This window comes from Cinclus cinclus, chromosome 2, assembly GCF_963662255.1.
Source record: "Cinclus cinclus chromosome 2, bCinCin1.1, whole genome shotgun sequence".
In the NCBI taxonomy this organism is placed as follows: domain Eukaryota; kingdom Metazoa; phylum Chordata; class Aves; order Passeriformes; family Cinclidae; genus Cinclus; species Cinclus cinclus.
Genome location: NC_085047.1, coordinates 49,873,523 through 50,017,701, shown reverse-complemented (window position 1 = coordinate 50,017,701; position 144,179 = coordinate 49,873,523). Strand labels below are relative to the sequence as shown.

The window sequence follows — 144,179 nt, the reverse complement described above, 5'->3', positions numbered from 1 at the left end:
AATTCTAGTTTTTGTGAAGATAGGTTCTGTTGCCTCCCAGATTGTATTTGGGCAAACTCACCTCAATTTCCATCCACTAGGTAACCCTGCCTCCATCCTGACATATGGAATTAGCATCTAATCTTCTCTCAAACACCTCAAGAAGTGCAGTATACATCACTCACTGTGCAGTTTTCTCCAGAAGGTTAATATCCTTTTGGTTAAAAAGCATGCCTGATTTCTAATTCAGCTTACCACTTTCTCCAGTGCCCACCACTGTCTATCTGTGGGCCTTTCTCAGACTAAATTTTTAGTGCCCTCTTAGCATTCCATATTTTCTCTCCACACATGTACTTATGCACATCATCAGATCACTTCTCAGTTTTCTTTCTGACAAGTTACAGAGGCTGACCTCTAGAAGTCTCTCCCTGGAAGTGATTTTCTTTAGCTCTCAAACCATTTTTTATGTCTCTTTTCTTTAGCTGCTCCAATTTTTTTGATGTGCTCTTTTAAATATGACACCTCAGCAGGATGTAGTATTCTAGTGTCAACCTGACCAAGTACATGCACAGAGATAAAATCACCTTCTATTCCACTTCACAGTCCTATTGCTTATGCACTGAAGGACCAAATTAGCTTATTCTGCTGCAGCAGACAAAAAAAAAAAAAATTAAACCCACATTTGATAACCAGAAGGCCAGACAGTGGTATTAAAAAGAAATAAATGGAGCCAACATGAAAGCAGAATTACAAACCAGGGCAGGATTAATAGCACACTGTGATACTAGCCTGGACACATTAGTTGAGATAAAATGCTGAGAAAACAGTTTCTTCCCCTTCAGAGCTGATTGCAAGGCTGTGCTGCTGTGAAGGCTCCTGCGTGGTGGGCAGGCTGTGCCAGGGCGGACCCGGGGAGGGTGAGTGACTCCAGGATCACATGGCTGCCCTTAGAGACCCTTGCTAAATTGTGCCCCAAGGCTCTCTGAGATGCGAGGCAAGCTCTGATCTTTTCCAGGCTCAGCCCACAGCCGGCTGTGGATAGATCTGCCCTGCAAACTGTGAGACACCACCAGTGCTCTGCACACAGGAAGGCACCCACAACCCTTTGTACTCTCTGTCTTCTGCGATCAGAACCTTTCACAGGCAGGAGGGTTTTTCCTTAGCTCCCATGCCTGGTGACAGTTGCTGAATGCAGAGTCACTGTGTCATTTGCAAATACCTTTTCAGTACACATCCTCAGCATAAGCCTCATCTTTCTGTATTAGAGACAGTGACCTGACCCCAAGTGCTCTAAAATCTCTGAGAGATTCCCTGAAGTATCTCAAGGGTAACATGCCCTGTGCCAGTAGGCAGGTCTTCTGGTCTTTGAAGGCTTCCTGTGAGGTAGTTCCTTAGTGCCCTTCTTCCTCATTTCTATATTGGTAAAATAGATTTAACCATCTTGGGGGTTGATAAGAGGCTCAGATCCCATCCTAAGTTTTTTTTGTTTGTGCTGCTGCAAAACCTGTTGCACTGCTTTTGTCCTCAGAATGAGAGTGACAAGGTGTATCCTTCTCCCTTGCTGACCTACTAGTTTGGGGTTTTGACCCCTGGTACTTGGGTGTTCCAGGAGCCTGGACACTGAGGGCACTGTCAGTCATGTGCTTGCTGTGTCTGCTTCTTGTTGGACACATGTGGGGGGGTGTCCTTTCCCCAGGGGACAAAGCAAAGCCAGGGAGAGGAGCCCTGGTGTATAGAGACACTTGTTGGGGGGCTGATGGACTGGAGAGAGCCTGGTGAAGGTCAGCAAGATGGCTGGTGCCCATTGAGGTACCAGGAGATGGTGAGAGAGATGAGCTTATTCTGCTGTATGAGGAGAAGGCAAAAGAAAGATCCCAGTTTTGCCTGCAACTACCCTATGGGAGGTAACACAAAACAGGAATCCAGACCTTTACAGGACATAGTTGGTAAAAAGGACGAGAGGCAGCGCAGGAAATTCTGTGTAGATGTAAGGCATCAGGATGGCACTGTAAGAGTGGTCGAACACTGGCACAGGCTGCCCAGAGAGGTGCTAGTGTCTCTGTCCTTGGAGGGGTTAAAATTTGTTGTGGTCCTGATCAGCTTGCTGTAACTGGACCTACTTAGAGATGGGCTCGTACATGATGACTTCCAGAGGTCCCTTGCAACCTAAGTTATTCTGTCATTCTCTGACACATTGTCATTGCAGGGCAATGACAGCAAGGAGACAACAGCCAAAATCCCTTGAAATGAAGGCTATGCAGATGGCTTACTGGCATAGGAATAGGATAAAATGTAATCTTCATGCAGCACCACTTTTATGAAAGAAAGCAGTGTAATCCTAGTCCATGGAGCAGTATTTCACCTTGGACACGGGCAATACACAAAGGGGCTGAAGGAGAGCTGTGCTGGTAATGGCTCTGACCAGAGATGCTCCAGATGCCCTACAAGCACTGCTGGGAGCTCTCATGGAGGCAGCAGCTGCATCAAGGCCTTGGAGACAGACCTGGGAATTCCATAGTTGTGACCTCTTGGCCTGTGATCCTAATTAATGCTCAGGTCGTTGGCAGTGATGAAGAGAAGACCAATGAGCATCATTTGGCCAGGTGGGGGTATTGTGAGAGGTTGTGTGGAGTGGGAATCATGTCACCTCACTTCAGGTCTTAGAGGCAGGGCTGGAGCCCAGCTGGCTCACTGGGCTCTCCCCTTCATCTGTGGAAGGCGGTGTGCTCCCCTTGGAGGATTCAGCTCATCCTGAGGTGTGTGTCTAAGGCTGGTGAGTTGATAGTGTTGATGATGGTATTTGGCATTTACTGTCTCTCTTTATTGGCTACAGAGTGGGAGTCTAATCTGGAGATTAGAAGGAAAACCATCTTAGACTTGGCCAGTGGAAACAATTCATTTTGGGGTTTGATTACAGGTGTACCTTAAGACTCCACATGGCTCAACATATCTAAGAAGGGACTAAGTCCCTGTGAGCACCAAGCTCAGCACTGGGGCAATATACTGCCTTCATGGGATCAGGAATCAGAGTTTTATATGACTAAATATAGAGAGGGAAGTCTAATTCCTGATGCCATGTGCCACTATCCTGAACTTTTTGCTCTTTCAGGGTCATTTTTTTCATACTGGGGAGCTGAGGAGTTATGCTTCCTGTGGAAAAAAAGGTGTTCACCTTTGGTGGATAAAGAGCAACACCTCAGCTTGATTTGCCCTGGCCAGAGTACCAAAGGCATCCATGTGTGCTGTTCTCTCACCATTCATTCTTCCATTCTCTGATTCCAAACACCTCCCCAAAGCCCCCTCACATTTCTCCTAAATGGTACTCATTATTTTGTTTGCTGACTCTTCCTCCTGTGCTAGCAGTGCCTCCAACCCCTCTGGGCCCAGCTACCACATTGTGTACTGCAGAGACTGCCTCCAAGACTTCAGAAAAGCTTTCCCTGCTATTCAAAGAGAGAAGAGCACATTGCTATTTCATTCTTAAAGGAAGCCTGCGTTTTGGTCAAGAAAAAACCTAATCTGGCCTGTCAGTGCAGTATGATAGAGAATAAAGCCAAGAATGCTGCATTACATCTAAAGAATTTACATTACACAACATCTAAAAATGTTGTGCTCTGTCAGCACAAATGTGAAATATATGTTCTATGTCTGTGGAAATCCCAAAAGAACATTTTGGAGAATACCTACAAGTGTCCAGATAAAGCACTATGCAGGAAGAGGCAGTTCCCAGGGAAGGTTCTGTGTCCCTCAGGACTCCTGGCAAAGCAGCATTGCTGGTGACCCTGACACCCAACACACTTCTATTCATTGTAAACAGCACTGGTGGAAAAGCAGATTTGAGCTTGTTCCACAGGTACACTAAACGAAATGCTACTTACAGAAATTGTTCCACCATTGCAAAGCTCTTCCCAGATTTTAAACATATGATTATGCACTTTCAGCCCTGTGTAATGTCACAAAAATTACAGTGCTTCCCCTCTTGTTCGGTGTCTCACCTCTGTGTAAAAAGGCTGTCTTTTGGTGTTAGATCCTAGGGATGGAGCAGTGTCCTCTGCCCATGAAACTGTTTGTGGGACAACAGATGTTAGTTCATTTAGTTTCATCTCTAGACTGTCTTCACCAAGTTTTCTTATTCCCCCCCGAATTGCTGCTCAGCAGCACTTCAGCCCTGGGGCTTCTGCTCCATACTGATCTCCTGACATGCAAGCTGCCAGCCAGCTCTATCAGCAGCGTGTCCGTGGGTCTGGCAGTTCCTGAAGCCACAGGTCACACAGGGACTGCTGATTGCCAGAGCCTGGCAACAGCTTTGGAAGCAGTGTCTTGAAAGCAAAACCTAATAAAAGACCTCTCTTCTTGCTGCCATGGAAACTGAACAGACTGAACAACTTGTAACTTCTCTCATCTCCAACAACTCAACACCTGAAGTGACTTGACCTATGAAGATATTTGCATTAAGTGTCACACAATTGCTGAAGAAATGGGATTGAATGGAAAAACAAAAGAGAAGAAAAATGCCCTAAAGGTTCTTTGAAAGCTGCTGGGTAAAGGGAGAGTTTTTGAGAAATGTAGGCATTTCTCTGGAATGAGAATCAAGGGAACAGAGAGGCCAAGAAGAAATTCTTGGCCAAGAAGAGTTCACTGTAGACCCAGAAGAGTGGAAGAAACCCAGAAGAGTGGCTCCATGCTTTGCTGGGACCCAGCAAACTGCAGGACCAGCAGAGCTGCAGTCTTCATGGGTATGTTGCTCCTGGGCAGCATTTTCCATCCAGCACCCCATTTCTTCTTCAGATAGCCAAGGCAGTGTGAAGCTGCATCTCCTGGGGAGCAGGGATTGTTGCTGGAGTCCCATCTCACAAAGAGCTCTCACAATGAAATTCCTGGACTAACCTCCAGCATTCACTGCAGCTCTTGCAGGACCCTGAAGCAGCTGAACCTCCCCTGGGAGAGATTATGAAACAATAAGTTGTTGGTTTATATGTTTAATGTGGTAGTAAATTACAGGAACTCCGTATTTATTTGTGAAGTTCAAAAATCCAGATATTAGCCATGAGCCTTGACATCTTCCCAGTGATATTTTTTGCAACCCCGTAGCACTGGCTGCTCAGAGTTGATCTCTTTGCTCTCAGCGCATCTTTCTCATAACCAGGGAAGACTCTCTGATGCCTGAAGCAAAGCCTTCAGGAATAAACCTTATCACCATGCCCTGCTGACACCAGAACCCACTTCCCTTTTGTCTCCCCCCCTGCTCCACTGTGACCCTTGGCAGCAGGCACTGCTCAGGGCTCAGCCCCATGTGGAGGCTGGGATGGATAGCCTATGTGTCTGGCAACATTGCTGAGCCCTGCTGCAGCTCAGTGTGCTGATGACAGCCTGCAGAGCAGCCCCGAGGCTGCAGCTGTGCTGGGCACGGGCAGGGCTCTGGGCATCCTCATTTGGCCTGAGTAGTTCCATTTGCCCCTGCTGCGTTTGCCCTGCCATGCCCTGAGCGATCCCAGCCAGGCAGGTATGGACTGGATCCAGGGGCTCTTCCCTGACGAAGCAATGTCATTTTCTTGGCCGAAGGAGCTGCCCCACCTGTTCAGCCGGGTGCCTCCTGCCAGGGCACTGCAAACACTGCGTGCCGGTCCCTTCTCCTTGGCAGAGCCCGCAGACCAGAGTGGGGCTGTTCTGGGTGGGACAGCTCAGGCAGCTCAGAATCATTCACAGACTGCCTCTGTCAGAGTCACAATTTATGTTAGGTGTCATCTTTCTCCCTTGCAGGTACCACCCTGCCTCCTTGCAAGTGCATGGTCAGAAGCAGCAAACCCCTGAGCACCTAGCCATTATCTGTGCCCCATCCCTTCCCTGGGTTCTCACACCAAATTGGGCAGCAGCACGCACTAGCTGCTGGGGACTCAGCTGTGATACCCTGGTTCAATATCACAGTCCCCGGACCTGCTCCAGGATTTGTTGTTTGGGACTTTTTCTCATATGTATACCTAAGCAACTCCCACGCGGACTCTATTCTGAAATAAAAAGATTTAATTCTCAATAAATAAGTTTAGGACTAAAACTATTTACTTTACTTAACCAGCCAGCTGCTCTGTACTGGTTTCCTCAGAGGTGGCTACTTCAGCCTGGTTTTCTGTGAAGATGCTGCATGCACGTGCAATTTACTGAATAATGATGCTAGCATCACAAAATGATCTCCTCTGGAATATTTGGGTTTTGCACAACAAATTATTCACAAGCATGGGGTGTCCCAAAGTAGTGTCTCCCAAGCAAATGCCCCCCAAGCACCAGGTGCTCCCTACCTCCTGGCTGGACTAGGCTAGAAGTGCAGCCATAAGTGGTTTTATTGTTGTTGGACAGTGTCTTGGATCAAACATTAAGGGTTTGGGGCATGGTTTTGGCATAGCAATAGCACTTCCTAAAGAGGAAACAGATGATGGTTCTTTGCCTGTGTTAGTTTTGGCATGGGTCAGTCTTTCTCACAAAATAACCTCTTGAATCAAGCTATATGAGGTTTCAGACTAAACAGGCCCTCATGGTGTGGAGTAGAGGGGAGGAAGAAGGTGTATCCTGTTGGCTGTGCCCAACTGTGGAGAGAGAGGCATACCAAACAGCCACTCAAATACACCAGAATTATATCCAGAATAAATCCAAGTTGTCCCTGACCGGGCTCAGCCATTTACCCCAAAACTCCTGTGCTGGGATGATGATGATGTGGGAAAAGTTGTAGATACTCTGCTGCCTTAGGGCAGGGACCCTACAGGGATTCAAATAGAAGTGGGGAATTCCCTGGCAGGAGAACACACATCTCTGCAGTACTGGGCAAGGATCTGGCATCAACCCATCCAGGCGAAGTGCTGGGGCATTCCCTGGAGAGATTTGGATTAATCATGCTCAGTATGGATGAGGCATGGTGGGACACTGAGGTCTAGTTCCACGGAATGCTGCCTACCATGCTCAAAATGCTAACAGGGATGTAGCTGGAGAGTGCCCAGCTGACAGGATATGTGAAGGAATATTCCAAATTTCTGTCCAGTGTAGGTGCATTTTGACTTATTCCTGTGAAAAACATGATAAAAACTAGTGATTTTACAATCCAACATGCAATTTTTATCTCAGAAAGCACTACTGACTGCTACCTTCTCACTGGTCCAGAGGCTGCCAGGGAACGGGCACTGGAAGGGGCTGAGGCTTCAAGTGTGTCAATAAGTTTGTGGCAAACTTTTTTAGGGAAATGGGGGGAGAGAGCACTGGACAAGGTGGCAGCAAAGTTTACCCATTTGTCTGCCCTGCCCCACCAGCAGATCTTTTACTCTGAGTGCCTGGGAGGGGCTGAGTTTGAGCTGTCCCATTCATGCTGGCCCCACAGCATCGCCTGCACCTCACGCTTATTTAAAAGTGATCCAGACAGACACCCAAAGTACTCAAACAAAATCCTGCAGGGCGCATAACAAAACTCAGGAGCTGCTTTGTTCTACACCCACCAGTTTTGTAGCCAAGTAAATAGCTCCGGGGCACCAGTGACTTGAACACTGCTTTTTCATGGCTGAAAAGTGATTCTATTTATTGAACATTTGTTTTACACTTGAGAGCTAAAAACTTCCTTTTCCCACCTCCTGCTGGAGACGCAGGCACCTCCGGCATGTAACCAAGAGCAAGCTGCTTCTCTGTGGGAGAAGAGCTGGATGACTCATGGAGATCCACTCTTTGCTCAGTCTGTGGGCTGTGATGTCCATGCAGAAGCAGCTTGGTTCCTGTGGAGTAGAATCCCTCTAAAACCACAAAGGTTTTTGATTCGGGGCCCTGTGGCAAATGCACTAACAGAAAAGCTCAAGGACAGTGAAAGAGGAATGTGTGTTGGATAGACACAGTGGGCTCAGGCAAGGCACTTGGGGGGTGTGCCATGGCCAAAGGAGCATCACTGGCTACCTTTGTTTTGCTTTGAGGATGTGTCACAAACCAGTCTTCAAGCGGATGCAGAGCTCCCCTCGCCTCAGGGATGGGATTATAACATTTCATCCAGCAGGGCTTCTTCTGCCAGGGAGGACTCCTGCTTCCCTTCCTGGTTTACTTTCTGAGTGGCTACCATGTGTGAGATACTGTGTGTGAGACGTCCTGGCAGCACCGCTCAGCAGAAGCCAACACATGCTGCCATCCCCAGAAATCCTTGCCCCAGAGCTTGAGGCAATGGGCACAAACAGAAACAGGAGCCGCTGTCTGAACACCAGGAAACACTTTCGCACTACAGGGGTGACAAAGCACTGGCATTAGTTGTCCTGAGAGTTCTAGAATCTATTTCTGATGAGAATTACTTTGCGAGTAGTTGATTTAGTTACAATCCTCTGCATAGGAGAAGAGCCTTGATTTCTCTTTGGTTAGGCCAGAATATGAAAGATAGCAAAATATTGCATTACAATATCCACATTTAATTTTAAACCACAAAAAGTTAAACAGTTTCAAATACTACAACAGAAAATGAGAACAAGCTGGAGTGGAAAAAGAAATCAGAATGTATCTTGTCATACTTTCTTTGTTAAAAATGCCCCAAACCATCCTGTAATATAGTCTAAATTGGGCATCACTTTGTTCTGAAATCTTCATGTTTTAACAACATTACTATTATGGTGAAAAATAATTACACCTACAGTAGTGATTTGCACTGTAAAATTTTGGATTCTTTTATCTATAATTCCAAGTTTTCATTTGAGGAAATGCATGTTTAAGGGAGAACTGCAAACCAGGTTTGCAGTATGTGCCAGGAAAATTCATTGTATATACAGTAGGTTTCATTTTATTCATAAATAGATTAATCATTTAAAATCATTCAGACAACCTGAGCTGAATATGAATTTGTGTCACAGTCAATGAGTAGTTCAAGATAAACAAAGACTGAGAACGTTGTGTTGTAGAATCATGGTATTGTGGAATTGTTAAGGTTGGAAAAGACCTCTAAGATCATGGAGTCCAGCCGTTAACCAACACCGCCACCTTCACCACAAAACCATTTCCCCAAGTGCCGCAAACACACATTTATTTGAGCACTGCAGAGGCTGGTCACCCCTTGTCTATGGCTGTGGGGAGCCTGCAGCTGCCTGTGGGAGCATGGTGCAATGCAGACTGGGGCTCTGCACACATTTTTGCTCTTAGGCTTTGTCGAAAGCTGAAGAAATCTCTCTCTGGCTGAGTGTCTGTGGAGGGAGGGGATGGAGGTGTGTCATGGAGGTCTGGTCCTATCCCTGTCTGTGCCTGTGGCTGTAAAAGGCAGGAGAACAAACAATGGGGCAACCACCCTGTCCAGGGCTCTGTCAGATTATTGATGCCTTAATTTGGTGTCCATGTCCGTTTAGAAGGCAGTGAATTTCTGTGTGGCCCAGCACAGCAATGTGCCATGGCCCAGCCCCATCTCTGCCGGAGCTTGTGGCTTCAAAATGCAAGATAACATCAACAACCAAAGGAAGCAGCCGCCTTGGCTCACCTGGCCAGCCCAGGCTGTTGGACCCACATCTCCCTGGTGCACAGGAGACACTCATTCCATGGTGTCATGGGCCACCATCAGGCAGCTGCCCGCTCACCATGCCAGTAGGTTGGTGCCAAGAGCTGGTGTCATTTTTGATTGCTTAACTCAGTGTTGGTGTCCTCATACAAATTAGGAAGTCTCTGGCTCTGTGTCTGAAGAGGGCAGTGCACCAGACTCCTCATGCTGTGATGCACCTGGAATTGCTTGTGGTCGTGCTGCTCTGGCACAGCTTAGGTCGGGAAACATGTATGTGACATATCTCTGGTCCCACTGGTGTGCTCAGCACCTTTGGGATGAGCCGTGTGCCCTTCCCATATACTTTCATGGGAACGTGGTGAAGTACCAATGAAATGAGGTGCAGGTGTGTTTTCTATCCTGGAGGTGTAAAATTGCCACGGTGATTTCTTAATTAATTATCATAGTTAATTATTGTTCCCAGGGACCTCTTCCCTGCTGTCTTTTCAGTTTGGAAACATGGGCTGTCTCCACCAGCCTTCACCAGCACCGTATGCTGCAGATGGAAACATTGTGGTTGTGTTTGCTGTTTGCTGTATGATTGTTCTTATTCCACGTGCAGATAAAATGTGGCAAAAGCCAGGATGTAAATCCCAGAGTGGACTTTAGGAAAGAGGAGTAAGAAAACACTTGTGACAGAAGATGGACCCCAGCAGTACACCTTAGCCTTTGGGAACAGAACAAAATTACTGCTGAAACCAGCAAGGATTTCCAGTCCGAGTTTGTTTGCCACACATGGATGTGGATCACCTAATTGCCTGGGCCACAGCTACTGGGAAAGAATGGCTATAAATTATTTCTGGGAAAAAAATTCTTCCTCTCATTCTCTTTGATGATGTTTATATAAGAGCTGGGGCTCCTCCGATCTGTTTACTGAGGAACGACTCGCAGAAAATGCATCTCTAACAAGGTTGTGCCCTTCCTTACAGCTCTGAGATTCATGGTGTGTTCCTGTCCCAGCTCACCCCTCACTTACAGTGACAGTGAGTGCTGGGAAAGGGGAGCAGCGGGGCAGCCCACCACACTGCGGAAGGTGAAAGGCATTCACCCAATTTCTAGTAAGGGCTGCATGAACTTCCCGGACTTTTTCCGAGAAACGTTCAAACCATCCCCATCAGGGCCAGGAGGAGGATGGGCATGATGATGAGCTAAGGCATCCCTTAGGTCTGGGACCTCCCACAGGCACAGGCGTTCACATCTACCCAACCCATCCTCCCCTGCAGAAAGGCAGCAGCTTCAGCGGGGGCGTCTCAAAGGACCAAACCGAGCCCCCGCCGGGCAGCTGGACCACGCCGGAGCTCCCTCCCTCCAGCATCCCCGAGAGGAGCATTTTAGCCCCCCAGATGCCGCGATTGCCGTCAGAGAGGGCGGGCGGGCTCCGCGGGGAGCGAGGGCAGCAGGCGGGGCCGCCGCTCTCCGTGCGCCTCTGCGGGTCCCGGCGGGGCCGGCGCTCCCGGCGGCGGCGGGGCGCAGCTTCCCGGGATCGGCAGGCTGCAGCTGCCCTCTGCCGGCTTCCCTCCGCACAGCCGCCCCGGAACAGCTCCTCTGGAATAGCCTGGAGCCAGCCAGGCTCCCTCCGCGCGGTGCCACGTCTGTCCGTGGAAGCGTGCGGAGCTGGCGTTTCTGCCTGGCTTTCGCCAGGCTCGCTCGGCCATTGCGCGGTGAGCGGGGATAGTTGAACTGTCAGCCATGGGAGAGCCTGCATTGCATGGGGAGGGTGAGAACGCTGGTGCTTAGCGCTGGTTTTCAGATTCTTCAGCATCCCTGGATGCTCCTTATGCTTCTGGGTTTCCTGATGTGTCTATGTCACCCCCAGCCATTTCTGCTCCCAGCAGAGGAGACCTGGCTTAGTCTGACCTAAGTCGAAAGTCCCTGAAATAGAATTTATAAAGCATACTTAAATCCTAGTTTTGAAAGCAAATCTCACCCTTTGTCCCAGAGGAGAATTGGTGATGTCATGCTGGTGCGTTCAGCAGTTTGTGTGTCATTGCTGGTGAGCACCAGAGAAAGCAGAGGTGAATAATTCCTTCACACTTTTCCCACATCACCATTGGCATTTTGGTGTCTGGAAGCTCAGTGCTGCAGAACTACATCAACTGCAGGCAGGTAGCAGAACATCCAACCTGGGTGTGACCACACAGATGACAGTGCTGTTCTCTCCTGTGATAAGCACTGAAAGGAGCTGGCTGAGTGGGCAGAGCTGGTCCTGATAGCTCATACATTACCTGGGTGCTCCAGAACCTGGCTTTGTTTACTCCCTAAGGCCAAGAAGCGGAAGGATAAAGTCCCAGCTCTATCTGTTTTATTCCTATGAGTACTTCCCAAGGGATTTCTCAAGGATGCTGTGAGTGATGCTGTATCCATCCATCCCAAGGTGTGTGGAGGGGCTAGCTGTAACTATAAACTGAAGTCGCATTGCTATTTAGCTTCACCTGACACAAGGATGCAGTGTTACCCCAGGTTTTCTGTTGTTTTTTTTTTTTTTTTTCCGTGCAAATGTCAGAGAGAGGCTGGAATGAGACGCCATGTGAAAAATAATTTTTAGGCTTTTTAGTACCCAGATGGGTATGACATCCAGCTGTGCATAATTCCAGGCAATGGCTATACAGGTAAAGCTCTGGAAATGCAGTTTTCACTTACCATAAATGATGAGTCAAACCAGGAAGGCCAGGTACAGAATAAAAGCAACCCCTGCCACAGTGCCTGTGGGCTGTGGAAGAGCAAGAAGCACTGCTGAGCCAGGATGCACAGGGATGCCTGGGTGAGATATTCAACCACAACATCCCATGGAGATCTCAGGGCCACTATAGCATGTGGTAGCATTTCTGTGCAGGCAACTTTCTTCTACTGAACTTTGTTTTCTTTCTGTTCCCTCTCCATTGCAGTCCTGGGTGACCCAGCCTGCTCCACTGGCTGCTGGCTGCACAATGCCATGACATCTCCAAATTCTTATCATCATCAAAGGAAAGTCCCCACACCTGGTGGTGCCTGCGGAGCAACAGCAGCAGGAATAGAGGGAGTGGGAAGTGCAATCTGGGAATGTTAGAAGGGAAGAATAGGAACTGCATTTCTCTTGCTCTACTTGGAACAAGAAAGATGATTTAAAGTGGAACAGTCCCTCTCATGCTTTCTAATTGAATATGATTGATGATAATTTGGTTGGACAACTACAGTTCTCACAAATACTTTGGTGTCATTTTGGGGAATGGAAAAAGCATTATGTTGATTTGAGCTGCAGAATTACCTGTGGTCACTGAAGTGTACAAATAAAAATAACTCTTCCAGGAGGATGTGGGATGGAATACTAAATGCAGTAGTGGTTGCTGCTTTCAGGAAATTGTAGATTGAGTGATTCAATAATAACTGTTTTAAACATAACTAGAAATTTAGCAGAGTTTTAATTAAAAGTGCCTAGAAGTAAGTAATTATTTCAGCAATTCAAACAGGAGCTAAAAATGAGGTTCTCATCCATTTGTAAAGCAGGACACTGTTAAAGGATGATCTCTCTTTTTTTTCTGAAAAATTTAAGTTGTTATTCTGGGTCTAAAGTGGCAAAAATACATGGGATTATTGTTTTCCCAAGACAAGATAGGAGTGAGCAAGGAGCCTGAAGGAGAATGATGTCCCCACTCCAGCTCCTGGGCTTTGAGGCCATGGTGTTCCAGTATGGCAATTTCAAGAGATGCTGCAGAACCAGGGTTTCCATGGCCAAGGCAGTTCTCCCTTGTTGTGTTTTAGAAGATCCCTGGCAGTGGAGATCTGGGTCCCAAGGCCCAGGTCCTGTCAGGAGAGACATATATCTACTGCTGAAAACACTTCTTCAGGACAAAAATATTTTGAGAAGGAAGAATTACTGTTATCCCCTCTATCCCTGGTGAAGCTCTGTCAACTGCTGACAGCCTCAGGGGCTGGGGTTTGGTGGCAGCTGGCATGGGATCTTGCCATGACTGTGAACCACAGGTGTTTTCTGCTGGTCTGGAACCTGAGCTCATGAGTGAAGCTGAGCATCTGCTTAAAAGCTTCAGGACAGGGATGTCTAAATGAGAGCTGGAGATTTGCTCCCCTCTTCAGACCTCACAAACATTCAGCCTTCTCCAGCCTACAGTTACTCAGACTGCACGGCACAATTATGCACCTGAACTTGGCAGCAACTACTTCCTTGTTCTCTTGGATTTCAGAGAAAAGCCCTTGTCCTGCAAGCTGCACTTCCCCTCCCAGAGATAACTAACTTTCTGTGTAAATGGTAACGCTGCAATAGTAAGAGTGGTGGAAAGATGAACAAAGATGCTTTTATTTATGCACTTGTTACTCAACTGTTGTTTATAAGAGCGAGGATTTGTAGTCACTTCTCACCATAGGGAGGCACTGATACACACTGAGTGACATTTTCTGTGGGTGCCAGACTCCTTACTCATCTGTGCTCTCACCCTCCTGGCCCTTTGCTGTGGCTAGTGGCTGTGGGTAGCTCTGTGGATCCCACTACGTGCATAATTACCAGCACAGATGCCTGTGCCGGTGTAGCAAATCACAGGACAGACAGCACATGTCAGCCTCTCTTGCACTGCCAGCAGCAAAGGTTTCCTGCAGTCAGTGCAGGTACTGCTGCTGCTGGAGAGGGTGGCAGTGGGGATGGGAGAGGGAAGAAGGCTTTGCTGGCCATTAGTGAGGCTTGGGCCCCAGTGTCTTTTTTCATTTTCTAATTGGTTTGCCTGTTTTGAAGAGGACCAAATAGCAGAGTTGGGTGAGAGCTGGGAAGCTGCTGGTTGGGGGAGCACATGCTGAAGCTTCACTGCTACAGCACAGTCCTGTGTGAGCCTCAGTGCTCCCAGGGGCTACTGGAGTAGCTGAAAGGCTACCACAAATAAAAATATAAAAACACTTCAGGCTCACCCCTCTGCTCAGAGACCTGTGAGATGTTGCACACCCTCTGCCAGGCAGCGGGATGCAGATCAGAGCTCTTCCCTCCTTTGTGTGGAACCCCCACTCTGAGCCCCAAGATGAGTGGGCTGCTTTTCACCCCTAGCAAGGGCAAGTGGGCAACTGACCCAGCCTGGGGGCAATAACCCAGCTAGTGGGATCATCCCTGCTCACAGGATGCCCCGGGGGATCCTGCATCCTCAATTGCCCTGTCTGCCAGGAGCCCCGAGGTGCCCTGCAGGTGGGAAATATTCCCAGGCAGTTTTGGTTGTGGCTGGAGGAGTTCTGCTGCAGGACTGCGTGCTTCCACTCTGTCTCAGCCAGGCAAAGATCTCTGCAGACATGCTTGGCTCATCCTGCTGTGTCAGGGAAATTTTTTCAGACATTCAGCCTGCATTTCTGCTTTCTTAATCTCATTCCTAATGTTCTTTGCTTAAGCCCTTGGGGCAGTAAATAGGAGGCAGTTTAGCAGGAATAGTTAAGTAGCTGTAATGAGATTTCTGCTCAGGACAGTCTTGCCTCTCTGTTCATCTGTGTCATGCCACTTCTGCTTGAGTCAGCGTCCCCTGGAGAGACATGCCGCTTGCTGAGGTCTTCCCCCAGGATTTATATTTAGCTCTTTCAAATCACAACCAATTACCTTTAGATGCCTCTCCCTCTGTTCTCGTGGCTGACTGTCGGTTCTTCAGCTCCCAGCAAAAACTGGAGAGCACAGGTCCTTCCCACGTTCTCAGTCACAGCTCCTCCTCACCATGAAGTGGTTTCCTGCAGCATTTCCAAGTGTAAGGGGTAGGGTCAGTGTTGTATTCCCTTTGACCTCAACTTCTAACAGACACAAGAGAGTTTTTGTAGGTCTTGAACTTCCTTTCTGTTCCAACAATGACTCTTTCCTTTTTGTTTCTAAGATTTACAAATTCATTTAAGTGTTCTGCAGTTACTGCTTTCTATTAACTTTATTTACTTTTCACTTTTGTCCTGCTTCATTCTTTCTCACCTTACAGTGAAGTTCTCTGAAATTCTGCCCAGTCTTTCTTCTCCTCCCCTTTCACACTTCTTTTTCCTCTCAGGAGTGAGACACTCACTGAGATGGGCAGCAGCTGCAAAGGTCCACAGAGAAGCTGCTCTTGGCCCTAAAATGCAACTGTAAATGAGGGCTAGCTTCTCTGTGGCTTCACCCAGCTGAGAGGAAATTTGACTTCTGAGCCTCCTGCAAACTGCTCCCAATTATACTAATGGTCCTCTAGTGCTGGAGTCCTACAGACATTCTTAGCCTTGAATGCCCTCCAAAGCCCTTCTGCTGCACCCCAGGGCACACAAAACACACCCTTGGCACCCATTGCTATAAGAAGGCACCACACTGTCAGCCTGTGACATATTATTTCAGACCCTTGGAACTGGGAGACCATGGAAAAACAACAATTACACTTAATGACTGTGGGGACACAGTGCAGGACTCCAAGCCTGGGCCGGCTCTGAGAGGCCAAGCCACCTTCCAGCAGGCTGGGCACAAGCTAGTGCCTGCCCATGGAGATGGGGACACTGTCCCTGGCTCCGGGAGGAGATTGAGGTGTCTGCCATCAGATGGAGAGGTGTCTGTGTTTCACAGCCACAGAGCTCAGTCCTGCTGAGCAACACCAGCAGTAAAGGCTTGATCAGCTTGGGCACAAAGCCATCTGAGGCTGCAGGGTGCTCAGCTGTGCTCCTCCAGCTGTCTGAGCTCACCTGGACCAGCTTCTCCCGCAGAGATCCCCCCAGGTAGGCACAGCTCCTGAGGGGCGGGTGGAGGTGCAGAGGAATCTGTAGCAGCAGGGAGGTTTGCTCTGTGTGTGGCAATGAACAGTAATGGGTGCAGCATCATCCATTTCTCCTCAGGCACTGCCTGGCCCCCTGCTGACCTGCCCAGCCTGCCCTCACCTGAGCACCGAGCACCCACCTGGAGAGGAATGGATTGGTTGAGGAGGTCTGTCAGGGAGAAGTCTCCACAGTTGTAAGCATTTTTCATTCCTCTTATTCCCTGCTGTTGCAGGAGGTTTTGATGCAGCAGTGTGCCTTAGCACAGTCTAGCTTCATTTTTTTTTTTTTTTAGTAAGTCTGAATTTTATTATAAGATGCTGGAAGCTTTTTTTGGCTTGTGGTGTGCAGGGAGGATGTGAACAGCTCATTCTGGGGTCTCTGATGGATGTTGTTCCTTACAGGTCCATGCCTTTGCCAGTGTGTTTCAGCTCAGCCCAGCATCCTCCCATAATGTTTATCACCTCTGAAAACACCCACAGCATTTGAATCAGTCTGTTTGGGAAGTAATTGATGTTATCAGATGTGTGTGTCAGAAGGAATTTGTCCCTAGAGCAATTAGGTTGGTTGGTTGTCTTTCATGGGATCTTTCTTGATTTATATAAATTGCAGTAAATATAGGCTTGGCCTCCTGTTAGTCAGGCTGGGACTGGTCCGACCGGGGGTGATGAAAAGCTCCTGGGTTTAATGTCTCTGCATATTTTCTCGCAGGTGAGCTCCTGCATTTGCTGCCTGCACGTGTGCGGAGGTGCTCACCAGTGGCCCTTCCTGAGCCCTGCAAGCAGCAGCTGCATACTGCAACACAGAGCAAAGCAGCTTCACACCACCCCTGAGCCATCATGTCAGCACAAAATGGGCACGTTTGCATCCAATTCCTCCTCAGAGCAGCTGACATGAGATGCCCCTCTTTGGCTCTTCCTGTTATGTTACAAATTGATGTTCAAATAATAAGTGATGTGAAATGATGCCCTTCCTGTGACAGCTGCGGAAGAAGTGTGCGTGTATTGTACACAAACAGGCCCTGACCCAGGCACCTCGGGCTTTGACTAAGCCTGTTGATGGGCTTCAGTTGTAACATGTTATGTGCAACCCTGAGGAAATGCCTGCTGGTTCTGGAAGGCAAAACAGCCATAGGATGTGCTGGGGCAGCAAGCAGGGTAGAAAGTTACCTGAGGATGAGAGCATGCTCTAGTCCCCATTTAATGGACCAGAATAACTCCTGTGGGTCTCAGGTCTAGAGACCTTCCTCTTACAATGCCTCTGCTCTGGAGGGGGCAGAGAAGTCACATCTCCAGTCACAAAGTAATATATTTTCCCCTCTGGGGAGTGGCTCTGGAAGAGCTGAAATTGTGCCAAGCCAGAGTTATCCCTGCCTGGCAGAGCTAGTTTGCTCTCACAGACCAGAATTCAGACCAGCTCTTTCACAAGTATCCAGGTCCACCCAAACCCCTCAGCCCTTGTGGTGCCTCCTGATGGTGACATCCATCCCTTGCCCTGGTCAGGGTAGCCTTGCTTTGGAGATCTCCCTTGTGGTGAGCCAAGGCTTTCAAGTCTGGTTCTGCCACCGCAGTGGTTTGGGAGAAATGTAAACCAACCAAAAACTGAAGCAGTGCTCAGGACCCAGTCGCCGAGGCTGGGAAAGCTCATGGGCATGCACTGTGTCCCAGAATGACTTCCACCCCAGCAGCAATCATGGTGAGACACGTCCTGTGTCTTTAAGTGCTTCCTTCCCTTGTTCCCTCCCTCGCTGCCCCTGCCCCTGGCCCACATGGAGCTACTTGCAATTCCCACTAATGTAGGTGGGTGCATTCCCCAGGACCAGGGGCTTCCTCGTGACCTATTTGCAGCGTGGAGGGGACACTGGCATTCTCACCCTTGTGCCCTTGCTCCTTGTCTCCCTGCACCCAGAAGTGGGCACTCGTCCCCAAAGCCGTGCCATCGCCACTAGCTCGTATCTGGTGACACCAACCCAACCGTGTGCCCTTGGCTTACCCTCCTGCTCCAGAAAGCACTTCCATTGAAACTCTCTGCTGAGCATAATCACAGAGAGTTGCTCCAGCACAGCAGGCACATGCAAATAACTTCCTAAATCAAGGTGCTGCTGTTGCCCAGGATGCAGAATTGTAACTTGCCCAAAAAGAGAAATCTTGATCATTGTCAAGGAATGCATTGCTGATAGTGGTGCTCACATATCTTACTGCCTCTGAAACATCCTCAAATGCCTAAGAGGTGGCATACATGCATATTCTAGACAATATTCATGCCTCACATGTTAACACAACTGTTAAGCTACAAACAGCAGGTGAGTAAAGAGAGGAAGGAAGATGCTGGATTGCTGTAGGAATGTAAAGGACAGTGGAGCCAGAGAGCAAACTGTTTTTCCTGGCTTTGCCCAGAGGCAATTCTCTGTTCACCATATCCAGAATTCATGTGTTCCTCTAAGGTGAAGGTCCTGGGTTATGCACTTTTTGCTCCAGGGTCAGCTAGAGACCGAAGATCCCTGGATTTCTTCTTGTTGAGACTGCTACCTGTGGGTATTTGCTATTTGATGCTTAATCAAAGAGAAACGTCCATAATGTTATTATAGTAATAATGATAAAACCCAAATGGCAGAATGAAAGAAGACATCAAATTAGTCGGACTGTAAAAAATGAGAAACGTGCTAGATGTCAGTGGAACCTTAATTCCCACCCACCTCTAGGTGACACAGGTTGACAGCCTGTAATTGCACCATGCCACACCTGTTTGCTCACAGGGCTGGGATGAGGGTTTTCAGGAGGAAGGAGGTGGCAGGAGAAGAGAAGCAAGCCAAGCATGGCCAGCAGTTCCAGTCACTCCAGGTCCCTGCTCTAACCTGGTGTCTTCTCCTGCATCAGCTGCTGGTCTGGAGCCTTAATTCCCTTCACTTACCCCCTTTTTGCCTTTACTATCCACCTCCAGTTTGTGGCTTAGTTGTGTATACCCAGGTATTCCTTGCACAGGCTTTATAATGGCTAATTTCCTCACAGGTGCTCCTGCAACTGTGTTCATGTAGCAGCAATTTCCAGCTGCTACTGACGCAGTCTCCTCTGTTCCCTTGCAGGCACAAGCAAGCCTCCTCTCTCAGCTATGCAGTGAAGGGGCTGGGATCAGACTGCTCATCTCATCTGGGTGCTCAGGGCAGGATATTTTCAGTGTGCAGAGCCCATTTTGGTGCAGCTCTGCATGCCTAGCCTGCTTCAAAACCACACATCACTCTCCCTGCTTTCTGGGTGTCTGGGAGACAGGGAAATCACATCACCTATGGGTTGGTGGGAAATATCACAAGTTCAGCAAGGGTAGATCCCCATTCTTTGGTAGGGCCATCAGCTCCTTCAGCCTGTCACTTTAGCAAGTCACTGTTCCTCTTTGTCTTCTTTCCTTCCTCCATCACACAGGCAGTGATCTTTCAGGCAGGAGTTTTTCCTGCTCATAGCCCAGATGTGTTCTCGGAGCACTGTGTCTCCTGTCACAGATAGGAGCATGTATTCCAGCTACTCCAGTACGTGATCATGTAATTAATCTTCCTAATACACAGGTTATGTGAAAGCTGCACAAGTAACTTTTCTAGGATGTACAAGTACATCTAAGAAAGAGTGATAATACATTGCCTTTATATACCCTAGACTAGCTATTTGTTATATCATATACATACTGTGATGGTAAAAGCATGTTCTGAGGGATGAAACTAGTGGTTTAAAATGCTGATCTCTCAGTTTATCTGGGTACTTTGATTAGTTCTTATTTTCTGTTTGCATAGCACCATCTAAATTCAGCTTTCCCTCCGGTCTTAAACAGTAAAAACTGCAAACAAGCCCAATGTATAGGGAGATGCAACCTTTAAAATGTTCTTCAAAAGCATGGCTTCTATGGGGGAAAGACCACAGGTGACCCTCACCAGCCTGCAATGATGCTGATCAGCCCTACAAAAACAAGGAGAAACACTGAGGCATCTTCCCCTTCCCCAGCTCTTCCTGTGTTCATAGTACACCACAGCAAACCGTCAATTTAACAGGAAAATTCTCCACTGTATAATGACACCTTCCAGCCTTCTGTCCCTTCTTGTAGTGGTGTAAAAGCCACGGACAGGTTATTGGGATGCAGATCTTTGAGAGCTAATGTGCATCCTCCTGCTGAAAGATGGCACAGCTTGCCTGCTAGAGCTTTAGTTAATCCTGTCATGGGATGCCTGGAGACCCTGGTACCAGCCTGGGCAGAGATGGGCACTGTGTGAGTGTAAATGTACATCAGATAAATGCAAAATTACTAAGGGATCAGCACTTCCTCCAAGATGCCCCAAGATGTGTAAAGGTTGAAAGCTTCAGTGCAACAATGTTGTGATCCAGTATGGATTGGCATCCTCACCTGCCCAGTGTGTCCCTCCCAGTTACCCTGCACTGGGCTGACCTGACACTGACAGCAATGGACTGTGGAGCCTCTCCATAAATCCAGCTTTTGGATGAATGAGTAAACTGGCAGCTGTTCACTATTTGCCATTATTGAGACATTCCTGGGGCTGGACAGAGCCCAGCCATGGCAGTAATTGCCCACATTAGGATGGTAGGGATATTGGGGTCAGCCTGACCAACCTGCTTGTTGCAGGAAGCCCTTCCCTGGAGAGGCAGATGAGGACAGAGCTATAAGGAAGAGCAAGGCAGTGCTCCCTGCAATGGCAGCCCTTTGCCATGCAGCAAAAATCATGGTGAGGGTGTAACAGGGAGACTGGGTGTACACCACACACACACACTTCATTTCTTGAAATTATAAGCTTAAAAATTACTTTTGCTGCTGTGGTGCCTGGAGTGTGGTGACTTGGTGGCCTACCACCCATGGTGGGATGAGTCTCCTCTTGCTCAGTGGTGAAGAAGGCCAGTGGGAGTCTGCTTTGTCCTGCCAGGGCTTCAGTTTGAGGAAATGGATTTAATCCATTAAAAACAGTGAGGTGGCAAGCCCAGAGGCAGAGTGACACAGCATCCCCAAAGCAAAGAGAGCAGCTGTCACTGCTGCTCGAGCTGCTGCTGCCATCCTGCCACGTGAAGGCAGCCAGGGCTGGTGCCAGGGCTCAGCTCCAGGTACAGCTGAGCATCACCTCCACTAAGCTGCTTTCCTCACAGCTCACTAGGGCAGGATCAGCACTGTGGATGAGCTGAGGCCACCCATGCCATGTGGGATTGGGGTCTCCACAGCTGGTTGCGGGTTCAGCAGAGCCCTCCTTAGCAAGGAGATGTGGGCAGCACTGGGCTTGCACAGAGCAGGGACACCAGTGCCTGGTGCCCCATACAGTCTGGCCACAGGTCTCTGTTAGTTCTCTTCCTGCTGCCACAACCATGTAATCCCTTCCCAAGCAAGCCAGGAAAAATCTTGCAGTGGGTGCTTGGTGTATCACATCCTGCCTGAGCTCCATCTGGCCTGGAAATTGGAGGGGGAAGAGCTTAGTCTGCAGCTCCCTGTTCAGTGCCAAGCTTCCCAGAGACTCCATTGTTACCCCAAATGCCCTTTTTCTGATAGCACAGCCAAAGAGGAGCTGCTGAAACACGGGCATCTTTTATTTTCTTCCTTTATTTTTATGCTTTCGTGGGGTGTGACTGTCTTGCACTGTGTGCTGTGCATGACAAAACAATGGGTGTTTTCAGGGATGCAGGATGGCCTGACAGGAGCATTTTGGGGTTGGCTCTGCAGTGAGTGGCTGTTTGTCTGTCTGTGGAGCTGCCTGCAGCCACCTGGTGAAATGCCACCTCCAATGGATTATGGCTGTGGCAGTGGTGGGGTGATGTGCTCCGCGTCTGCTCTGAACAGAGGTACAAATTAAGCCGTTTAGCAGGGACACAGTCTTCAGATCTGATAAGTGGCTAATTTTGCTTCCAGGGTGGTGTGGCAGGTTGCACAGTGATAGTGTGCTTGTTTCTTGCCTCTGCCAAACATGCAACAACTGGGTAATCTTGAGTGCTCGGTGTAGCCCTGAGGCATTCCTTATTTCCTTTGCAGTAGCAAACATTCCTGTCTGACAAGAAAAATCTTTATTCTGATAGTTTTATCTTCTTTTTACAGCAAACCTTCAATTTTTCTGAAGGGCCTTGGAAAAGCTAATCCTAACATCTGAGGTTTCACCTACCACCCATCATGCATATCAGTAGTGGGAACACCAGGTGGTTGGGGTTGGCACATACTGGAAGTGTGCTTCCACTTTTTTGCCTGCCAGGGAAATATCCCAGACCCCAGAAATACCTCTTACCAAGGATGGGAACAGTGTTAGATAGATGCTGTGCACTCAAATAATGAATCTTCCTCTAAAGGAGGAAGGCTCAAATTGTGCCTATGCGATGGGAAGCACAAGCCTCAGAGGGGGATGTGGGCAGAGACCTCTCATTAGCTGGATGCAAAGACCAAGCTAATCACCAGCTTGCCAAAAAAACAAGAAACTGAAATATTCACTCTGTGGTCTCTTCTGGCTTCCCTCAGGCTGCTTTGGAGCATCTGCGACACTTGCATCCCCCACTGAAATACTAATTTTGTTTTTGTCAGGCACCCAGAGTTGGTTGCTTGGTGTCAAGCTGACTCGTAAGTCACTGCTTAATTTGGTGTAGGACATGGTGGCACAATGCATGGTGAGGCCAGGGTGACACAATCCTGCTGAGGCTGCGTGCATGGCGCAGAGCCTGCAGCACCTTCCTGCTGAGGAAAGGAGTGTTCTGGAAGGTAAAATGCATGAGAGGACAAAAAGCAGCTGATAGAAGCAGCCTGAGACTCCTAGGGATCAGTCTGTGCTCCTGACATCTCCTGGCTCCTGGGTACCCTGTGCCAAAATGAATCCCAGGTGAATGCATGGTGGACTCTTACCTCCACCAGGGGTGTAGTTGGAAAGGAAACTGGTGAGTTTACCTGGGGGGGTGGGGAGGCATGCTGTGGTATGTCCCCTCACAGCTCAGTGCCGCTGCTCCCACATGGTTCCTCCTCTCTGTCATGCACCTTAGAGCCATTGCCCCCAGCGTTTGCCTGACTCACCTTCCCAAATCACCTCCTCCCGCCCCACTGCACAGAGCTGCAGGGTGAGGGCGTGCATTCAGCAGAGGTGTGATGCTAATAACAAGGTGTAGGGCAACATAAACAGGAAATCCTGCCACAAGATACCGCCACAAACACTTAATCAGGCTTTCAGAGCAAACCATTGCCCCAAAGAGATGAAGGAACCCTATATCCTCTTGTAATGTTGAGTGGGAATGCTGCTGTTGGGGTGACAGAGTACTGTGACTGGTCCAGCTGCCTTGCCTTTGGCAGCTGTACTCTCCTGAAAGAAAATGTGAGAGGGAGTCAGATGCCTGGAAAATCCAAAGGAGAAAGGTTGACTTGCCAAAATTATTTGGTCTGTTCAAGGCAGGGTACTAAATGCTTGTCTGAGTAGCGTCTGCTATTAGTGGACGTGTCGTGTTCCAAAATGGTAGATGTGATAAAAAAAGAGTGTTTCCATTTTAATAACTAATTAAACAGCCTAACATAGCCAGGGACTGCTGCTGTGGAGCTGAATCCAAAACATAAAAGAAATAGCAGTAGCTATAGCCCGGAGCCCTAGCAGTGAATGAGTGGTAGAGCAAAAACATCTGTCCCTTGGAAGAAGGTCAGAAAAGGCTGATAGTTCTCTTCAAAACATAAAAACCTCTCCAGACTGGGTAATAAAACTGTTCTCATTGGACTCATGCCCCCCAGTCTTTGACAAGCCAGCCAGGGCAGGGGCAGATGCTCAGTCTGTTGCTGTGGTTCAGGCATATGGCTGCATGTGGGCTGCAGTGGTCTGGGCTTAGCACAGAGCCAGGACGATGCCGTGCTGCCACAAGAGTGGCTGGTGTGCCCCAGCCTGGCCCTGGCCCTTCTTGTGGTGTTGCTGGTCTATTAAATCATCTGCTGGGCTGACAGCTCCCCAGTGTCCTCATGGCTTTGCCTGAAAAGCTGGCTTAATTCCTGGCCTTGAAACAGCCTGGGAACACAGCATGCATGAGGATTTGCAGGTCTCAGCATGTTTATCAGGGAAAACCTTTTCCATGAAAGTTGGGGTCAGCCCACAGCCTCCCCCATCATATTATGCTTGCATAAGCCATCTTGTTCACCCGGGTTTCCTGATGTTGCACTGATGCCAGCTTTTTATCTGCTTTCCTCAGCACAGTGGGCATCCTGCCTTACCTTGGGGGCTCTTCTAACTGGATTTGTACAAACCTGGTTGCCTGGCTTGACTTTGCCCTGGTGCTGCGTTTGGCTGAGGTAGGCTAGTAAGGTAAAAAATTACTCCAGAGAGGAGCAGAGAGACAGCAAGATGTCCATGCATGTGCACGTCCACAGGGAAGAAGACTGGAAGCTCAGAGTGTGGTACCACACACTAAGATGCAGCCACCAGGCCAGGAGGTCTCCACAGCAGCAGCCACTGAGAGGATGAGCAGAGACCTCACCCCACATGGATTTGCACCCAGAACTGTGCAGCCAAATCAGGTGGGAAAAAAATGCCTCAGCAGGTGCCTTTGACAAAAAAATCTTTTTGTTTTTTCCTCTGAGAGGTTCCCCAGGCAAATCCAGAAGAACCCAGGGAGGATGAGCTGGACACAGTTTATGCTTAAAGCAGGCAGTCATCTGCCCCATGATAGTATCTTATTACTTGGGCACAGCTTCCAAGCAGAACAATAAATCTTTCACATGGAAGTACTTGGCATGGACCTAAATTCACATCCTTTGCTGCAACCCTCTTAGCTGCACACCAGCAGCTTCTATTGCTGCTCCCAGCCTGCTTGTCTGAGCATGGAGTCTCTCCAGGCTGCTGACACCTACCTGCCTTGGGTCACACTTATTCTTGATATTTTGGGATGAGGCAGAGGGGGAGTAAGAGACTCTTCCTGTGGGGGGTTACACTTGTTTATTTATCAGAGGAGACCATTCTGCATGCTATAGTGGCTGGGCTGTGCTTGTCTCCAGCAGCAATCTGTGGCGTGTGTTTGACCTGCAGATGCATGTGGAACAACCCCAGCACAGCCCCACTGCTAAGTATCATAGAATTACAGAAGCATTGAACATTTTGTGTTGGAAGGGATGTTGAAGACCACCTAGTTCACACCTAACCCTCCTGTTGTGGACAGGGACCCCTTCCACTAGACCAGATTGCTCAGATCTCCATCCAACCTAACCTTAAATACAGGGATGTGGCACCCACAGATTCTCTGGGCAACCTGTGATAGTGCCTAACCCCTCCCACAGTAAAGAATTTTTTTGTAATATCTAGTCCAAACCTACTCTCTTTCAGCTTGATGACAGAAAGCAGTTGAGTGCTGGGAGTGGCATGTACATATTTATTCCAAAATAATCCACGACATGACAGTTGTGGTGTTTCAGGCCCTTGGAGCTGGAATTTCTTCAGCTGCCTCTTCTCCTGACCTCCAGGCTGCCAGGATAACGGCTTCTCTCCTCTTATCTCAGCGGATGCTATCACTGTTCCTCCCATGCCAGCAGACACATGTCATGTGGTAAAATCTCCCTCTGGGGGAAGCTGCCGAGCCAGCCTGGCTGCCAGCAAGCCTGGCGTGATCCTTCATTTCAAATCAGGGTGAAAAGGGGTCAGGAATAAAAGCTTCTCTACTTTTTAGAGTATCTTTCATCCAAAAAAAGCCAGTATGGTATCCTGCCCTTTGATCTGTATATGAGAGCTGGCAAAGGAAGATTACATCTTAAACCCCTCTTAGCACAAAACACAATGCTGGACTTAGTAAAATCTGAATTGTTCCTACCTCCAGCGTGTGTTTGGGCAAGCCCCTCACCCCGGCACCATTCTGGGGTTAGGAGACAAGGGCAGGTGTGTTCCTGTCAGTAGGAGTTTGCCTTCTTCCCAGCATCTGTCTTCTGCTGAGTGGGGACAGACTGGTTCTGTGTAAACACCTAGGGAAGTTAGTCATTAGGACACCCGAGTCATTGCCTCTTCTGCCACAGAAACAAGTCTCTGATTGTAGGCAATGTGTCTGTGTGCCCACAAACACACCCTCACGTGTTCACTCCTTCCCTGGTGACACTGAGAATGTTTTTTCCTCACACACTGGTATTTTTCTGAGCTCAAATGTCCCTGGCAGAGGGAGCCTGAGAAACATGGTGTCTGAGGGATCCAGGGATGTCCTATGGAGCTGAGGAGGGAGGAGCAGTGGCTTGGCTGTCTGCTGGCAGATGAGATGAGTCATTTGGGCCCTTCCACTATCTTTGCCATCAAAAATAAGTTGGTAAGTAAGCCTTATAATGCCCAGCTTAAAATACAACAGTTAAAAAAAAAAAGGAAAAAAATAAAAGGAATCACAGAATATGCTGAGTTGGAAGGGAAACACAAGGTTCATTGAAGTACAACTCTTAGCCCTGCACAGAGCCATCCCCAAGAGTCACACCATGTGTCTGAGAGCACTGCCTAAACACTTTGTGGATTCTGGAAGGCTTGGTGTTGTGACCAGTTCCCTGGGGAGCCTGTTCCAATGCTCAGCCACCCTCTGGGTGAAGAACCTTTTTCTAATATCCAACCTAAACCTCCCCTGACACAATTATAGGCCATTCCCTCTGGTCCTGTCACTGCTCACCACACAGAAGAGATCAGTGCCTGTTCCTCTCTTTCCCTCATGAGGAAGTTGTAGCTGCAATGAGGTCTCCCCTCAGTGTCTTCCAGGCTGAACGGACAAAGTGACTTTAGCTACTCCTTATCTGGCTTCCCCTCAAGGCCCTTTACCATCTTCATTGCCCTGCTTTGGATGCTTTACAGAAGTTTAATATCTTTTTCATATTGCAGTGACCAAAACTTCACACAGAATTCAAGGTGAGGTAAGGACAGGTTTGCTAAATGTATTTCTTACTACTGTTTCCTTGTGTGCCATAATTGCTCTGTGTGTATGTTCATGACCAACGGGCAAATAATGGAAATATAATGCATGTTCCATGAGCGTAGTGTTTAAGGGAGGCATGGGGGGAAAGGTGGGCAAACTGACTCCTCATTACCCAGCTAGGGATTAATAAAGCTCATCAGATATTGAGGCAATGCTCAAACATGCCAAACAGATGAGCTGAGTGGATTTTCTGTGCAATAGAATTTTGGAGAACAGCTGGTCACCTGGGCTCGATACCCCTCCTGTGATACACAGGTGGGATGCTGGGCCAGGGGCTTGCTCCAGCCTCTTGGTTATAAAGGACATGGCATCCCAGAGGATTTGGGAGAAGCTCTAGGGCTGTTCCTGGAGTGAAGGCACAGTCTGTGCTTTGTGAAACCAGCTCTCCTGGCCTTGCCCCAGCAGCTCAGCCAGGGGCTGTGCCAGCAGTCCAGGCTGCAGCTGGTAGGAGCAGGACACAAGACATGGTCACCTTGTCCCAGATGCTGCCAGTTCCTACAGAGAAAACTCCTGGGGTTGGGTGTCTCTCCATGCATTTATATATCCCATGCAAAGTGTGGCTACCGCTCAGGTTTCTCCCCAGTTCATCACTTCAGGGAGATATTGGTGTCCTTACCTTGGTCCTGGATTTGTTCTCAATTTGACAGAGGGAAAAATAGTGAAAGAGAAAGAATGGGAGTCTGTAGGAATGGTCTGCTTTTCACAGCACATCTCCCTCAGCACAGGGGCTGGAGGCAAACCCCACCAGCTTCAAGACCTCAGGACCAGGAACCACCTCTAAGATGGCCCCTTTGCAACAAGACACTGTCATGGAGCAGCTGCCAGGTCCTTGGATCTGGAGGTGGCAGTGCCCTATATGCCTCCCACCCACTGTGCCAAGGCAGGGCTGTCAGGTGAGGAATGGAAACGCTTTGCTCCCCACCCAGCCGTGACTCACAGGGTACCTGCTCTGCCTGAGCTGCTGTAACCATTTCCACATACATGGCTATCTCACCCATTCCTTGGGCAGGCATCCCTTGGCACGTCCCTGGTGCTCCAGTGACCCTTGAAGAGCATCCTGGCCGGCATGAGACAGTGTCTTGTGGACCACTGCGATGGTCCTCCTAATGCCATGTGCCAGCCCTTGCACCTGAGCTCCATGGGAATGCTCTGTCACCAGCCATGAGAGACAGCACCACCAGCACGGCACAGAAACAAGGCATGGGTGTTGCAGAGATACCTCTTGATTTGCCCTGAAAACTATCCCTCTGAGTTCTTGATCATCCTTTGACCTGTCCAGACAATCATGATGCTATTTTTGCCTCATCTGGATCTGTGCTGCAGTGTCATATGAATACAGTTTGTCACTGTGATAGCTCTCTTCCTTCCTAATCTCTCATTACTGTTGTTGGTCATGTGCAAGAGAGTGACTCCTTTCCTGTGACAGAAGAGTGCCATGCCTGAAGGATTACCTTCAGACAACCCGCAGGAGATTGATCTTGGCAGCCACAAGTTACTTTGCTTTACACTATGTTTCTTAAACCCACTGTTTTGTCTTTCCAGCACCACGTGAAAGAGACTTCCAAGTTCCCTTTTAGTTTTCTCTGCTATTCTTCATCAAGTTTGGTGCTGAAAATCCCGTGGGATTTTGCAGGACCTGAGCACTGCTTTGGAGAAGCAGCAGAGACCAGCCAGTGGGAACAGCCCCAAGAGCAGTTTGAGCTTTCACAGAAGCTGTAGGCTCCAAGAGGATATGCCTAAGTGTCCATGGCTCCAGTTGCTGCCTGTCTGTGATCATCATCCCAGAAGCTGTGAGTGAAGCACCCCTGGCATGGGACAGCTGAGCTCACCATGCCATCATCTTGCCACCTGCAATTTTCATGGAGATCCACGATGTGGGATCTGTTGAGAGGTGGTTCTGGGGTTCAGTCTGGGGTTCACCTCAACCTCCTTGCCACTGTAAGCCCCAGCTTACTCCCAGGCCCTCCCCTTTCACATGGTGGCAAGGAGCTGCTGGCATTTGTGCCATGCTTGTGCCAGCACCTTCAGCATGGCTGCTGGAGAATGTGTTGTTGGGAGAATCTCTGTTGCTGGGACAGAAAGGGCTCCCTGGGTTTGTGCTTGGCAGGAGGCTGAGTGGAGTTCTGGGGTTTTTTTCCAACAAACCAGAACTGCCACAGTCCCCTGAGACAAAAAGTTTATCTGAAATAAACACACTGTGCTGGTGGGAACCTCTTATTTGAAAGCTGACAGGTTCACTCTGTGTCCCATGAGGGATTGTTTTTTCCACTGTGGCTGGTGCAACCTGCGCCAGCTCCTGGGCCAGTTCAACAGAAATGAACCCATGTACATGTCTCTGTCTGACCCGGGCCAGACATGCCCAAATGGGTGATTTTTTGTCAGTTTAATGATGATGGAGCTGCAGAGTGGAGTTGCCCACGTGGTAGAGAGCACCTTACGCCTGAAAAATAGCTTGAGAATCCCTTGGGTTTCCAAAGAGATTATAGCAGCAAGAAACACCCCCTCCTAAAGAATTCAGTGGTCAATAGCCTTTGTAGCCTTTGAGTGGGAGAGAGAGAGTTTAATCTGAATCAGATACCTGAGAGATTTCCAGAAAGAAAAGGAGTGGGAAAGGCTGCTGTGAGTGGAATTTCCACCCAGTGCAGGCAGCCCAAGGACCTGGGGCACTAAAAAGCACCAGGGGAGTTTGCAGCAAAGCAGTGGGAATAAAACAGCTGCTTTGCAGGGAGCTGTGCCCCTGGCTCTCCTGGCAAAAGGCCTCATGAAGGGTGGGTCAGGCCTTTTATCTGCACTACCTTTGTAGTGATAAGGCTCTGGTTCTTGAGAATACCAGAGATCAAGTGTGAAAATCAAACTAGGGCTTTAAAAAGAGGACTTTATTTCAAGCTGAAGGAAATAAAATGGCCACCATACCATCCTGAGGGAGCTTTAGCAGCTTAAAAACAGGCAGCTCCAGCCCTCCACTTTCACACAGCAAAGCAAAATTCGTATTTGATTTGTGTGCATTAAGGGGGCAGAAGAGTCCTGTGTGAATTTGAAAACTCATAAGGAGAAAAAAAAAGGAGACATCTTATGTTAGGTTTAGAATAAACAATGTTTAGCTGTGTTTTGCAGTTTGTGTTTTTCTCAGGCAGAACCATCAGCAAACTCATCATACTGAATCATTTCAGAGCTGTGCTTAAGCCTGTTGCTTTATTTTATTGCCATCAGAAGTTAAACAGAAACAAATGTTTACCTTTCCTTTTAATTTTCTCATCCTTTTTTTATATGTATAACAAAATTGCAGAGTCACAGGATAATTTCGGGGAGGAGGAATACAAGCCATGGCCAGCTCCAAAGATAGGCCAGGTCCTCAGTACTCCAGTTATGAGTTTTTCCAGGGATGGAGATCCAAGCTCCTCACTGGGCAACCTGTGCCCGCTTTTGACCAGCCTCATTCAATTTTTCATTCAATTCGTGGTCAATTTTTACCTCATTTCCTTTTAATGAACCAGATTTTCCCTTGTCACTATATGTGACTATTGCCCTGGTCCTTTCAGTGTGCCTCTCTTTTTCCTATAATTCCCTTTAGGCAATGGACAACAGCACTAGGTCCCCCCACAGACAGCATTAGGACTGCCCCCCCCTACCACAGTTCCCTAGATGCAGCTCCATGGGAATGAGTTGAGGGGAATTCTCATTTCCCTTGATGTCCTGCATACTCTTTTGCTGACGTGTCCCCATGGGTGGCCAGTCCTCACCCCCCACTTAGCAGAGCTCTAAACAAGAAATGATGTTATTCACAGAGTTTGGAGGGAAAATACCATCACCGAGAGAGTTCATTAAATATTTGACTTCTCAAGAAGCCTAAAACCTGTATTTGCTTAGAATAAAACTAAGAGCATGACTTGAGAAATGAGGAAGAAGGAAGGGGTTATAATCTTGCAAAGATATTCAACCTCAGAAAAAAGTATGGACAAATATTCTTTGGAGGTCCCATTCAAGTCAAGGATCTCCTAAGGCTCAAGTGGAAAAAAACTAGTCAATCCACTAGGATGGGCAATGTTGGAACTTTATGCTTTTGCCCTAGAGTGCAGGTTCCTGCCCTGTGGACCAGCAGAGGAGCCAGCCTGGGAAGTGGTGATGCTCAGCTGCATCCTGAGAGGGATAGATCTGGAAGGAGGTGGAGGGCAGGAGGTGGAGAGACACATGGTGCAGCTGGGACAGTAGTCTCTTGGAGAGCTTCCCCCATGCTTAGCCCCTCATTTTGGGAGCTAAAAGCCCTGTTGTGCAAAACACCTCTGAAGCACTCTCTCCTTCAAACTACTCCACTGCCTGCCATCACCTTCACAGCTCTGATGCTGCTGGAAACCCAGCTGGGCTAAGGCAGCTGTGGCTTGTGCTGGCTAGGGGGATGCAGCCTCTACAGCAGCTGGTGGATATCCCAACCAGCTAGTTCAAAAACTCAACCCTTTTTGCCCTTTGCTTCTTCCTCAAGATACAACTAACTCATGCCCACTGATGTGGCTTCTTGCTGGTAGCTGATGTCCCATGCATTCTGCTCTCCCATCACAGCTTGGACCAAAACTGCGGAGAGGGATTCAGGGAAAGTTGGCCACTTAAAGTTGGCCATTTTAAGAACTGCTTTGTTACATAAAAATATTAGTGTGGGAAAACCTGCACCTCATATTCCCACCTTCCCTGGATCATTGGATCCCTCATGTCACCCCACAGCTGGCACATGATCACTAAGTCACTGGAGTGGCTTCTGACCACAGGTGCTCCTTCACCTAAGGGGGAAATGTGGCTGCTTTGATGTCATGTGCCGTGCAAGGCACATCGTGACTCATGCCTGACTGCCCTCTAGTAAAGACATCAACATTCCCTGGGAGGGTGATTCTGTGCTGACCCTCCAATTCCCGTGCCTTGCTCTCAGGGTGCCAGACAGATTCCCAGCACTGTTTGCAGGCTGCTGGTTTGAGGTGGATGCTGCTAAGAGAGTTCCTGGATGTACCTGTGTCATTGCCAAACTGCACATGGTTGCCATAGAGATGTAGGACACGTAGATCTGACTGATAATCATCTTTTCCCCCACCCTTTCTTTCTTTTTGTATTAAGTAAAGGAAATTGCATAGCTAGACATGCCTCTGAGGAGCTGTATTGAGAAATCTTGGCAGCCAAGTGGTGGTTTCAGATACTGAAGCTGCAAGCAGCCGTGTGTTTACTGGCAGACTGGGGTAATGCTTGGGGAGCAGACCTGCTCCAGAATGGGTGATGGACAGAAACTGGAGAAGGCTTCAGCTCTGCTGAGACCTTATACTGCTGCACAAGGTAGAAGTGAGCTCAGACCCTGGTTTTGTTATGCACAATCTCTCCACCCCCAAAATATATGATCTCATAACAGCAGAAATATCCTTTCCTAATTAATAATCTATTTTTGTGTCCACAAAACTCTGACAGCTATTTCTGCCAGCAAATACTGTTTGCACTTTACAGCATGCTAGGATGTGATCTTTGTCTGTATAAACTTGATTTGCTCCTGTAGATGCTGGATAAAAACAATATAAGGCCTCATTCACTCCAGAATTACCAACTGCTTGGCTCCTGGCCCCAGGAGCCCAGTGCTACTGATTTTTAAGCAATCTTGCAAGCGTAACTCTTGTTGCAGTTGTGTTTATAACCCGCTGTTGCCTTTTGCTTTGGAAGAGCAAGATCAAGGCACAAATAATCACACAGCAAAGAAATACCTGTTCAGACATTTTATCAAAGACCATAACAGAAGCATTTAAGGAAATGTTGAAGTGTTAGGAATTTAAAGAAATGGGGCTTCCCACCAGAGTTAGAATTACCTCCTCCTTTGGTTGCACAAGGTCCTCCTAAAATGGAGCCTCCACCAAACCTTGGGATTGCTGCAACGTGAGCCCAGCCAAAACATCCAAGACAAAGAAGGCCTTTGCCTTTTTGGAAACTTTTCTTTTTCTCACAGAAGCCCAGAAGCCACCTTGGTGAGTGGTCCCTTATGTGAGAGCTGCCATTAATGTCAGAGGAAATGAGTGCATGCCCAGCAGCATGGGACAGCCTTGCACAACCAGGCCTAAATATAAACCGGACATGAAAGAAAAAGTCTCCAGTAAATAAAATTGCCATAGCTTGGGGCCCCAGCCAGCTCCTCTTAATGTTAGGTGGCATTGGCTCTCCTGGCTTCCCCTCATATCAAACGAATTCAGCACGTGGCTGAAACCTTGGGGTTTCTTTTTCTGATTTAAAAAGCATTCTTGAAACAGTCCCTGTTAACTGGTGTTTCAAAAGTGCCGTGACATTAGAAGATGAGCAGTATGGGTATTCCTCGTGCTCAGCAGCCAGGACTCTCTCCCTCCCTGCACAGCAGTCAGGACGTTTCCTGCAGCAGCCTGCTGCCTTCCAGCTGGTGGGATGCTCGTGGGTGAACACCACACATGCACCAGTGTGCTGAGCCCCATCAGAGGGCAGACATTCGGGTTAATTACCTCCTTGAGAGCCAGACTTCCAGAGCATATAATTCAACTCAAATTAAAATTGCTCATCAACAAGTAATCAGCTGGTCCATTGGATTTGCTAAGAGTCATAGTTGGTGCTTTCCTATGCCTGTGTTTTGCTCATTGAAACATTCCAGAATTTAAGGTTAAGGTGGGAAGAAAGGATCCCTCCATTCTGCATGCCAAAGCCTGCCTTTGAACTCCAGCCTCATCATATCTCTAACTGGCTTTGTGTTGGAGGGTTCAACTACACACCATGTGTTAAGATTGCTCTGGCACATCCCTTTTCTGACACTCCTCCAGAAGGAGATATGCCTTCACAGACAGATTTTTGGGCATCCCAGCTGCTGGGCTGGCACAAGATGTGCATTTTTGCAATACAAATGTGTGCGGTGATGATGCTTGAGCTTCCTTGCGTGGCACTTGAAGGGTGTAAACTGATTTCAATTTATATTTGAAGGGTATAAACCAGCAGCAGCAACATATGGATCTAATTCTGGAAATGCTGTGGATCTCTGAGGATGTGTTGGTGCTCTCACCTGCTGCTGGTGATTGCAGGAGATGCCTCACACCTCGTGACAGATACGGAAATGTCCAGACTCTTTAAAAAATACCTTAACATTAAAACAGTTCATCAGTTTGCATCCTGAGCTCCAGCAGGTTTGCAGGACCTTTTGCACTGGTTTCAGCAAGAGAAATATCACCCTGCAGGGTGGGAGTGTGCAGAAAGTGGTGTGGCTTGCCCACACACACAGGCAGAGTTTCAAAGGCGATGGAAATCAAAGGAAAAGGCTTCAGAGAAAGCCACAGCACAAAGTAGGCATGTTAATAATTTAGAAACAATCAAATGTAAGAAGAGTCAAATGCAGGCACCGAAGGAGTCTATGGGGCATTCACAGTGAGTTCATCCCAAGGCAGGAGACAGACACCAATGCAGGGCAAAGGGCTCTTGCTGCCTTGCTTCCCCTGTTGGCTCACCAAGGGAGCTGGCACACCATCCTCCCTCTCTGGAGGGCCTGGAAGTATGAGGAGTTCAGACATGTATATCTTTGGGAATAAAAACTCATGGTTTTGCTGGCTCTGTAAGCAGAGCCTATGGAAAGTCATGAGCACACAGATTATGGCCAGCTGCCATTCATTCTGTGCACGAGTGACCTGAACCTGAGTATGCTCAGCATGCTTAGTGTACCTCCTGTACAAATTTTAAACCAGATGGTTAAAAATTGTTAATAAATGTTATTAGGGGAATGGATTTTTTTTCTTTGGAAATAAAAGATTTTTAATCAAACTTGAGTTACCATGTGCCACGGATCTTCCTTAAACTGAAAGTAATGATCTTCAGCATGAATAGTGTTCTTAGGTGACTAATGGGATATTGGAAAACTCACTTGGTGATTTTTAGGGATGAGTAAGAGATGGTGTAAAGAGAGAACCTGTCAGAAAAATGCTTGTAATCCTTCAGTGCTGGCTGAATGAAGAGATGAAAATGGGAACCTGAAATGGAGCTCCTTTATAAACCCATCTCACAATATTAAGGCATAAATTTTAGAGCTAGCCCACATAATGGCTTTCAGTTTCAAGTCACAGGTAAGATCCATTTTTAATGGTACTATTTTTGCTATGGTGCTTCTGACAAATGGTCAGAGAAACGTCAGTCTTGGCAGCCCATAAAATTAGCAACATCTCCCTAATAAAGCTAAAGACAGGGGCCACTGTCTGAACCTGTAGGGGCCAGAGCAGTCTTGAGTGTGCAGCACAGCTCAGGGTCCTCAGTGCTGCAGGGATGGCTCTCTGGGGCAAAACAGAGCCTCTCCAGGTCCTTCTGCCACAGTCCTTGCTCTTACCAGGTGTGGGCATCCACAGCTCCCCTGGCAACCAGTACCAGTGTCTCACCACTCTCACATTAAAAAATCTCTTCCTCATGTCCAATCTCTCTCAGTTTAAAACTGTTACCCCGGTCCTGTCCACGGTAAAAAGCTTCTCTCCATTATTTTTATAAATACACTCTTAGTACTGAAAGGCCACAGTAAGGATTCTCCAAAGCCTTCCCTTCTCCAGGCTGCACAACCCCAACTCTCTCAGCCTTTCTTTGCCTATTCCATCCTTCTGATCATTTTTATGGCCCTACTCTGGGCCCACTCAAATAGGTCCATGTATTTTTTGTACTGTGGGTCCCAGAGCTGGATGCAGCACTCCAGTAGAGTCTCACCAGAGAGGAGTAGAAGGGAAGAATCCTCTCCCTCCCCTTGCTACCCATGCTGCTTTGGATGCAGCCCAGGATAAAGTTGGCTTTCTGGGCTGCAATCACACATCACTGGGTCATGTCCAGCAATGTTATTTTCACCCACCAGTATCCTCAAGCCCTCTGCAGGGCTGCTCTTGAAGCATTCATCCCCCAGTTTGTGTTGATACCAGAGGTCATCTAGACCCAGGTGCAGCACCTTGTACTTGGTCTTGTTGAACCTCATGGGAGTCCCAGAGGTGCACTCTCCAAGCCTGTCCAGGTCCCTCTGGATGGCACTCCTTCCCTCCAATGTATCAACCACACAGCTCAGCTTGGTGGTCTGAAAACTCACTGGGGGTGCACTCAATCTCACTCTCTGCATCACTGGTGAAGATACTAAATTGTGTTGGTCCCAGTACTGACCCTTGGGGGGTGCCTCTCTTTACTGTTTTCCCTCTGGACATAACTACAACTTATTGGACAGAGCCATCCAGTCAACTCCTTATCCATCTAACAGTCCATACAGTACCTTTCCTACTTAGTGTCAAGAATGATGTGAGGGATTGCATCAAAAGCCTTAGAGAAGTCCAGGCAGAGACCCTGCTCTGAGCTGCAAAGCTTGCACAGTGGGAATATGCTGTGGGCAGCAGGCTGAGCCCAGGGGGCCTATGTGCTGTGCATCACCATGCCAGGCACAGGATCAGTCCCCAGGAAGGAGGACCAGGCTGGGGGTGATGGAGGAAAATGCTTACTTAGCACCTAACCTTGACTACCTTTTAGTTTAAGAGTTCCTTAAGGTATGTTCCTACACCCACACTTACATATATATTATGTACTTATATAGATTTCAAAGTTAAAGTGCAAAGGCTTTTAAAAACATTAAAGGATTTAAAGGCTCCTACTAGGAGAGATGTTGGTGTGACAGAAGAGAGAAAATAAAGTTTTGCTCTGGCAGGGAGAGAAAAATGCAAAGGAGCTGGTATGGAGAAACCTGGAGCCATCTTTTTGTCCATTTCCAGACTTTGTTACTGCACACGAACTGTGGTCAGTGTCTGTGAAATGGGGGCAGTCAGCCCCTTTCCCACCATGGGCCCTCATGTCCTCCTCTCACAGGCTACCTCTCACTGCACAGTACAGTGGCAATCCTGCCACCTCTCACTACCAAAATAAAAACAACATGAAATATCAGAAAATTAAACTTGGGTCAGTGGGTAGTGATTGGCAGTGAATGGAAGGGGAGCAATTTCAGAGAGGGCTGGCATCAGATAATACCAGCTGAGAGCTGATGCTTCAGGAAGCATTCACTACAAAATGTGGGGTCTTTTTCTTTCCCTTTTCTTTTTGTCTGCATCTTTTTTATTGATCTGTGAGAGGAGAGCTCTGCAGATGCAGTATCTGAGAGCTGGTGATATCCTCATTCCTTTGTCTGCAGCTCTTTTCTCTGTAATTGTTTCTGGCTTCCTCTGTACTGTACCTTGGGCTTTTCCTGGAAGGCCTTTTAGCCATCTGAAATTAAAGGTTCTTCTTCATCAGCCTCTTACCTGAGCTTCTTTCTTCCAGTACTAACCAACAATTTTCTCAGCACCCTGAATCAATTCAGTTTTTCCATCAGAGGTCAGGTGTTCCAGCTGGAAAAAGCCTCTGGTGAGGAGACTGTCACCTCTTCTTTTGACCCCAGCCCTCCTCCTTCTCCTCACCTGGCACACAGAGGAGACTGGTTCAGTTTCCATGTCCTCCTTCAGCACCAGGAGCTGGAGCGATGTTGCAGATGCTCATTTCCCTCTTTCCAGTGGCGAAACAGCCCAGGTCCCTGTATATTTCCATTTTTCTGAGGAAATGGGTGGGTGTTCCCTTACCAGTACCTGTGTACTCAAAGCTGACAGAGGGCAAAGCCTTGCCCTGCTCCTCACACCTTGTCCCCTCCTGTGTGTCTAGCACTGTGGCCCCGTGACAGATGGCTGCCCAACGTGCAGAAGTGCTCCAGCCTGGAGGCGCTGGCATTTCCCAGGCACAGCGCTAACCGGACGCAGAGAGGAGCTCTGGCTCGTCTCCATGTTTAAATGAACTTCCCCTAATTAGGGAAATTGCCTGTGCTTACACTTCGGAAAGATCCTCCCTGGAATTAATTTCGCAAACTCCTCGTGCTCTGCTGCACACAAGCCCAGTGTGGGGTGAGGATTATCCCAAGCTCCTGCCCGATCCAGCCTCTGCTGGGGTGGCCACATCTCTGTCCAGGGTTTATGTCCTTTCACCCCCTCTTTGCTCACTTTGCTCATTTCTCACCCCCTCTTCAGCTGGAGATGTGCAGGTTCCTCCTCCCCCATCTCTCAGTGGTTACCCTAACACCACCAAAGCCATAACCCCACACCTACATTTTATTATCCACCAACCCCCGCTCAAATCCCTACAAGGCCAGGTCACGAAGCTTCCCCTACCTCCCTTTGCTAAATATGTACAATTTTTAGGAGACCTTAAGGAAGGACAGCGTTAGGAGTCTCTCCTAAAGCATGTCCATATTATATTGCCGCATTTTTTGCTCAAAACAGACTTTTGGTACATGGCGAAGACAGTGCTGCGAGACAAATTAAGTCTGGGGAAAAAAGAAAGAAAGCCAAACAAATTAAGCTTGTTAAGCTTTACAGAAAACCACTGCAAGGCTGAAGCAGGACTTAAAAGCTGGGGTTTTCAAAGGGCCCTGAGGGAAGCAGCCCAGGGACTGACACTGAATTTAATTTGCTCTATGCTGAAGGAGGAAGCTTTGGAGAAATGCCCATATGCATACTGATTCCTCCAACAGACACTTTACCAGGTTTAGCAAAAATTAGAAGCAGAGTGGCCGGGTAATCCTCATAATGAATAGAGAGCAGAATCCAGAGAAAGGGTCCCTCTGGCTTAGTGAAGACTTCACAGGGCACCAGGGCTTTTCTTTTAACAGAGACATTAGTTTTTCTCGGGAGATGTAATGGGAATTTATCAGTGTACACAGACAAGAGAAAAAATTTTCAAACTGGAGAAAAAACACCCCATGCCTCCACAAATTGCAGGTGAAACCTGTGTAAGAAGAGGAAATGAATTTTCTGTTAATAATCCTTAAGGTTAACAAACTCACAAGAGTCAGACAGTGAGAACACTGCCTAGCTCTGACACCTGTCCTCCAAAGCACTTTTTATTTTATGTCATTTTTAAATGGAATGGATTCCTTTTTCTGTTCTTTGTATTGCAGGCAATGCTTTGGATAGCATAAAGAGGCTCTGAGCCAGAACAAGCTGGAATTGAAAGAGATCTGGGGGAAAAGTTGAGCTTGCCTGGTCTGAGGATATTTCTTTTCAATGTGGAAAGAGACAAACCAAACAGGTGGAGTTCCCTATGAAGGAAAAGACACCAAAACTTAATTCCAGTCCTGGCTTCAAAGCCTTGCTCCTTATCTAAATGGCAGAACTTGTCATCATAAGTACAGTCACACAGAGAGAAATAGAATAATAAGAGCGAAAATGTATTTAGTGCTTTTAATACAGTGTTGTCAATCTAATTTATTTAATCTTGAATTCCAGTATCTGGAGCTTTTGTTAAGGACCAAGATGCTGCAGTTGTAACTTTTCATTACACCTTCTTCTTTCTCTCTTCCATGTGAAAGAACAAACCTTGAAACTCCATGTCTTGAAGATCAGGCTTCAAAGAGCTCGTGAAAGATGTCTAGCTTCTGTGGTTTTAAAGCCTCAGTGTTTACAAGCAGGATGAAGATTTTGGGGGTAACCAGGTGAGCATCTGGGACTAGTCTGCATGAGGCATGAAACACGACCAAAAATAAAAATAAAGAAATTGCCACATATATTATTTTTTTTTCCAAATGGCAGGATTGAATGTCAGCTTCATAATGGGAAGGAAATGGACAGATACTGACAATTGGAAATTCTGCTTTACTTGGATTTTCCCCAAAAGCAATATGATATTGAATGTATTGTGTGAGACTCTTAAACCTGGCAATAAGGTTTGGTCTCCATGCAGGAAGAGAGGGAGTGTGCCATCTGTCTGGCCTCAGGAAGATCTTTGTGACTCCCCTGATACCCAGGTACTGTTTTGGGTGCTGCATATCAGCCACAGAATTTCTCTGGGTAGTGATGCCTCTTTGCAATCAGGCGGGGCTTTGAGCTGCCACACAAGGTCTTTGTTTTCCCCTAGAGTACTTTTTGAGCACTCTGTTTGCTTTGTGATTGGATCTTTGATTGGTGACAGAACTTTATTTCTCTCTAAATTTGCCTGGGAACTAATCCAGTTCTTCCAAGCGCCAGCTATTTGCAAAGAAATAACAACGTCCTGGGTTGGAGTAACTGTGGGGCCAACGATTAGATGGGCAGCCCTCCCTCCATCCTGCCTGGCAGGGCACACAGTGAACACAGCTTTATAATGTCAATACCCTCAGTGCACTTCTCAAACCCACTGAGCCAACACACACCCAGAGCGTGCTGCAGGTAAGCTGGCTTGCCAAGGGCAGCTGCCTCCTTCCTTAGTGGTGTTTAGCGAGTACATGGTTTTGTTTAAACAGGAAAACACATTAAGAGGCACTTCATCCTTGAGTGTTCCTGTCTCTGCTGCCTGCATTCCTGGCTGGGGTGTTTAATACACATTAAGTGCAATGTGCTCGTGGGACCCTCTGATTAAAATACCAGCAGGCCAAGAGTGCTGGAGGAATCAGCCTGACTCTTTAACTGAGAAAAGACCACTTATATTCAGTTTTTGTGTCAGTGTTTCCTTTTCCTTAGGTTTCATGTCCCCTGTCTGATGGTCCATATGCTTCCCATAGAGTTCCCAGTGGCCACAGCAATGGGGCCTGAGATAAAATCAATCCACAGTCACAATTTTCAAGCATGACCTCTGGTTCTGGGGTTGGATTTCTTTAACTTGCACGGTATGAAAGTTTCCTTCAGCCTCAGCTGAGTATCTGTGTTTCTTGTGCCACCAGGATTAGTTCCCAGTCACTGAGCCAGTGGTCTCCCAGTGCCTGTTTTTCTGTGCTAGCCAAGGATAGACACAGGATGGCTACAGAAGAGGGATGATGCTGCATGAGGTGAATTTCAGCTGAGGTTGCTCTATTCTCAGATTCTCAGGTCAAAGGGGGTCAAGGTGTTTGGCCTCTGTGACAGAGCTCAGGAACAAATCTGGTGACATTAAAGTGTGAATTGAGCAAAGACACTAATAATCCAGCCAGGCCCTCCTCCTGGTCACATCTGTAGTGTAAAATCTAGTTCTACTCTCTTCTGCTCAATGGAGTAATACAGATTTACAGCAGAGCAAGTCTTGCCCAAATGTGAAAATCTACAGATGCAGTTGTTCCAGAATAATTACACCTAAACCAGTTCTTGACTATTACTCCAAAACCAAACCCAAAATGACATTCCTCCATGATATTGTGAAAGGGATACTTTGGCTGAATGCAAGAAGCTGTCACCTTACTGAATCTGGGTCCCCAGACAGCAGATACAGGGTCCCACAAGCATTTTGGACTGCAGAGATGACAGCAGGGCTTTCTGTGACCTGCCAAGCATGTCCTGGGAAGGGGTTCTGTCTACTCCACCTTCATCTCCAGAAGACCCCTGCCATGAGCCCAGTGATCACTGATGGCCCTGGACTCACTTTGCACTAAGCAAAACCCTTCCAACAGCTCCCACTGTGACAGGCATGGAGAAGGTCTCACCTGATACCCTCTGAGTTTAGCACTGAGGATGAAACACAGATCTTATCCATAAAAAAATTTAAAAGAATAAATAAGTCAAGAAAACACAGCCACTGTTTCTTTTTAACATCTTTTTCCTCTCTTCCCATGAACTGGGATAATTTTCTCAAACAATAAGATTTTCCCACCTCCATCTGATAATCTTTCACTCAGACCGAGACACCTCAATCTCACCTGCAATCATGGTTTGTTTCTTTTCTAGCAATCAAACAAATCCCTGCAGCACAAAAGGGAGGTTATTTTACCTCCTTCTCACTAAATAGGGTTGATGAAGTGGGTTTCCATTGGACACAGTACACCAAGCACTGAAGTTAACAACTGCTTTTGTTGGTCCTTTAGCTTCCTCCCAGCAGGTTGGGTTGCAGTTGTCAGAGACCTCCTGCTGAACCAGTCCAAGGCTGATCTGGTTCCTTGTGGGACATCAGGGACACAGCAGTTTAAGAGACTTGCCAGAAATCCTAAGTTGTGCCTCAGAACTTCTACCAAATGATGGCAAAACACAAGGTGTATTGAACTAAAATCAGGGGAGGAAAGGGAACTGACCTGGAGGTCTGCATGCCAGTATTTACACCAGAATAAACAGTTGGAGTAACTTAACAGAGCTTGTCCTGGAGCAGAGCTAGAACAATTTGCTGAGTGAATTTCCAAGATGACATAAAGCTGGCCAAAATCCCCCATTTTTACATATTTTTGGGATACGTGTAGGGAAATGCTTTGGAAACAAGACAAGCTCTATTTGCTTGTCCTGGAAAGATATATTTTAGGGTTTGTGGTTCTGGTTGTCAGCACCTCACCTGAAAGAGTGCCCAGAGGCCCATTTGCCAATAATCAAGTTACAGGATTACGAGGCCCAACCCATGAGAAAACCAAGCAAGGAAGTCAATATTGTTCATCATCCCCCTGTGTGTCGTGCAGTTCAGACAGTGCTCTGGCACTGCACAAACACTGCTGCTGGTTACAGAGCAAAGTGCCCCACAAACAACCAGCACCTGGAGGACCAGCTGGCCAAGGAAATGGAGGCTGCTTTAAGAAGAAACCTGACATTTGTGGTGTACACAAAGGAAAGCCAAGAGGAAAACTCACTGCCCCATGGAAATTCCTGAGAGGGTAGGGAAGGCACTTACCTTTATTTAACATAAATTCTGATATCAGAAAAATAAAATATACCTGGCTCCAAAAGAGCTCAGGTTAGAAGGGAGTATCTCTCACCACTTAAGTGATGTCTTGTGAAGTCCCTGAGCTCCCCAGGGCAGTCGTGGAGGCTGGAAACCCTTTGGTGAGCTGCAGCCCAGAACTGTTTGTATGCAGCAGTCACCGACAGACAGGGGCTGGAGGTTTATTCCAGCAGTGCTCCCTCCAAAGATGGAATTGTGGAGCAGAGCAACATCTGCTTACTACACGGAGCAACCAGTCATCGGGTTGGCAGTCTGCAGGTATCCCCAGGACAAACTACTGGCTGTAACCACATCACTCTGATGATGCCTGCAACATCCATCAGATCAGCTGATCAACTTTCACAGAGGGGAAGAAACCCAGAAGGATTAGGCCTGGGAATTCCACTCTCTGCCCTAGGTAAAAATGAGTCTCATGGGTGAAAATAATGCAGCATATCCAGGGCTGGGCAGCTGGCAGTGCTGGAAGCCATGCTGGTATCATTAACAGGGAGGAGCAAGTGGGGACAAAGCCTGGAAGAGGCAGCTACCAGACACCTTGCGTCTGGGAATCCCCAGCAAGTCATGCAGCCCCTGAAGCTGTCAAGAGTGTGGGTAGAGAAATGGCAGCAGGGATGCAGAGACCTCAAAGACCAGCCTAAAGCCCCGTCTGGGGCTGGTGGCCACCTCCAGGCCAGCAGACACCCAGGGAGAAGAATTTCCTGCCCATCCGTAAGATTTTTCCTCCAACTTTCCTCAATTTAAATCTGTTTTTATATTGGCAAGTGGTATAAAGGTCTGGTAGCCTGCTCACCCTGGCCCTAGGATTTCTGGTGCTCCAGATACTGCTGCTGGAGGAGACTGCAGTGACCCCATTTATTCCCTGGTTATCAGCAGCAGGAATGGCATGTCCATGTCAATTCAGCTGTATCCATCTCTGCTGATAATTTTTGTTTCTGGAGGAATGTAAATATGTATTTGTCCTTCCCACTAAGGAAGAAGGTTTCTCAGAGCTGGGATAGCCTCACTGAATTCCACAGTGTTATTGCTGGGTTAGAAAGAAAAAAGTCCCAAAGAGGTTGGCCATGCCAGGGTTTTCCACACCCTCCACCTGGTTTGCATGACTCCAGTTGCTTAGTTTTTGACTGTATGTCAGGTGCTGGGGTTTGCTCTGACCTTTGAGGGCTGCTCTAGCCCCGGAGCACGGCAGCACCTGCAGGGAGAGAGGCAGGTCTGCTGGGAAAGAGCCTGCCAGGGCTGCAGCAGCTCATCTGCCAGAGCCCACCAGGCTCTGCCCCAGGGGAAGGAGCCTTCAGGTCTCGGGACAGCCAGTGCATCCTCCATGCACAATGTACTGCACACTAGGGCCTGAGCTAGGCTGGTTAACACCTTTTAAGGTGCGACAGCAGAATATGATTCATCTGTTCGTGAAGTGGTATAAGACACATTATTTACATCCACAGTGATGATAGATACATTTATTTATAAACTGATATATTGGGTTTTCATGGCTACAGAAAAGGGCTACAGGGCTTCTCTAAGATGCCCCACATCTAACAGAGCCAATGACAGCCAGCTCCAAGACAGACCTGCTGCTGGCCAGAGCCAAGGCTGCCAGTGAGAGTGGCAGTGCCTCTGGGATAACAGGTCAAAGAAGTGGTGGAAAAAACTCTGCACAGAAGCAACTGCAGCCAGACAGGAGTGAGAACATGTGAGAAGAACTGCTCTGCAACCACCAAGGTCACTGGAGAAGGATGGGGAGGAGGTGCTCTGGGAGCTGGAGAGGAGATTCCCCTACAGCCCATGGCACTCCCTGGGGGAGCAGCTATCCATCTGCAAGTCACAGAGGACCCCACACCACAGCAGGTGGAAACCCACAGGAGGCTGTGACCCTGTGGAAAGCCCATGCTGAAGCAGGGTTCCAGCAGGACCTGTGGCCCAAGGGAGAGAGGAGCTCACACTGGACCAGGTTTGTTGGCAGGAGCTGTGACCCCACTGGGGATCCATGCTGGAGCAGCCTGCTCCTGAACGATTGCACCATGCTGGAGCAGTTTGTGAAGAATTGCAGCTTATGGGAAGAACAGTGAAGAAGTTTATGTGGGACTGTCTCTTTCAGGAGACCCCACTCTGGAGCAGGGGAGGAGTGTAAGCACTCCCCTGAGGAGGAAGGAGTGGCAGAAACCAGGTATGATGAACTGAGCACAGCCCCTATTCCCTGTGTTTCTGGGGGAAGGAGGTTGAGAATTTGGGAGTGAAGTTGAGCCTGGGAAGCAGCAATATGTGGGGTGAAGGTGTTTTTAAGATTTGGATTTGTTTCTCATTATCCTATTTTGATTTGATTGGTAATAAATTTAATTAATTTCCCCAAGTCAAGCCTGTTTTGCCCATGACAGTAATAAATCTCTCCCTGCCCTTACCTCAACCCATAAGCCTTTCATTACACATTCTCTTCTCTGCCCAGCTGAGGAGAAAAATGACAGAATGGCTTTGGTGGACATCTGGCATCCTGCCAGGGTCAACCCACCACAACCAAATAAAATACTGTGTTTTCTTTTAAATGAACTCAGAACCATTCAGAAAATGGGTGAGATGAGGGCAGCTAATATGCACGTTAATCAAAAGGGAGCGGGAGTCCTTCCAGATATTCATTTATACAAACTAAGAGGAGGGTGACAAAGGGGAAAGTAAATGATAAAACACTGAGGAATTAAATTAATTGGTACTAAATAATAACTGAGATCTGATTTTTTTCAACAACCAACTTAGTTCTAGCAAAGAAATGTGGCCTGGCTTCCAAAACACAATGAAGTAGACCATCAGGGTTTGAGGGATTCTGCTTCTGGAGCTCCTGAACCCAGAGTCAGATTTTTCAGGTCTCTGATGCCACAGTGAGGAGTTGCTTTAGAGAAAGAACTGTATCAAGCAAAACATTTCAAGGAGAGTGTACAAAACAAAACATTTCAAGGAAAGTGAGGTTATAAGGGGCTTGGCTTGCTCAGTCAGGGCTGATGGACATTGCGAAAGACTTCACCACCATTTGTTATCAGTGGGATTGCAGCAGTCCAAAGCACTGTCATATGCATGGGGAGAACCTGAAGGTTTTGAAGTCTGAGCAGACCAACACAGAGCACAGAGGTGAAGAGACTTGCCCAGGGTCAGAGTGCAGGCTAGAAGGGCAATTAGCTCAGATCCCCTTGTCAGTCTATGTTCTCATTGCAGGTACAGTTAGGCAGGACTGCCTTAGGGCTCTTAACTATTGTGTACATTTTTGGCCACTTTGCTGCAGACTTAAGCTTTTCATTCCATCACCACCATGCTTCCCTCTGGTACCCAAGTGCGAGGTTCTTCCTTTCACTTCTTCTTTCCCCAGCTGCACACAGCCTTGGGGCAAACAGCAAAGAATGGCAAGTTCTTCTTTGCAGCTTCCTCAGCTGAGTTAGGCAAGAAATTAAATGGTTCATGTCCCCTCTCCTGTCCCCATTTTCTATCTTATGACTTTATGCAGGGTATCTTTGAATCAGAATTAACAGCCAATGTAGTAGGTTGACTGCTGGCCAAATGCCATACTGATAGTGGTCTCTGGAGCAGCTGACCTGCCATCCCAGCTCCAGTGCTGCATATATGGTGCTGTAGCAGTTTGGCTGTCACCACAGTCCAGTCCCCAACACAGCTCTTTGCAGAAGTCACCACTGAGATGCTGCTGTTTCACAGAAAGCTTAAGTGGTTGTCTTCACCAAGCGCCTGAGCCACAGCCTGCCTGCCCTGGAAGAAGCTGTCACCACCTGACACACTCCCTCTCACTTCTTTGAGCAGCTATACCAGCTTCCAGGTGGGAGCATGTTGTCATTAATCACAGCCATACCCATGAGAAAAGGCAGTAAGAAATTGAGGGTATTTTAAATCAGAAACTTGTTTTTTTATACTTCCTCTTGAGATCAGCTGCTCTCTGCCCAGGCATGAAACATTGCTTTTCTCTTCCATTTCCTCTGTGGCACCGTGATCCTGGGAGGGTGCTGGCAAGGGCAGAACTGGGCATTCAGCTCCCAGGGCTCCAGGAGCTCAGAATACTCAATCTGTCCCAATGTCATTGTGGAAAGCAGCAGGCTGGTGGTCAGGGGCACACACTGCCTGGCTTTGAGGGTTCAGGCACCCGGCACAGCACGTGGGACTCACTCGGTGGGTGTCTGCCCTCTGTCCTGTGCTGGAGTCTCGTGCTCCAGATCTTCCACTGTTCCATTTATGGAACTCCAGCAGAAGAGTGTGGTGGCACTGTGGCCACTGGCTGCACGGGCTGCCTGCTTACCTGGCTCTGCCACCCCACTCTTTCCTTCCCTCTCATTCAGCTCTGTGGTGTTCAGCACAAAGCACTCCTTCAAGGTGAGGGTCTCTTCCAAGAGGTCTGGAAGAATGACCCACGTTTGTATTCAGATTCCACCATAGATGACAGCCCCTGGACAGCCCTCTCAAGAGTTCCTAGTCTTGCCTGGAGGCTGGCAGCTTGGCTACAGAAGATTTTCTTTATGCACTTTACCATACAATCTTTCTTTCAGAACTATTTGTTCTGAAGAAGAAGCTGCAACACATTTGCTCTGCCAGAGTGTGCCTCGTCCCACAGCTACAGCTCACAGTGCACTGCACAGGCTTTGGGAGGACTCTAGGTGCCAAGGCATTGCAAACTGAATAGGGTCAAATCTTTTTTAGCTCTGCAATTATTGTATTTGCCTCTCCAAGCCTACCTCTTACCTGCAGTTTTTAGCAGCACACTCTGGTTGAAACATTTGGGCGGGAGGCACAACCAAGCACTCCCAGGGCAAGATTAGAGATGCAGCCTGCTCAGTCCCAGCTCTGACCCAATGTGTGTGTTTGGGCAAATAATCCACAGGCACATGAATTCCTAGGCAGCACTGGCTGCCTATGGCCAAAATTATTTGGTGGCCAGAGAGTACGTTGTACGGTTCCTGTGGTCTTTGAAAGACTGGAGGAGAAGGTGTGCCTATAGGACAGGAAGGGCCCTGGCACGGACACACTGCCCACCTTCCCTTCCAGCACAACTAGTGCAGGTGTACAGGAATAAGCTTTACAGCTCCTGTGAACATCTCAGAGACATTCCTCACCTGGTTGGACATGTTTTATAAGGTCAGTGAAGGGCCCATGTGGCTGTTGAAATTTCTTCCCTCTGCTAAGACAGCCAGACACAGGAGCAGGGAAGAGCGTGACTGCACTGCAGAGTGGGCAGCAGACCTGGCAGGGCAGGAGGTTCATAATTTCCAGTTCCTACTTCTAGGCTTGTCTCTGAGTTTCTCTTTGTATCATTCCTTGTGAGCTCCTGCATTACATAGGGGAACTCAGCTGCTACTGATGCAAAGCCATATGCTAGGGGCTCACAGAGGTAGAAATTTGGGATACATCACCACGCTGCCTGTGGAACTGCCTCAGCAGAAAGAGCATCCTCCTGCCCAGCATCTCCCCTTTCCCACAAAACCCAGATGCACAGTACTACCCTCTTACACCTTGTGACGCCACGCGTACAGAACCCTGCTTCCAAGGGGTCAGTCATTCCAGTGGGGATCACCCGTGACACAAACGGCTGAGCGTCCCACTCTGCAGCCTCGCACCGGGACACCCACCCTGTGCCACGGCTGTGCACCCCGTTTTTAAAAATCATCACAAAGGCTGTGCAGTACAAGCTGCGGGGACGCGAGGGGACCGGGCTTTCTGTCGCCAGCAGATGGCATCGCCACTCTCAACGCCCTGGACAGGGAAACCAAGAAAAACGCCTGCTTTTCTTTTCTTTTCTTTTCTTTTCTTTTCTTTTCTTTTCTTTTCTTTTCTTTTCTTTTCTTTTCTTTTCTTTTCTTTTCTTTTCTTTTCTTTTCTTTTCTTTTCTTTTCTTTTCTTTTCTTTTCTTTTCTTTTCTTTTCTTTTCTCTCTGTATGTTCAATTTTTGATGTTTTTGTGGGGTTTTTTTAGGTGTGGGTGAGCTCAGGGCTGCAACGCACTTGATGGGTGAATTTACAAAACGCAATTATAAGTACTACTCATTTTCTCTAAAGATCTGTTCTTGCAAAAACTAATGAAGAAATGGGGCCCCATCTATTCCCAGGAAATAAATGGCTGGATGTGCAACATACTAAGCATCCTTAGATTCTCCTGACCTGAGGAGCTGAGGGTACTCAGTGCCTTGGGTTGGACTCCAAGAAGATTCAGGAACACATCTCTTACACAGCATCTCTGAGTGCCAGTGAGGAGACAGAAAAGCATGCTGGATGCTGATCCCAGCCTGCTTGCCTGCCAGCTTCTACATTTCACCCTGCAAAGCACTGCCCAGGGAAGACGGGCTGTGCCTCCAAAAGCTGAGGCAGTGAGTCAGCAAAATAAGGCTGACTAAGCATTTCTCCATCTGATGCTGGACATCAACCACAAAGCATGAATGACTTTGCATTTATTAGGCAGAATTACTGAAGTGGTTACAAGCTAGCAGGCTTAAAATAATCAATTGCTCCCTTTCAAAAGCAACATCCTTACTAAGCTCAGGTGATAAAAATTTCAATTCCCCCCTTCCCACAGCAAGGCAGATTTGTCTGGAAGGAGCATAAGCCAATATATCCTGTCATCTCCACTTACATGCTGCTCCTACCACGTCAAAGGGTCAAGCATGTTATGTTTTGCACATAAACCATTAATGATTAACTGTTTTCTGTAGAGGAACTAGTTTTTCTCTTGGCTTTAAAAAAATAGACCTTGACAGATGAAATGGAAAACCATCCTTGGCTTAGTTCCAGTGGGTATTTATGATCATGGCATTGATGGTACGGAAGATTAGAAGGCATTTGGAATCTCAGGGTTTGTTTGTTTTCGGTTTGGTTTTTTTTTTTCTGATCTGTTCCTGGTAGGTTTGAAAATTGTTAGAAGAGCATGTGAGAAAACATAGGCTTGTGGGGCACATAATTTCCTGGTCTGATTGCCAACTCTGTGACCTTGAACGGGTCATTAGGAGAGCAAAGCACTTCCATTTTAAGGTTTTAGAAGTTCAAGTCTAACTCCCAGAGAGAGAAAACTTAAGTAGGATCATCCCCTAAGCTCTGGGGCCAGGCCCTACAAATACTACACATGTCTTGGGATGAGATGAAGTGCTTTTTGGGAGAACCTACTAAAAACAACATTTTAAAAATGAGGTTCTCAACTTGGCTTAGCTGTTCAATTTTGAGATGGTTGAAGGAGATTAGGATGAGTCCTAGCCTTAACCTCCTCAGGACCTTGCCTTGCAGCTGCACTGGCTTGTAGGCATGTACTGCAGCTGGCTGAGGTCAGAGAGCTCATTGGTGACCCTCATCTTGGGGACATGGATGGGGCAGCACTTTCCCCAGCAGCCCCTGAGCTCACTGTGTCTCCCTGCAGGAGACTGTCTGCTGCACATGGCTCTGCCATGGCCATGGAACCCCCCTCCCAAGGACACCAAAAGGACCACAGAAACAAGAAACAACCACCTTCCAAGAGAATCTTAGAACAGTTTGGGCTGGAAGTGATCTTTAAAAGGCCGTGTAGTCCAAACCCCCCTGCAATGAGCAGGAACATCTTCGACTGGATCAGGTTGCTCAGAGATCCATCCAGCCTGACCTTGAATGTTTATAGGGATGGGACATCTACCACCTCTCTGGCAAGAGGTCCCAGCTCTCTAGAGCTCAGCTTTCACATAAGTATCCCCTTATGATAAAGGAAAATAAAAATAGTTATGATCAAATTATTCTTTTAAAGACACCCTCTGGTCATTGGGGGAGAGATGGAAGCATGAATAGAGAGTCACAGATCAGTCAGTTGCTGTGAACAGAGACTGTATTGATGGACATGTTAAAAATATCTGCATGGCTGTAAGCCAGAAACCATTTTGTGTCTAAAATGGGATTTAATTTCCTTTTTTTTTTTTCTGTTCCAATTGTGCTGAAAGACCCTATCCATGATTCACTATGTTGAAGCTTCAAACTTTTTTTGTTGTGAGCCAGGGAGGGCTTTTTGTCTACTAAGAAGCTCACAGCAACATTTTAAATGGTGTGAGACAGACAGATTTGCACGTAGAATCCTGGTTCACTGCTGCAGAGCTCACTGCACTGGTGAGCAGAAAGCTCAGCACATGGCCTCTCCCTCCAGCTCCTCAGGGACCTGGTCTGTCCTGGGGTAGAACAAAGGGTTAACAACCATATTATACCAGAAAAGGACAGGAGCTCCCGGGAATTACCTGCTGTGACTTTCCCTTGAAAACAGGGTTTTATACTGGACTTTCCAACTTGCTAAGCATGATCATAGCCATCGACTGCATCCTCTCCTATTTTCCAATGTGTCTTTGGAACTGGGGGCCCCAGAACTGCACCAGGCCCATGGACTGCAAAGAAGAGTGTAAAAATACCATCCCCTGCTCTGCCGGCCATGCCCTTGCCAGTCCAGCCCAGGAGATGGCTTGCTTTTGCTGCTGCAGGAGGCTGCTGCTGACTCAAATTTGTGGAGCTGCATTTCTGCTGTTCAGAAATCATTCAGGAGGCTGATTTCAGTGACAGGTACACAGTAACACGCACAGATCTGCTTGGGAGTAAATGTGCTAAATAATTGATACACACTGAATACAGCACTACAGCATAATCTATGCTGGATGCATCAAGAGTGCTGTGGAAGAAGCAGAGGAATATAAGGACCTTTTGCCCAGGAACTACAAATACCTAAAATCATCATCCAGGGAGTTAAACCTTCCCTTCAAAGCTGCCAGAATATTTCAGCATATAAAGAGAATGAATTCCTCAAAATGGATATAACAATCAGAAAGCTTTTATCAAAGGTCCCCAATTAGTTTTTTGCAAAATTTCAAGACTCTGTGTTCAGAGAGCAGGTAGGTTTTCTCTGGCATAATGGTGGCCCTTTGTGAGACGTGACAACAAACTCCCTAATTAATCTTCAAAATGTCAGAGCCTGCTGGAAGTAATTGGGCCTGACAGTTCAAGGGCTAATTAACTTTAAACCTTGAATTTTCTCTTGCTTCCCCCACAATTCAAGGTCACTTATTTACTTTCTTTGTATACAACTTTTATTCTTCTGTAGTGTGTCTGTTCATATCTGCTTTTCTGGACATAAAGATCAAGACTGAAGGTATTAAATGGGGTGTGTTGCACTTTATGAATCCTCAAGGAGTTTCCTGACTTCACAGGAGAAGCTGATGTAAGCAGAGGGCTGGTCCCTGGGGAGCAGCTCACTGTGGGAGATGCTGGCTGCAGCCTCCTGAGATATCAGCAGTATCCAGGAGCAGGGAGCAGGCAGTGCTCCTGTGGCTGGGCATCCTGCAGAGGGGAGCCAATGTAATCCATCATCACTGCTGTCCCAGCAAGGCAGCAGGGAGCTGTTTCTCAGTTTCAGCAGGCCCCAGAGTGCTGCAGTTTCACTGTTCAGCTTTATGTGAGCAGCATTACATGTGCTACAACCTGCTGTCTCGGCAGCTTCCACTGGCCTCCTGCATCAGGTCTCCTGGCGCTGGTGTCCCATTTGTTTTTCTTGCTCTGCAATCTCACTTGACCCTTGGCTGAAAAAAACATAAAGGACTTTTGCAGCAGAGGCTCCAAATCCTATCACCTGCTGCCCATACCCATGTTGAATGTCCTTGTGGCTATTACTAGAAATGCATGAAAAGCCTTTTCTCTGGCTGACACACTCAGTCTCTGGTCACTCATGGATACAGAGCACATCTTCGTGAGAGCAGTGTGTGCATAGACTCCTGAGCTGACCCCTGCATCTCTTTGGTTTCCACATGGCAAATTAACAAGGGCCAGTCAGGCAAAGAGCTGCTTGGGAGGCAATCCCTATGAGTATACCTGAGCTGGGAGCCACAAGGTTGCCTTCAGGATCTCTGGCAGTGGGAGCAGGGTCCTGTGCCAGCTCCTGAACCTATACTGGCACTGAACAATTCCCCTCCAGGGCACAGGGATGGGCAATAGCCTCCCTCCACTACCTCCTGCTACTGGCACTGAAAGTCACAACTGCCAAATGATTTCAGTCTCTTTCTGCCTCAGACATAGCTGCACTGGTTACATCTGCCCTCAGTGCAAGACTATGAAGAATGGGAAGGAAAGCTGATTATATGGCAAACTATTTGGGGGGAAAAGAGGGTTTTCATCTGTCCAGGTCTGATCACAACAAGGCTGCGACTCTGGGTGACTGAAGTCAAGCCATGGCAGCAGCCATCTCCCATCCAGCCATTAGCTTCAGACACACACAGCTCACACCTGAGCACAGGAATCATCCGCACCAGAGATCAGGGGCTGGAAAAGCTGTATCTGATTTCCTCACTCTTTTTTTTTTTTCTAATCCTCATTTCCTCTGCACCAAACTTTCTTACAGCTGCTGCACAACCTTCTCCAGACAATATCTAATCTGTCTGTCACAGGCATACCAAGATGTCCCTTGAGTGTGGTACCTAGTGAAGACTGACAACTGTCATTAGGCACTACTCCTCAAACGACAAGGCTCATTTTGTAAACAGGATTGCATAGATTTAGCCTGCAGTCTCGGAAGGGGAAAAAACGCCATATGTTCACATAGGATTTATATAATGTCTCCTTTTGCAGTCCCTGTAATTTAGTAACCCAGCAAAATTAAGAACATATGATGATACTAACCATATATTTAATATATTTTTGTTGGTTTGCTTTTAAGTGTTCCATCAAAGAAAAGAATGTTTGATCTGATTCAGGCTGCTTTCTTTCACTAAATGTTATCCAAGTCACTTCAAGTTGTCTGAGCCAATGAAATAGAGGTGAAATGTCAGGGGAGAATAGGTTTCTGAAAAGTTACTCTCTTACCATAAAGGAATGCTGGTGGTGGTGGAAAGCAAATATAATGATCCAGAGAGTAAATGGCAGAATGAATCCTTTCCATACAGACTCTGCAATTTTTCCTCTACAGTTATGGCTTCTTTTTGTTCACACTCTTCTAGAAAGGCCATATGAAAGCACTATTAATTTCAGTTTTTCCTGGTCACCTTCCTATCCTGTGCTGAATGATGCTGTGATGACAACACTTCAACACTACCAACTGAAATCAGCTCCGCTATGAATTAAACTACTTATTCAAGTAAGAGAAGTCAGGGATTCATCGGGCACAGTAATCCAATGTCAGAAGTAGTAAGTCTTTTGTTCAGGCTTGAAAGGATCCAGAAATGTCAGGAAATCACCTCCACCAGCTTCCCTTCCCCAGTGTTGCAAACAAGGCATATAGTGACATGTCAGGAGCTGGCGATGTTGCAAGAGGGGAAATGACTTTCAGCAAAAAGCTTCTTGCCTCTGTTTGCATGGCTGAAGCTTACATTTATCCTTGCTTTGATCTGAACTCCCTCCATGCCCTTGTCCCACCTATCCTGCCTGGCTCTGGCAGCTGGGACAGCCTGGAACCTCCTTTGTGTGGGTAATAGAGCAAACCCACATTGGGTGCTGTCATGCAGCACCTCCGTACATTGATGTTTCTGTGTCTCATGGTTGTGCCCTTTGTCTCTCTGCATAAGATGTGCCACACACAAAGATAAAAGTCAAGAGAGAACCATTTCTCTGCAAAGATTTTGGTATTGGGGTGGAATGCTGCTGGAATAAAAAAAGTTATTTGTTTTGAATGAATGAATTTGTTCTGAATGAATTCCAGCTCTGACAAGACAAGGAGTCACTTCAAAACATACAAATAGTTCCAGCAGCTGAGATTAAGGAATTTTGTAGGCCTTTAGGAACATTTTCTTCCTGACTCTCTGTGAAATAGTGCTCACTTTAAGTCAGCATTCACCATTGGGATTAGCCCAATTATTCTTCCGAAAGAAGTTGTTTCTCCCCTCCCTGTCGCAGGTGTATTGGGAGGGATTAGGGGAAAGATGAGGGTATTTGGGCTCATGACTGTGAATGTGAAGACTGGCACACTAGTAAGTCCATCAGATACAGATAAACATGCTTTGAGCTGGCTGCAGTAGAATTTCGTGTGCTCTGGAAATAACCAGGGAGGACAGCATCCTTATGATCATATCTCCAGAAATACTGTGTCTACAGAGATCTGTCTCTGGGTACTCCCACAGTTTCTTTCTTTGCTCTTCATTGAATCAATGAGATTTTGTTTCATCCATGAGCAGAGACAGATGTTTTTCATTGTGCATGCAGCAATGAATGGGACTGGTAATATCTACTCTGCCCGATGTTTCTTTCTCTGTTTTATAGAGAATCCTCTATTTTATAGAGCATCCCTGAAGGAGTATAGGAGCAGCAATGGACTTTCTGCTGCTGTCTCCAGAGAGAGAAATGTATTTTCAGACACATTTTGGCTGAAGGAAACCCCAGCATCACCTGTAGTGCTGTGCACTCACTTTCTAGCAAGGGGCTCAGGCAATAGTCTTTTCCTGATACCAACACAGGAAAAACATTTGTCCAACACACATTTGTCCTTTCCCTCTCTTCCTGCAGTCCAAGGGCAAGTCTGAAGGTAACCAGAGAAGGCTTTCTCCTCTCCAAGCCGGAAGGCATTTGGGGACAGTGCTGGGAGCCAAAGCCAGCATGTATCCTCTCCGGGTGTGAGATGTGAAGTCCAACATCAGGAAGAAAATCCTCATGGGTTCCTGTGCCTGGGTCTTATTACAAAATTAAATCATTACATTTTCTGCTTTCTGTGTATTTAGATTTTTAAGACACAAACACTTTCTGGTTTCAAAGTGAGAAGCAGTAAATACAACGGAACCAGAAGTGGCTTTTGAGTGTTATTGTCATTATTTTCAAGCAGAGCATTTTAGCTTCTGTATAAGGATACATTGCCAGATCTCACTGTACAGGATATAAAAGCACCTGTGGCTCTGCACCATTGCCTTCTCTCTGACTTCGCTGTGTAAAGGTAAGACCATTATTTTCACTGTGCACAAGTGAAAGCTTATTGGTACAAGGAGAATTGCCAGTGAATAATGCTGAAAAGGTAAGACATGGATCCCTTGATGAGATATCCCTGTGCTCCGGCAACAGTAATAACTTGCTTTGCTGCTGTGTACCATGTGGTTTGTTGTTCTAAGAGCAGTAAAGTGTTTTGTTGCTCAAGTATTATGAAGGTTGTTTTATTCAGATGCACTGGTCAAAATCACTTGAGCACTCTGCTGCTCTCAGCCCGAGGCTCCTCACTGCACAATGTGCAGCTGGAGGGGGCATTTTTCTGACTTTTTGCATTACCTGCAAAGCAGGAATGAACTGGAAGCAGGAATACCACTGTACCACATCTGAACCAAAGGGCAACCAGCCTTTAAAATGGATCTGGCATGATACAAAGAGCTTGGATTTTTGGAGAAGGAACAATGAACTCTGTTGGGGGTTCAACCCACAATCACTCATTTTGTCTTAAGATTAAAAATTTAAGTTTGGGATTCTTAGCACTTAAATTAGCTTTTCAGGAGTCAGGCATCTAATCTAAGCCAGCCATGTTGGCAGCCTGTTGTGTCAGAGAAGAGATGGGCTGCCAAAATATGGTTCGCCCCTCTGAAGATAGCTGCCAGAGTAGATGGGATGGCTTGCCCTCTGCTCCTGCCTTTTTTCATAGTTCATTTGAATCTTAAGGTAAACGCGAACCTTTCAGATGGCTTTGAGGGGAATCCACTCCAAAGTGTTCAAAGTTGCTGTAGAAGACCTTTCTCTGAGGTGAGGAACTGATATTTTCTCCATGTGATTGTGTTGTTGGGGTGAGTTTTTTTGACCAGCATGCTTGAAACAAATGTGAAACCTGTTAAGAAACTAACAGATGGGGGTTTTTTATGGCTTGGTTTGTTTTTTTCTAACATGTGTCAGTGTTTTCCAAGGGAGGTGTTTGATCTGAGACGGGCTCATATGCCAGAAAAGGTTTGCACTGATTCCACAGAATGCAGAATTCTGGTTCCCCCTCAGGGAGGAGAGGGTGGTCACAGACCTGAGAGCAGGAGGGTAAAAGAATAGTCTTGGCATGTCCTCTGCCATTTGTTCAATAAAGAAGTCTACCCAATACTTAATTTGGTAGATTAACAAAAGAAGCTATCCCTTCAGAGCTGGAAACAAGCTTCCTTATGCCACTTGCAAACAAGTCTCTACAGGACCTAATTTAACACATTCATTTATTCACAAAAGTTCTTGAAGAACAACAAACACGTCCTGTACAAGGACAAAGAAACTCTCTATTCCTATACTTTGTCAATCAAATTAATCACAAAGGTAACTGTATTCTTCCTTGCTTTGTTTGCACATGTATATTTGATTCTGTATGAGTGAGAGTACCCATAAAACTAACTAACTCTTAACCAAAATATCTCAAATGTCCATCACTAGAAGACCCCACCAAGCATGCCAGTTAATTCTATAGCCATGCAAAATGTCCTGAGGGCCAAGCACCACATTTGGAGAAAAGAAACAACTAGGTTTATTCATGCACACAAATACATATTTCTATAAATATATATTTTGATACATGTATTTTTTTTATGTTCACCTCTCCAATCAGTACTTTTCCTTAGCTGCAGAACAGCTGAATGTCTGCTGTTCCCAGTAGGAGGAAGTGGATGCCCAGACTCTCTCACGAGGATTTAAGTGATTCAATACATGACAAGAGCATCCATCACACATTGCTTTACCTTACACAAATTCCGATAGTGAGTTAAGGTTACAAATGGGAACAGATTAACCCCATGGGACTTCTGGCAGATCTGGTCACCTACCCTGTTAAGAAAAGGGCGAGGGGTGTTTCAGAGTCCCTGTTCTCCACAGCTGCAAAGCCAGGACTCAGCCTGAAAATGTGAGAATAAATCTAGACCTGCACCAAGATCTGCTACACTTGAGCTTGACATTTAGGACAGGCCACCTGAACTGTTCACTAATTTCCTGAATTTAGTCGCCAGAGCAGGTACTTAAGCCTGATTTTCAAGGTCACCCTGTGCATGACCCAATGGCTTCCTTATGTCATTTCCCCACCCTTAGCCAGTAGAAGTCAGTCCCACACACAGGGCACACAGCATAGACTTTTCCAGGAGTAGATGGATTTCTATGGGATGTGTCCCTGTCTGTCTCAGCGCAGGCCAATAACATACTGAAAATTGTGCTTAATTTCCACACATAAATATCCTGGGATTAATGATGTTCTTGGGATTAAGCATGTGCAAAAATATTTTGCCTGAAGAAAGAAAAGAAAGAATGTGAGAACAGAAGTCTATGATGAAGAGAAAAATGCACATTCTGCTACCTGCTTAAAGAAAACAAATTGTTCAGAACAAGATTAGACACATGCTGTCCAAACTATTCAGCTACTTGTTCATCAAGCTGTAAAACATTGCATCAAATCCTGTTAAACTAATTGGAAAGTATTTTTAAAATGGGAAAACTACTCTCACCTTTTAAATTTCTTTTTCTAATAACTTCCAAGTCTACAGAGATCTCATCACTACTGTCACTTTAAGAGCTTGTTTATATTTGCTAGCATGTAAATCCACTTTAAGAAATCATCTGTCTGTAGCTTAGAGGGTTGAATAAAAGGCTTAAATGCCAAAGAAATCAGCACATTCATTTATTTTTCAACATTCTCTGATACAGCAAGCCTGTGATGCATCACTTGGATACTTATTGTGGAGAAGGAATGGCATCACAGACAGTGAAATGAAACTGAATCTAACAACGCATGCCAGCAGAAAAAAAAATTGCTTTGCAGAAGAATTCATAACCAAACTGTTTAAATTGCTTCTTCAAACCAGTACAGGTGTCAGCCACCTTCTTCTTGTTACTCTTGATACAAGTTGCTACAGGCCATTGTTTATTTAAGGGTTCAACTGCAGAAAAGAAAAAAACAAATGTGGAAAAGAAAAAAAAGATCACCACTTCACACACAATAGTTCAAATTCTACAAAATATTGCCAGTGGCTTAGAAAATACAGTTGACACAATGGTAGCTCATGGGTTCTCATGTACTTTCAGGAGGCATACACTGCTGCCATGGCTCACCAGTCAGGGGAGGGACAGTGCAGTGCTAGTGAGACCACGGCAAACACATAATGCTCAACTCTGCATTGATCTTTCACCTCTGCACCTGTCTCAGTACCTGGGTGGCACATAAGGACTGAGCCAAAAGCATTTGTTAGAATGGGCAGGGTAGAGTTGGTAAATGGCTGCATATTAATGAGCATGTATTGCCTTAGTCCTTGAGTTTATGACTTGCTTTGCTACATGATCCTCTTTATTGCTCTTCTCCATCCTACAGCCTGCAAGCTACTCTTAGTTAATACTCTTGCACTCCACTGCTCACACTGTTTTTCTCATGTTTTTTTTTAACCTGACTCATATTTTCAATATTCTAGACTTGAATGTGATTAAGAGTCACCAGATGGTATTACTGGAGATGGCTTTGCTGATCTTATTTAAACTGGCTTATTTGAGATCAGTTCCTTCCTGAAGAAATGTTTATGGCTAAGTGTGGTACATTGACAGTTTCAGTTGTGAAGAGGTTGAAGAGTAAAATCTATTTTGTGTAAATTAGGTTGTTTTTTAAAAGACTGATATGTGGGTTCTGCCTCTTGGTTACATCTCTGCAAGCAAACAGCCAGTAGCCTTGTAAATCCAAAATCAATCTGTGGAGAAGTTTGCCTATATTATTAAATTTGTTAGGATCCTAGAAAGAATTATAAAGGTCTGATACTCTTGGGAGGAGTGAAAGTCAAAGCAGCGTGAGAGCTCTGCTGGATCACTGACAGCCTACAGGAATGTGCTGCTTTGAAAAATCAGTTCTTTATCAAAAGGTTTGCAGGCATATATTTTAGCATTTGCAGGCATATATTGCCTGCAAAAGCTAAAATGGAAATGCATTTTTTGTTTCATCATGCTACACACAGTAATCAGGAGTGGAACAATTCAGTCTGATGAGAGTTTTCATTCCTTTTCTTTTAGGAAAAAAAACAAAATCTGAATAGCTTTTTTGTTTTTCAGTACTTGCCTTGTTCCACCACTCTAATGTACAGCTTTCACCCGCTCTCTCAAATGCCACTTATACTCTTTCTAAAGCACAGGAATATTAGTTTTTCATACAAAAGGGAAGAGGTGTTTCATAAATAAGGAAAAGCAGGAGTTCACTTCTACTGCAGTCATTTGTCACAGAAAGGGCAGGGTGAGTGAACAAGATCTTTGTTTGGTGGCATTTTTAATACCCTTGAAATAGTCTAATATTCTGTGTAACCAGTCTCTGCTTAAGAACTGCCTCTTGCTGTAGCTACAGAGAAATCAGCAGCAGTGAAACTAGTAAGCACACACACACATATTACATGCCATATTAAAGCTATGAAGAAAAAGAGACCTAGGCATATTTTCTCGAAGCTTTCATGTCCTCTTCTTGCTCTTTTTCAACAAACCCTTAACAATCAGCTCCCTCACTGTGTCCTCGGTGTCCTACATAAGGATCTTCCTGGAAAAATGAAAGGTTTTCAGACCTGATGCAACTCTCACCTGGGTAATGGGACTCTGCCCATTTAATAGCAGCCAGGCTGCACCCCAAGGACTTGATGTCGAAGACTGCAGAGCACATGCTGTGATCACCAAATATCCTCATTTAGCAGAACAGGCAGCCCATAACCTTCTCACTTCTCTCAGGAGAGCGCTGAGGCATTTCAAATGATGCCATGATTGTAACACATCCAAAGTTACTACATCATTCATCAGTTAGAAAACCAAGTTAATTAAGTGACAAGAGAAAGTGTTGTGCTGCAAAGGAAACAAAAGAAGAACATTTTCTTGCCTTGAGGTGATTTTTATTTAAGCCTTGATCCTGCCAAAGTTTGTGCACCTGTTTAAGTACATAACCAGTTCTGCTTCTGTTAGGTAATTCCTTCAGCCTGTGCCCACTGACTCCAGCCATGGTGGCACTACTTTCATACCAAAGGTCCTGCATAAATGTTTGCAGCCTCCCTGGCATTGGATCTCAGCACTCTGGAGCATGAACAATGCCAGGGTCTGGGTGAGTTAGTGTGCAACAACCCTGAGCATCAAATCATGGTTAACTTTCCAGTTGAGCAGAGTGGGGAGCAACAAACACCATGCTGGTGGGGAGAAGTGAGAAAGACTGGAGAGAATTCACAAAGGTTACCTTCAGCTGTATAAAAATTAAGCATCTAGACTTTTAAAGGCTTTTAAAATGGTCAGTAGAAGGAAGTCTAGAATCTTATCTAAGAGGTCAAAGTGATGGCCGTACCTTGCTCCACTGATGACAGATGGAGGCTGCAAAAGTAGCTTAGGTAAGATATCCAGTATTTTTAGAGGGCTAGATTTAGATGAGTCAAGTCCCACCCTTAGAGTTATGCTAAAGGGAATGTCAAAAATGTGGCCTAAGTTTTTGTGCATGGACAAGAATTGGCAGTACTGCTCCTCATCTATCACTTGTGCCTGCAGCTGGCACCCAAGGCACCAGCCCACTGCCAGTGACAGACATAACAAAAGTGAGCACTGACACTGATGTCTGACAAAGCCTCCTTTCATTGAACTTTTTATTAAAATAATTTTAATAAATTAATAAAACTAAGATTAATAAAAACTAATCAAGCTCTTTCAAAGCAACTATACCCACATAGAACAAACTCAAACAAGGTAAAATCTGTCCACTCAGTCTTTGAGATTCTGTTGCTCTTCTGCTAACAGTAAACCAATTAGAAGTCTTCTAGTGCTGGCTATTTTGGGAGTAGTTGTCTCTGCAACACAAATACCTATTACTGTCCACAGAGGCCTTGGGACTGAAATGAGAAAGCGAGGCTAGAATGAAATCAGGCTGTCTTGGGTTTCATGTTCATGATGAGCAAAAGTGAAAATAGAGAAACAAAAAAATCAATCCCAACACTGGCAACATTCAGGACTCAGGTGACTGTGAGCTTGGAAGTAACATGGAATTCAGCTTCCTATTAATTTGCCCAGTCCCTAACATTTTATTGTAAGCCTGGAATCATTTAGATTATATCAGTGGAGTCAAAGTCATATAAAATTATTGTAAGAACTTAATGCAGCTCAAAGCCTATTAAAAAATATCCTATCTTCAAGAGTCCATGCCCCAGAGCTACTACTTTTTTCTGTATTTTCCCCTTTAAATCTGAAAGAAAGGGGACCATTCATCAGAACAAAAAGCAATTATTCAGTGTTTCATATACTGACAACATTCATCCTCAGGAAGTCTTTGTTGATTGTGCCTCATATGTATAGTTATAAAGTAAAAGAAACACAAAACTGTGGTGTCTCCATATCCTATGGATGACATGAGACTATGGTCCCATTATGTTTAAACAATGCACCACCACTCATGGAGAGTCTCCCCAACAACAGTAATCAGTTACCAGAGGTCAACCAATCTCTTTAGCCAATTAAAAATAGCATTTCTCGACACTGCTTCATTCAGATATTGTTTCTGATCTAAAGACTAATGCATGATAGAAAATAAGGCAAGTAAAATATTATATTACATTGACACAACTTACATAAACAACAATTAACTCAGCGCAGATTCTGAGTTGGGTTTTTGTTTCAGTTCAAGTAGTATACAATTAGATTTGCATCTAATTTATCTGAGTGCTTCAGCTAATTTAAAAATGTTCAGAGTATTAATATGTATGTGTGCATATAGATTGAGAGCTTTATAAACATATGTTTAAGTATATATACACATGCATATAAGTAACAGCCTGAAATTACAGGCATATGAAGGTCCTTAAATTAAAAAACCCTCATGAAATTCAAAGAAGCAAAAATTATTTCTTTCTTCAATTTAGTATTTTTAGTACTAATTTTATAAATAGTCAATGTGAGCTATATTGGGAGTTCACTAATGTTTAATTGCCCACTAGAGACCCTTATAGTAAAAAAAAGAAATAGAAATTAACTTAACTGCCTGATAGTGTAAAAAGAAAAATAACCTGCTGCAGTCATCAGGACAGAGGGATGATAAAACACAGTTGGTACCCCAGGGTCCCTGCTGATTCTGGCTCTGCACAACTAATAGGCTACACTCAGCCTTGGGCTGCCGTGGCTCATGTAAGGCATGAACAATAGCTGGGATCCTGGTAGCACCAACGAGCAACCTGAGCTTTAGCCTTCACATCTAACAGTTTTACAAAGCCATTCTCCTTTTACATCCTTGATCACTCTGAGACTGGTACCTGGTGTTCTTCTACTGTTTTCTCTTGAACACTAACCGTACATTTTTCTCCATTTTTTTCTAGACAGCTTCTTTTGCAGCATTGAGTTTTGCAACAGTCATTCCCCAAAGCCACAACTTCTTGTTCCTTTTTCTGCAGAGCTGTCATTTAATTTGATATGGCACTTTTCCTGATCTTTGACCTCCCACTTCTCTGGAAAATTTTAGTAATTTTTGCCAGCATAACCCTTACAATCAGTTGTGTAGAACTTCTTCATTTACATATATTTATTTCCTGATATCAAAGAGCATTTTACTCCTATGTTTTGTTAAATTCTGGTTTTAAGTTTAGAGCTGTAGCATAACCTCAATGCTCCCCCTAGGTCCCCCTTGTTGTCAGGAAGCTGATCCAGGATGGAAGCTTCTCTGCTAAAATTTCTCCTTCCTTTTTCTTATATGTTATAAAACAAGGGACCTCTTCCCACTGTTTTCAGGGTTATTTTTCTGTATGAACTGGACAGATGTATCCATTTATTCCTAGTTATATGGACATTTAAACCACCTTCAGAACTCTGGTGATTTGAATACTCTCTAAAACAGGCTTGGGGACTTCTTGCTTTTATTCTACCTTTGTACCCTCTTCTATCAGTCCTCACCCCTGCTCTTAGGAGTTACCTAATGCGATTTGTGACAAACACTATGCCATATCTCAGCAACACCCACTAGATTGGCAGAGCACAGTTCCTGCCTGGTTCAGCTGCATCAAGAAGGTCGGGAATAACCTCGGGCACTCAGTGTCACTCAGTTGTTTCCTATCATCTTGTGTATGTACATGGGTTCTGCAGAAGTGAGGGGGGAAAATAACCCCTTAAAGACAATTGGGACATTCAGAGGAACAATGTGAGTTGGTTTAAACTGGCTGTGTGGTTTTTATTTTCCAGCAACATCAATCTGATGGGTAACTTAAAAATTGATAAATAAACCATGATTCTGCCTGGCAGTGTGTATTCTAAATATTACAAAATCTCAGAGGTCCTCTGCTGCCTTCCTGCCAGTTTAGAGAAAGGTGTGGTGGACCTGAGGAACGCTGCTCCCAGAAGCCTGCTGGCATTGACAGAGAGGCTGATAGGACCCACATGCTGGTTTGGCTTGACACAGGAGCAGCAAACAGGCAAAAATCAATGTTCTTCCAAGGGGAAAGGAGACAGTTTTGTAAAAAGAAAAAAAAATCTGAACACAGAAAATAGGAGTTTTTTTGCAGCAGCCAGAATGAGAAACCAGCAGTACACAGGAGCAGACAGCGGGTGGCAAGCACTCTGTGGGATCCAGCCCTCATTTCCAGTGCAGCTTTTTGCCTGAAGGCCTCTTTGTAAGGTGCCTAAATTCAGTGTGACTGAGTCATACCGAGTTGAATGCAAACTTGGCTCTGTAAGAGTTAAAATAAAAGGCCACATGTTTCTACAAAGGTATTAAAAGTATCCTGTTGAGTAACCCGGTGTGTTCCTTGCTGCCCTGGATATCTCGCAGCTGTGGCTGCCAGAGAGGGAAAGAATCCTGATCTGTCCCACAGCCAAACCCCAAAGAATTAAACCCTTTGTCTTAAGAGCCTTTCACCTTCTCAGGGTGCACTGAAAATCTGGAGGCAAATCAGAAATTGCCTCAAAAGAAATTTCCTGATGGCGTATTACCTCTCCTGAAGATGCTCTTGTTCACAGCCTGCCTCAAAGGGAAAACACTGGAAGTCAGTACTGGGCTGAAAGCTTTTAATGTCAGTCGTGGGATGTAGGCTCAACCTGGTCTCCAACCCCAGCAATAACAACACCCGAGAGAGAGTGCTGCTCTTCTGAAAAATGGCAATCAGTCTCACATGTTAACAGTAGGTTATGCTGCCATTAAGGCTATAAACGACATGAAGTTTTGTGCTCCAGGGCATAAACCTCTGGCACCTTTGGCAGCAGTGGAAACTTAGCAAATAAGATTATTATAATGTGATTGTCCACTGCAGGGGTCTGTGTGTCCTTCTCTGAAGCATTTGATGCTGGCCACTGCTGGAGACAAGATATCACATTGGCTGGACTACTAATCTGATTTAGTATAACAGACCTTTTATTCCTATTAAGCATGCCTCAGTACAGAGTCAGCTTTCAACTAGTACTGATGGCCATGAAACAATCTGCAGCCCAGTCTACTTGTAGATACCTGGCATAATTATTCTCTAAAGGAATACAGAATGGCCAAATTCTACTTGTGTCATGTCATATTTTTCAAATAAGGAATGTAATATCAGTTGAATACTTGGTCGATTTCCCCCATAAATTGTCAAAGTAGTGATGATGAATGATTTTGTACCTGGATGTCCAAATTCAAATGACACTTCTGCAAAGGAGACTTAATGGAAACAAGATTTGTGCATCTGAGTACAGGATTAGGCCCCAAAAACAGAATAGCCTTTTAAGCTTTCTATGTTGTTAGCATTCCTCTTGAACAGCATTTCCCCTTTTTTCCCTGATATCTGGATGTGGAAAAGATTTGTTTTCAGATGTGTATGCCTGTAGCATTTGCTTGGGATTTATCTGCAAGCTGATCCCAGACTCAGCCTGTGGTTATGTTTTTTGCAGGGTCCCCTGTTCCATACAACTACTGCTGACTACAACCCTCATTTCCACTCTCTGCAAATGTGAGATGAATACTATCATAACAGCATTTCTTAATACATGACAAAGAGAAAAGATAATTTTTCTGTTTTATATTTGACCACCCTGCATTTCAAGTATATGACCTCACCTCTACAAAACTGGTAGGGTTTACCGCAGTCATCATATGTAGTCCAACTTCTACCAGGATCAGCACCTCTTCTCATTTATTTGTCCATCACACAATCACCTTGAAATGATCTCCAGCATGTACCAGTTGTACTGGAATCCTCCATTCATATGTGTTTGGTCATCACAGATAAGAGCCGGGGAAAAAATAATAATTCAAATGTGACATGAATATCAGCTGTTGGGCAAACCCAGCACTATGAACCTTTCAAGACAGGACATGATATGTATTTGTACTGTACTGTGCCTAATACTAGGGCATTCTGGCCAGCAGTCATAACTATAGATTCAAATAGATGGCAATCAAAATAATTATTAAAAAGGTAATTGACCTCTCTTGTTCAGTACAGCTGTGCATCAGAGAGGAGCTGATCCTCATTTATACAACACTTGGCAGAAAAGTTGACCAAGTCGACTGCATACAGAAAGCAGAAAAGTCAGGACTCCTGACTCCTGTACCCCACTGCTTCACCAACACATGGTCCTTCCTCTTAATGGACTGCTAAAACAGAGGCAAAAATGCAAAACCCATAGAATCATGTTGGTTTCTTTCCTGTGGTTATGTCCTTTGGATCTGTTTATCATTATGCACCACAGAACAGTTCCTCCATGTGAACATTAAAAAGAGCCATCTCCAGTGCAGTGGATGTGCCCTGTTGCTGCCTGCTTGCCTTGCTGACCCCTCATCCAGTTTGCCTGTGCTTGCTGCTGCCCTTACTTGCCTGACTTGCTTGGGCACGTGGACTTCTTGATGTTCAGTGGAAGGGTATTTCCACATGATCTTTGGCAATCCACCTTGTGAGCTGCAAAGGGATACAAAACCCCACTGTCTGCATTGCCTGCTTGTAGCAGGGGAGGTGGGAAGGGCCACGCACCTCAGCAGTCACAGAGCGGCCAAGGACATAACTGCGCTGTCACTGATTTCAGATTACATCAGGAGACAGCAATGATGTGCAGTGACTGTAAAGCAGCTGTGGTGCCTGTTCTCTTGCCCCTACCATAAGAGTGCTAGCAGGAAAGGTATGGGCAGGACACTTCCTAAATTACCTGGATCACCTCAAGGCACCTGTACAGGGCTGCTGTCTGAGAGGAGTGAAAGGCTGGTCTGCGGGGTGGCCTAGGAGCAGGTCTTACCTCCTGATTAAATTTAAGCTATTGTATGTAAACTTCTTAGGGTTTTTTGTTTGCTTGATTGTTTTTCAGGGAAAAGCCCACATTAGTAAGATTCTAAGAATAAACTCTACTAAGCAAGATTTTTATAATACCTTAGTCTGTCACTGATTCAATCAGAAAGTCATTGATACCCAAGAAAACATAATGTTTGAAAGAGAGTGCCATCTCTCAAGTCTCATCTCTTCAACTCTCCTCTTGTACTTTCTCTGCCCCTTAAGGACAGCCAGTCAGAAAGAGAGTAAGCGATTCTTCAACAACTTGCTACTGCTCCCACAAACACAAGACCTTTTATCCTGTTGGTGTCTAAAAGGCCTGACTGAGAGTGGGGCTGTCACTGACTCCCAAAAAATGTATGATCTAAGCAAATTCGGCTGTCAAGAGAGGGAGTGACATGCCTGAAGTCACACGATGTGGCAGTACAGAATCCTCACAGAGATCACACATGCAGGGCCGCTCTTTTCCCAGACATCAAATGGGGCTGCTTGCTGTCAGATCTATCTTCTGAAGTCAGAAGTTTTGTACTATTTTGGGGCAGAGTAAAGTAAAGAATTATAAAGAAGCAAATAATTATAACCCCTGCAAGGGACAGTGACTTGCCAGGGGTTGCCTTTGCAGTATAAAGTCCTAAAGAAGAAAGGCAGATTCAAACTTTTAGAATTAAAGGGAACAACTCTCTCTTAATTTCCTGTGGTTTTACATGAGATCCACAAAGGAACCATCTGTCACCATCTGCTTGATTTTCTTGATTTATTTTTTTTTCTTGGACAGTTTCACAGTATTGGTATGTGAATGTGCCTACCCACACCCCTCTCAAAAGGCCAACTCATTTCTTCAGTATACATGTGCCTTGTGTGGATTTTTTTTTTTGTGTATTTGAGTTGCAGTGTACTTTTCATCAGGCACTGCCTTTCTTTGTTGAATGCTGGTCTCCAGGAGCTGCCTGGAATAAGGGATAAAACACCAGTTACACACATAGCTTCTGATAACTTGGGTCCATGACAAAATACAGAGCTCTTCAGGAAGCAAGGTGGCTTTTGAAGAGGCTTTTGACATGATGAGGGAACTCCCTTTCTCCAGGTGCTTCCAAGGTGGCACTCATTGTTTGCACTGTGAATCTTACAGGATATTTTTCCATTATTAAAACTACAGAGTTTGGGAAACAAGGAAACAAAAATTAAAATAATTATTAAAAACCCCTAAAGAAAAACCTATAGAATAATATGAGAAGGAGGAAGACAAAAATGCGATGTACAGGTCCAGACTTGAAGATCTGAGGTGCAGAAGAATTAAAACAATAAAACGGAAATGTAGCTTATCCACAGGGAATCTGTAGAGGGATTCTTGTCAGGAACTGACAATGGGTAATATGACAAGGAGCAGTGGGTACAAAAATAAAGAGGAAAAATATAGTTATTAGGAAGAAATTCTTTACTCAGAGGGCAGTGAAGCACTGGAGAAGGCTGCTCAGGCAGGTTGTGGATGCCCCAATCCTGGCAGTGTTCAAGGCCAGGTTGAATAAGGCCTCGAGCACCCCGGTCGCGTGGCAGGGTGGATTAGGACTAGATGATCTTTAAACTCCAGTCCAAAACCTTAACATTCTATGGCAATTACTTTTTTTGTTGTTGCTAGAAGCCGTCGAAGCGCACAGCGCGGGTCTACACGCCGGGAGCGGCACCCGCCCCGGGAGGGAGGCAGGGGCTGCGAGGGGAGCGCCTGAACGCCCCTGAGGGAGCCGCAGCGCCCGCGGGGGAAAAGCGCCGATTCACGCGGCGCTCGGGGCGTCTCTGCCGCCCGGGGGGGAAGCCGCGCCGCCGGTGCCGCGGAGCCCCCTCGGTGCCGCCTCGGCCGACGCTGCGGGAGCGCGGAGGGGCCGAGGGGCTCCCCCGACGGGGCGGGGCGGGCCGGGGGCCCGCGGAGGGCGGGTAGCCCCGCCCCGGAGGCTGTCGGCCCTGGCCGCCTACAAGCCCCATGGTGCCGCGCGGGGCGGCGGCGTGTGACGCGGCGGGAGCGGGGGCGGCGGCGGAGGCGGCGGAGGGTCCGCGTCTCTCCTGCCGCGTCCCCTCGCTCGGCTCGGCGGGCGCCATGTTGGTTTGAGCCGAAGATGACAGGGGGCGGCTGCGGGCGAGGATCGCGCTGAAGGAGCGGCACCTCCGGCTCGCGGCGCGGCTCTCGGGGGGCGGCCGGAGCCGCCGGCGGACGAGGCGGGGGAGGGAGGGCGGGCTGAGGAGGAGGCGGCGGCGATGCGAGCGGAGAGCTGAGGCTGCGGGAGGCGGCCGCCGTCGAACGCCCCCCGGCCCCCTCCGAGCGCCGCGGGGGAGGGCTCTCCCCTCCGAGCGCCCTCCCTCCCTTCCCTCCCCGGCCGGCGTCCCCGCCGGGCGCTGTTGGATGCCGCACACCGCCTAGGGGGGCCGCAGACCCGGCGTCCTCGCCAGCGGCCCCGGGCCCACCCCGGCCCTCCGCCTCCCTGCCCCGCCGCCCAGGGCAGGAGCCAGGTCTTGCCTGCGCGCCCGGGTCGCCTGCGCCGACTGAGGAGGTGACTTGGACGCACTATTATCCCGTGTGAATCATCCCGTCGTCATTTGTCGAGGCTGGGAGAGAAGGCAGAGGGCGAGAAAGGGGAAAAAAGCCCGCACGCAGCTCATGTGGCGGTGTAGTCCTGCCTGTGTGTCCTGGTCTACCTGGCACCGCTGCTGTTGCTGCTGCCGCTGACAGGGATCTGCTGCCATCTCTGGTCTCCCGCTGGCTCCTCCGGTCCAGCCCGGCACCGCTGCCCCTGGATATTCCTGCTCCTCAGCCGCCCGCCTTCCCCGCTGCTTATCGGGCACCTCTTTCGCGTAGGGGACGTGGAAGCTGCTGCCTGACACCGGTTTTGCATCTTAAAGATCTCCAACGGGCTGCTGCTCTTCGTGCTGCTGCTTTTTTTTTTCTTTTTTTTCCTTTTTTTTTCTTTTAAGTTGATTTTTAAGCCATTTAGGGTAACATCAAAATGTCCAGCAGCGTTCCAGCTGATATGGTGAGTGTTGTTCTGTTTATTTAATAGTTTTATTATAAAATAACGTTAATTTCAGCCTAGTTTTGACAGAGAACATGGGAAGAAGAGGGGCGTGGGAAGAAAAAAAAGGTCTTGGTTGCATATTTAAGGAACATAAAGTTCCCAGTTAATTACCTTCCCCCTTCCGCCCCAGATGCTGGTTCTGCTTCGCTTTTTGGTGGTGGAGTGGGAGATCTGCAGCGTCGCCTTCTGTGTAGCGAGGAGAGGGGGATGCCCGACTCCCTTTATTACCTATGGCAGTCAGTTACCTGAGTGCTCACGCTTGGGTCGTGTAGCACTGCTCCTCAGCTCCGTCGAGCATTTTTTAGGGGGAGATAGATACGAAGCAGAGCATTCGGGATGAATTGCTCGACCCATTTCTTTCTTTCTTTTTTTTCTTTCCCTCCCCCCCCACCCCGTCTCTTTCTTTCTAAACCTCTTAAACTTGGCTTGTCTCTTGCCAACGCTTTGTCTTCCGATGTTGGTGGGAAGTTAATCTCTTCACTTGCTGCCGGCTCAAGTGCGAGAGAGAAATTTTCATGCGCTTTATTTTCATGGCGAGGTCCTTTGTGCACTAGCTGCAATCTGGACATTTTTCAAGGGCACTCCTAGTACTTCTTATGGCGGACTGTACTTCAGCTTGTATTGGATACTCGGCGCAGTACATTTAAAACAGGAAGGTATAGCAGATCATGAGAAGGTAGGGTAAATCAAGTCTGCTAGGTAATCTTCCGTTCAGCACGACTTTCTCCATTTGTATGTATTTCCATAAATCAGGATATATTTTCATAGGTCTCTTAGTTGGAAAAAGCACCCACGAACTTGTAGCTGCAGTTTGGTATGCTAATTCTTTATTCTTACAGCAAAATATTATCACGCATTTCCACATAGCTGTTTGCATTAAAAGGTACTTTTTTCCCCTCCCCAAAAGCAAAGGACTTGTCTATGCTTTTTTAATTATTATTTTTATTTTATTTTTAATTTAAAAAATAATTTTAGTTTAATTTGTGGGTAAAACCTGGCCCGGTAGTGAGAACAATAAAACCCAGTAGCCCTTGTTTAAGTCATTGATGTTCAGTTATTTGGGATATGTATGGCAGCTGGGCTATTGAAATAATGGTTCTGTTTAGTTGCTTGCTTTCTGTATTTCCTTCACAGCCTTTGTACAGCAGTCACAATGAGTGAATTTTGACCAAAAAAAGCAGAAACAGTAAGATACAGAGGATGATCAAGCAGCAAGTTATAAGCATACAGGTTTTGTTGTTTCTTTTTTCCCGTCTGCCTTTCTGAAATACTATAAATAAATTTTGCCTCCCCTGGATGAAAAGAGCGATGAAAGGATTTAAACTCAGAGGCAGTAAGCTCCTCAGCTATCAGTTTACACATATTTCTTTTTAGTGTCTCTCTTTCTCTCTGACAGCTAGAGCTTTTTGAACCCCCTTCTCTCCTGCACGTGGCTGTCTAGCATTATATCACAGAAATCCTCGCCGGGACCGTCGAGGATTAGGTGCAAATCTCTCAGTGCTGCTTTTTAAGTTGCCTGGAGGAGTCCCTTTGACTGTGACATGAAACACACTCCTCCTCCCTGTCACCCTGGGCTGAGCTGCCACCTCCGTGCTCCTCCTAGGGCCTGCCTGCCTGCCTAGGAGTCCCGGTGCTGCCATTAGGCTTGTAATGCTTGACTTTTGCTACAAAGTGCACAGATTTTAAGATAGGCAAAATACAAATTTTTCTATGAAAACTATTTCCTTGTGTTGTTACAGTGTAATGAGAATACTATTGCTGGGGATAGCTGGGCCTAGCTAGTGCTGCTCTGTTTATTCAAATCAGGAAGAAGCTTGTTATACACAGTGATGTTTAAATACTGAGTCATTACAAAAACATTTGAATGAAGATGTTACCAATGTTGGTAGAATTTAAATAAATAGATATTTCTGGCCTGTCATGGGATCATTTTTCTCTTAGTTTCTGTATAATTAGATGCAGTTTCTCTCTGAAAGTTTGAAGTGTGCTGTAGAAATTCCAGTTATTAATTACAACAAATAAATATTACTTTATGAAAAGAGTGCTTGAAAACTCATTTTTGGTCTTCTGTTGTTGCCATCCTCCATATTTCAAAGGAGTTTGTTCAGGAAGGAAAATGGGATTGCCATTCCTTAGCTATTTGAAGAGGAGCCCTTACCAGGCTGTCACCATGTTTATATATGTTTTTATTTAGTGTAGGATTTTGCAGTTTGCATTTCTCTTACCCACCCACCCACTGTGTAATTTGCATTTGCAAAAAATTAATTTCCCATATCTATAGGAGCTGGCAGCAGTGTGATGGAGTGTTATTTTATGAAGACTCCATTATACTTAGTAAATCTGCTATGAATTACATAAGTATTATAATAATAATGTGTGTAGCTGTTTGTCAGGTTCATGAACTAACCTGCTCATAATAATAATAATAATAATATAATTGCTGCTTCTTAAAAATGTGTTAATTTGCCTTCCTGTCCTACCTTTGAGAATGATCTGCTATACATAAATTCGTAGTAAATTATCTGATTTCCAGTAAGCTTTGTATTTTTAAGTAGACATAATTTGACTCAGTCTCCTGTTCTCTGACATTGAGTTGACTTGTTTCCAGAACTACGGCAGTTTTTACCAGCTAACCATTTCAACATCACTTCCTAAATAATTAACACAGTACTTTATCATTTGCATTCCACTAATAAATTGGGTAGTGACACACCACATTCCAAGTGTTGTAAGTTTGTGGTGCGTTATTCCTCAGCAACGTGTGCTACTTGCAGCTTAAAACTCCACTCCTGGCATGAAACCTGCTAATATTGACCTCTCTACCTGAGTAGTTTCATTAACTTTATTAGGACTAGATGCGTCTGGGACAGTTCTTGAAGGCTAAACTGCATATCTAGAGCCTAATTTTGCTCAATTTTTCACATAAGCTCTGATGACTGTAGTGGCAGTGGGGCACCTCTGATTATGTTCAGTAATTTAGTCAGGTGATTTATCAGTTTTACCATTTGGTAGCAGTTAGAGTTTGACTGTGAATAACAGCAGGGCTGTTTGCAAGTTGTATTTCTTTTGTAATGATAAATAGACATGCAGTGGTTTATGGACTTGTGAAATTAATCACACTGGCTTTTTGAGTGGACCAAATGAAAATGGTTTGGCAGTTGTTTAAACACTAGCTGAAAATTTTAAAGTAAGCGATGAAAAACTCGTGCTCAGACAAGAAGTTCTTACTGAGTTGAATAATCCCCTTTATTTTAATGGAGTTGCCATCAGACTATGGGAAGCTTCCTCTCTGGGTTCTGTGTACCTGTGATACTTCTCCTTATAGTTAGAATTCTTCAGGGATTTTAGGAATCCACAGAAAGCCACCTGCATGACTAAAAAGTATTAACAGTGTCCACTGTTCCCTGTTGTCCATGTGTTTTATGTCCGTATGAAAAGGCTCTGCTAGCACTTTCTTTCTGGGTAGTTCCTTGCATGCCCTCTAGGAGATTCAATTCTTTTTCTGTCTGAGCAGTAAGAGAAGGTGACGCTTTTGGCTCATGGTGGGGTTTTTATTGTTGGCTTGTTTTCTTGTTGCTTTGTTGGGTTTTTCTGCATTTGGTAAACAACGAAGTGTTGGAATCTACCAAACAATTAAAGGTTTTAATTTTAATGTGCACGGCTCTTCAATCCATATGCTAGGCTTCAGAGATGTAGGTGGTATGGTAGACATAATTTTTAAGGAAACTCAATCTTTGGTGTGAGATATTTGCAGACGTAGAAGAGCATGGAGCATATGGTCTAAAATGGTTATATGTGGTCAATGTTAAAAGGGGGCAGTAGGTAGAAGAATAACAAATAGAAACCCTGCTCAGTTCCCTCCTTGATAGATTCAGCATCTTTAGTGGAAATGTGTATGTGCATTGTCTTTTTTTAGGAAATTTAATACAGAATGTTGATGAGTAGTTGAACATATATAGGGGCTTCATTTTTAATACATATTGATGGTGGCTAACAGTGCAAAAGGATGGACAGAAACTGATGGTACATCAGTATGGGAATTTTGGCATCCAAGAATAAGATTCAGATATGAGCGACTTAAAGGAGTAGCTGGTTGTATGGCAGCTGAGTTTTGTTGTTTGTCATTCAGTCTAAAAAATTATTTCATTGAAGAATAATAGGTGCAGTAGCATTGTAATACACTTGGAGCACAGAAAATATTTTTTTCAGTATAACATTTTCATGTATCAGAACAAAATGTGAGAAGTCCTGCATCTCTGTTCTTTTAACTGCTTTTCCTTTTGCCTTCAGTGGATGCTTTTTGTGGGTTTGAAAATTACTGTATTCCTAGTAGCTTTTGTGCATGATAGTCTTAAGTTAGTCCCTTATGTTTTTGTAGCAATAGAAGTATGATTATTTCTCTGTATTTCTGTATCCCCCACATGTTGAAAGTCCTAATTCATTACATTCTGTGATAAAAATAGCTAATTGAGTTTTTCTGTATTTTTTTTCTTTTTTGATTTTCTTCCCCCCACAATTGTTTGCTGATTGTAACAGCAATGAGTAGCCTCTCTTGCCATTCTCAATGTTTGTTTTGGGTTTGTTTTTGTGCTCTTGGAGAAGGAAATGGAGGTGGCATCTGTGTTAGAAAGAAGAGCTTGGAGAAGCTTCGGATTCCTTATATATTGGGGCAATATATAAGCCAGTTGAGCCTTTGTAACATATTGCAGTGCTTCTTGTAATCAAATGAAGAACCTCTTTCTTTGCTATCTGAAGCAGTGGCCAGGCATAAACTTACTAAAGTTCATCTTCAGTGTGTATTTATTTGGGTATACTCCAAAATTATTTGTACTTATTTCCCCCACCCACCTTTTTTTTTTTTTTTTTTTTTTGTTTCACAGATTAAAAATGTATCTAAATAACAACAAGAAACATCTTAGCACAACTGACATTTTTAGGTATGGCACTGCAGGAGAAACTTTGTAACTAAATATATTATTATTTGTATTAGTATATACATCTGACGTATTCTGAAAGGTCATGTTTTCATGACCTTCATCTAATTTTCTTTGGTGAAGAGCAGCTGTGGTTGGATTGATCCTTATTCTGGGTTGTGGTGCAGCTCACTACTTCAGATGGAAGTGTAGGTTGATGATATTAACTGTTCCTTCCTTCCTGCCACCCACCCTTGTTGTCATTACCTGAACTGGTTTCTTTCTGCTTTTGTTGTCTTAACTTTATGAACGCTGGAGGGGATGTATACTGAAGGAGATGTAACTCCTCCCATGTTGGGAATGCTGGGAAGTAGCTGCTGGCAGGTTCCAGCGAGACTGAGAGGGAAAATACAAATGCTGAGTATATGCAAGTGCAGGAAAATGATCATATCTACAGCAGGAACAGTCAATTGTGCATGTTTAAAAATTAGCAGATGTCATCTGGTAAATGACCAGGTCAGTCAGGGCCTGAATGGGGAAATGTTCCACCTCTCAGCTGTGGAATTAGGGACAATATCAGCTATCTGTAATCAGTATTTCCCTGTGGAGCTTGTGACTGCTTTGTGCATATCTAAATCTAAATTTTGGATCATTCGAAGCCCATATCTCACTTCCTTGGTTTGTCTCAAGGCTGCAGTAGGAACTTAGGCTGTCTGAATGTGGTCCTTGCAGCTGTCTTGGTAAGAAATACTTTCATGATACTATGAACAAAATGACTAAAGGCATGCTTTACTACTTTTTTTCAGTTGAGAGTTCCTCCTACTTTTGTGAATGTTGAAAGCTATGGTCACAGTATTTTTATCAGTGAGATTTACTTGTTTTATACTTCTGGTCAGTCAGCTTTGTTACTCAGTAAAACTCAGAATGTAAACTTTTGGAGATGTCTCTATATCTGCTTATGCAACAGTGAGCAGAATGGAGACCTCGATTCTGACTCAGCCTGTGAGTGCTACACTAGCTTGCGGGAATCCAGAAATATCTGGAATGTGACTAATCATTCTTATGCTTTTATGTAAAAGAGATAATTCAGCTTATTTTCAGTCTCTTCTGAGTATGGAATTGGATCCGCTAGGTTGGTTATTTCTTATTCTCAATATGGTGAAAGACATTGCTGCTGATTGGTATTCTTTTTCACATTAAGTCTGTTTTTAGGGCAATTAATTAAGCCTGCTAAAGTAGCAAGCGTTTCCTGACACAATTTTGCATGGGTAAACTTTAGCTCATTGTAGTTATTAAAGGAATATGACTGAGTGTGTTGTTTTCATTTTAGAAGCATTGGACAATGAGCAGCATGTCAATGAGAAATTTTAATTTCATTATGCTAATATAAAATCTAAACTTCGAGGCCCCAGCTCTGCACTGGTTTTCATGTAATTTAGAGATCTGTCTTCTGGAATTCAGTTATTGTCAAAAATTATTCTGTAATTTCTTTTAGAAGGCCAGTCTTTAATTTTTGACAGTTTCAGTTATACATACGTTGCAGAACATCTTAAGACAATGACTGAAACCTTTTTCATTTGGTATACCTCCAGACAAATATAAAATCACAGATGTACTGGTAAGTGCTGAAAGTACTGATTGTAAGGAAGGACTGAGGAAAAAAAAAACCATGAATAGTCAAGACTTTGCAAGAGTTGGTAAAAGAAGGGTTGCTGAGACATCATTTGAGGTTCTGCAAATAGCATTGTGCTCTTCAATATCTGAAAAGAGATTTAAAGTGGGAAAAAAGTTGCTGTAAAAGCTTTCTAGCAATGTAGCTAAAGTATTTCAGAGGTCTGTTTGGTTTTGAGAGCAGTACTTAAAGAAAAAGTTACTTATTTGAAGGTTTGCTGAGCATGAGAAGTATAGTTCTGCAGAAATACTTTACCAGTGCAGCTGACAGCTCTTATATATTTGTGGAAATTTGGTGTATTTTGTGGTTGCTAACTGGGATTGTGTTTAGCTCCTTGACAGAGGATACATTTATTGCTGCTTGTAAACCATCCACAGTGAAGGCCTGCTCTCAGTTTGTAGTAAGACTCTGCATGTATGGTAAAAGGTGATTTAAAAAAAATAGGGCACATTTTCCACAGATAGAAACTTTGTGTAAAATGAAGATTTGGCAGATTGCACAACTCTGATGCTGCCATCCGTGTCTTGGAGTTTTTTTCTTACTTTCTGTAAAGAAATATGAAAATAGCTTGCCAGTGACAGGATTACATTTGTGGGTTCGTTTTGGTTTGGCTGCTTACTTAGAATTATTTGGGAGATTCAGTTTAGAGTTTAATGGAAGGCTTGTGGGAGAATTTAGCTGAGACTGTTCCATGACACTGTCATTATAGAGACAGAAGCAAGCAAGAAACTCCTTGAGTTTTATGTATCCCATAGAAATTAGCCAAGTAAAACCAGAGGCTCTGTTTAGGAGTTTGGTAGGATTCCTAATAAGGAATCTATGCTTTAGTGGGATGGAGGTGCTAAAATGAGACTTGGTGTTCACACAAGGGATACAAACTGGGAGGGTTTGTGTTGTTGTCTACCTGCTGTGGTGGTTTTGGTCTCTCTTGGGGCTCGTCTGATTTATGTCAAGGGCTTGGACCACTGCTGAGGAACAAAGGTGGTCTTATCCTGGGGTGCTTTTTAGCTGCAGCTGAGGGTCTGGAGTTTAGTCTGTGACTCTATACACAGTTAGGATGGAAAGGAAAACAAAGCGCTTTTTTTTTTTTTTAAAGGTAGTCCTGAGTTCCTGTGTCAGTTCTTCTGTGGTCTCCATTATGCAATATTAATATGTTTCATATTGCATAAGAAATTATCTCCAGCACTTGATAAAAGTGGGATACCAATTTCAAAATAAACTGAAGGAAGCTATATGTGTTCTTTGAGACGGAAAAGAACAGTGTATTTCATCTCAAAAAGAGCAGTACTTCACAGCCGTATACTGTACATAGCATTGGTTGGTATCTTCTCAGCAGAGTTGTGATGTTGTAATGCTCTGTGGTTTGGCAGAGATCCACATCACCATAATCTGTTTCTGATACTTAGTATGTGCTCTAGATGGTACTACCTAATCTGTCCCCAGAATCTGACATATGTTTTTAATATTGAGAAATAATGGAATAGTGATAAAATAGTGAAGTGCAGTGCTAGTCAAAAATCTTTCATAGCTAAGGTTATAAATTCAGGATTCTCTTCTTAAAAGTAGATTAGTGCCAATCTATATGTGAATATATGTGGCGTATACTAGTAAGTCTCAGAAAACTTACCGTAAATTACATTACTATAAAATAGTTCTTCTAAAATAGCATTTATTTTCAATATTTCTTTTATTCTTCTTTGATGATTAAATATTGTGCAAGATTTTTCAGGCATGATTACCTTTTATATGCTGCAAGAGGATAACTGGAAGCCTTTGTGTGCTTTTAAAGTCTGGAATACCTGGTTGCAGTATTTTATTTTATTTATAGAATTCTTATTCATATGGGCAGTAACATCAAAATAAAGTTAATTCTTGGAATTATGCTTGATGGTTGTATTTGATGCACAGCACATTACATGTGAATATTGATGTCATTTTTCCTGTGAATTTATTTTTAATCTGTGTATCATAACGGTTGTGTGGTGTGACAGTGAAAGCTTAGCTCTCACTTCCAAATCCAGGTTATTGATCTGTGATACAAACAAACCCTATTGGACTTGCAAGTTTTAGTGATTTTTACTTTGCATACTTGTATAGGTATTTTTTTGGTGGTAAACCCCAAACTTGCAAAAAGCTTTATTGAAATATTTTGTACGTAGGGAACAAATCCACATTTGCAAAGTCCATATGTTTCAGTGATAATGATGTTAACATGAAGTCCAATGCAAAATTAGTAACTTTCACCAGCCATATTACAGCATGTAAGTGGAGTAATGTTTGAGATGAATATTCAAAGATTTTATACCAAAATATGCTGTAATGTGTATTCTTCATGCTGTGGATTTCCAAAAAAAGCTGTTTTATAGAGAACACCTATATAATTTAAAGATATGTTAAGTATTTTATGTAAGTTCAGCTCTGTGCAAGTTCATTTCAATCTCAAGAAAGTAGGAAGGGAAGCTTTTATCTTAAAAAAAAATTATGCTAGTGGGTATTTCTAATGTTATAGACAGAAGACTGAGGTTTTTGAGTGCAGTAGGTTACGTCTGGCACTGAGACAACAGTTTCTTACTAAGATATTTGACTTGGTTTTGAGGATTTCATTTTCATAACTAATGGCAAGATAGCTAGGAGGTCTTAATAAAGAGAAACTGTAACTGGGTTTGATTTCTGTCTGCTTACTGCATCTGGCCAGTATGTTTCTGGGTAAATCAGGATTTCATGTAAGTCTGTAAATGTTTTTTAATTACATGTGTTTGAAATTATTTGGAGGTTCAAAATAGCCATCGTAGTGGGTGGAATGCTTGGTAAACTGAGCAAGGTTGTGATGAGAACTCTGGTGAAAGTGGCATCAGGTATTTGTAAAATTGTTTTAATTTTGTTGCTTTTGAATTGTTTCTTCTCACTAGGAAGGGAGAAGGTGGCTCAGGGGATAGCCAGGGAAATCCCTACGGAGGCCTGCAGTGCAGTTGCACAAAACTTGTTGTTCCAGCATTCTCATGCAGGCACTTGATGATCCCAGCATATGTGCTCCTTGCACTTAACAGCAGGAGTAAGGAGTGGAAAATTTTTAAGAGCAAACTTTTGGTGGGGGTGGACTCCAGAATCCCAGCTGTAGCTGTCCCTGAATTAACTATGAAGACAGAAATATCTTTCTACAAAGAGCCTAGCATTTTGAAGCTGAGATTGCCTTTCAGTACAGATTTTTGTGGCTTTCAATTTTATCTCGTGCATTCTGCTGCTGTGAGTGTGATGAATGTGCCACAGTGCTATGCATGGAAACCCCATACTGGGGCAACTCCCTCGACTTGGTAAATGAAGTACTACTGGTCCTAAATATCTGACTGTTCAACAGTATTTATCCATCCTGTTGTGTAAATGCATAATTGTCTTCTTCCAGAATAGTGTGCTTTTGCTCCTCCCCTTGTTCAGCACTTTCTCATTGTTCAGAGACTGGATCTGTGTCTTATCTTCCTGCACTGTTCAGACTTTTCTTGGAAGATGAATCTTAATCTTATCCTTCCTGTGATACTAGTCTTCTTAACAAATACTGAATAAAAATCCATCTGTTTTTGGGAAGAAGATTGTTATTTATCAAAAATGGTGGATGTTGTGGAAATGTAGTTTCGTTCAAATATACTCCTATGCTAGATAACTGCAGCAGAGCTGCAGGGAATAAAATCTTACTGTTTGGAGTGAGTCAAACAAAATTCAAAAAAGATCAAGACTTTCTTGTGTGTTTTTTTTTTTTTTGTGCTTTGTTTTTTTAAATGACATTTCATATTTCAGTCAAATTCTGTTGAAATTTCTCAAGCCAGCTCTGCTCTGGTACACCTTCTGTGCCTGTCAGTCTCAGTTGTTCAGAGCATGACTTTAACAGCATTTCAGTTAAGCCAGTGTGCTCTGTGCTGATGTGAAGGGTTTGTTTCAAAAGACTTGTGAATAGTGAGTTAATTAAAAACAGGCAAAAGACAATAAAATATTTATACATTGAGAAATGCTCCCAAGAACATTTAGAGAAAGGTTGTAACTGTATTTGTTAATGAGTTGTTAAAAGTAAGTTTTGAGGCTAATGCATATGGGGAAGCTGGTTTTTAGGGTTATATTAGTATTTCTTTCTATTCTTACTATTTGAGAATCATGTGGTTTTGTTGATGTGTTTTTGTTGATCTTTCAATAAAGCATTAATTCTGAACTCTTGATTTTCAAATATTGACTTAATATATTTGTCTATTTTCATATTCCTACTTTTTAAATAGCATTCCCTCAGTTTAAATCTGGAACAATCTCAGGAGAAGATAAAAAATCCAGAGTAGTTCCCAGCGTGAAAGGACATGGGGATTTAGTTTTATTCTTAAATTATCTCCTTTAAATTCTGTATTAATTTTTTTTCAGGAAATGAAATGTAGGAAATATAGCTTGCTCTAAGCATAGAGCACAGAATGATTATCAGTCAGTGCCTTTATCTCCAAATGTGCTGCTTGGTAGATTTCAAAGTCAGCTTTAAAAAAGCCCACAACCAAGAGACAAGTACCAAAGTGAATAATTCAGTGTGCTGAGTAGTGCCAGATAAGGCAGACTATAGGTAAATAGTTTACTGCCTTTCATACTTCGTTCTGCTCCTGCATGTCTGTCCTGACTTTGATGCTTAAATAAGTGTCCTAGGTTATGAATTTTATTTGTAATGAACTTGTGGTTTGGTGATGGTTTTGTTCCCCTTTATTGTTCTCTTGTTTTATCTTGTAGTTCTTAGCATATAGAAATGAAGACCATTTGAAGTACAGTTTTGAAGATGTTTTTCTTTTCTTAGACTAGGTGTTGTTTTGTAGGAAATGGAAGGTAGAGAATTATAGTTGAATGAGCACAGCATTTTCTGCTGTGTTTTGAATCACATCATAACTTTTCTTGTAAAATCAGATTGTAACATGTTCCAAAAAAATGGGATTGTTTTTTTAGGAAGACCCATAGCTCTTTGTTGTATCAATTTAAAATTTTCTATGCAAAAATCACTTACTCAAAATCCAAAAATATAGTAGTCTTGTATTTTTGTCCTGTATTTGACTTCTGGATAAAGCCAGCAGTTGTTTTGTGTTGCTCTGTTGGAAGCTGTATCGACTAACCCCCCCAGAGTGTCTGTGGAACCATTGGGATAGGGAAGAGAAGTCTTTTGAGTTGCTTCAAAGTAGTTCTTGCTGGGTAGCTGGATAAGATGGCATTCACTTGTCAATGTAGGCATTTTGAAGTAGTGTAGCAGTTTGTAGGAGGGTGGTGGTAGCAGCTGAAAGGAGTAAAAGGGAAAGACAAATTGTGATTACACAGTCATGTAGTGATAAAGGTAGAGACTCTGAACATATCAAGTGTCAAAGCCATTAGGCTTATTTATGGACAGTAATTTATTGCACAAGTGCAATGGGCTGCAGGAAGCAGTCAAGGATTTGTAATGAATTTATCTTACCATGAGTAGGTTGTACTCGGAGTGATTAAATTCCATTTAATTAAGATTTTAGTGTGTCAAATGATAACAGATTTCTGATGAAGAGCACTCTTGCTGTTCCTCTGCCTTCCAGACAAAACATATCCTAACCCATCACAATTTGATTTGTGATCCATCCACAATCTATTTGTGTTTTCAGTATTGCTGCTGAGTGGAGGTAGAGAAGCAGTGTGTGTTACTTTGCTCGGTGGAAAAACTGTTGAGAAGTGTCCATGTAAACATTATCTCACCTTTTGGCAAAAGTAAATCTTACCTTGCCAAATACAGGCTTTATTTACAGTAATAAAGCTTTAAGCACATGATTCAGCTGCCTAAACATGGCATCCAGTACCAGTGTTCTCAGGATGGCCAGAAAGAGCAGGCGGCAGTGACACATGAGCTGCAGGAGACCCATGCCCTGCAGGAGATGCAGCTGCTCTTTATGAAGGGAATATTTCACAACACCTGGAAATAGCACTAGATGTATAGATTTAGGTAATTCTTCTGGGCTGTTGGGGCTTTGTAAAACCTCATTTCCAATGATTTCATACTGATTTTTGGTAGCTTGGGTTTTCCTAGCTTAAATTCATTAAGTAGTGTTTCAAAATCATTAAATGGTTCAATTTGCAGGTAATCACAGTTCTACCAGCTTTGTTATTTCCTACAGAAAACTCTCATATCTACACATGTGAGCACTGCAGAAGAAAGAAAGAAAGAAAGTTTTCTGAGATTCAAAATACATTGCTGCCATTTGAATGCAGCAGATCTTCTCCTAACTACAATAATACGGAAATACTGTACAGCTGCTTGTAGTGGTGAAGCAGGTACAGTGTAGTTGCAGATCTTTGCTCAGCGTGATCCCATCTAAGCTGTTGCACACGGCCTGTTAAAAGGAAGAAAAAGGAATTTTATATGTTATCACAGTAAATTTAAAAGTAATCTAAGTTATCAAACAAATGAAAATTGGGTTAATTCAATTTGGCATAATTCTGAAAAAAATTAAAGAGCATTATCCAGTCTCATCATAATCTGTTGTATAAAATTGGACTTAAATGGTCTGTCTGTTCTAAAACTCACAGCAGAAATGTGTGTTTTTGCTTAGGTGTGTAATCACAACTGTGGAGCCCAAGAGAAAGAACACTGCCTGTACCAATGCTATGTTGTTTTAATAACTGAACTTTTTATAATGGAATCTTGCAAAGAAAGATATGGATTGGTTTGGGGGGGTTTTGTATTAGATTAAAAGAATTCACTGCTTGAAGCTTCACAAGTCTCTCTTGACACTTGGCCTGAAATGTTTGCAAGATATTTCATATCCTCAGAGCAGAAATGAATATGAGTGGGTTGTAAAATTATGCTTACATAATTAAATAATGAGGATTCTTTGGCGTTATGTAAGATATAAATGCAGGGAAGCTTATCATTGCCCTAACAGTTCAGTGCAATTTCTCCAGTTGGATACTGGAGTAAATTTCACACTTATATTCTGATGAATGTATTTTCCCTTCATATTTTGGAGGGCTACTTTTGATATGTGTGTGTTGCTAAAGACTAACTTACAAATTGAGTGAAGCCTTTCTGGCATATTTCATGTTAGCACTTCTGTCTGAATTTCAGTTTTGAAGCATTAGTTTTGTGTGTGTGGTGGTTTTTGTTGTGCTTTTGTTGTTGCTGGTTGTGGTTTGCTTTTTTAAGTTGAGGTAGAAATCTAATGGTCATAAATGAAACCCTTCCAGCATAAATTGTCATGAAAGTTATTTTACTTATACACATATTCATGTTTTGAGGAACTTCATGTAGAGGAATCTTTACATGGTAACTCTGTAAATATATATATATATATGTATATATATATGTATATATATATATATATATATATATATGTATATATATATGTATATATCCAAATATAGTCTTAATTCCTTTGACAAAAGTAAACTTTGTAGGTTTTTTTCTAGCAGATTTCTTCTTTGTGGCCAGATTCCATGACTAAGAGGTCAATGAAAAATTGGGAACCTTGGAAATAATATTTGACCTCAAGAGTCAGATTTTTTTTTTATAGTTTTAAATTACAAAGGAGCAAAGAACTATCAGCCCACAAATATATTTGTTCATCTCCATCCCTTTCCTCTTGTGGATACATGGGCTGTTATACATACAGCCTCTGTTTGAGGATAAGTGTGTCATAATTATTGAATGCAGGCAGATTTGTTTAAATGACTTTTTTTATTGTTCAAACTAAGCTGAAAATGACCTGTAAGATAAAGGTGTGACATAGTTCTGGATTTCCATGCTTTGGAAAGCATTAAACTATCGAATCTCTGCACATGTCTATCTATGTTTAATTTTATTTCCTTATCTTTGAAGATTGATGATGAATATATTATTTTATGTTTAGGAGTTACATGCCCATTAATAGAATGTGCACAGTATTTTATTAAATGTTATATTTTAGGGTTTAATTTTAATGTGAAGAGAGTGTTTCACCCAATGTAACATATTGGAGAGGTCAGCTTACGTAATTGATGTGGGCTCTGGTGAAGTAGCTTGGACATTTGTGGCATCAGCATGCTATGTACCTAGGGAGAAATGGCTGCCCAACCTGTAATGTTAGGTATTTGAATTTTGGAAGTCTGATAAGCATAGAATCATGGCATATATTAAGTTGAGAAAGACCTGTAAGGTCAAGTCCAGCCCTGCCAAGGCCTCCACTAAACCATGTCCCCAAGCACCACATTTTCATGTCTTCTAAATACCTGCAGGGGTGGTGACTCCATAACTGGTCTGGGCAGCCTGCTCCAGTGCTTGACAACCCTTTCAGTGAAGAATTTTTTCCTGAAATCCAATCTAAACCTCCCCTAGTATGTATTCACATTTCTTTTTCTAGGATAGTCAAGTCACTGTAAATGAGCAAATTTATTACTTAGACATGTAAATATAGAGGTTTTAAACATTAGAATAAAGAATTGCAGTTAAGTAGTTACGTTCTATGTTTTGCTTCCCTTTCAAATTGACAAAATATGGGGCTGTGCTACTTAAGCTCAAGCCCAAACTGAGCTTGTTTTTTGTGGCATTAAATTTGCTGATTAAGAGTTCACAGGATTGACAGATATTTATTTGCAAGTTTAAGAAAAACCCCTAATTTAAACCAATGTTTTTTGAGAGGGTGCCTTCATTTTTTTCCTGTACCATGTGAAAAGGTTGGCATTGATTTATGAAGGAATAGAAGGGAATGATCTTCGTTATTTATAGCAAAACAAATCTCTTTTTCCTCTGAAATCCTGTGATATAAAACAAAGATAACAGTGTTACTCTTTTCTCTGTGAAAATTGCATGTGGTTGCATGGTTGCATTCCAGAACATCTGTGTAGAAGACAACTTGATAGCTATGTGAATGAGGAGAAAATTTTAATTGTTTGGAATTTTATTTTAAGCAATATAATATTTAGGTACAAGAAAGTCTCTCTAAACTCCTCACTTTCGTGAGCACAGATTTTTTCCCTCTGGTAACAGAAATATGGAATAGGATATAATTTATATACAGGCATGCACTCCAGTAAGTGCTTAGTTTTGTTTCATCTGAAAATTATTCTAAGGGTGTTGAAATATTATATATCAATTATGTTAAAAATAATATTTGGAGACTGAAGCAAAGACCAATTTCATAACCTGTGTCACTCACCATCTGTTAAATACATCAGAAGCTTATTTTTTTTCTGGATGGGTTTAGCCAGCTGTCCATTTTATAATGTTGCCGGGATGGAGGCGTGCATTTAAGAATAACACAGTAGGCTTTCTGTGAGTTGACAAAAAGCTTTTTTATTTTCATCTGAAACTCCCCTAGCTTGTCTGACACTTCCTTGTATTTAGTCTCTGGCTGAGGAATGTATTTGAAACCTTTCCCTTGTTGCACTCCTCTGGTTTGTGCTTTCATCTTCTCCCACTGAGGTCTGAAGCTGCCCCACAGGAGGAGACGTGCCTTCACAGCGACCCCTCTGCGAGGCATGTGGGCGTCTTTGCTCGTGGCAACCCAAGTCCACTCTAATCCTATTGACATCCAGCCCACGTGGTGTTCACTTAATCTGTTGAGCGCTCTCCTTGCTTTATCTGACCCTGTGGGATGATACAGCTCTTCGTAACTATTTTCCTTTATTTGAGTGTTTTGGGATGGTCATTTAGACCACTAGAGTTTGCTGAAATCATTCTCTGGTTTTGAGTGTTGTCTTCGTGATAAAAAAGATCTGTAATGGTGTCAGGGTGACCTGGCGGATTTCAGTGTTAAGTTGTTTGTGTACTTGATTATAATTTATATAAGAGATGATGAGAAAAGGAAAGAAGTATTTACAAAAGCCTGGAAAGGTTATTGAAGGTCAGGTAATCATTCTTTTCTGCTGCTCAGTTTGCGGCCAAACAACCCATATTCAGGAAAAAAATGATGAATTGTAGAAAATGGTTTAGGTTTAAAAACTTTTTGCTGACTGCAGTTTAGAGCCGACTTTAAAATATAGTTTTAGAAATTAATTTTCTCACTTCTGCAGGACTTTTGCCTTTTTTAAATTGCAGAATGGTGCCTTAGTAAAATTGACCAGAAGTCAGTTGAAGAAGCTGCCTGAGGCAGTGCACTATATTTTCTGATTTGGATTTCTCTGAAATACATTGTGTGCTGTGTCTGATCACTGGAAGTGACCAAACTCCTTTCACTGGCTCTGTTCAGTCAGGATGAGACTGCTGTGCTGGGAAAGATGGAACTCCTTTGTTTGTTTATTCTTCATCACTGTGTTAACTAGACTTGTTTTCACCACTTAAAAGCATGGAACCTCTCAATTCAATGTCGTGCATGAATACCCCTGATTACAACATACTCCAGTATATTCTTGCCCTGTCCAGCTTCATTTTTGATCTTTGCAGAACAGCAGCACTGTTTGTGTACAGCTTGATGGAGTAGCATTGTACTGTTTCTCCAAAGTTTAGATATACAAATGAAATGAAAACAAGAATTTGTTGATATTGTATGGAGTACATCTGGAGTACTAATTAAGCTGTGGTATCAAAATACTTGAAATGCTTGGGTTTTTTTATGCATATGTGAGTTGGAGAAACTGAACTTGAGAATTAATTGCATCCAGTCTCTGCTGTTTGCACATGGTTTGCTTTGGCTTAACTTTATTGGCCCAGCTCATCAGAGGCTTATTCTAGGAAGATCAAGGACCTCAAATCTACGCTTTTATAAAATCTCCTTTGCCCCAGCCCTCATCTTCAAAATCTCACTGGAAGCTTTGTAGCAAAAACCAGAGTATATAAGATGATTGTGAGATGGTCCATTTATTTGTGTTCCTGGAAAGAGGATGACCAAACCAAGCACCTCTGGAGATCATCTGGTCCAACCCTCCAGCCAAAGCAGGGTCACCTAGTGCAGGTTATACAGGAACACATCTGGGTGGATTTTGAACATCTCCACGTGAACCAGTAGACAAAACTGTGCTGTAAGCTCTGTTTCTCCCTCTACCTTCCCATCTAGTCATTATGTCTGCACATGATTAACCATGTAATATTGGCCCTCCACTGGCCAAGGATGTTTCCACCACATCCTTATAGTAGGATTTAGTTAGACGTCCTACTGCTCCAAGAGGAATTAGCCAGTGAGTGATTTGAGGGAACAGTAATCTAGAAATTCCCCCAAAGCTTTTCTATAGGTCCATTTTAAACCCACTCATCTGGTGATAGTAGGTCATTTGATCTGACCCCAGGAAAGGTGAGAGAGTGGGAGCATCCCTGTTATCGATAGCCTGTGTTACCTCAAGAGAGGTAACAGAAGATGCAAGCTCATAATCAAAAGACCAGCAAGCTGAATGTTAGAGATCCAAGCCTGCTTAAATTTATGTAACCACCACTGTTCTGAGACAATGCCAGTCTCCAAGTCGGATCATAGCAGTGAACATAGCTTAAAGGATTAGTTGCTTGTCAGGCAAAACAGAAGCACTCTTCTAATTTTTTTTATCTCTCAAACTGAATAAATTAATAGTGAAAGCACCTGAATACCTAAGTAGTTCTTCATTTCAGATAGTTATTGCTATTGTAGACTCCTGATGGAATTGAATAACCAATAGGAGAATTTAAGAAATAACCTTCTTTCATTTTAATACCTTTTTGATATATTTACTCACTCTCTCCTCATATTCCTGGTGCCATATTTATCAGATATTAATCTCCCAACGGATTCTGTTTTGGGAGAGCAGGGAGGAAGTAAGTCAGAGGAACAGTGAGGAATCTGTAGCAATAAAAGTCCATTGGTCTGAGAAAGGACATGAGTTTTAATAAAACTGTAATGTGCATGTGTGCGAGGCATTGGGGGTGTTCACCTATTCCTGTAAACTGTTCTTTTGTTGGTTAGCCCTTCAGCTATCAACTTCAGCTGAAGTAGTGAAGTAGTAGTATAAAATGCTAAGGTAGAATATTTTTTTTTTTAACTCTTGTAGTCTCATAGAAAATTTGTAAGTCAGAATTTGTTATGCAGAGATACAATTCTAGACACATAAGAAGTCATTTTTCCAGAACTTACTAGCTGGGCTTGAGTCTGTTGCCAAACATGAACTTCGAAGGTCTGTTCAGTTTACCAGTGCTTTGATAGATGCAGTATGTTTGCTACAATTGACAAATAAAAGTAAGGAAATCTATGTTTATAGATCATTAAGTCTTAAGATTAGAAGAAGCCTCTGAAGGTGTGTAATCCAAATCATAGGAAGCTGTGATGGTGGTCCAGAGGAGGGCTAACCTCAGCCTTAGATCATGGTGGCTGAGCCTTTTGCATTTGAGTTCTGGCTGTGTCCAAATATGCTGATTCTGCTGCCTTTTTGGACCTGCCTTTACTGGGAAGGCTGCTGCTGTGTGGGCAGTGGGAATTTCCCTTGCTGCAGCTTGCCACCATCGAGATGGCAGAAATGCTCTTAGACACTTTCACTTTTGGAAACGAAACTACATTAGAATTCCTTGTATTTTAGAGTCCACATGTGATTTATTTGGCATCTGTAGTGGATGAGGAATTTGCCTGTACATAGGAGCTTGAACATATATCTCTGAAATTTTACCAAAATAGTCTTATCATTCTGTATTCCTTACTTGATTTAAATGTTTGCCCTTATCTAAAGATGGAATGCTTGTGACGGTGTAGATTTGTACTGAAAATCAAGCTTACCTGAAATACCAACCAAAAAGGCCATCTCAGTTACTTGGGTGGAAGTAGGAAAGAGAAAGTAAATTTATTTTTTTCAGGTTGAGGTACTTAAAAATAGCAAGATGCTTCAATTTAAACTAGATAGCAAAATAGGAACAAAGAAAAGGATTCTTCCCAAATGATAAAAAGGCTATTGTGTGTGTGAAGCTTTGGAGAACAGCAGTTGATCAGATTTTTGTAGGGCAAAAAACAATAAACAAGGAAGTTCACTCCTTTTGCTTTTCGTAACAGGGAAAAGTGCTTTAAAAGTGTATACACAATGTAATGTTCTCCCATCCAGTCTTCTGGGTCAGAAGTTAACCTTTTGTTCCTTGCATGTATAGTAACCTGTATCTTGTTCATATATGTACTTCATTTAAAGTGTTAGAGAGGTTTTTTGGTTGCTTGCTTGCTTTTGGTTTTATTCTAAACTTTATTTTAAGCATTCGGGCTACTGAAAGAAACAGAAAAAAGGGGAAAAGAAACCTGCAAATACTTTATTTAATCTAATTGGTGTCAGTGATACTGAAGGATGTGGAAATTGTGTTTTAAGTTGTTCTCTGAAATGTCGTATTGCACATGTTTCGTAAATTTTTGAAAACAGATATTGCAAGAGTTGTTAACACTGAAATAGGCCTCCTGGTGGAATTTGGTACTAATTTCTGGAAAAGAGGGAGACCTGGAGCAGAATATTGCTCTTTGCTTTTGTTATCAGCTAAGGAAGGAGCCTCAGTTAGTGATCTTGTCCCTATCTGGTCAAACACGTGATGTGTGTTTCACTGTCCTGGACTTGAATGTCCACGCTGTCACTGTACCTTGCTATTTGTACATAAGAAACTTTTTCATTTGATTGTGTGTTCCCTTGGCTTTATTTCTGAAAAGCCCTTCCATTTTCTGAAGTGATAAAACACAACAGTTTAATCCTGCAGGGCCACTGGGAGCTGTGCCCCTCAGGATAATGTCACATTTGATTGTACAATACCTTCATCTGAGAGCTATCAAGTCATCTTTGCAGCAGGTTGTGTAGTATTTTAGGTGGTGTGACTGTATACTGGGTAGCGTTTTTCACTATGTCACTGCTTGTGTTGCTCTCTCATTCCCATACCAGGTGTGAACGGGCAGTGATTCGGTGATGAAAGGCATGTTTAGAGCATTTGCATATCAAGGCAATGCGGGTGATTCACTTATAACTGGTGATTGTTTTGATCCTTTCAGATATAGGGGAAAAAAAATTACACACCTGTCACTCAAAGAAAGATTTTCGATACTGGAAATAAAATTATGACCTAAGAAAATGCCTGGAACACCCATAAAGTTTTCTAAAGGGTTTGGATAATATTCTAGGAAAGTGGTGCTTCTGAATATGTTAATTTTAATGAAAATGACACTGTGGGATTTTTTTTCCTTCCTTCAAATATGGGCCATGAAGAGAAAAGTTCATGCTGTTTTAATGAATTAAAAAATGACCTTTTCATAGTCATTGTAATTAGAGGAAGATATAATAAAAAAGCACAAAAAATACCTTCAAATCCTAAATTACTTTCTGAACAGGTATTTATTCCCTGCAATATATTTGTCTTTCTAAAGAGATCCAAGGCTGGTGTATTAAATGTATATTTAATGCTCAGTGCCAAGGGAGGATTATGAATAAAATGAAAAAAATTTGTAAGTAGGTTTATATACCAACATTAGAAAATATTCTGATACAACATGTCTTTCTTCCCTCGACTTTTGCCTGGCCTGAAAGTCCTAACATCTCTAGTATGGCTGTGGAGAAAACTGTGTTAATTCAGGTATTCTGTAGATAGCCATATGGTAGGAGAAGAAACAGAAGGTTTTTTTTTTTTTTTTAATCAGATAATGGTGGAGATCCTGTAGACTGCAGCATCCTACAGTGCCAGCTGGAAACTGTGCCATACCCCTTGCCAAACGGCTGAAGCTTCCCTTGTCTGAGCTTTCTTCATCAGGGTTTTTTGCAGATTCCGGTTCCTCTAAGCACAGAGATAGTCTGTCCCAGGAATGGGGGGAAGGAAGAAAAGAGCCTGTAGGCTGACTGGTTAAACAGGGAACTCATGGTTGGATCATTAAACTTTAGAGCTTGTGCCTAATGGTTAGTTTCCATCCTGCAGGTTGGGTACAAGCAGACCTGCAGGGCTCTGTTGTTGGACCTTATTATTTAGTGTCTTTTATCAGTGACCTGGAAGAGGAGACACTCCTGCCTTGTGAACTCTTGTGAACAGCAGACTGCAGGTGTAGTTGACCTGCCTGAGTTGCAGGGCTGCCATACAGAGGGACACGGGCAGCCAAGGGAGTGGACCAGCAGGAACTTGGGAAAATTCACCAAGAACAGATGTCTTGCATGTGGGGTGGACTGACCTCTAGAAGTGATGCGTGTCAAGGAGCCAGACATGAGCTGCCAGAGCATCTTGGCAGGAGTGAAGGCTGACAGCACCCAGATGATACCAGGAGGAGTGTAAACCGGGGAATTAGGGGAAGTGAGCCTTCGCCTTTACTTGACACTCTGACTCCATCAGGGATACAGTGGCCAGCTTTGAACATTGTTTCCTGTACTGCTCTGAAAGAGGAAATGTGTCCATCAGCTGCAGCATGTTCAGCAGAGAGCACTGAGGTGGAGCACTTCTGGGAGGAGAGGCTGGGGGAACAAATCTTCTTCAGCCTGGAGCAAAGCTGGCTTTGGAGGGACCTTACACCTGCCTCCTTGTGCCTACAAGAAGATTGTCTAAAAGCTGAAACCAGGCTATTTACTAAATTAAACGGATGAGAGAATGAATGACAGTGGTCATAAATAGGAACAAGAAAGGTTTTGAACTGGGGGGGGGGGGGAATACTGGTGGCAGAATGATTATTTTTTTTTTTAACTTTTGCATTCATCTCTATGAAATTTTTTTTTATTCATTCATAAGCTTGGTTCACATCCTCGGTGTTCAGGTTTACTTTGAAATTATTTTTACTTAAATCTAGGTTTAGAATAAATTTAACCCTCCCTACTATATTTATAGTATTTCAAATAGAAAATATAAATGATGTAAAGAAGACAACTACAGAAATGGAAGAAAGGGTTACAGTTAACTGATTTACATTGAGATTGAATCTGGAATCCCTCCCTCTTGTATCCAGATGGTTTGCCATATTTTATTTCTCGAAACCCACCTTGACTGGGATGCCGTCTTTTTGTGTTATGTTCCATATGTAGTTGCTTCTTCTGGAGCCTTTTTAATTTTTTTTTGTAATTTTTTTTTTTATATCTCTGTTTTTTAGTCCTGAAAGGCTGTGAACATATTTAATCACTAACTTGAAACATCTTAATATCCACTCCAGACAATGTCTTCTGTTGTGTTAAAACAAGTACTGTGTTACTTTCCTGAAGATGGAATTGCAGTTTTGTCTGGTGTAATTTGCAGTTGTTTTTCTCCTGCTAGGAACAACTCAAAAAAGCTTAAAAACTTCTTGTTCCAACTTCTGTGCCCATTCTAGTGCTTGTAAATCATTGAGAGAAATGTCATCTTGAACTACATCTTATGTCTATATCCAATATTCATTAAATAATACACTTGTTATTAACCTCTAAAAGAGACGTATGCATATATCTCACTATTGGCAATAAATTATAGCCTTGTGGTTATAATGGGTTTGAGAAAGTCTGTCCCTTGGGGATACTGTAGCATTATTTTATCTTTCTTTTATTATTTTTTTCCCCTGCAGTGTTTTTATTGCTTTAGATGGCTCAAACTCTTTCACTCCAGGCTTTCTTGTAGAGGTTTCAAAACACACTGTCCTTGGTACTTTGCTCAGTTGTAGTTGTGTGCCCATCTTTGCACATTCTCTCTCTCTCTCTGTCTCTCTCCCCCCTTGCTATGATTTTCCCAAGCACTTCCTTGTTCACAGAGAATAATCTGTTGCCAGGTTTGTGTAAAAGCCTTTAGTCCAGGCTTTTCTTTTGGTCCAGCTAAAATCTCTGCCCCTCTGATACATCTTTTATTGGCTTGAGTAGAACTGGACCTAAAGCTGTTCAGCTGTTTGCTTTACCTCTGTTCTGGTTGCATGAGCAGCATCAGCTTTCTGATCATCACTTGGGCCTGTGATCTGGGTGACATTTTTGAATGGGTGTCATTGAAAGGCCTTATTAAGATCTTCATCCAAAGCCCTCAAATTCTTCTTTCATAGTGACTCCATGTAACTTAGATTTTCTTGTCCCTATTGCTCATACTGTTTGGGTTCTCCTTTTTTTTTTTTTTTTTTTTTTTAATTGCTGCAGTATTCTTTTCTCTGACTTATTTTATGAGCTTTCAGAATGACCTGCAAAGATAATACATGTAGTATTTGCATTCTTAATATGTCAATTCACTGTCTCTTTCTTCCCTAGTTCATGAAAAAATAGGTTGCTTATCTTTGTATTATAAACTTCTGTTTGCTGTGGATTGTTTGTCTCTCACTGGCAGCTGCATGTGCACTAAATGATCCAGTGAGTACATCTTGCCCTTTATCCCATACTGCCCATTCTCTTCAGAAAGATTATTGTATATGTCTATTGCAAAACTAATATATTTTCTTTTTTTTTTTTACCCCTTGAATATCTTTTGCAAATTTCCGCAAGGATTTTGACAACACATAAGTGTTATTCTAAGACCACTGAGCATAATATTAGTCAGCAGTGCTGTCTTTGTGGTTTATCAATAGGAGTTATGTATTTTTTTTTTGTCAACCTTGAGTTGACAAAAAGGGGGACAGCTTGTTTATTCTGGTAGCATTTAAGTGTGCTAGACCTGGATTTCTAGGCAATATTTTGATGTAGATAAGTAAGGAAAGGGTGGACAGTGTCTGTCTGTGTTTATAAGGGGCAAATGAAAATTGTAAGGTGTTCCTGAGTCAGTCCTGGCCAGCAGCTACTCACAGCAGTCAGAAAAATGGGACAATAGTAGTAAGTGCAAGTAGGAATAGGGTACAAGTAGGAGAGTTGGAAGGAAAAACATAAGCTTACTTTGGATTGTGCTAAGACTGAGCTACCTGCAGATGAAATTAATTGTCTCATGTGTAAGTGACTAAATTGAGGGAAAGTGTTTCAATGTAGTGTCAAAGAAGTGTCTGAACACAAATGAGTCACCTTGTACTGGGTGCAGATAATGAGAAAAGAGTGCCGAAAGGGGAAAAAGTTAGGAAAATAAGTAAGAATATTGATAAGAAGCTGAAGTATGGTAAGAGGTGGAGAGAGCCAAGAGCATCCAGGATCACAGCAGATGACTAGGGATTAAACAGTCATCAGAGTGGTTTCTTGATAGTTTTGTTCACCTTCTGGAAGTAAATTGGTTTTTGGCTTTTTGACAAGTTTCAGTCAAGCAGGAAAGGTGATGTAATACATGCTTTCTAGTGATTTGTACTGATTTTCCCAGGGAGCAAAAACTCACCCACCTAGAAAAAATAAAGTTAATTTTCTAGGATGATTCCTGAGGGAAGCTGAATATGATATGGAATGCTTATTGAAAGATTTCCTCAGTGTTATGTACTTACCTGTATTGTTGTGGGTACTTGGTCAATTGAATAGTATTTCCTTCTTCACCTAGTTGCATCTAGTTTACTGTGAGCTAGGAAATAAACCTAAACTACAGACAGCAATGTGGGCCAATGAATTAATTGCCAGAAAGCTGTCAGCCAAAATGATATCTGCAAAGGATGACTTGTTGCAAAGCTTCCCTTTAAAATGTAACTCTTTCAGGAAAGACTAGATATTGTGTTTTGATACAGTTTCCAAGATAACTTGAATATGTTAATTTTCTTTGCTTGAGTTAAAAGGTAACTATGTTAGAGAATAAGCATTAAGGGGTTGGAGTGGGCCTTAAAGATGATCCAGTCTCAACTCCCTGTCATGGACAGGGACACCTCCCACCAGAACAGATTGCTCAAGGCCTTATCCAACCTGACCTTGAACACTGTCAGGGTTGGGACATTCACAGCTTCTCTGGGCAACCTGTTCCAGTGTCTCACCATCCCCACAGAGAATTTTTTTTTTCCTTATCTCTAATTTAAGTTTCCCCTCTTTCATTTTGCATCCATAACTCCTTGTCCTATCAGTTCCTGATGAAGTGTCCGTCTCCAGCTTCCAACCTTCAGGTACTGGAAGGTTGCTATGAGGTTCTCTCTACACAACCTCTTCTCCAGGCAGAACAGACCCAACTTTATACAGGAGGCACTCCAGGCCTCTTATCAACTTCATGGCTTTCCTCTGGATGTGCTCCAACAGCTCCATGTCCTTCTGTTGGGGACACTAGAACTGTGGCTAGTACTCTATGTGGGGTTTCACAAGAACAGAGTAGAGCACACAGTATACATCAATTGAACATTACCACTGGATCTTTAGGTTCCTTTCCATTTGTGTTAATACAGTTGTTTCAAACTTTAATTTAAAAATTAAAAGTTGCTTTTTAAAAAAAGTAAGTGGAAGTGCTTCTCCTTTTTCCTTGTTTCTTCACTTTTTCCAGAAGCAGTTACTTCATTCCAGCCCCCTACTTTTGGACAAACAGGGCAAGCCCTGTCTTAGGTGAAAACTAGTGTAGAAAATCTCAGTGTCACAGATGTAGGTCTCAAAATATTAAGTATGATCAGTGCAGAAAGTTTCAATGGAAAACCTCAGGCAGTGTTAACTGTCTCTTTGCTGCTTGCATTATATATGCTAGTAATGCAGTGAATGTGGGCCCGTTTTTCTCTAAAAATGTTTTTCAGGAAAGATTGGAGTCAATGTGCGACCTGCTGTTTTATACAACAAAAATGTAATTGTGTTGTTTCTGAAGCAATTAAAATAATTGTGGCCGTTTAAAAACCCAAGCAACTCTAACCCTTTATTTTACACAGAAGTATCTAATCTCTTAAAATATATGTATTTACAAGCACTTAATGCTTCTATGGAAAGAGAAGCAATCAGTGTTATTTCAAGAAATTAAATATTTGTTCTGTGTTTTGTACTGCTTTCATACTTGAACCATGTGCAAAGGGGAAAACATTTTGGTTAGTAATAGTTTCTGTGCTAGAGCACACTTTTTAAGTGTCACCAAAAAAAAAAAAAAAGAAAAAGGAAAAAAAAAGAAAAAGAAGCTGCCACAAAAATATACTGAAGTTCTTGAAGTACTGTTGGAAAAACTACAAATTGTTGTACTTACTAAGCACTCTGGATCAAAGGTCGTAAGGTCTTTAAAATCTGTTAATTTTGGAAACCAATGGTTCAGTTCCATTCTCTGAACATTGAACTGCTGCCTGTAGAAGACTGGTGAAAAAGACATGTTGATCTTTCTCTTAAGCTCAGACTAAGAGCATGTACTGAGAGTGGTACTTTTCCACCCCTTTCCAGGGACATTATGTCTAACTAGAACTATTTCAAATGTGCACAGGTGCAGCAGTTTTCAAAATGGAAATGGATACCTTTCTCAATTTGAGGCTTACGCCTTTGGCCTGTTGTCATGAATTTATGCTTCCAACTGTTAATCCTGCTGATTTGCCTATAGGATAATTTTTCCCCATATGTATTTCCTAGTGTTTCTGTCTGCACTCGTTTATGTGAAGAAGACAAATCATATGACAGCCTGTGTATGGTTTTGGAGAGACAGAAGGGAATGGAAGGGGGTCCATTTAGCAGCTTGTCATCTTTAATATTTCTCTTGGTTTTTTCCTAATGCTTTCCTATAGAGCAGTAACAGCTCTGTAGGAGAATCTGTTTAGTTCAGCCCATTGTTAGGAGGCAGCAGAAGCAGCAGCCTGGGGAGCTAAAAGTCAGATTTCAGGTCACCCCCACCTACAAGCACATGGAAATGATGTAGAGGCCTCACTTGTAACTTCTGTTGAATCAGTGTCAGATGGACACTCAGTGCCCATTCAGAGCTTAGTTTGTTGAGAGAGGGGAAAAATAACAATTAAGAGTCATAATGACTTTGCCTCTTGTGGTTTTAATGTCAGTTACACTTCCTTCCTTGATGAAACAAACATTGTAATAACAAGGAAGTATTATTTACCGTTGTATTTTCCTTTGGAAAGTTTGGAGGTCTTTAAGTGATGAGTGTCTGTGAATGTAGCTTGTGAAGTGGAGGAGGGTGAAATATTACTTTGATTTATGTCCCTATAGTAATTTAGATTATTGCAAGTACCTTCCTTGTGTGCAAGTTCCCTCTGTTACCAAACCGCAAAACAATTAATTAGTAGGCAAGAAACATTTGGGTTTATGCTGCAATTTGCAGAGTTCTTAAGAAATGTGTTTTCTCTATATGCATATGGATTTTTGGCAATGATTATCACTATTTAAAGAAAGATCAAAGTTAATGTTTTTTCAACCCTCCCAGTGTGCACATTAGTGCACTTGTATTTGACTTCAACTTTATCTGTACATGGAAATACCATATTATGAATTATGCGAACTATTAAACATTAACTGAGAAAATAATGGAGTCTGAGTAGCTGTGAATTGTTATTAACCCTTAAATTTGAAGAGAAGTGAGAAGTTCATGTATATGCAAGAGTAAAAATGCTGTTTTGGGAGTGAAAGGTTGCTTTTTTCTTGATTAAATACAATGTTTCGAAATATACCAAAATTGGCTATGCCACGTGCTGAATTACTTCATTTTTGGACATGAAAAACATGCTTAATCCCCCTTTTGAGGTAAGAAAAGGATGGGAAGATGCTGTAAGATATATAACCCTATGAATTGTCTTTGGACGGTGAGGGAGATTAATGGTCAGATTCCAAGAACATTGAGGACCTGCGAGGTAAATACTCAGTGGAATTTACTTGTTTGTTTTAATGAGACAAATGATGTAATTTAGGAAGAATCATTGTGAAAATTATTGTCTTGATTTATGTCAAACTGGGCTGTTAATTTTCAAGAGCCAAAACCAGTCACTGAAGGCAGGAAAACATTCTTCAGTTATGGCACTGTGGAAATGAGACTCTCCATAAAAATTTTACTCGTTTCTCTGAGATATCCGTAAAGGTTTGTGATATCCATCTGCAAGTTAATATTCTCTGAGGTAGAATTAATACTGAGAAGTAACACTGTAATTAATAATTATGGAACTGCTTGCTAGTATATGGACTTTACTATTGTTTATTTGGCAGAGTTTTTAATGGGGAAAGGTAGAGGTTGCTTTTGTAAAACTGCTATTTGAATTGCAAAGGGATATCTCAGGGGTTTAAGAGAAGTTTAAACTTGTGACCTGACAAGCCTTCTAGAATGTAGGATTGAAATACTTCCTCAATTTTCTTTGCAAAAGCACAAATTATTAGTATTGTATATATTATTAATATTCTCACTGTTAGTGAAACTACATTCTATGGGTAGTTTATCTTAGTTTTTCACAGTGACATTGCATGTGAGTAATTTTTCTTATAATGCAACCAAATCGACTCAGTGTATGTGGAATGCTTAGAAAACTAATAAGTTTAGCAACAACAGTAGCTTTTTTATTACTTAATCTATTCTCTGATGTGCACTCCTGTTTGTTCAGTGGTTTGAAGTTTCAGCTCATATCCTGATAGAGACTAATCTTTTATGAAGACTTATTCTTGTTTCCATACTTAGTGTGTTGAAGATTATTTCTGTTTTGTTAATCTATTGTATTTCCTGGTATAATATATATATAAATGTATGTACTGTAAGTAATATTACATTTATTAATGTAGGGATTTTAGTTTTATTATGAAGGAAGTCCATTTTCTTGACATTTAAATACAGGAAGATGGATTATTGTGAACAAGTGTATTCTCAGTTCCAGAGTGTGGATGGGTACAAGAGTGCAAGGTCTGTGCTGTACAACACAGAGCAATCATGTAACCTTTCCTATGTTGTTTTGAGATGACACCAAGGCTTTTGAGATTTGACTGTTAGCAGGTAATCATGATAATGGTCTCTTCTTCAGAGAGCAAATAATACCCTGATGACCTTACTGACGCACTTGGGGAGGAAGGTGAATATGATCAGCTGGTTCAGTACTTGCATAAAAAGCTAATTAAACTTTTTAATCCTACCTTTGAGGCATGTATTGGAGAGGTCAAAAATACCACGGGTTTTGAAGAGAGGAGTTTGGCTTATGGTCTGTTACAATTGTCTGTGCTGTAGTTATTAAAATGTGAAACATGTTTTTGCCAGGGCAGAATATAAACTTTGATTCTTTATTAGAAGTTTCTAAACATTTGCCTCAGAGGTACTTTGGCCAAGGTTTTATTTGGGGCATGTTAGGTGTATTCACCTTCTCTTTCATGGAAAGGTTTGCAGCTCAGGAGACTCAATTGATTATTACCTTGGTTTTACTTATTTTTAATTGCTCGCCCATGATTGTATGTGGCCAGTTACTTTTCATGGCTTAGAGCCTCATAGGTTTCAGGTAACTTTATAAAGTTTGTAGCTGGTGGCCATCAGTCTTGTTCCATGCTGTGTTCATCACCATTGTTCTTGATTTTTGTCCTTTTGCTGCTTTTTTGTTTCCCCTGCTGATATTATTCCTGTGTTCTTTGCAGTCTGCAATTGAGTTGAGTTTGGGTTTATGTGAGTTTTTTGTTTATAGTTATTTAATGTTTGTGTTCTGCTTTGGATTTGTTTGTTTGGTTTTTTCCCGGGAGACAGTTTCCAGGTTCTACACATATTTGTAGCTGTCATCTTGTTCCACTTCTACATTTCCTTCATTCTTCCTCTCTGCATTGCCTTGTCTAGTTGCTTTATAGTGGTTTCAAGCTTTATTAAAAAAATCGTGAATTTAAAAAAAAAGTTTTTTGAGCATGACCTACAGAACAGATTAAAACAGACCTGAACTGTCTCACATGGTACTCGCCTGTCAGAAAGCTGACACACGAACAAATGTGTTCCCAAGACAAGAATTGAATGTGTTTGCAATGTGGTGATGTTTAGATCCTAGACAGTATCCATCAGTGTATGCTTATCTAGCTTCTCAGATCCTTGATTTGTTGTGGGAATACTGCATAGTGTTCGGGAAACACTTATTTGGTATGATCTGATGGGCTGTTTGTTGCAAGTCTTGCTTGTTAAAGTAATCAATGGAGTAGTTACATACACGTGAGAATTCATTGTATTTGCTGAAAAGTAATTTCTGAATGAGGATGGGGATGTGAAAAGCAGATGATGCCATAGCTGTGTCTGGCACCAGTAAGGGACAGTATTACTTGTCACAGGTTGATGCTGATTGACTCTGCTGAATAGTCACCCAAGCCTTGCATAACTTAAGACAATAGTTTTCTTTATAGCTGTTTCGTATGACAAATACACTTTTCTTTCTGAATCCCAGTTCTTCCTTTCAGCTTTGTATAATTATTATCTCCCAAACTGATAGGGAAGAATGGACTAGATCTGACTATGTGGACATTCATTCTACTCCTATAGAGCAGCTGTATTTTTCTAGGCTGTCTTGAGTGTATGTGCTAGACCCTTTTTAAAAAGTAATTGTATCTACAATGCTACTGCTGTGCTGTAATTTTGACTTGGAAATTAGCTAGAAAATATTTTGCCTGATAACTGGGAACTTTTGAATCGTAACAGAGCTAACATCAGGTTGTATGCACAGAATAGTTATTCAGCCAATATACATACGTATTTCACTAAAAAAAACATTTATACTAATGGATGTTGTGTCTCCTGACAGAGAGCTTTCTAAACTCTGTTCTTATCCTCTTCTCTCCATAGATACGATTCTGTTAACTTTATTTTATATATGTATGTGTGTGTATATACATATATATATATATATATATATATATATATACACACACACATATGTATATATGAAATGATTTGTGTTAAAGATTGGTCATTGCTGCTGATAAGGATGTCTGTCCACAACTCTTGAGTTGAACATGTTGAACCCCAATAAGAAAGACAACCTTCTGGCTTGTTAGTTTTTGCAAGAGTTTATTCTGTTTCTTGTAACATCAAAGTAATGCTTCAATTGAGATAAATACAGAAGTTTAGTAATTTTATGGGGAATCATTCTTCTCTAACTATAGCTAGTTATAACCAGTGGTGCCAGTAAGATTTTTCATAACATGGTCAGTTGATGTTATCACTCTAGACTGTCAGGCCTTTTCCTTAATGAAAATAAAGGGTTAGAGGGCCTTTGAAACCCATTATAGCATTTGTGGAACTATTAATGAAACACTCAGTTTTAAATCAGCATCTGTCCTGTGGCCTGGAAGTAATATGATACGTCAGGCATAACAAATAGCTATCCTGAAAAACTCAACAGTCTGAGAACACAGGAAACAAAAACTGGGAGAGAGAGAGAGTCAGGTCATCTCCTACGGGGTCATCTCCAGGTCTTGGAAGACTTTGACATGTGGTGGTGGCAAGTACTGTGTGCTAGCTGTATTGACCACATGTGCAAAAACATGAGCACAGGCAAATTTAGAGTTTTGGAGTATGAAGGTTGAAAATTGTTGTATTGGAGCAAAAGTCAGTATGTATGAGAAGAAAAGCATCTTAAATTATGTGTTCTCCTGTTGCCTATGTATATAGATTCAAACAAATTAGTTCAGGGAAGTAATACTAATTTCTTTTTGCTTTAATGGTGAGAATCATAGCTGCTTGGGGAGCTGTCAATGACATATCTTTGTGGTTGTCCATACATAGTGTTTTGTAAACCATAATTAAGATGCAAGCTAGAACACATGTTGCCCCAGATTCACAGAAGCCAACCTTACTCACTGCTTTGACACAGAGCAGATGGCTTGTTATAATGTAGTTGTTGATGCAGTAAGAACTGAGAGCTGTGACTGGTGTTTCCTGTAATCACTACTGATTAAAAGACTGCATTGCCTTCAAGAAGGCATCGCTGTTCTCTCCTTGTGGTAAGAATATAGTGTGATCCTAGGCAGAGAGGATACTTATGCCTAGAAGATGCCTGAATATCAATTGCATCTTAAATTTGTGCTGTTTGTATGAAGATAGATTTTTCTGAAGGGCTAGAATGAAGCATTTTTATGTAATTTGATGCTTTTTGTGTAGACTTTGGGCATGTAAGACATATGAAGATAGAAAAAAGATCTAAAAACCTTTTCTTATAAATTATTTTTTCCCATCTTCACTAAAATACGTTTTTCTTTGAAGAAAACTCTTGTGTGAATGAAAAATGTTAGGGTGCCTTCCCATACAGATACACTGTGGTGGCAAGTACTTCACAAAGCCATGGGGTAGTCATAAAGGGATACTGCATCAGAAACTAGATCATCCAAGGAAGTTGAGTGGTAAGTTAACAGCTGGCAAATTGTATGTTTCTGCCTCTATAGAAGTCTTAACAATTCTGGAAAAGGAGGAGACCTAAATGAAAGAGCAGCTTTAACTCTTCTAGTCATTAATACGCAGTCTGGATGTGCTAGTGCTCTTCATGATGGAAACAGGATAAGAATTACTCTTAGACTGACTTACTCTTAGCTGGTTGGAGCAACACAAGCTCAGGACTGACTTCAGAAAGAAAGGTGGATAAGCTGTGCCTTTTAGTGTTCAGCAGTGAATGCAGAGCACAGTAAATAACTGCATCAGACCTTATTTATGAAGTCATTCCATTAACTTCATTCAGTTGATTTCAACAAACTTAGCTTGGGAATGCATTAGTGTCATAATGTTTAAACAGAAGAAAAACATGTAAACTTTCTATAAACATGGCTTAAATTTTTGTTGAATGATAAGGGTAACTCATTGAGGAAGGAAAAAAAGCAAAGTGTGTTCATTATTCTATTCTGAGAAGTACAGGCAGAGGTCAAAGTCAAGCTGTTTGCTTTTGAAGAGTTGTAGTTTGAATAAATAGGCATCAGCATCAGAATCCTTGATTTTTAACACGTAATTCTGTATTTTCTCTGGGCTATTTTAGGAGGAAAACTATTAGAAAAGGTTTTGTTCTCATTCATATCTGAGTTGCTTGGTCTTTCTAGAGTAAATGAGTTCTCTGGTCGTTGAAACATGCATTTTGATTAAAATGTGAACTATATTTTGCATCAGAGACAAAAATATATGATGCCCTGTCTCTTGCCTTTAATTATCACAGATCAGTGATTTATGTAGTGCTTCAGAATGGCAAAACTTTGGCTGATTGCCATGATACACAGTAAGCCCAGAGAAGCTAGGGATTGGTAGCTATTAAGAAAAATTTAATTTAATGGTATGCCCACCCAAGTGATCTGAAATACATCTCTAAGTAAAGGTGCAACTCTTTGCCTCTTTCATGTTTTAAAAGATTTTAAAGATTTTTTTCTATCTTTTTTTGACACACACTCTCAAGGCCTGAAGTGTTTCATACTTTGATGCTAACCAGGTTAAAGGACCTCTCAACAGAGTCCCAATATGACTCTGAAGTGAGAAGCTGCAAATTTGACCTCCTATTGCTGGTATTTCTACTGGGATGTACATCCTGAAAAATCCTAGGGAAGTTTATTTTTTTTTTATTCATGCAGTGTACTTATTAATAGCTCGGAGTTTATATGAGGGGACTTCCATAGAACTGTGTCACTCTTTATGGAATTACTTGTCTTTATGGAGTGACATTTTTTTCCTAAGAGTTTTTCAAGCTGTGTTTACTTTAAATGGCAAATAGTATTTTTTTAGCTATAATCTCCTACTTAGTCACAGTGTGATGTTTTCTGTACTGCAGAGTAAACTGTATTAAATAACATTTAATGCAACAGTTATTGCAAGAGAAAAGAGAAGATAAAATTGGATTTGGAAGGTTGGGTTGTTTCTGTTCTCTTGCATTATTTTTCTTCTGCTCCAAATCACTTTGTACTTGGTTGTCATTGTCCCTTATTGGGGCCTGAAGAGGAGCACATTTTAAATACAGGCTTTGTGTTGGAGATCAGTTTGTTTCTGAGGAAAAGTATAATCTCATGCTGTAATCTTCATGAGTAAGATCTCATGAATCTTAATGCTCTCATATGTAAGGAGTAGACCATTCATTTCCAGGACAGCAGGGTGACTTTTTGTGGGTTTGTATGGGTTTTTTTGTATGTTTGTTTTATGTTGGGGGGACTACTTCTTTTTAAATAAATGCTTTTTCCCTCCCTTATTTAAAGATTTCCGAAGAGATCTTCTGAATTGGCTAGTCACTTGTGTCTTTTTATGAAAATGTTCATGTACCTGAATGTACACACTGAAGTGATCCTTACTTGGTGTTCCTGCCTCATGGTTGAAAGTGGAAGCAAAGGGAGGAACAGCTGGACTCCTGCAGTAAAGTCTAGCTCAGGAATGCAGAGAGCCCAATGCATCTTTATTATGTTTAGGAACTTAATATGAAAAATCATGTTTTAAAACTTCATTTAAAAACAAACAAAAACAATTAAAAAACACCCCAAACTTTTCTCCAGAAAATTAGGATGTGGAACTAGATGATATCCATGGATACATGCTGCTTGCAACTATGATTATTTTGATTGTTCCAGTAAATAGCAGCTCCCTTGAAATGTCCTTCTTTTTTCATGTATTTTTAATGTTTTCTTTGTGTTCACTTCTTTTTTTCCCCAAAGATCTTCAGTTTTGTTCAGATTGAAGCTGATGTATATTTTCATCCAGGCTGTAACTGGAAGACTACTTTGACTTTTGCCTATGGTCTGACCTCTGCGGGTTATAAAATTGTAATACCTTCAAATCTAGGTAGTCTTCTAGATACATGGCTAAATCAAATTGAGCCCTACAAAGTTGGTTAAAGGTAAGAAAAAATAATTGACTGGGGATTATGAAGGGATAGAGAATATCTGTCTGACACTTGCACTTGGAAAAAGTAGCTGTGTATGGAACTGGTTCTCCTTTCTTAGCAGCACTGGTAGTGTTGACTTTCAAATTAGAGGTGTTAAGCATTGCACAGCATCAGTGTTCACAGTCTTGGTGGTCTTGCATCAGTCTTTTAAAAGGTGTCTGTTCTAAATATTTAAAAATAATACATAAATATTCTCTCTACAGAATACATTAGAACAATTATTGAGTTATATCAGAATTAAATCCAAATTTAAGTGACTAGAGTTATCATTAATAATATTTGTGGAGTGGACTTCTAAGATTCAAATATCAGCTTAATAGGAGAGGATGAAAACAAGGTGTTGGGCTTATCCAGGGGCAGCTCTTGAGAAGAGATGGCAGAATGGTAACACAGATGGTACACGCTGATTTCACTTTTAAATTCTGGAGTCAAACACTGGGATGTGTGTCATTAAAAGATATTTTTAGGGAGACAGAGATTGAAAATATAGAAACAGACACCTTCTTCTTCTCTCTCTCTCCTACTCACACTCTTTCCCACTTCAGAAAGAAACCCTGGAATGCTCTTTGCTATTATTATATGTAAGTTCTGTAGAAGGCATAAAAATGCCTGTGTTGGATCTTCAGCAGTAAATCCATGCACTGCATGGAAATGTCACAGCAGGATGGCCTGGTTCCTGTTTCAGGGGTCCTTCTTGAGAACAGGAGCTGTAAACCACTGTGGTTACCAAACCACCCAACTGGCCATGCTGACCAAAGCTAACTGGTTCAGCCTGGAAGCACAAACTTCCCTCATGGACATTGACATTTGATGCAATTTCACTGTTGTTTCCACTGGTGTGTTTGGAATTGACTGGCTCAGTGTGGTATACTGATTGCTGAAATGGTCTCTACCAAAATTTCATGTTAATCTGAGTATATCAATTGCTCTGTTTTGTGTTTTAGTCACTATCCCTCAGTGAAAGTAGACTTATTCCAACACTGAGTTGAAAGAATGAACTTTGAAAACACCAGACTTGAATGCCACATGTCTTACTTTCTGCATTTTTTACCACCTATTTATATTAAGTCTCCTGGTCTTCTTCTGACTTGTGTTAAAGACAAGTTAAAGGTCTTCAGTGTCTTGTAATTTGCACATTAGGATCACAATGGACTAAGACAATTATAACATGTGCAAGGTGAAACTACCCTGACTATGGCTAATGAGTAATTGGAGTTGGTCTTTGAGTCTTCTTAGTCAGAGTGAATTGTTCTGGGGAGCAGCAGAAGACAGTTTATGACTCAAGTATGTACTTGGGATGCAGTAGCCAAAATTCCGCTTGAGCTGAGAAGACCAGGTACTTGATCATTTGTCTTGTTACAGGTAAAGTAGTGCCTTAGTTTTCTTGTGCTGGTGAGAGACAAATTAGTCTGTGGTAGAGTCTTATTTCATTAAATCGTGAAAAAATCTTTTGCTAATAGAACCAATATGTTATAAGAAAAAGTTATTCTTCTGGTATTAATGTCTTGTTAAAATTTATTTTCAGTGAAAATTCTTAGTTCTTAATTAGCACCAGCAGATGTGTTTGTTTTTACCTTGTGTGATATAGTGTATTGTGTTTACCTCATCCCTCTCCACAAAACCCCAAAAAACCAAACCAACCCAGAATTGTTTCAGAAATGCAAATCAGGAAGTCAATTCAGAAATGCAAGTCAGGACAGTAAAGGAAACAGTATGTGAACTTGACTGAAATCCATTGTATTTTGCTGGTTCTTTATCACAATGGCTCTATTAGTTTATTTTTAAGAACAGTGTTTCCTAGATATTTCTTCTGAAAACATACCCCTGGAACTCTTTGGAAGATATTGCCATTGTTCCTGTGTTAGTTGAACTGTAGTTGTGAGGAAATGGATGAAGTGTGACCAAGCACTAGGATTTTAAGTTCAAGAATGTCATGGTTTCCATAGAAACAGCTAGTTCTATCATAACTGCTGAGTTAAATGCCTGTAGGATTTTGCTGCTTTTTTTCCCTTTAAATAAAATTTGTTTATGCTCTTTTTTGGTTTTCTCTTTCTTTTCACTTCAAGTTTCTGAAATTTGCTAACTAAATTTTTAGCTGTGCAAAGCTAAATTTTACACTTTCATTCCTTGTTTGAGAAAGCAGTTGCACATAAAGCCATATTTGTTTCACTTTGTAGTAATTTAAAGTAAATCTGAAGTGGAACTGCTGTGAGGTTCACCTTAGCCTTGAATAGAGTGATGCAGGGTCCTGTCACATTTACCTGGTGTCATGTTGGGACTGCCCTGCTTTCACAAGTGGTATGGCCTTGAACGAGTGCCACAGGTGTCAATGAAACTTCAGAGCTTTGTTCATTCACATGGACAATTTATGTTTCTTCTTATTTTCCATGTCAATCTTTTTTTTCATGATAGGTACTGCAGATCTACTGCAGATCTACAGGTACTGCAAAATCTACTACTGCTGTAGAGGTAGAGCAATGCTAAATACAGGGGTTCTGCGTGTTGCCAAGAATACATTTGAGGTGTTCAATTGAGGAAGTGTGGTTAAAATACCTGTACTTCCTATTAAGTGTCTGGTGAAAATAGGTGTCTAGAAGTATGATTCATGAGAATTGTAATTTTATTTGTTTTACCAAGTGACTCTGGAAGAAGAGTTCAGGGTAAAGGATCTCTTCTCTCTCATTAAGAATGCTTGCATGATTGAGCTACAAATTTATACTTTTGCTCTCCTACTTTCTTACCTTGGGCACCTCAGTCCCTCTACCAGCTAGTTGCTTGGCTGAGAAAGAGCTAATGTTATTATTCTAGATGTGTCTCAAATTCCCAGAAAGTTCTGGAAGTCTTCAGAAGGCTGCTTGGAGAAATTGCTTCCTTTCATTGACCATGAGCTGATACAGTTAAAATCAAAGGGAAGAATAAACAAAGCGGGAGTATATGTAAAGGCTTTGGATTTCAAGGAGGCAGATGCTGATTAAACTAAATGTACTAGGTTAGTAATAAGGAATGTATCTGAGGAATTTGCATGCTTGGTGTTTCTTCAGGTTGAAGAAATTAAGTTATAAAATAACTGGATGCTAGATGAGTGAAAAGATGTGAAGAGAGACTTTGAACTTGAGACGAATAACCATCTTGGGAAGGATGCTAAGAATGAGGAGAGAAGAAATAATGGAATAAAATTAATTATTTCTATTTATCCAAATTAGATCATAACAGATTCATCAGCCAGTTTTCTCTGGAAGGAGAGTGATTTCCACATGAGGGAAATGCGGAAGAGGTGTAATCTTCCTGGACTTCAGTGAGTAGTTGATGTTGTGTAGGAAGGGATCAGTAGGGGAAGGCAGGGTGTGATTGAGTGTGTGACTTAGGTGGAGAAGATAGTAAGGTACAGTGTTCAGGATGTAAGTGTCAGTCTGTCAGTTGGGCTTAGTGGAATTCCTTAAAGATAATTTTGGTACCAGCTGTCTTCGTATTGTTTTCGTTTATGCCACTGGGACAAGGAAAATCAGTATGCTGATAAGATTTGTTGATGATGAATAGTGTAGAAGATGATTGTGGTGTTGTATGGAGATGGAATTATCTCAAAGACTGAATTAATAGGAACAGAATTAATTGAATTAAAATAAAAATATCCTGTGCATTGTGGGTGGTTAAAAGCTGTATTTTGAAATGCAAGCTTGAAGGTTTAGGACATAGAAACAACTGGGCTAGAGAAGAGCATTGTGACATTACTTCATTACAAATGTAAGACAGTTGTGATGTTTTTAATTGAAAATGGAGAGGCTTTTGCAGTCTATTTAAGGAGGTTTTAGTATCACTTTGTAAATTCCTGAAATACTGTGTATCATTCTAATTACACATACTTAAGAAAGTTTAAACAAAACTAATTCAGATATGGATTAAAGTGGATTGTGGAATTGTTCACTTTGGAAAGGACCTTGAGCAATTTTCTAGCCCAAGCTCCTGCTGGAAGCAGGGTCACCACTGAATTCAAACCAGATTGCTTGGGGCTTTTTTGCTTGGACCTTGAAGATCCACAAGGCCAGAGCTTCCAGAGCATCTCTGAGTGACCACTGTTTTGAGATCCTCAGGGTGAAAACTTTTTACCTGATCACAGTTCAGAGTCTCTTGTTTCCATTTATGACCACTGTCTGTTGGCTTTCTGTCTTGGATCTCAGTAAAGAGGTCCTTTGGTAATTTAGCCTTGGGAAGGCTGCTAATAGGCTCCCTCCAGGCCTACCAAGCCCAGTTGCCTTAATCTCTCTTGATGTGTTTCAGAATTCTGAAGACAGTGTCCCACCTAGAGCCAGCCTTTTAATGAAGAAAAGCTTTGCTTGTTAATTTTAGCTAAGTGTGTCCTTGTATGCAGATGTAGAAGAAAGCCATCAATACCCCAAGGTTTTTTTTTTTTTGGCTAGAGCATGATGTGCATGTAGCATCAGTGAGTGTAAAGTATTAAAGAATAAATTTATACTGGGAATGAGAAGGAAACACTCAGTGTAACAGCTCAGGTTCTACAACAGCCTTCCAGGACATGTAGAAACTTAAGTTCTTCATTATATTCAGGTGGATGCATTTCAGCAGTGACCTGGTGTCCAGAACCTGCAGGTCCCTGCTGACTTGGCTTGTGTGATGCTGCTGTGATGCTTAGACTGTTATCTGGGCTTGGTTCAACCTCGTATGTAAGTCTGGTGGAATTCAGTCACTAAAGTGAGGCTGGGAGGTTTTTCTTTGGCCTAGAGCCATTAGGAAACCTTAATGTGTCTTTAGAGAGCTAACTTATTTCTTACAATAATGAACTTGAACAAAAAATAAGTGTATTGTTGAGGAAAAAATTGTTTTTGTATGTATTTCAATCTTAAAACAGCTAAGGAAAAGCAGTTAGTTTAAACTGGGGGCTGCATATGATGTAGTGATATGACACTTTTCCTTTTCTGCATTTTAATTATAAATTGGGGAGCAATCTTAAGATGCTACTGGAGCATAAAATTGATAACCAGTTAGCTTTTTTGACTGAATAGAAGTCACTTAAACATTAAGAAATGAGATTTCCAACCTACACAATGTTTACTGATGTTAGAGTGACTTTCCATTTATTTAACATTAGCTGTGAAATTAGATGCACTGTGCACTAAGACATTTTGTAGATGTGCCTTAAAGAATGAACAAACTTTGTAGATGCCTAGAATAAAAAATAAACAACTTACTCTATATCAGCATATATGCGACCCAAATTTATCTTCCAAAAATTGTGGTCACAGTTGTTACTATAATCTTTTAATAAGTATAATTTTATTTTTGGGTGGTTTTCTTTATGGTGGTGGGGTTCGTTGTTGTGAAATACAATCTACACTGAAAAATTTTATTGTGTATGCAGGGCAGCTGATGGGGTAGTTACTGGAGCTGTCATTATTAGATTGGGATGGGAGGGAGAGGGTGAGGTTTGCATGCTTGAGATCACAAACAGAATGTGCTATTACATAACTGTGCAGAGGGGATGTAGTCTGCAAATTGTATTTAATCCTTTTTTCTGATATTTTGGCTGCCCTTGACTGCTTTCTGCAGTAATGTTGCAGTTGGTACTACAATGCAGAAGTGTGAGGATATGATCCCTCTCACTTTGTTGTTGCAAAAGTCTTTTGGACCATGAAACTCCCTTTGGTACCCTGAAAAAAAAGAAAACCATAATAAGGACAGTGTTGTAACATCCCCAGTTGAAGAGCAAACTTGTCAGGGCCATGAGAATTGCAAGCCTTTTGCGACCAAGACACTTGACAAGAATAGGTGGAGGGGCTTTAAGCATACAAGAAATACAGATGCAATCTCCTTGGCAGCTTTTAATGTAGGAAATAGGATACAGGATAGCTAAGATTACTAAGAATTCTTTCTTAAGTTGAAAAATAAAAATTTGATGTTTTTAATATCAAAATTCCTCTACCCCTAACTAAGACTGTTTTCTTCACTTTGAGTAATTGTATATACACATATGCTCTTATCTTTTCTCTTTCTTCTTTTAATTCTGAGGTTTCTGAAATTTTGCAAAGAAATATTTTTTTCAGATCCCCTATAGTTTGTTTGCAAGATTAAGTAGTGCAGCAGTTACAAGTTGTTAAATTTACCAATATTCTTGAGAGAAATAAGATTGGACTCTAAATTTAGATGCAAATTTTGGAATTATTTTCTTCAAACCCTTTGGAGTAGTGTGATATGCAACTCAAGACTAAGATTCCTTCAAGCCAAGATTAAGAAACATAAATATATATACAGAGAGACATGGAAACTAAATGCGTTGGTGGCATGCTGTACTATAAATAAGAAAATACTTGAACCTTTCATTAGAACAGCTATTTCTTTGCTCTTGATGTAACATCTGCTTGACTGACTTAAAAATTAATTTTGGGCTTCTGCTGATAATGTGATGATTATTTTTTAAATGAAAATACATATCCTGCATTTTATACATACTTTGTAATATACCCATACCCTGTAAAATTATCTTATCTCTATGTGCCTTTTGTATTTTATAATAAGGCTATAAGAAATGCTCTTCAGTAACAAGAACCTTATCCATCTTAGGGAGGTAGGGAGAAAGAAGGATCTAACATTTTTAACACTTTCTTCCCCCTCCTCCCCCCCACCCCCCCATTTTGCTTATATTGATTTTATGGTGTACAGTAACTGCAGAGGTATGACTTAATCAAATTTTCCAGGAAGCCAAGTTAGTTTGTTTTATTTCTTTAGTGATATTTGTCTCCTTTCTGTAATCACTTTAGTCTTTCTGGTGATCTCAAAACTCAGTAGTGAGAATAAAAAGAAATGTGTCTCCCTAATGTTATTAAGAAGAATAACGTCATTTCTGTTAATGTGGTGCCACAACCATACTTGTAAGTGCTGAGCGGGGCTAATCTTAATCTTTTGGGGTTATTTTTTTAGTTATTTCCTTGTAGGATCCAAACCAGGTTAGCTGTAGGGAGTGGATGGTTTGGTGTTAAGTCTACTGCCGAGGAAACAGGTAACCCCCACCACAACTGAACTACACACAGACTAAGCAAAATAAATCCTTAGATAAGCAATACAAATTCAGAGTTTGGGAACTGCTTAGCCACAGGGAGCAATCCAAGGGGAGTGTCTCATGAGCCCATTAGAGTGTAGGAAATGGATATGGGGAATTGAGTGAGAGGAAAGAGGGCTGTTGGTGAAGAAGCTAAGGTAGGTTAGGCACTGGTGCTGAAAATGTGCAATTGGCTTGTTTGTTCTTTTAAAGAGGCAGCCCATTCCAAGCACACGTAACACATCATGATGTGGTCTGAACTTCCTAAATTTTTGGCATTATGTTGGTATTGTAAGGAGGTGCATTAATGCTTTAAAATAATTTAAAATAATGACGTATGGAAAGAGTGGAATCAAATGCAGTACACCCCACTTCTAAAAGCTGATGAAAAGAACTTTCTATGTGCATATTTTTAGAGTGTCATCTGAATGTGTACTTAGTAACTGATGTGGTGCTGTTTTGAAAACTGTTGGTTAAACAGGAGAAATTAAAAAGTATTAGAGAAACTGTGTGTCTATGACCCTCATATAAAGGAGTTGAGACTCTCCTAGTTGAGAGTAGGGGAGGCAGCTCAGAGAGAGCTTGTTATTAAATTCATTATGAAACAACTGTCAGATCAATTTTGGTGTTTTCTGATTCTTTAATGACAAAGAGAAGTGTGAAGATGTCTTGCTGCTAGAATTCATTGATGACATGAAGTTTGGAAAGTGCTTGTAATATAGAGAGGAAGAACAACTTTGGGAGATTTCTTAGGTCCAGTGCCCAGACCTGGGAGAAATCTGAAACATCTTTGTGATGCAGAATACTTCTTTACACCAAGCCTTCTTTCTCTCTGAGGGATGGAGTAATAGGAGTGGAATGAAATTTGGAGCCATGTGCTTTAGGGTGATAGAGCCAAGATAAAAGCTTGGAGGCTGAATAATTGAAAGGATCAAAGTAGAAGAGGGTACAAAGAAACTGAGAAAACAGCATGGTGCAAGTTGGGAAGAAGGTATATATGCTCTTGGGACACAGTCACAGATGTTTCCAGTAGACAGAGGAAATTACTGGTGGTGTTATACAAGCATGGTGAGACATCATGTAGTATGCTTCAAAAACTGTCATTTGTTTGAGGAGAAAATAAAAGAAATTGTGCAGAGACAGGCTCCTAGGATGAAAGGAAGAATAGGTGTCTCACTAGAGAAAGCTTGAAGAGTTAATCTAGGGTAGTCCAGCTAAAGAAACTGGATATGTGAGTGTTGTCTATACATACACAGGTGGAGACAGTAAAGGGGGGCAAAATACTGAAACTGAAGGACAGTATAAGCAAAACAACACCTGAACATAGTCCAACCTTTTGAAGCTTCAGTGTAGTTTCATCACAGTAGTCAGGTTTTTGGAGTAAACAGGAACAGTAGAACTTGATCTGCTTTTTCTGCTACATACCGGTGAAATTTGAATATAATTCCTTAATCATTGTGGATGTTTCAAAGGAAACAAAACTTTGTTGTGTATAGCCAAACATATACTGAATTTTATGAAGAATTGTCTTTGACTAAACGGCATTCCCTCAGTTTCTCTCAAGTTTTTTTGTGCTTACCTGGTATGAAGTGATGCTCCTGCGGTGGCTGTGGTGCCTTCTCAGAGACCGCTACCACTTGGCTTCTTTCCTGGACTAATGGGAGGGCTTGTATTTTCCAAGGGGTGTTAGTAGGAGGACAGGGAGGAGAATTTAGCCTTTTATGCTCACTCTTTTTACACTTGCTACACTTTGAAACAGACACTGAATTGCTATTAGGAGGGGTCATTGCCTTCACTGACCTTGAAGTGTGCTGGATGATAGAGATTGTAATTTGGATACCTCCATTAGATGCTTAAAGATAAGTAGGGTGAATCCAAGCCAAAGCATTCAAGAGGGAATAGATGATCTGTCTGAAGAGCTTCTGAAATAAGTGGAGAGGAGAGTAGGCAGCTGAGGCAGGGCTGTTCAGTGAATATGATGCACTGAGATTTTTTCAAGAAGTCTAGAAAACTTGGACATTGCTGCAAATTTTTAACTTGTTATTTGATGTGGAAAACAAAGAATTCTTTGTTGGAACTTACCTGAAGTGAGAGCCGCAGCTTGAGTGTGAGACTTGGAAAAAAGTATCCAAGCAGTTAGTCTGCTAAAGTCTCACTGAAACTTGATGAGATGTAGGCCTGTGGGTCAAAGTACAACAGTAGCTAGACTCCTCCTGGTCATGGGCATTGCTAAGTGCTAGCTTCCCAAATGTATTTTGTGACCTTGCTAACAGTCACTGGAGGAGCCAAAATTTAATCTTTTTTTTCATTGTAAATAATGTCATTGTGACCTCTTTATATGTGTTACGTTAATGCTATATGGAAAAGAAATTCTATTCAGTAATTTGCAAATAGAGGAAAGGTATGGCTTAACTTGCCAGTGGTTATATGGAGGAAATTAATGAAAGAAAAATTATGGTGTGAGGTTACTATGGTGTTGCATGTGGGTGTCACTTGGCTTGTGGTGGAAAACAGTTGTGGGACAAAGTTTTGGATTAGGAAGGCTGGCAGAGGGATTCAGGAAGGCAGCTTTCTGGCAGCTGGGAGCAAGGAAGGATGCTGTCTGACTCCCTGGTGTTTTGTAGGAGGTGCATTGGCTGAGATGGGGAGGGAGCATTCTAAGGCTTTGTTTAGGCTCGCAGGATATTCAGGTGCAGATTTTGGTATTTTAATTCTTTCTCTTTAAGTTAATTTTTTAAGCTATATTTTCCCTCTTCATTCAGGAGCTATGTTGCTTATTCATTGTTGCTAGAGTATTCTACATTATTGAAAGCTATTTTTTTACTGGCACAGTTCATTCCATCACTAACAGAATGTTCTGGTGTTTATAATCAAAAATACCAGCTGTTAGAATTTAATCTTCCTAGATTATGTGTATGCGAACAACATTTTATTGACCTCTTTGAACCTCTTTTTAACATATGTTAACATGTTAAACTGTTTTCTCAAATTATTTGGATCAGTCTTTCAAAACCAACAACAGTTTTTAGTGACTGTAAAAAATAAATTAAGTTATCTCTGTAAGCTTTCCTAATACCGATGGTTTGGATTTTTTTTACCAGATAAATTTGCGCCTCATCTTGGTAAGCGGGAAAACAAAAGAGTTCCTGTTTTCACCGAATGACTCTGCTGCAGATATTGCAAAACATGTGTATGACAACTGGCCAATGGGTGAGTAGCAGTGTGGCTTTGGCTATTTAACTGCTGGGCACGGAGCTTCCCTATATACTCAGACTAAAGTGTCAGTAAACTGATCTCTTGTTCACCATCCAAATTAAGTATGTTTATTCAATGTCTGGACAAAGATTTATATAGAAATACAGGTGTCCTGCCTACAGTTCCTTCAGTTGAGCAGATTTTTAGGTGTCAGGACTATTTCCTACTTTATTTCTACAATTTGCTTCCCTGAATTGAAGTACTTTCCCCCCCCATCTTTAGACACTTTTCTTTATCGATCGTGTTAGAGGATCTAATAAGTGTGAGGAAATGTTGGAGATATAAAACCTCTTATGTGAGGACAGCTGAAATAAAACTTGGGAAGTCACAGGAATGCATTAGTGAAATTGAGTCTGAGGTACTTCTTCCTTACTGCCTTATCTTGGAAAGGATCTGTAATACTGATATTTTTCCAGGAAAAAACAAATATAAAAGCCCATTTTAAGAGACATTAGAAGACTGGATGTTGTTTGTGTAAATATACTTGGTGTCATACAGGAATACTGGCTTTGGAAAATGAACTTGAGAACTTAAGATGTGTATTCACATATGTGAATAGGTCCCCAAAACAAAGTGCTTCTGTTCTCCCCGACTATGATTGCATGGGAAAATAGCCAAAACACAGACATGGCATTACATACGATGAAAGAAAATGCTTCTTTTGGTACAGGACTTCATTTGGGTTACTGTTTTGATGTTAAAAAGACTACTATTTAGACAAACTAAAACATTGCACTATCTGTTTCTGTGGTGCCTTTGTAAAAGACATATGATGTATGATAGTTTATGCCAAAACATTAATGGTGATAATTGGTATTTTAGGCCTTAAACTGGTCTTTGAGGTCAGGAAAAAAAATCAGGTTGCTGTTTGGTTTGCTGGGATGCAGTATTATGTGTTTAGTAAAATATGTAACAAAGGAGGAGGTTTTAAGTCCTCTTAAGTATTAGATACAGATGTAAAGTGCTTTAAAAAAGTGCTGTGCATATTTTAATGTGTGCCTATAACATAGTTGTCATAACCAAATGTTCTTTGTGTATATTTATCTGAATTGGTAGAGGCAGAACTGGATTTTTTTTCATTACTCAAGTTTATGCCTGTGAACATGTGATGTCATATTCACAGTCTTGTGAAGAGCCTGAAAGTTGCAGATACTGAGTTTAGAGTTGGGAAGAAACCCAAACTTGAAAGCCTCTTCTTTAAAAAAAAGTAGAACCAGACATGGAAACCTCAGTTCAAATACCTGCTGTCCTGAGGGAGTGCTCTAAATTTTGGTGAAAATATAATTCTTTTGCAAAGAAGAATAGTCTGAGTTTAAAAGAAAAAAAAATCTCACTTCAGCATTTCAGAATAGCATCTAGATTTTCACAAACATTAGTCCATTAGCTCTTTTCAGTTTGAGAGTGCTCCTCTTTGCCACAGAACTGAGAAATCTTGATGAGGACTAACGTTGCCTTGAAACAGAGATGCTATAATTGTTTTTACCACCATTTTGACTTGTCATGATCTTGTGGGGGGAAAAAAGGAATGAAATAACCTCTGTCCCATGCTGGCAGGATTAAGGCAAACCTTGCTCCACCTCTTTTGGTAATACTTTTCTTAAGGATCTCTTGATTTGCAGTAGAAAATGCCAAATTTATTTTAATGCATATCATCTAGATAGGTTACCTGTTCTCTTTTTCCCCTCCCCATTTTCTTCTAAATAATATTAACTTCTTTCTTGTACAGCAATTAACTGAACTTTGATTTTAAAAAAAAGGTAGATGCAGTGAGTCCTTGGCTCATTTAGTAATTGTGGAAATTAAAATTCGAATTCATGTCAGAAAGAAATGTTTCAGACTTCCAGCCAAGAAGCAGAAATTCAAAGGATGGGTAACTTGGCATCTTAACAGTGAGAAAATACCTGTGCCAAAAGCTAGTCTGCCTTCTTTTGGTTGTGGTTTTACATCATTATGGCACTGTCAACTGGCTGAATTTCTCCTCTTTACAGCCACATATAGTGAAGTTCAGACTGTATGGAGTAAAAAAAAAAAAAAAAAAAATCAAAACAGTTATGGTAGCAGTGTAATAATTCATATCCTTGATGTAGCCCACTTCACAGCACAGCAGAACGTGCATGTGCTTGAATTACAAGACAATTGAATCAGACCCTAAGTGGAAATACTTGAAATTCAAATAGCTCAGGTTGCCTAATTTGATCTAATCTTGCAAACCAGGCACATGGGAGCACCTGGGAGTGTTGCAGCTTCTGCTGTTGGTACCAGCCTTGCTCCTGCCATGGTCTAGGGCTGAGATGGCTCCTGCTGCCCAGTCTCTGCCTGCTTGCTTTTTGTACCAGATGCCTCTCCGTACACTCTGCAGCTGTGGCTTTTGTTTTAAATGCTTCCCCTTCTACCCTTTTCAGTTCTTCTTCTTTTGTGGTGCCAGTTGCTGTTGCCTGTATGTTAATTGTATGTTCCCTGTGAACAGGTTGGTTTCTGTGGCTTGTCTTGATCCCTTGCTTGAATATTCATTTTGCTGTATAAACACTACAAAAACAGAAAGAGAGAACATTTGTGAACAACTGTTGCCAGATATCTGGTCATCTAAGAAACAGAAGACACTCTATTCCCAGAGAGACCGTTTAAATTCAACATTTAGAGGCTTTATGATACTTGTTCTGAAAGCAAAGTGCATATTTATTCTTCACGTTATGACGGGGAATGGAAAAAGAGTAGGAAAAGACTTAAACTTATCATTTATTTATGATGGCTTAAGCATTATAGGAAAATGCATGTTTGCTTTTTTTTTTTTTTTTAACCACTGTTTGCCACATAAAAACATTCACAGACGGGCCTTTGAGAAGCTCCTTAGAATGTATTGGCGGATGTCTGCTCTGAGAGAGCCTCTGTTCTGCTCTGTGGTGGCGGTCGGGTCGGGGGCTGCTCAGGTCACTGCCCCCTCCAGACATGGAACTGGTTGGATCCGGCCGTCATCGACCAGCGCTGAGCTGCCTCCAGAGCTTTTTTTCAGTGCTGTGATCTCAGAGTCCTGTTTCAAGTGACCCATCACATGCACACTCGCTCTGTGTGTGGCAGCTTCCCGTTGCTGGAGAGCAGCTCCAGTTAGTCAATTAGCTGGTGACTAGGAGTATGGCAAGGGAAACTTCAGAGTGGCCTGGATATCAAGAGTCAGGAAGCAATTTGCACGTATGAAATATTTTCTTTAGGACTTGTGTATGTACCAAATATATCCTGCGGTCTGTGACATCAGTAATATTTATACTTGCAGACATAAAATTACGTGTTTCAATGCCCAATGTCAAATAATAAATTCAAGAGTAGACTTCAGGAGTTCTGGCCTTGAATTATCTTCCTGTACCTTTGGCCTGTGTTCTCTCTTCAGTGTTTTATGCAAAAGAGTCCTGTTCCCGATTTTCTACCTGGATAAATGCTAGTGAAGTATCAAATTATGTTTTTATTACAATGTAACTGTGGAAATTCTCTCTCTCTTCAGATTGGGAAGAAGAACAAGTCAGCAGTCCAAATATCTTGCGACTTATTTATCAAGGGAGGTTTCTTCATGGCAATGTGACATTAGGAGGTATGAAAATAATTTTCATTATACATGTTACAATTAGACAAAGGAGATAAGTATTTACAGTTCAGTGAGTTCTACTTTACTGTTCAAGATCACAGGATGGTCTGCTTTAAACTGCTTTTCTTGTGCATAGAGTGACATTGTATTTTATTGCATATTTTTCCATGTTGTTACTGTGAGTTGTTAAACTTTGAGAGGAACCACCTGCTAAATCAAGTCTCCTCTCACACAAAGAAACTATAGTGGTGCTTTTATTTGTTGTCTTTCTAAATGGAATATTTTGTTCCACCTCTCTTACACTGCATTTAGTAGGACAAGCTACTTAATAAATATCTGAAATATTTTAAAATGCTTGATAAACTTTATGATAATTAGTCTAACAATACTTTAAATCTTAGTGCAACGCAGGAAGACACCCTATGAATGAGAATGAGGGGAAGCATTCTTGCTGTCCAGTGCTCTCCCAGGGATACAATTGCATAGTTATGCGAAAACAACAGTAAATGGCTTCACTTCGTTTGCTAAGGAAATGCAATTCAACTGTGCCCCCTCGTGGCAACTGCTTCCTAACAAATACGCATTTTTGTGGGAGCCCTTGTTAGAGGTGTGACACACATTTCTAAAGTCACCTCTCCTTTTGTAGGTAGCATTTCCCAATGGGATTGTCAGCTCTGTCAATGACTAAATAATATGAGACGCTCTATTCTGTGCCAGTTTAAAAACAAATTAATGCTCCTACTTTTATATTCAAATTATATTTATGGTTTGGTGCCTGAATGCAGTACAGAAAGAGCATAATATACAAAACCACCAATGAATTGTTTCTGAAGTTGAGAGGAATCTGAAAATAATGTTTCTGGATGGCTTATGGTGATGTTCCATGAAGAATTGACTTGGATGATATAGCTATTGATTCACTTTCTACCATTTCCAGTGTTGCCTAGTGATGTACTTATAGATTCACTCTCCACATATATAAATTTTTAATGCTTCTGAATATACAAAGAAGATCATTGTCAGCTTAGCTGGAAGAACTCTGAAATTTTTATTCACTCTTTAATTTGTATTTTTACCAGGTGACAGTGAGTGCAGCTAGTAGCAGTTGGAGTAGAGTTGAAAGACAAATGTTAAGTCTTGGATCTTCTCTGCAATTAAAGATGCTAGTCTTACCCTACATTTCCAGGCAAGGATAGCTAACTGGGATTTACTTTGCTATTCATCTAAGTGCTGCTCTTTACCACCAGCATTTTTTCCCTTTAGTGACATTTGTCTAAATCTGAAAACAATGTTGAATATTTGTTTAACATATTTAATGTATTAGTTAATTAATTAAGCTGAAAAATAATAGCTGCATGCTGCTGACTCTTGCATTAACTTAGGTCTATGAATTTTGAACACTTACTTGGATTCAGGGCATTTTAGTTCATTCTTAATCATTCATGCATTGTGATTTAATCATGTTTTTACCCCAAGGATCTTACATGTATATTAGAGTTTTTCAAAAATATTTTTGTTGCTGTATTGTTTTAAGAAAAAGAATCTCTAAAACATTGGCTTAACTTCAGCACTAATTAAGTTATCAAGAGTAAGGTTACACAGCTGAAAGGGGAGCCGGAATTCATGAAACAGCCTGAAAAGACTCTTACTTTAGTTTGTGTTGTTCATTAGAGTTAACCTTAAGTGAACTAGCTACCTTTAAAAGGGAGGTGGAGGCAGGAGGTTTCTTGCTAAACACAATATTTATATTATGTTTCTTATACTATTATAATACACTTTCATTTCGCTTTTCTAGCTGCAGTTCTCTTTGACTGAGTTATAGCACTTAGTGTTATATTTGCTTTAGGTGATTAGGAAATATTGACTGGGATTTGGACCTCCTGAAAGTCACTTTATCATCCAGTGAAACAAAAGTTTCCAAGGAAACAGTTTGATGTTTTCTTTTTTAACTGGAGTCCATTTTTGTTTACATTTACCTTACATGTCCTTGTAGTAGCTTATGAATTTGAGACTCCTATAAACTAAGATGTCTCAAAATGAGAAATTGATAGGAAAAAGTGCTTTTGAGTGAAAAACTTTATTTTTAAGAAATAATCCCTTTTGATACCTCCTCTGAATGGCCTGTCACTACATGAACAGCAGAGCTAGTGGCATTGGGAGCAGTGTAGAACAGACACCTCTCTAAAGCTGCACCACTGTTGCCTGCGGTGCTTGAGCAACAGCACAGTTTTGTTGTGTCCTGCCTGTGCAGAGAGCTGGGGAGTTGGCTAGCAGGGCAGAGTCTGTTGTTCAGTTTCCAACAGGAAATTTAATCCTTTAGCTAAATATTTGTTCTGCAGTTTGCATTTCAAATAATATTAATTAGGGAAGTAATACATAATCAACAGTTCTACATTTCTTGGTAGATAATGGTAATCAGCAGCATTTGCTTCCATATTTACTGGGGAAGGGAAGTCAGCCCAACATGTGCCATCCACATTCCATATGGGGGTGAAAAGCAAGTTCTGACGATAGAAAATGCAGAAGAAGGATGAAATTGAACAGTTGGGAAAGGAATTAAATACAATTTTGGTTAAAATGAGAGAAAGGAGTGAGAGCACAAAGAGAAGAGCAAGAAAGGATTACTGAGCATAGGTTAGGCTGCTGAGATGCTGTCATGGTGCTCCAAGGAAAAAGCTGGAAATTTCTAGCCATGCACACTACTAGTTAGTATAAATATTAGCATAGTTCTACTTGATTACTGTAAACAGATAATCTCCACAACTCACTAATCAAATCTCCTGAATTGTGTTGATATTATGAAAGATGTTCCTAATGTGATTATTTTCTAATTCAAGAGTTTGTTACGAAGACAGTCCTTTTCCAAGGAGTTTGGAAAGAGCATATTGTCAGTTTGAGTTTTCAGTTGTATCATGGTAGCAAGTAGCCAAAATACATCTGTCAGATTTCAAGCCATCAATAGCTTCTAGTTGCAGGCACAGGCAGTGCTTCAAGTAAATGAAGCAACTTTCAGATTTGCCTTTCCGTAGAGATGGCTTTTCCCGAAGTACAGCTCCTTCAAAGGATCTTGGGGAGTTCTGTATCACTTTGTGTGCTTACACCTGTGTTTGAACCCGAGTTTTAATCATAATTTGCATTTTTTTAAAATAAATATGTAGGCAACAAACATGATTTAATAGAAGTATTGTAGTGAGGGTTTTTATTAGTGAATCTTTAGTCTATGCTGTAGTGATTAAAACAGAGAGGTGGTTTTTGCTTCAGTTGCCTTCAGATTTATTGGCCATTCCTTATTCATTTATTCACTTAAAATGATATTTCACTGTATATGAAAAAGCTGTAACTTGAGTTTGATAGGACAAAGTCTACTCAAATCAGAATTATTTGTGTATTAAGGATTAAATTCTTGTTAAATATATCACTGACTTTTTTTTCTACTATAAGTTGGGAAGGACAGAATTTAGATCATCTTTGCCTTCTATTTCTCAGAAAAACAATTAAGGAAGATGCTCTAAGTGTACAGTGTATTTATATGCTTAAACTGGAATGTAAAAAATATCATTTTATTTTCAGACACAAGCAGAATGAGTTGGGGAAAGCACCGTTTTTTAAAATTTTGTGTTGCTAAAGCTCACAAAGGCAGCATTGTGAGAACTACTACTTTAAATTTTATATTTTTCACATGCAGCTGATGTTACAAATTAGTATTAAAAGGCAAGATGCAGACATTTTGTATTTCGAAAAATCTGTGTCATGGATCAAAATATGTTTCAGGAAAATCTGTTTTGCAGTAGAGGCTCAGTGTTCTGATATCTCAGGAATAATGATTTGGTGGCTGCAACTTTTTTGCATCCTTATCATTAAAGAGTGCTTAACACCTAAGTCTTGGCATGAATGCCCACTTCACTTTCTTACTTAAGAGAGGAAGGCGCACTTTCCTAACAGGAGTATCATGTCTTTAAGAATGCAGTGTTCTAAGAGACTGTTGTCATGCCCCAAGTCCCTGATTTACCAAACTTCAACCAGTAAGCAGTTCAAACCTAACAGTATAAACTTCTGAACAGGTGCTAATCCAATTATAGGTAGTTTCAACTGGGTATTTTGGAGAAAAAAAAGGCTGATATAATATGTTAATAACCCCCCTTTTCTCCTTTTGCAGCATTAAAACTTCCTTTTGGCAAAACAACAGTGATGCATTTGGTGGCTAGAGAGACACTGCCAGAACCAAACTCTCAAGGTAGGCTGGGCACTAGGCGAGTTTCTTACTCAAGTACTTGGCAAAGTGCTCAGGTCTCTTACAGGCTTTTTGAGCATTTCATAGTACAGAAAAGTCGAGTCCTTGTGCTCTTTTGTGAAGAAAATAATGGAATGCTTTTGTAAAAAACTAAGAAAATAACTTTCTGGTTTAGCATTTTTATATAGTGCAGAAACTCAGACCTTAAAAGCTCTTGTTTTTATTGTGGAAAAACTAGTCCTGATTTATTTTTCAGTTATGTATGCATATGTATAACAATAAATAAATAAATAATTAAGAACAGACTTGTATTAAGCATACTCTCACACAGAACAACCTCATTGCTTTAGAAATGGAATGTAAGTAAAGTTTCCCTCTTCTTTGCAGGTCAAAGGAACCGTGAAAAAACTGGAGAAAGCAATTGCTGTGTAATCCTGTAAACCCTGTTAGCTTTACCTGCTAAGTGTGATGTAATATAGTCTTTGTCTTTCATGCTGCTGGAATAGAAGAGGCCCTACCTTGCTTCAAACACCTGTAGGAAGAGCCTGTCTGTAAATCCATGGAACTGAAACAATACACGAACACTGTCTCATTAGTCATTTAAAAAAAAAAAAAAAAGGTGAAAGATCTATGAACACTTTAATTATTTTTTTTTTCAATTCCTCCTTTGTTGAATAATCTTACAGTACATCACTTCTGAAAGAATTCAATCTCCAGAAAGGTTTGTTTTCTTTTCCATAGCAGGAATCTTTTTGCTACCACGAAAATCTGCATTAACCGGATCTAACCAGTCAAGCTTTCTAGATGCAATTTGCACTAAATATGGTTGACAGTATATTTCTCCTCAACAATCTCTAACAATATTTGAGACATCTAGTAATAACCCACAATGTATAATGCAACACTGGAAAATAGTTAAAACAAATCTCACTTATGGCCAAATCAAATGAAAAACTGCTAAGTCAATTCTACCTAAGTCAACCTCGGTGGCCAAACTGGCACAGAATACTAACTAAACCAAGTCTAACTATATATATTTTCACTACAACAAAGAAAAAAATACTATGTGCCTGTAATTTAAAAGCACTCTGTAGAGGGCTGATGAAACTGATTTTTTTGTTACTGTGTGCACTCCAATCGTGTTAGTTGAGTGCTTATTCAGACAGCACAAACAAGTGCAGAGTGTGCATTTCCTAGCCTTAATATGGGAGGGGTAGTTTCCTGTAGTTCATAGGCTTTTATTCTTGTGCATAAACGTTAGAAAACATAATTTACTAATCAATTTTATGTATTTGAATATTGGCAGTTGGTGTTTTTCTGTCATTTTTCTCATCTGTACCTTAGACTCCAGTGTCATGCTTACTCATTAGAGATTTCAAAAGAATTATTAAAATTTAAAAAGCAAAAAGAAAAATTTCTGCCATAGTACTGGTTTTGTTTCTTTATGCAATCTGCATTTGGTATTAGTGCTTGCAATGGTATTAAAATCAGAAGCTGATTTTTGAAGGCATACATAATTGAAAAAGGATGCCATTCTTTTATTTCATATCAATAATTTAAATGTTGATATGCTGAAGAAATTTGCACAGCACTAAAGCATGAGCTAGTTTCATCTAAACCTGTAAAAAATAAAAATAAAATTAAAAATATAAAATATTTTATATTTTTTCACTGGGGAGGAATTCTTCCTGGGTGAAATTACAAATATGTGTAGAATATATTTAATAAAAATCTTATAAAATACATAACTATAGAAGTTAAATATAGATTGGCGTGTAGTATAATAGAACAATATTCCATATAAATAGCTTTAGCCTTTAAAAAACTGAGTCACAGGTTGACATTGTGTTCTGTACTTAAGTGTCCACAACTCTTACAGATGTTCTGTGTAATCGTTTTTCTGAATGATTGGCATCATTCAAATGTAAACAGGTTATTTTATTCATTGTTACTGCTTTGATGAAATGCTTTATATGCAGTAGATTTACAAAAATATTGTTCATACTGATCAGAATTAAATTTGTATAGAGCAGAGTTTTAAAACAAATTGTAAATAGCACTAAACATTTTCTTTCTGCAACCTGTACTGATAGACTCTTCTGTAAACTAAATAAAAGAATATTGTAGTGCATTTCAGTGGTGTTTCAAGGGTTGTAATTTGGTCTGAATTGCTTTTAATAGTACTTCTTAATGTGGAAATTAAGTAAGGACTCCATTTTATTTATTTTTAAAAAAGGAAGGGCACAAAGCCTGCTGAAAAATGGTAATGGGATTTATCACTTCAATATTTGTTTTCCTTTCACTTAGTAAGTGGCCTGGAAATCTTTTTTTCGGTTGAAGAGGAACATGAGCATGAGAGCAGTTGCAAATGTACTGCAGTGTCAAACCCTTGTGTGCCTCACATGAGCCGTGTGCTCATGCTATGAGTTTTTGCAATCTTCATTTGCTGATGGCAAAGAGCACGCGCGTACCCCTTCAGGCACTGGGGACTGAGATGACACCACTCTGTGCTCATTACCAAAATGAATCTTGGGAGGGGGCATTTCCTTCTGCTCTGCAGTGTGGTTGCTAAATAAGAAACTGTAGATAGACAAATCTTCTTCTTTAAAAAGGCAAAAGTGTGATAGACTTCCCTTTTCCAAAATGCTGACCACCCAAGTAACACAGACTTAGATGGGAAATGGCTATGACAGCATAAGAAAAAGAAATGGCCTGAGACAGAACATGCTCAGTTAGTTAAACAAGGCTTTCAAATGCATTGATTTTGGGAAGTGAATGCAGGAGATGTAATCCTGATTTGAGAAAGTAGCCAGGTATTTAATACAGAATAAATACATGAAAATCCAGAAGCTTCTAGTCAAAGTATTTGGTGAGTTTCTGTAGTAAAGTATGTGGAGTTCCCTTTTGTTAAGATGAATAAAATGCATATGCATACATGTCCAAGCAAATCCTTAAATACTGCCTGGCATTTAAAGCATGCCAAAATGACTCCTGCAGAAAGTGGATAGAACAGTTTGCCTGAATTTTCCTACCAATTGTCAGAGTTCTGCCCTTGGAAGAACATTTCTGTTGTGGTGTGAAGTGGGTGGAAAACTGGGGCAGGGGGATTGCTGAAAGATGTGTATTTTTTTCCTTGTGTGCTTTGTGTTGTGGTTTGTGTATTTGCTAAAACAAAAGCATTAGCTCTTAATCCACATTTCCCAGCCTTGCTGAAGCTCATGCATATGCTTCTCTTCTACTTTGATTGGAGTAAAGTGGATACTAGCAGCCCAAAAAGATTAAAGCTAAGTCTTTGCAGGGTTAGGCCATTGGATGGTCTGATAATACACTGAAGAGTTTGACATTTTATTTGCACTGCCAGATGGAAATTATCTTTTCCCTATGCATAAGTTAATAGATGTCATGAAGGAAGGGGAGGATGATCTGGAGCCCTTCTTATTCTGAAATGCCATGAAGGGGCTACATCTGTCTCCTATACCATTGTGTGTGTGCTATAAACAGTCACATATGGGAGGAGTAATATTGTGGCCAGAGTGCTGTGCAGCCCTTCAGAAGGACCTTGACAGGGTGGAGAGATGGGCAGAGAGGAACTGTCTGAAATTCAGCAAGGGCAAATGCAGGGTTCTTCTTCCACCAGCAAAGGCTGAGGGAAGGAGCTTTGTGGAGAAGGACCCAGGGGTCCTGGTGGACAGCAAGCTGTCCCTGAGCCAGCAGTGCCCTTGTGACCAAGAAGGCCATGGGTGTCCTGGGGTGGATTAGGATGGAAGAGCAGTGCTAGTAGGTTGGGGGAGTGCCGTGTCCAGTTCTGGGCTCCTTAGGACAAGAGAGACATGGAGCTCCTGGAGAGGCTCCAGTGGAGAAGAACAAGGATGCCTGGGGGACTGGAGCATCTCTCTTACGAGGAAAGGCTGAGGAAGCTGGGCCTGTCCAGCCTCACCAGTGCCTGTAAGTATCCAAAGGAGGGTGCCAAGAGGATGGATCCAGGCTCTGCTCAGCAGTGCTGAGCTATAGGACAAGAGGCAACAGGCAGCAACTGATGCACGGAAGTTCCACCTGAATATACGGAAGAACTTTTTTACTGTGCAGTCACTGCACACTGGAACAGGTTGCCCAGAGAGGGTGTGGAGTGTCCCCCACTGGAGACATTCAAGAGCTCTCTGGACACAATCCTGTGCCATGTGCTCTGGGATGACCCTGCTTGAGCAGGGAGGTTGGACCAGATGACTCCCTGTGGTCCCTTCTAACCTGGCCCATTCTGTGATTCTGTAATATCTGGTAGCAGTGAAAGTGCTGTACAACTTTTGTTCTCTTAAAGGATAGAAAAATTATGGCTATGGAAACAGTAATGGGGATTAGCTCAGCTGCTGGAGGAAAACAGCATGGCCACTGTAATATTAGAGGCTTTGCTAAGGTTCTGCATCAAGATTAATTTAATGCTGATCTATGCAGTTTATGGATATCATTCCTTAGTACATTTCAGCAGAAGGAACAATGATTTAATTTAGAAGAGAAACATACAGCACTTTGTAAAAATGTCCTTCCTCTCTTGCAGGTAAGAGGGCAGACAGGTGTTTCTGAGCTAGCCAGAAATCAGGAGTGGCTGCTGCTGCTTTCCAGGGGAGTAAAGCTTGTGTATTTTGTAGTTCTGTGTATTCTCTGATAAGATTTCTTACACAAATCTTTCTTCAAGAAGCAAATAGAGGGATGGATATACTTCTCTATCTAAAAATCTCTTGCTAACTTTAAGTGGTTAAGCTTAAGCAGATTTTGTGCTATATGTCCTGTGTGAATTGGCACTTAGACAATTGACAGCAGTTACACTATTGAAACCAGGGGGAATTCTATGCCTGAATCAGAGGAAATGCCAAGATCTGTTAAGATGCTTAAAGGAGAGTTCCTTCCACGTTTATTTCTGCTGTAGTACTGAGGTTCTTCCTAGGTACCCTGGCTTGGCCCTAGCTTTGAGTTTCAAGCTTATTTTCGGAGCACAATAAAACGTTTGTTGTTACTCAAGAGGCTGATGGTAATATATGGTTCATGATAATAAGCTGTTAACAATCCTCATCACGTAGGATAATAAAGGCATATTTGTCCTTCTGTGCCACATGTACATACCTGTGAAGAGATTTAAAATGTGACAGCTAATTTGCTTACCAATTTATTTCACTAGACTGTGTAATTACAAAACGCTTTCTATGCTCTAGGTTTTTCCAATAGTTTATTATTGACTTCTGCTGGTCTTTTTTTTAGTCGATAGGGGTTTGGTTTGGGTTTTTTTTAAATTAATCTGGAAAAGGAATGACCAGTGAGATAGAAAATTATGAAGATTATGAAAGTCAAGTTCACAAAGGAAAAAAAAAAAGACTGTAATGATACCTTATCAAGCTCAGGGAGTAGATCACAGTGGCAAATAAAGTTGCAGTTTGGAATGTGAAGGACAGCATAGGTAGAGAAAGCAAAGTATTTTAACAACTCTTATTTTTGAAATTACCTGGATCAGTCTAAGTCTGAGTTCTGGGCATCAGGGGTGGATGCTTTGTATTTCAAGTTCCTTAGGATTTTGAAAATGCTGACAAAAATAGTGAGACAGCAGAAATATTACAGAGAGATTGAAGAGAATGAGAGGTTAAAATAGTTACAGTGATGATTAATACAGACAAAATGGATGGAGAACTTCTAATTTTGTCTTGTAGCTTTATAGGCCCAGTTTTTAGATTTGTGAAGCAGAGGTGACAAATTCAAATTTGATAGAAACATTTTTCATTAAATGAATGGCAGTCACTGCCACCAGAAATAATTTGAAGAGAACAGCTGAACTAGATATAAAAGTAAAATGGATAGTTGTATCAATTAAAATTGATAGAATTTCCAAAATTAGCAAAATTAATGATGCCAAACTCTTTCCCAACAAGGTAGTATTTTTGTCCTTCAGACATTATGTTGCCTTTGAGGGAAGAGCCCAGCTTTAAGAGGAAAAATACTTCTGGCATTGCTACCTCCATTATGAACAAGCGAGTGCATAATGTGAGCCCCAGGGCCAGCATATCATGTGCTCCAGTAGGAGTTTATCTCTACAAACCTCCTGCTTCCAAGAAAAAATTTTGGTCAGAGTCAAGGAGATGTTTGTGCTTTCCTGGAGCAAGCTTGAGGAAATAATTTACTGTGGTTTAGCTGGTAGAGAAGGTGAACTACAGTTCCTTAGGGCAGAAGCTGCTGCCTCTTGAGTGGTGCCAGATGTAAGCACCCTGCTTTTATCAATTCCAAGGATGCTGAATTTATAGGTAGTAAATGTTTTGACACTTCTAACAGAAAATACTCTTCAACTACTATTTTGTTTGGATAGAGGCAAAGTAGTGGGATGAAACAACAATTTTCCTTTTTTACTTTCATCTACTCCTTCTTCCTGAGCTAAAAATCAGGAAGAAGCAATGGGAGAAGTATTAAGTACTTACCACAGGGTCAACCATTGATTGTCTGGTGGAAATAAACTGACCAGCAGCTATCCATGCAAGAAAGAGCAACTGTAGGAAAGAGGTGATCACTGCCCACAGTCAGCAAGTGATTGTCAGGGTGAAATAGCTCAGGTTGAGAATGAGAAGCAAAAGGGGGTGACAAGCTGTCACTTTGGGACTTTCAGCTGTTGCCTGGCAAAAAAAAAAGGGGGGATTAGGATCTAGCACCAGTCATTAGGGAGCAGAATAACAGACTGGAACTGCCTGTAGAGGTTAGATTGGAAATTCAATGTTTTAAAAAATCCATGATACTGGAAGCCAACTCTATATTGGATGGATGATATTGGACTTCCAGAATGAGGAAACTGCATACTGGTGTATGCCTTACCTTGATACACCTGTTTCCTGTGCTGGCTAAATTAAAGAAAGATTGGGTTTTGGTTCTTTAATTTGTGCAGCTCATGTGTGCCTAAATAAGGCTCGTTAATCCCCAGTGGTCTCGAGGTTATGGCTCTGCTGGAGCTGGCAGGGAGCTCCAGGGTGTCCTGAAGACTCACCAGGTGAAAAGTCAATACTGCAACTGTGCCCTCTGTGTGAGGGGAAAAGCACAAAGGTCCTGAGTGGGATAAAGTGTCCGTGTGGTGACTCAGCAGGAGTTCAGGCTGGGGAACTCCACCAAATCCATGGGAATGTATCAGCTGAGCTGCCTTTCAGTGAATTCGATGGGTACTCTGGAAAGCAAATAGGCAAGAGTCTCTCTTGCATTTATCAAGCGATGCCAGCCAAACCTTTTGGTTCCTGTCACCATGACAGACAGAATCCCAAGGAAGGGGATATCCATCTGCTCTCAACAAACTGATATGAAGGCTGCCTCCGGCTCTATTTCTTTTGTGCTCTGAGCAATGACCGTCTCTGGCTTCATCATCAAGGTCTTTGAGCATCACATCCTTCTCCTGCCTGCAGACCGGACTCTTCCGTGGCTCTGGTTGTTGATGGGTTGTGTGAATTGCCCAGAGGAGAGGAACATGCTTTGAGCTTCCAAGCAAAGTGCAGACCCACAGTTCATGGCACTGGCCAGCCCCCTGCTCCAGCTGCATTTTCCTCTTTCCTTTGGGTAAGACTTTCCTTTGGTGCTGCAGCAGAGAACCTCACTGGTGACCAAACTAGTGAGAGCTATGGCCCTCCTGCAGCAGGGAGGCAGTAAGTCCTGGGGTGCTTTTTTAGGTCTGATCATGAGAGCAGATGTGGGTCAAGAGCATCCTAAGCTCTGTCCCTGCTGCAGAGGTGAGTGCTGTGCTGGCTACCTGGGGACCATGGGGAGCAGGCAAGGGAAGACAGCCTGGGGGGGATGGTTTGGGACCTGGCCTTGTTCCTCTTCTCTGCTGCTGGAACTCCCTGTCACAGTGGACCAGAGCTGGGATCACAGGCCCTGGCTTCTGCACCCTGAGCTGCCCTGGGAGGAACTCGCCTAGGGGCTGCTCAGCTGCCAGTGCATTTTACCATCTCAAGGTTTGCAATGATTACAATAATCCTGAGCTCCCGTTGGGAGGCTGGGATGTAACTGCAGGGCTGGGACAGCCTGAGGCATCCCTGCCCTTGGAGAGCTGCTGGGAATGTGCAGTCAGTGCAGATCACTTCTGCCAGCTCCCCGTGGCTGCACAACTGCTCATCCGTGCCCCAGCACTTTTCGAGAAGTGACCTTGATTACCACGGTGCTGCAAGGCTCAACCTGACTACCAGGGAGCAGCCTCACTGCCCCCTGTCATTCCCAGATCCAGCACCCACACCGGAGCTGGTAGCTCCTCAGGAATCAAATGCTCCCATGAGCTCCCTGGAGGCATGCTGCCACCAGCGGGATGGGGGGGCCTGAGCTTCCAGAAGATCTTGCAGGGTACCAGGCCTAAGTCTGTTGGTTTCCTTTGCTTCGTTGGTCTGGCAGCTTCCCCTAGGCTTCAGGGGTCTGGGGGTTTCATCTTCAAAGACAGTTTCTTCTGCCTGGTGGTTAAAAGGCTGAGGAGGCTTTTGTTCATGTTACATCATATGCATGGCTGTTCTTTTTCACCTGAAAGTCAATAGCTAAGCCCTGCAGACTGCAGGTGGGCACTGAGAAGCCTCTCCTTACCTCTGGAAATTAAGGCAGCTTGAAGGTGTGGTGGCTTGTTGCCTGTGTACGTGCCAAATGCCCACCCTGCCTTTGAGGAGGGCTGGGTTATCAGAGATGTAGGGTTGTGCATGGGTGGGAGGACCCATCTGTGGCAAAGGCTTGCATGTACAAGTTCATGGGCTGCTTGAGGGAGTCTGGTCTTAAAGATGTTGGGTTGGTGTTGTGGTACCCAAATCTCTAACTCAGCTTCTCTTTGATTCAGTAAAGAACTTTTGTCCTGTTTCCTGGAAAGGGGAACTTGTGTGCAGAAGTTAGTCAGCTCTAGTAAGAGTTCTTCTGGAAATAGCTGCCTGGAGGGCAGGTGTAGGGAGGCTCTTCCCAAGAGGGAAGAGCTGGCCACAGGCAGCAAACACAGAGATTCCTTGCATCCTCATTAGAGTGAAATATTGCTGCTGCCAGGAAAAACCTGACTGGTCCCTCTGGTCCCTGTAGGCTGATGCCAAAACCTGGAGAGACACCTCTTCTTTCTCAGGTGAAAAAATGAAAAAACGAAGACAAGAGACATTTTTGTGTTTGTGGATTAGGGCCAAAAGAAGAGCCTGGAGATAATGAAGCTTCTGAGAGCATGACATAATTGACATTCAACAACTCACCTTTTCAGACACTGAGAGCTATTTAAATGTGAGTGGTTCATTTCCTACCCCCTGGGATGAATACTCCCAGATGTTTCTTTGAAGATAGCCAATGGGATTTGCAAAATCCCAGACTGAAGCTTATTATCTGCTGAGTGAGAAGACAACAGGAACTTGAGAGCCCTCCAGAGCTCCTGGCCCTGTGTGGGGCCAGAGAATCTCCAGCAGCCCCAGCCCCACTGCCACGGGGTGATGGACCTGCCTCAGCCCTGCTCACCTGCATAAGGAGTTGTAAATTAGGAATGTGGGCATCCTTAATTGCACCATCAGGCCAAACAAGTCAAAAAGGTTGTGAGCTAAAGCTGGAACAAAGTGTTCGTGGAACCAGAAAGAGATCATACCTTCATCTCCCCTGAAGCAACATTGCTGTCAGAGATGCCAGTTTCCAAGGTGAAAGGCAGCACAGTAATGTAAGAGGGGGGAAAAGGCCGAGTGCCATTCAGCTAGGGAAGCAAGCACGCTACTGCAGTGTCTCAGCATCAGCAACGAAGGCTGTTTGTAAATAATGCTGCTTCCAGTACTTTGGGATTTTGCAGACTGTCATACCGAGGCTTTATTGATCCCTGGATACAGGTGCTGAATTTCTACATCTGATAGCCTGTTACAGCTGCAGTTCTCAAGCTTGTTTCTTTAAAGAAGTACAGTTTCTGCTGCTGAAAAGAGCTTTGTGCTAAGAAATGCTCCAAGGGAGATGAGCTGCTTTTGTAAGGAAGCACAGAAGTGACTGGTGAGGGGAGTTGATGCTGTGGTTTTTCACCTAACATTTGTGTCAGGTCCCAACAACGGGCTCACAGAACTTACAGATCAGGACTTTCCCTCCTATACCTGCTGGCATTCCTGCATCGGGGTATTTGTACTTATTTTCTTAAGGGTGAAAATTAGGTCTCACCAAAGGATAATTACCAGAGCAAGCCCTTTTTGTCACTTTGACAGTACTGTAAAAGTAGCTTGACTTTTGGTCCTAGTTTCATAATGAACATATTCATTATTCACATTTCATAATGAACAGTATTTTTCTACTGAAAACTGGAAAAAAAATGATTGTGTATGATACACTAAAGATGCAGAAGCTTGTAAAAAATGTTCTTATTAATTTCTAGGCTGAAAATCCAGCCACGATGTTGACATCATATTCAACAAAAATTTCTTCTTTTCTTGTGTGATGTCTCTTCTTCAAACCTCTTTTGAGCACTGAATTCACTTGATCAACATGAAAAATCACCTTTCTGGGTGATGTGGCATCTTGGCAATGTTGGGCCATCAGTCCTGATGTAGTGAGAAGAAGAATTTCCTTCTTATGGCTACTCCATCACTGCTCCCTCTTGGGACTGCTAGCCCAAACATGGACAGCAGCAGAGGTCACTACCTCTGGCTCTCAATCACACCCTGGATGAGGCTGCCAGGTTTTCAGGTGCTATCTAGAAAATATTAATGGGCAGTCCTCTGAACTTCTTTAGGAAAACCCTATAATAATTCCCCAGTTTGTGTCTCTGCATAGATCCTGTACCAGTGGTCTGTGTACTCATATACATTTTTATATTTTTTTTTGATGTGGCAACTACAGGATTTGGTTGTCCATGCTGCAGCAGCAGGAATCAATCTTCTTTCCTCCTATGAGGCAGGCATCTTTATGATGCAGTTGTGTGCAGAGCAATAGCTGCTATGCCAGTGCTGTCATTACTAAGCAATCACAGGGAAGGTTCAGCAAAACCAGCAGAGATGTTGCATCACACACATCACACAGGGAAGGAGGAAATAAGACTGCTGTACTCTGAGACCATCTAGAAAAGGCTTTAGTCTGTAGATGGGAAGGTGGGCTGGTGTGCAGGTGAATCATGTGATGACTGACTTCAGGCTGGTGTAAATTAACATGTTGGAGCACTGAAGACCAAACCAGAGGGCTGTCTGCTCTGACCAGCAGCTGTTCCACAGCCACGCTCTTCCAGCACACCCTCTGTTTTGGGCCTTTTGCATTTGTCTTATGTTGAGCTGCAGGGTTCTATTCACCATGTGTTGAGAAGGAGGGAAGAGAGATTTTTCTCTGAGCAACTTAATACAACCCTAAGCTGCCTTAATACCTCTGTTAGGGAAAGGGCAGACAGTAAAGGAGCTTGTAGTGACTTTGCCCTGTTTAGCTTCGCTACTGTGTTGGTCCCTCAGTGCTTTTTTGCATCTGTCTGAAAACCTGAGGATCCACCTTATCTGAGTACTCAAAGCTCATGTGTTACATGATGCTGCTGTGCAAACTGGTCTGTTAAATCTGTCAGGCTTAACTGGCCTGTTGGACTGTTGGAGAGCTATGGCTGTCAGATAGATTTTGCTCGGTCTTCCTCTGCCCAGACTACCCTGGGATTTATCAGCAAACTGAAAATTGCTGCACGGTTTCCTTTCCTTCCCTTCAAAAGTTCCTTGGTCAGCCATTGGGAGCCATTTGGTTTGGCAATTGCATGTACTTCTCTCAGCAGGCACCTGTTCTCCTGAAAACATTTTGGAAATCAGAAAGGCTGATGCTCATTTACATGAAGGACTGCATGTGCCATGAGGGAGGTTTCAGCATTAACAGATGGGAAATTTGCATGTGGATGGAGCCTTCTCTGCCTTTGTGTCAACAGTGATGCAAAGGGCTCACAGCCCATTGAACCCGGATGATGCTCACATCCTTAAAATCATAGCAATTCCTAATGGATAGGGGACAGAGCCCTAACTGAGCGCCACACAGGAGTAGCAGCTGCAAAAGGACTCATGAAGGAGCTAAGATCTTTTGGAGTGTCCTCCAGAAGAAATAGTTTGAAATGGCTTACAGAGTGCTGGAGACCCAGTTGTCAACACAATTGTTTTACAGTCTTTAATTAGCTGAGACTTCATTTTGTCAAGCTATCCTTGTTGCAGGAAATGATAATGCACTAACAGGAGTAGCCAGTGCAAGGGTATTGATTTTTAGGTGTGTGCTGAAAAATGAGGAGCACTGGAAGCAGACTTGGCTGGTCTCCAAGGACTGCCAATAGAGAGAAGTAGCAAAAAGAAAAAGGTACTGAGAAATGTGGCCTCCTCTTGTTCCTATAGTAGCTCATGGAAAGTTTTCTGTTGACTCCAGTCATTTCTGTTTGCATTTGGCCCATATACCAAACATGGTGAGAGCTCTAATGGAAGTTTCCCAGTGAAAGTACTTTGTCCTTTTTCTGAATGCAGGATACCTCTGTCCTTTTCAAGAGCAGAGTCAAGTCCCTCTGGGAGGAAGATCCCCCTGGATATATGAGTAAGTCAGCAGGCTGAAACAATCTTCCTCTCCCACACTTTTCCTCTGAGGACTTCTGCAAGGGGGTAGAAGGAGAGAGCAGTCTTTCTCTTGGTGGCTTGTTTTGCTCTGGTGCAGAGGCAGCCATGGGTGGGGCCTGAGGACACTTTTATCTGCCCAGACTGTTATAGCACCACATCGCAGGTTCTGTTTTATTCTTCCTCATCTTTGTCATGCCCACTCTTTGTGAAAGCAAGCTACTGATCTCACAAAGACTAGTGTTAGCACACTTCTAAATAATTACTGAGAAGAGGACAAAATTTGTGAAGAGGAGAAATTAGGAGTGCCACCAGAGACCAGCTTTTCAAATATACCATCCTCTTCCTATTCTCTGCTGTCTTAAAGAGTAAAAGCAAAAACCCGTCTGGCTGATCAGAGGATAATGGGTTGTGCTCTACCCACAGCCCAGTAAGTGGGGTACCAGGGGCCACTGTGGGGACCTGTCCTCTTTAACACTGTTAACAAATTAGCTGGAGGAGGCAAGAGAGGGCACTTGTCCAATCTCAAAGCTGACCTTGCTCTGGGCAGCAGGTTGGGCTAAAGATCTCCTGAGGCCCCTGCCCGAAGTATCCAAGGGTCCTAAGATGAACAAAATGCTGAACCATTGTTAGATCTGCAAGCTATAGCCTAGTGCATTATTTACCCTCTCACACGTGCAGCAGCCTTATTTGGTGTGTATCTGTTTCCAAATGATTTCCTGACAATTACAAGAAAAACACAGAGATACTTGCATTGAAGATGGCTCCAGCGTAAGCAGTCATACCAAATGATGTGGCTGACTGCTAGGTCCAAAAGCTATTTACTCATAACTTTTTCCAGAAACCTTGCTTAAAGCCTGTACAAAGAAGTACAAACCTGGTTGTCACTATGGAAAAAGCAGTCCTGCTCTTTGAAGTGGCCCTGGGGAGGATGGGAGGAGCAGGAATAGCTGCAGCATCCTCTGAGGAGGCTCCGTGGGGGCAGAAAAAGAAAACAGTTATGTGCATGCACTGGGCAAGGGGAGGAGAAAGCCTCTTTCTGGCCCTGCCTGGAATGATGGCAGGGGATGAGTACTCCTGCATACTTAAAAGCTCTTGCCTTCCAGATTGGAGTAAGGCAGGCAATCCACATTAAGACAAATGTAGGAAAGGTCAGTCTGAAATGGGTAATTTATTTTCTCTCTTACATTTAACAGTGTCACCAATCCAGGTGATGCTGCCAAAAAAATGCATGGGTAATGAGACAGGAGTAGGAGGCAGTTCGTTTCCTGTCTTGGGCCATTTTGTTCCTCTGGCATTTATCTCATAGATTAAAAAAAAATAATTTACAGTTTCTGCTAAACAGCCCTGGCTTTCCTGTGCATCCTCTGCATGAAAGTGGTCTCCAAGCCCCTAAATCAATACATTCCTTCCTGTCCTTCTGAGATCACTTATCTACCATGGCTTCACTGCTCTTGCTGCAGACTGCTGAGCTCACTGCTTTGCCAGTTGAGCTGGTTGCACTGAAAGAAACCTTCGAATTCCCATGCCCCAACTCAGTCTGCTGGTTCAAAGGCATTTTTCTTCTTTGTTACAGCAAAGCCCAGTCCCTGGAAGCTGCAACTCACACTGCCACTCCAGCCCCTGTCATATCCCCATTTGCCATTGGTGGCGTAATAAGAATGCAACTCCTAATGAATGAAAAAGCCTTCTTTACAATTGACCAAAAGTGCTCCCAGCCTTCACTACAAGCCCATGCAGTGGAAATCCAGTGTTTATTTTGGAAGGTACAGGTGGGGGCAGTGCTGGATCCCCCTCCTGTCCCTGGCTGTGCTGTAATTCCCAGTTACCATCCTACAGCGGGCAGCAGAGGTGACTGAAGACACTTTTACTCGCTAAACGGTGTTTTGGCTACTGCTTGGCTGGATTTTGAGCTTTTGAATTTTGCAGTCTGATAACTTTAGATTATATTTTGATATAATGTTCACAGAATGCCTGAGGAGAACCCTACTGAGCTGCACTCAGTTCCCCCCGGGTGTGCACCCCATGCCAGAGGCTGCTGCCTTCCCCTCCACTCTCTGCCCTTGCCAGGACCTGCGGTGCTGCTCCCAGCCCCCCCAGCAGGGACAGGGACTGGTGTGTGGCACACACCACAGCTTTCACAGGATCGAATGGTTTGCTCGCCTGCTTGTAAGGAAAGGGCAAAAAAAGAAAAACGTCTATTTCACAGCAGTTTATGCAGCAGAGCCACTCCTGGTGGAGTTTCAGGGACAGAGACAGCAGCTTCCCACTGCTGCAGCCCTGAGCCTCAGTGGGCTCAGACAGACCCAGAGGCATCTCCAAACCAGGCAGCAGGGGATGAGTGGGGCATAGCTGTCCTAGGGTGACTTTATTTCCCTAAACCAGGACAGCAGCTCAGCCCTGGCCCTTCCCCAACCACAGACCATGTGTGCCCATATAGTTTGTTCTGACATATCTCTTCTATGGGTGAATTTCATCCTTGATGCAGAAGGCATCCTGAGACACAGGCATTGGCTGTGTGGTGAGAGGTTGGTTCCAGAAGGCTGTACTGGCACGTACAAGCTTAAAAATTTCCTCTCACCCTCATAATTGACATAATTATCCAATTACAGGAGTGAGATGTCTACCGAGATTCATGTCAAAGGGGAGCCAGGAGGATGGCTGCAGTCAGGTGAAATTCTGGCTGAAAAGCAAAATCCCTCGGCTGAGGCTTCTGCTTGAACACCAGGAAATTTCCCCTTGTCCCTGCCATTTAACAGAGCCACTTCCATCTTCTGGTGTCCCTGGTTTTTAGCAGGAGCCAACCAGGACTCCTGGCAGGGGGTATGTGCTCCTTTGTGATTTCAGGAACACGGAAAGCCTGTTAGTGTGCCCTTGTCTGGCCCTGATAGATGGGCATATTCTTGCCATGGGAGAGCATCCTGAAGGCAGCACATGAGTGTCAGGGTACAGCATGTGCTTCACCTCCTATAAACCACGAAGAAGAGGGAGAAAATGGGAGGAAATTCATCCTGGGGTGTAATTTTGCTTATATGAAAAACTTATATTTGTTGTCTATTTCATGATGGCAGAGACTGCTCCAGACCAGAAGGGCAGCTTGGTGCTGACTCTCAGCCTGCAGAGAAGGGCACGGCTGGCTGTGGTGGCTGCAGGACATTGTTCCCTGCTCCTCTGTGCAGTGGTGCTGCCTCCTCGGCAGCACCAGCAGACTGCAGTGAAACAAAAAGGGGAGGCTGCACACATCCCCGGCAGCACTGAGAATGCTGGCTGCAGGAAAGCAAAGGAAGGATGAACAGTGACCCTTTCCCTGCCTGAGGAACCGCCCCTGGGTTTTGCCCATCTATTTTTTAGAGTATATTTTGTCGAGACTGATCTCTGTGCAGTGGTGCAGAACCACAGCTGAGCTCTGAAGAAAAAGAAGGTATTTGGGCTCCTGAACAGGCTTCACTGAACTGAAGTTGCCAGAGGCAAGTTTCAGAGGGGCTTCAGACCCCTTCCCTGCCTGCTGCTCCTGGCATGGCCCCAGCATCCCTCTTCCTGCTCTGGCGTGTTGACCCTGTGGCGGGACACAGGAGATGCTGGTCTTGTTCATGTCTCTTAATGGTATTTTTTAATTTGCTTTTCTATCTCTTTTAGTGCCATGGATATAAAAGGCTGTCATTACCTTGTAGGGCAAAGCCTCCTGTGCCTTCCTCTAAGGAGAAAAGGGAGGGTTGGCATAAGTTACCCTTGGAGTAGAGGTGATGGGCTGTTTTCCCTGGGCCCCTGCTCATCTTTGTTGTGTGGTGCTGCAGGTGTGCTCTTCGGGGAGCACCTTGGGTGTCCCTCTCTATCCTGGCAAGGGAGAGTGAGAGGTGAAGAGCAGAAAGCTGCAGCTGCAGAGAGCTCAGGGGGTACTGGGCTGGGCACCACCTGCATGTTGTTTGTGCTGTTTTGCTTTGGCCATTGCCAGGCAGAGCAGAAGGAAACACAGCAAGAGAAGGATCACTCTGCTCTTCTCCTCAAGTGAGAAACATTCCACAGATGGTGCCTGGAATGAGCTGGCAGGCAGCAGTGCTGTCTCTTAGAAAGGGATGGACAAGTCTTGCACCCCAGCCTTACTGCTCCAGGTCACTTGTGCCCTTCTCTCCCAAATAAGAAGGAAAAAAATTGCAGAACAGGCTTTGTCATGGATTCAGATGGAACACAGCTTTTTCTGCAAGGGAGGCTCATCTAAGTAAGGCTTCACTGACTCTTTTCAGGGAAGCTGAGCAAGCATGAGCAGTAGGTGAGCTGGGACCAGTGCCTGCTGGCCATGAGGGTGTCTCTGGAAGGCTCCCCAAGCCACCAGAAGCATGGAGGGAAAGTGGATGCATAGCCAGTGGGCAGCAGTCAGACACCCCTACCCTGGGGCTGAGCTGGGGCCATGGGTGCCAGCTGAGGAGCACGAGCCTGAATTCCTATTTAAAGGCTTTTCCATCCTTATTTTCTGTAACCCTGCTTCAGTGCTCGGGGATGGATTTCTTTGTCAGCCATAGAAATAAGAAAGTCTGTGTTAACAGGAGATCTTTATTGCTGGATATTATTTGGGTATTATTTGACCTTTTGCTCTCACTTGCCCAGGACGTGCAGTGAGCCCAGAGCAACATTTTCACATTATCATAGAAACCACTGCTGTCATGGCACAAACATTTAATTTTAGCTTAGATTTTTGAGGAAATGAGGTCCATAAACTCACACAAGGCATCTGTCTCACCAGCCAGGCACCCAAGCTGGGTCTGCTTGCCCTCAGCAGCTCCTGATGCCACTGATCCACTCTATCTCAATCTGCCAGGCAGGTGTTGGTCCCAGCAGGGAGAGATCATACAGGTGATGTTGGGAGTGATGGATGGCTGTGTGAGAGGTCTGGGGACCCAGAGGGGGAAGGCAGGAGTGTGAGCCAAGCTGTTCATTGCTAGTGCAATCCGCTGATGGCCACACAAGGAGCTGGGGGCATGACACCAGCACAAGAAGGTGGCTTGCCTCCCACTGGAGTTGCCGGGTAGATGGATGCCAGCTGGGGAGAGGCGTGGGAAATAGGACATGAGTTCTGCTGTGAAAAGATTCTGGACCCAGTTCTCAAGGAAATCTGCCTTCTCTTCCTCTGCCCTTCCCAGGAAAACCACTGCCTGCAAAGTGGAACTTGTACTGGACAGCCAGGAAAGGCAGAGGTGGGGGAGAAGCTTCTTGGGGCTGGTCTGGAGGGCACAGTTATTTCCCCCTGTTTCCCTGTGGTCAAATCAGGGCAATGCATTTGCATTTTGTGAGGTCAGAGGAGCCAGGCCCTTCACCTCCCTCCCTGCCTGCCCCTGCCTTGGGGCTCTGCCTGCCTTTAGGCAGCCACAGGTTCACTATTTCAATTCCTATTGCTTGGGAAATCCTGATTTATATTGCCAGTGAGTGCAAAGCATGGCAGACAGAGGCCAGGGCACCACGTGGCACAGAACAAGGACACAAATGCTCCCTTTTTCTCCTATGGATGTGCTCTCCGTACTCGGGGCACCCTGGGTTCATGGACTCACTCCATGCTGCAGTGAGTAAAGTGAGAAGGGTTTTTCCATTTTGAATTTTTTTTCTTTTAATAACTAAGAATAACTCCTGCCTCATTTATCCTCTTTTCTGTTCTTCTGACCCTTTAAACATACAGGGTTCTTTAAAAAAAAATCTTTGTGAGATTTTACCCTGAAGTAACTCCAAATCTCATAAATTCAAACACACTACGTATTCAGCTGCCAAGCATCATAATCCTCACAGTGAGACTGCAGGGGGAAGCACATTTAGATATTACCAGGGTTTGCTTTGCCACATCACTGGTTTTATGGGAATAAAACTATGTTGCAGGCTGAGCTCCAAGAGCCGGTGGCTTAATAAATTTAACTTTCTCTAGACTGTTATAATAACGTTTTTAACAGATCCCAGGTGAAAAGTAACCTACTCTGACTTATAGATGCCATTTTGCTGTATCCTAACATCTAGCCAATATTTAGAGACTTGAATGCTATTTTCTTCTGGAGAGAAAACAGCCCCAGGATGGTATTCAGTGTATTTCAAGTATTTTTTTTTCTGCTGTTGCTTAGCATTTGTGTTTGTTCCCATTGGTCTTTTTACTTCCCTTTTTAACATTATGCTTGTTCCAATTTGTGAATATCCAGGCAAGCAGTTTGTTGTCTGCAATGATGTAGAAAGTGCATACATCTTATATTTGTTTGGAGCGGTAGCTTTTGTGCCAGCTGACATGGATGGGAACTCCAGGCTCCCACGTGACAATGAAGGTTTTCCATGGGACAGTGAAGATTTCAAGGACAACAAGACGACCAGGTTTTGACAGGTGACCTCCTGTGAACCAGATTAGGGTATGCCAGAAAACACAGGTTTGAAGCCCTGAAAGTCCTTTTGACCCCAGCTGATGGAGTCAACTGTGCATACATCTGTTTGCGTGATGTGACTGTGCTCCCCTCAGATCCCTCAGAGAAGCAGCCTTCCTCTGCCAGGACTTGCTCTTTCAGGAGCTTTTTTCCCTTCCTGAGCCTTTCCAAATCAGTGAGCTGTGAAGCAGCACCCTGGGATAAATCCTACCGCACCTAGGGGGTTTATATGCCCAGCTTTACCCCCATCCCAGGGCCTGCACAGCCTCTTCCATGAGTGTTCTTCACTATGATGACTTCAGTAATGTGGAGTGACTGCATGTACCCATAGTTTCAGAGCAAACAATGTCATGATATGCTGGGGCCAAAGCATGGGACAGTGGGGATGCAAAGGTGGGGGGATCTGAACCAGCCTTCATCTCCCACCTTCCCAACCCAAGCAGTTTCCAAGCAGCAGCAGCAGCCTTGCAGGTTGCAGACCAGCTCTAGGGACTGTCCTCTCTCACTGGACCACGGAGGAAGGATGCAGAAAAATCAATGGGTAGCTTCCATTTACTCTAATGGGCTTTTGTTTGGGTCAATGGGCTTCTTCCTCCTATTAATCACCACTGCAGTCCCTATGCAAAGGCAGCACTTGAAGTTAAAAGGGAATAAAATCCCATCCCTGCAGGGATTGAAGGCAAGCCATTAGCTACGCATGCATGAGATGCTCTCTCCCTTGCATAAGTTCTGTCTGTCTGTCCGTCTGTTGTGACCAAGGTTACAAGGGGAGGAAGGGCTGGACTCAGTTTATATATCCATTTATCATCGCAAGGATCATTCAGAAAGAAGTGGCCAGCACACAGGCTTCCCTGAATAATCCTTGACATTTCTGGGAGTCAGATATTTCGCTGTGCTATTTGGCTTCCTGACAACCTTTTCTCTGGCTTAACTGGTGATGAAATTAGATTTTAAAATTACCTGGTAGCCCTTGCAGCTCATTATGGAGAAGTCTCTATCAGGAGTTTGTCCCGTGATGGGAGCTGGGGGAAGCTCCCAGCTGTGTGCCACGAACAGCCCCTTGGCCCCATGTTCTCCCAAAATCCCTCTGGGAGACAGCTGCCACACATGCTCACCCAGACCAGCCATGTTGCTCTTCATGCTCAGTGATGAGGAATGGTCATGCTGTCTCTACAGGTGTATGGGAACCAGATCTTCCACCCCTAGGGGAATCTCTTCAAATGCCTCTTCCAGTGGAAGACAGCAGCAGTGAGGTGCTTGTGGAGGGAAAATTGCTTGGCCACCAGTGCTGGACCTGGGTGAAAGACCCAGGTGGGACTTGGTGAGATCCAGGGCTTGGCTTCCCCCAGGAAGATGAGCCTGTGAGTGAGTAATAAAACTCTCAGTGATTAACAGACTTTTAAATGGGGCTAGGACTTGGAAGCAGTCCAGGGAAACACAAGCTACTCAGGGCTATGCCATGGCACACAAAGGAGCTACACCTGTCAGATAAATTATTCATTGCCACTTTCCCAGCTCAGCTATCTTGATGAACTGGCACCACTGATGAAAAAATGCCTGCAGGGAATAAAGGACAAGGTGAGACTGCAAGATCAGAAAGTTTGGACAGAGGCTCAACATGCAGGTGAAAATCATGTCAAATGGAAACCAACAGGAAGAGGCAAAGATTGAACTGGGAGGTGGAGAGGGAGGACAAGCTGAAAAACCTGGTGGAGAGCTACTGGAAGTGATAAGGGCTGCAAAACTGGCAACCAGGAGAGGAACAATTCTAGCAACTGCAAGGACTGGAGTGCACTCCCAACATTTTGCCAAAGTCAGGAATGTGTGTGTTTAAGACGGCTTCACTGAATGGTGATGTGGATGTGGATGTGGAGCATGAGAACAGCAGCAGCTCAGGGATGGGGACCACAGAGAGAAGCCAGATGGGCTAGAGCTGCAGAAAATAAAAGATGATGTGATGAGGGAAACAGCTAATTGGAGAAGTTGCCCTGTTACTGAAGTGTTGGAAAAGACAGCTGAGATGACTTGGATACATGTCAGGAATGTTGCCTAAAAGGTACCTTACATGGCAATGCACATGGGAGTGCTAGAAATAGAAGAATGTTGAGCAGAGGTCAAGCAGTGAAAAGCAAAACTGAGATAAATGGTTTGAAGGCAAGGGAGGCTTCTCCAATACCAACAGGATGGAGGGAAACCTCTACTGAGCTGATGGATGAGGAAAACAAAATAGAAACCCATCACCATTTTAT

The 144,179-nt window shown here is 42.9% G+C and overlaps 1 protein-coding gene across 1 annotated transcript; it reads left to right on the top strand.

Annotated features, from left to right (window-relative positions):
• The first annotated feature begins 69,329 nt into the window (after positions 1-69,329).
• Positions 69,330-123,578, top strand: UBL3 (ubiquitin like 3). The gene is made up of 5 exons (XM_062514690.1): positions 69,330-69,867; positions 115,068-115,176; positions 118,715-118,801; positions 122,952-123,029; positions 123,414-123,578. The coding sequence occupies exons 1-5, from the start codon at positions 69,841-69,843 to the stop codon at positions 123,464-123,466; spliced, it is 354 nt and encodes a 117-aa protein (XP_062370674.1). The 5' UTR covers positions 69,330-69,840; the 3' UTR covers positions 123,467-123,578.
• The last annotated feature ends 20,601 nt before the right edge of the window (positions 123,579-144,179 follow it).

Bases quoted from the DNA above. Each gene is read 5' to 3' on its own strand.
- UBL3 (XM_062514690.1), top strand. From the start codon at position 69,841: ATGTCCAGCAGCGTTCCAGCTGATATG. The intron at 115,177-118,714 runs GTGAGTAGCAGT...CTCTCTCTTCAG, and splicing joins GTATGACAACTGGCCAATGG to ATTGGGAAGAAGAACAAGTC. The intron at 118,802-122,951 runs GTATGAAAATAA...CTCCTTTTGCAG, and splicing joins TGGCAATGTGACATTAGGAG to CATTAAAACTTCCTTTTGGC.